At 47.4% G+C, this 110,603-nt stretch overlaps 3 protein-coding genes across 3 annotated transcripts; 1 reads left to right on the top strand and 2 right to left on the bottom strand.

The window, feature by feature from the left end:
* The first annotated feature begins 1,979 nt into the window (after positions 1-1,979).
* On the top strand, positions 1,980-9,648 carry Fgf23 (fibroblast growth factor 23). Its single transcript, XM_021165827.2, has 3 exons — positions 1,980-2,190; positions 7,239-7,342; positions 9,123-9,648. The coding sequence occupies exons 1-3, from the start codon at positions 1,980-1,982 to the stop codon at positions 9,561-9,563; spliced, it is 756 nt and encodes a 251-aa protein (XP_021021486.1). The 3' UTR covers positions 9,564-9,648.
* Positions 9,649-14,172: 4,524 nt separating this feature from the next.
* On the bottom strand, positions 14,173-34,024 carry Tigar (TP53 induced glycolysis regulatory phosphatase). The gene is made up of 6 exons (XM_021165440.3): positions 33,884-34,024; positions 26,534-26,571; positions 21,705-21,826; positions 20,240-20,317; positions 18,283-18,393; positions 14,173-17,394 (listed from the first exon to the last, which is right to left on the bottom strand). Exons 1-6 carry the CDS (start codon positions 33,913-33,915, stop codon positions 16,966-16,968), a joined length of 810 nt encoding a protein of 269 aa, XP_021021099.1. The 5' UTR covers positions 33,916-34,024; the 3' UTR covers positions 14,173-16,965.
* A 16,207-nt stretch (positions 34,025-50,231) lies between these two features.
* Ccnd2 (cyclin D2) lies at positions 50,232-76,341 on the bottom strand. The gene is made up of 5 exons (XM_021164995.3): positions 75,902-76,341; positions 73,965-74,180; positions 71,367-71,526; positions 64,472-64,620; positions 50,232-54,837 (listed from the first exon to the last, which is right to left on the bottom strand). Exons 1-5 carry the CDS (start codon positions 76,091-76,093, stop codon positions 54,685-54,687), a joined length of 870 nt encoding a protein of 289 aa, XP_021020654.1. The 5' UTR covers positions 76,094-76,341; the 3' UTR covers positions 50,232-54,684.
* Between the last annotated feature and the right edge of the window lie 34,262 nt (positions 76,342-110,603).

The raw sequence follows: 110,603 nt of genomic DNA, 5'->3' as shown, positions 1-110,603 counted from the left end.
AGAAGCATCCTGGGGCATCGGTAGACTTAGTTCTAACTCTACTGGGTATGACTCTGTGACTTCGGCATTACAGACTCTTGCTCTCCACTCCTTCACGTATAACATTAAAGTATTAGCGCCGGGGAGATGGCTCGGTTAGCAAAGCACTCGCCACATAAGTGTGAGGACTTGAGTTTGATGCCCAGGGCCCACTTACAAGCTTGTAATCTCAATCTGGGAAAGGAGAAGCAGGAGGACCCCAGGGGCTTGCTGCTATATGGTGCACAGCTCCTGAGGAGCAACCCTGAGGTTGACTGCTGATCTTACTCAAACACATATACATACACACATGAACACTCTCTGAAATGGCAACACACACACACACACACACACATACACACACACATTTGTTTTGAAGGCCAGCCTTAGTGAACACATCTTTAACACATCGCAGCAATCAGGAGACTGAAGCAGGCAGAACTCCGTGAGTTTGAGGCCAGTTAGGGCTACATAGTGAGGCCTGTCTTGGTAAATAAGTAAATTAATAATAAATACAAGTTTTAAATAGTAATAGCATGGTGTGCCTGTCTTATAAAGTTGCAGTGAAGCTCAAAGAACTAGTGGATGAGAAAACACTCTGTAAACCACAGAAGCCTGGACCCAACTGGAACTGGAACGGGCTTCTCTACTTGCCTCGGCGTGTGCAAGCATCCACACGCTTTACACGATGGCTACTCGTCTTTATCTGCTTCCTCCGCTTGATTTGTCACATCTTGCTCTCTCTTCCATCCGCTTTGATGTCTATCTTGTGGGATACTCATCTGTTGTAGGAACTCAGTAACCTGGGACACTGAGTGAGCAGCCCTTTCCTTGTGGCCATATACTGCTGATGTCTGTTCCAGCAGCCTGCCTTCCAATGGACGTTGTGTGTTAGTCTGCCTTCAACCTCCTACCCCACACCCCACACCACTGCATCAGACGCACCTCCACAGAGGGCATGCACAGAGCAATTTCTGCAGTGAGGCATCCACTCACACAAGGTCCCAGGGTGTGGACTTGGGCTGGGAAGGTGCCCAGTCCTGCAGCTCCTGGATCCTTCCTGCCCTCTGATTCCTCTGATCAGCCAGTAGTGCCATTCCAGTCCTCCAAATGAGTCTCCTTCCTATTGGCAAAGCCATAATTGCCAGTTTAGTTCCCTGTCTCATCCAGACGAGGGAAACTGAGAAACCAGATCTTGCCATTTTTGCTGACCTCAAGACCTTGTTTTCTTTCTTCTTGCCTTGAGGTCTTTGGGAATGGTGATGGGAGGTGTTGAGCTCACGCTCCCACCTAACACCCTTCCTGGGGTTTGTGTATGGGGGTAGGGGGAGTCTCATTTGCCTGATAGCATCACATATGACCATATATCGAGACACTTGCCAGATGCAACAGCCAGGAGTAGCTCCAAACACACACTTGGCAGCTGGGGGTAAAGGGCTTAAGCAAACCAAAACAAGGACACTGGAGGGAGATGAGTTAGCGAGGAGGCGGCTTTCTGGTTTTCTGGGTTTTTTTTTTTTTTGTTTGTTTGTTTCAGTACTGCTGGCTGCCTTCACACTTCCTGATGGAAGTGGGGACAGGTCAATGGATGACCCGGGGTCACAGATAACTTTTGCCCACACATCATTCACTTATGGGAGCCCTGGCTTGAAATTGAGGGGTGTGTGCGTGCATGTATGTGTGTGCCTGGAACTGACGCGCCTTCCGCAAGCCTAAGAAGTCTGGGCTTTTTCTTCGAATGGATGATTACAACACAGAGGATGTGGCGGCATTGTTTTTCCTGCTTGATGTCACACCACCACCCTTTAAAAGTCCCCGGGAAAAAAGGAGGGAATCTAGCCCAGGATCCCCACCTCAGTTCTCAGCTTCTTCCCAGGAAGAAGAGAGAAAGGCCAGCAAGGTCCCAGCCTGTCTGGGAGTGTCAGATTTCAAACTCAGCATTAGCCACTCAGTGCTGTGCAATGCTAGGGACCTGCCTTAGACTCCTGGTGGGCGTGCTGTGCACTGTCTGCAGCTTGGGCACTGCTAGAGCCTATCCGGACACTTCCCCATTGCTTGGCTCCAACTGGGGAAGCCTGACCCACCTGTACACGGCTACAGCCAGGACCAGCTATCACCTACAGATCCATAGGGATGGTCATGTAGATGGCACCCCCCATCAGACCATCTACAGTGAGTATGGGCTCCAGGTTGGGAAGAGGGGAAACTCTATGCTGTTGACCTACAGAGGTATTGGGGAAGCCTTGGGCTAGATAAATTGTCTAGTTTCTTGTATGCATAGTTTTGGTGTGTGTGTGTGTGTGTGTGTATGTGTGTGTGTGTGTGTAACCTAAAAGGAATATTTTTTTCTTCCCCTTTATTTGACTCACAAGTTTTTCTCAACCTGAATAATTGCTATTGTAACCCATTTCCAATAATGAGAGATAATTTTCTTTTCTTCTGCTCAAGAATTAGAGGGAAAGATGGACAGAAAGACAAAGGCTCAAAGAGAAGAATAACCCAGACAGAACTTAACTGGGAGAGACTAGTCAGGGTTATATTGTGAGACTGTCTCAAAACCAAACCAAACCTTCTCAAGAGACATTATGTTAAAGACAGACCACCAAGATGCTTTGTCTTGGCAAGTCTGACTGAATGCATCCACTCGGCAGGTGTGCAGGGTACTTCAGAAGCATCCTGTGTGGTTGGTTGGTAGTTGGTTCTTCTCTGAGAAGCTGAAATGGGTCTAGTTGCTAACAAAACTGATTAGTTGGTGGTGAACTCACTGGTGATGTGAAACAATTGGAATATTCTTAAGGATGGATGGGGTCTATGGAAAATTGGACCACTAATCACACCTGTCAATCAACCAGATGTACTCAACTGAAAGCCCCTCCCAGCATACGGAATAACACATAGAAAATAGAGTGGCAAGAGAGATGGGTATTGGAAAAGACACATGCTCTATGTTACAAACAAGCAAAAAGTATTCTAAATGGGGCTGGAGAGATGGCTCAGCAGCTAAGGGCACTTGCTGCTCTTGCAGAGGGTCCAGGTCCAGTCTAGCACCCAAGTGGTAGCTTACAGCGATCTATAACTCCAATTCCAGGAGGTTCAATGCCCTCTTCTGACCTCTGATGGCACTGAAGAAATGTGGTACACAGAAATACAAGCAGACAAGACAGCTATACACAAAGAACAAGACAAAACAAAACTGGAAAATTACTCCAAGAGGGTACAGATGACGCAGCTAGGCTCTGTGCCATGTAGAGCACTGAGCAGTGGCAGTTTGCACTTCACTAAAGAACTTTCTATAAGGATTATGATCGCCTCTGTGCTGTTGTAGTAGGTGAGCCCATTTCCTGGATGTGGCCTTGCTGTGCGAACAATCTTCTCTCTGCTAGAAAACAATAGACCTTAAACCTAGCAGCCAGGTACAGGCACATGCAAAGCCAGCAGCTTACACCTGCCCATGGGCTACACTGACAGGAAATGGGAGGAGGAGGAAGAGGAGGAGAAAGGCTCTCTCCAAACACAAGGCACGCTCCAAAACTCAGGGGTTTAAAGGGGGGCTTGGGGGTTACCTCTTGGAAGTCAGGTTTGAGGCTGATGAGGAGAATCTGGAGTAAATGTGGGTACATTCCATGGGTTCCCAGAACTGCTTGTGTTCTGTGGACAGGACTTACAAGGTGCCTGACACCACACAACCCTCTGCCACTGGAAATGTGACCTAGTTCTTCATAGACCTCTTGTCTCCCAGTGCATTATTCAACTTTTAGGAAATGCCATTGTAGCCTTCTCTCTGGAAGACAGCCATGACTTCCGCTGCAAGACTATATGTGATTTGAAGTGCTGGACAGTAGATAAGGGTGAACTATTTTGGTTCTAGAGATTGGAAATTTGCTTCTGATTAAAGAATGTGCATACAACTTTCCTAGAATCATAGAATCTCTTTGTTGAAAGGTGGCCTCTCTGAAGTCAGTCTGGAACAGTCCAGGCTTGGGTAGGGAGGATGTGTGAGATCACTCTAAATGGCAGGCTTACAGACATCCTTGGGAGCTTACAGACATCAGGACTGGAGGATACCAGGAGCAATGAATATGGCTGAGAAGCGATACAATGAATTAACCCAACTTTAGCTGGGTGTAATTTTTGTCTTGTGTAGGCTTTCCCTTTGTGGGGAAAGTATCACTTATCTAATGTACTGGTCTCAGTTATGTGCATTTTCATAAGGATGACTCTTTATCTTGTTCTTCTCTTTACATGCTATTGATATAATCTTCCTCCTCATCAGTTACAGCAGAGCATGGCTTAATTATGACCCCATTTATTTATTTTATTCGTTTATTTTACTTCATCTGTATGACTGTCTTGTTTGCATGTATGCCTGTACATCACATGCATGCAGTGCCACTGGAAGTCATTATATCTTCAAGAAGACAAAATGAGGCACGTGTTTCTACTGTCCCATTTCCAAGTTTTGCTTTAGTAAATTCTTGGTTAAGAGTTGAGTGTTCAACTCCTGCTCAGGTGGTTGGTCTTGACAAGATGAAATGATCTGCCTCAAAGATGCTCCAAGCTCCCCTGAGCTCAGAAGGCTCTTGGGACCTCTTCACGGTCAGTAAGCTTTTTCTAATATGAACAAGGCCAGCTTGTTCCCACTCTCCATCAAACACAGAATTTGCAAAGAGCAGAAGAGGCTTGCTTATCACCCTTGCTTAGTAGCCCACTCTTTTCTTCTGGTGTGTGACTTAGCATGTGCTTGGCCAAGTGAACTTTTCTGTTAGCTTTTGTTGGTTTCATTAAAAAGCCCAAGCGCCTCCCCACGCCCCGCCCCCCGGAAGTCACTCCCTTACTCTGCAGTGAGTTTTCCACTAGGACTGGCCCTGCAGCGAGGGTCTGTACACTGTGCTCACTGTCTGCGGTGCTTCCAATTGTCAGGCAGGCTGGCGTGATGTCAGGGTGTGGGAATGGTCAACTGTCAGGTCGGATTTTTTGAAGCCATTAGCTCATTTGATGGTGGTAACCTTGCAAAACAGAATGGAACTGCTGTGTTATGCTCTGGTGACAGGAGCTGTGACAAGGAGACTCCTGTGGCTTCAGGGTATTTAAGGAGCCACACGGGGGCCATTACCCCTCCTGGGCACAGACACTTGGTTTTTTTTTTAGCACTTTCTCTTTTGGAGACCACAGCCGCAGGGCAGGAAGATGACACTGACCTGAGTTTGAATCCTGTTTTGTCTCTTAAAGATGCTTCAACAACTGCTAAAATGATAATGATGTTAATTTTATTTTATTTATTTATTTATTATATGTAAGTACACTGTAGCTGTCCTCAGATACTCCAGAAGAGGGCATCAGATTTCGTTACGGATGGTTGTGAGCCACCATGTGGTTGCTGGGATTTGAACTCCAGACCTTTGGAAGAGCAGTCGGCGCTCTTAACCACTGAGCCATCTCGCCAGCCATGATGTTAATTTTAACAAACTAGCAGTTGTTCTGAGAATTTAAAATAGTGTACTTAAAAGGGCACACACAAAAAAACAAAAACAAACAAACAAACAAAAAAAAAACAAAAAAAAAAAAAGGAAAGGAAAGGAAAAAAACAACTTCACTAAATGTAATCTCCTGTCCCCCATTTGATTGAGCCAAAAAGCTCTCAGGACATAAATTCCTCTGTATTTCATATGTATGTCTGGGTTTACATAAGATCAGACATATATCTGAGACATGTAGCCAGACATCATTTGGAAGAACATGTGTGGTACCTCTCCACAATTGCCAGTTTTCCAAAATGCTAACCCACAACAAATGAGTGTTCCTGACTGGTCCTCTTTGCCATCATCTTCCCAGCCTCATGTCTACCCTCATTCCCTCTGAGCACACCAGCCAGCTTCAGTCTGTACCAGCTTCTGTAGTTAGGCAACATCTAACCTTCGCCTGCTCACTCCCCTTGAAAGTTTTTGTTTTGAGTCTACATGGGGTAGGAAAGAGGCCTTAGGCTTCAAATCACCCCATGATGCTTTACCATATGCTAGGCACAGACTGTGTTCTCTCAAGAAGGATTCGCTTGCGGCAGGCTCCTCGGGGCTGTGAAATGAAGTTCCAACAGGCAGTTGGAAGTGTCCTCAAACATCTAAGTAAATGATTTTTAACAGAAAATGTCAAATCTTGCTGAATCACCATTCATTTTAAAAATACAGTGTGACTTAATCTTACATTTAGTACAGAATGCCCATTTCAAGGTGTTGGCTACTGCTTAAGAGAAGATGATACAAGCATGCGTCAGGCCTTAGTCAAAGGCAAGTTTTTAAGAGGGGCTACTGAAAGATGCCCAGGACCAGCATCTACAAATTCTATCTATCCCTGATATCTATTAAACATGGGGAAGGGCCCTGCTCCTCTGGAGGAAGGTTTAAGGCATGCAAATATGGTAAAGCCAGGTAAGGGGCACACACTGTAGTAACGGCAGGGGACGATGCTGAAGATGATAAGTTCTGATTAGGGAAATAAGAAGGCACAGAAATGGCTGCTGCTGGCCTTGAAGGTTAAGCAACTTCAACTGGCAGGGAAGAGAAATCAACTCTGAGCACACAGGTTGGGACATGCAGTGGGGGTGGGGGAGAACCAGGCTCCATACAGCTGGGTCTTTGAATAAAATTCAACATAGATTTTAAAATCATAGAAACAGATGTCTTGGGTGCTGGGGAGATGGCTCAGCGGTTAAGAACACTGACTGCTCTTCCAAAGGTCCTGAGTTCAATTCCCAGCAACCACATGGTGGCTCACAACCATGAGGGTTAGGGTTAGGGTTAGGGTTAGGGTAAAGAGATCCGATGCCCTCTTCTGGTGTATCTGAAGACAGAGGCAGTGAACTTACATATAATAAAGTAAATAAATCTTTAAAAAAAAAAAAGACTTTAGAAACAGATGTCCTAGACAGACACAATGGCTGCCCCAAATACTAAAAGATACTAATCAGGCAAAGAGGGAGGTAGCAGCCAGGTGGAGGACGATCTGTGTGCTACATGGATGCAGGATATCAGGAGATCAAGGTGTGCATGCAGTAGGATGAAGCAGGAGGTGTGTAAGTGTTGGAGTCATGGAAATGAGAGGAACAGTTAGACAGGGAGGGGCTGTGTAATGCCATCCCCAAAGAGAGGCGTCTCTGAGGTGTCTTTTCAGAAAGCATTTCAAGGAAGGGACGACTGTGCATTTTGACCTGAGAGGTCCTCTTTCAGGTGCCCTGATGATTACATCAGAGGACGCTGGCTCTGTGGTGATAACAGGAGCCATGACTCGAAGGTTCCTTTGTATGGATCTCCACGGCAACATTTTTGGATCGGTGAGTTTCTCTATGTATTGGTCACCACATTATGATGACTATATTTCTCTCTCTCTCTCTCTCTCTCTCTCTCTCTCTCTCTCTCTCTCTCTCTCTCTCTCTCTCTCTCAGATTTGATTTTTAAAATTGTATGTTTATGCGTAGGAACTGAACTCTGGGACGGGAGAACCTACACCCTCTTAATCTCTAAGCCATCTCTCCATCCCTTACTGTATTTCTTATCAGGGCTTTAGAGATTCCATTTACAGTGCCCCTTGGTTGTTCAGTCTCAGTAGGAAATGATCAAGATTTCATAGCTGGGGTATGGAATGAGGCTCTGAGCCCTGTCCACTATAGCTCATTCTTGCATGGCATACAGTCCCTAGTATGTTGTGGGTTCTAAAGCCACATCAATTCATGCTTTTAATTTATACACTAGAAAGGGTGAGAGGCTCTTGGGGTCTTCTCAGTTCTGTTACCAACTGGGGCCTCAGGTAACTGAAGTGAAATGAACAATGTGACCTGTAGCTCTCCCTCCTATTAATGACCTCCAATTAATTTCCTGTGTCTCCGGGGTGGTAGCTGGTCCTTCAGATCATAAATCAAGGTTTTCTGACCCTAAAGGTAATTATAGTCCCAATAATTTTGAGGTAGAAACGAAGAAGGACTGGGTGACTCAGGAATCTCTTTTCAATGCCCACCCCAAGGTTCCTGAGGTAAAACGTTTTCTGTTTTGTTACTGCTGTGCACCTCCCAGCACCTTGAACGCCATCTGACCAGGGTGGATAGATAGCTACACACACAGAAAGCTCTCACCTCTACAGTTCTTTGTACAGTTTAAGAAACAAATGTAGTGTTTAAAGATCCAGGTAGGCACTCAATAAAACTCAGTACTAATGGGCAAATAAGGTTCAAATCCAGAATATCTGTTAGCAAGTTCCTGTCCCCGATCTCCAATCTACACTATGTCTTGATCTTCTTTTTGACCCTTCAAAGTCCATCCCAGTTCCAACCTCTAGGCAAAGAGACAAGCCACAACCACCTTCCAGCCAGCAGAATTTAAAAAGGTATACAACCCAGGCCCAGTAGCACGAGCTGTCAATCCCAGCTACTCGGTTGTCTGAGGCAGGAGAACTGAAAGTTCGAGGTCTCCCTCTACACATCAGAGTTCACGACCATTTTGAATAACTGTGAGGTTCTGCCTCAAAAAAAAAAAAAAAAAAGAAGGAAGGAAGGAGAGGAAAGAAAAAAGAAAAGAAAGAAGAAAGGAAGGAAGGGAGGAGAAAAAGGAAAGAAAAAGAAGAAAGAAAGAAGAAAAGGAAAGAAAACACAAAGGAGCAAAGATAAAAGCTGGGACTGTAGTTCAGTGGTAAAGTACTTGCATAGCGTCTGTGAAATCTAGTCAAACCCCAGGAAGGAGATAGAGGGACGAGGGGGCAGGGGTTGGAGATGAATGTTAGTCTAGTCCTCCCTGCAGACCGTAGAGACAGACAGAGATATAAGCAGAATGAATGGATATGGATATGAATATGAATATGAATGAGAATAGGAATGTTTAGTTCTCCCTGCGGCGGGCACTGAACAAGAAGAACGTCATCAGGTCTTTCTAGGCACTGCCCCAGCAAGCTGGGCATGCTAGCCCAAGGTCTCCAGAAAGTGCCCTCCAGACTAATAGCAGCCATTCTCCTGAAGCCTGAGCCAAGCTCAGCTCTTTCCTAAGAGGGAGGTGCAGAGCTGGGCTGAGCAACACCCCCTAGCGGAGCGCCGGCCCTCAACTTCTTGTGTTTCCTTTCTCTTACAGCTTCACTTCAGCCCAGAGAATTGCAGGTTCCGCCAGCGGACGCTGGAGAATGGTTATGACGTCTACTTGTCGCAGAAGCATCACTACCTGGTGAGCCTGGGCCGCGCCAAGCGCATCTTCCAGCCGGGCACCAACCCGCCGCCCTTCTCCCAATTCCTGGCGCGCAGGAACGAGGTCCCGCTGCTGCACTTCTACACTGTTCGCCCACGGCGCCACACGCGCAGCGCCGAGGACCCACCCGAGCGCGACCCACTGAACGTGCTCAAACCGCGGCCCCGCGCCACGCCTGTGCCTGTATCCTGCTCTCGCGAGCTGCCGAGCGCAGAGGAAGGTGGCCCCGCAGCCAGCGATCCTCTGGGGGTGCTGCGCAGAGGCCGTGGAGATGCTCGCGGGGGCGCGGGAGGCGCGGATAGGTGTCGCCCCTTTCCCAGGTTCGTCTAGGTTCCCAGTCCAGGCTGCGTCCGCCTCCATCCTCCAGTCGGTTCAGCCCACGTAGAGGACTAGGGTACCTTGAGGATGTCTGCTTCTCTCCCTTCCCTATGGGCCTGAGAGTTACCTGCGAGGTTCCAGCCAGGCACCACTATTCAGAATTAAGAGCCAACGGTGGGAGGCTGGAGAGGTGGCGCAGACAGTTCTTAGCACCCACAAATACCTGTAATTCTAGCTCCAGGGGATTCTGTACTCACACACACACATCCACATCCATACACACACATACATGTAATTTTAAATGTTAACCTGATTTAAAGACCCCAACAGGTAAACTAGACACGAAGCTCTTTTTATTTTATTTTACTAACAGGTAAACCAGACACTTGGCCTTTATTAGCCGGGTCTCTTGCCTAGCATTTTAATCGATCAGTTAGCACGAGGAAAGAGTTCACACCTTGAACACAGGGAAGAGGCCATCTCTGCAGCTTCTAGTTACTATTCTGGGACTCTCGGGTGTTTGAGTTTGAGCACCTTGACCTTAATGTCTTCACTAGGCAAGTCAAAGAAAGACACTCATTTCTTCCCTTTGGGAAGAGCTTTGGATTGGCGGGAGGCTGACAAGGACACCTAAACCGAACACATTTCAGAGTTCAGCCTCCCTGAGGAATGATTCGCCAATGATTCTGTGATAGGACCTGTCCGTAGCTTTTGAATTTGCCCTGGCTCAGCAAAGTCTATCTTGCTAGGGTGTTTTGCAAACTGCAAACGCTCAAACTCTCTCTAAAGAGACATTTTTAGTGAAAGCCTCTGCTAGCAGGTTGACTTGTAATATATTCTAAGCGAATGTGCCCGGGGGGAGGGGGAGAAGGGTCCTTGAGACCTCGAATTGTTCTAGGTTAGGGTTTCTGTGAAGAGGAAAGGAAAAAAAAAAGGTTTTTTGTTTTTTAAGTTTGTTTTTGTTTTCCTAAGTGAAATGGGATCCAGGGCTAGCTAGGTAGCGTCAGGGGGGGACTCCTGCAGGAGCTAACCCCAAAATGGCAGCTACTCTTGGGAACTTTTAGGGCATTAAACAAAGACATCTTTCATTTGTCTCAGAAACTCCAGGGCTGTCCTGGGGTGAGCATAGCCTCACAGTGAACAGCAAGAAGTGTTAGGCAGGCTTTAAGGTTCTCCCCGCTTCTGCACCTTAGCTGGTAATCGACTTCAACAAAGGGCACCTCCTGTCTACCTCTATTTAGATGAGAAGCGGAAGGGCACAGTAATGGCCCAGTCCTTCCTACAGCTTTGAGTTTTCCCACTGTCTTCCTGTACACCGCCTTAGAAATGGATCCACTGCTCTTGCTTGTCAGACGAACAGCAGGCAACAATAGCAGGCAATGCGGCCAGTTCCACCCCTGAAGTACTAACGCTGAGCACAGCAGTAGATGCCATGAACCCCAACCCTTTTATGCACTGGCTTTCACTTCCCATTGGGGTACTAGCCTGTACACCAGCTACCAGAAGCCTCCCCACTGAGGCAACCACGTGGGAAACCCCAGAAAGAACTTGAGTAGCAAACTGGCTGTAAACTCACAAGCCCAGAACCACCACGGGGCTTTCTTTTTTTGGCAGAGCCAAAGTCATCTTGTAATTCCTTAGATCTCTTCGCATGTGGCAATATTTATTTATTTATTTGAAAGATTTTTGCCTATCACTCTATATTTATAGTTATTTATAAAATATAACTCCACTTCTGTCCTTATGTTTTAAATAAAAATAAGACTTCTCTCAGCTTCTGTCTCTTGTCCTCTTTGTGTGACCGCATAAATGCATGTTGAGACACACGAGTGAAATTGGAAAATCTGGGGGAGACAGAATAGGAAAAGGAAAAAGAATTTGAAAAAGACACGCTGGCATAACCATACTGAAATCTCAGTTAACCAGACATAAATCGTATTAATCTTCAGTTAACCAGATACACATCATAGTAGCATTCCTTCACTATTAATAGAGTGGGCCTGATCAATTTATGAAGATAAAAGGTCTGAGCCACACTTTAGAAGGTCTAGTCCACAACCCAGAAGGCCGCTGCTCTCAGGTCTGTGGCAGCCCGTCAGCACATTGTGGTGGGAGCCTGTGGCAGAGGAAAGCCACTTACTTGCAGAAGAGGCTGAGGCCCAACTAGTCTGTACACCCCCGGTGACCTAAGGACCTCTCACGAAGCCCCACCTTTACCTTACCTCCCACCAGCACCACCGACTGGTGACCAGACCTTCCACACGTGAGGGGAGGTAAGCTCTAAACTACAGCATAGGTCCTTAATAGACAGTGTTACTCTGCTGTGAGACGAGGCAGCAGGATTGCTGGGTGACACTTTTCCTGGGGAGTTGTGAACAAATGACCGCTCTCTCCATTTGGGAAACAGAATCGACAAAAGTTGAAAGTACAGATTCTATCAGAGTTCAGCTTGGTGAACAACGCGTTTATCGGGGTTACTAACAGGAATAAGGATGAGGACTCAAATGCAGGGGAATAAATGGCTTAGCTGCCACCAAAGCCAGCATGGGTGAGAACTGAAAGCTGGACTCCTGGAGCTTCCTGCTCAATCTGCAAGCAGCTCTGCAGTTTGGAGAAGGCCCTTTCCAAGCTGGGCTGGTCTGGGTTTTGAGCCTGGGGAGTCATTGGTTAAAATGACCTATTTGGAGATCCTTCATGAGGACAAAGGATGTACCATCTCATAAACAATACTTCATCCAGGTGCCATCCTTACACCGATGGGATATTGTTATGCAGTATTTGCATAAAACAGGGAAGGCAAGTTGGAGCCTGCTATAGTTTAGATTTGAATGAATACCCTAGTAGGAGGGGGTGAGACCTTCGGGAGGGTTTAGGTAGGTCACTGGGACAGTATCTTTGAAGGGATGACGGACTCCAGGTCCTTGCATGCATGTTTTGCTTCTTAGCTTAAGGAGAAGAGTTCCACTCTGCCCATGCCTTGCCATCAACGGTTGCTTAACCCCAGGCCTCCAACCACAGGGTCCTGTGGTCCTGGGTTAGCACCTCTAAAATGGTAAGCAAAAATGGAGCTTTTTTTCTTTGTAACTTGATTGGTTCAGGTATTTCTTTCTTTTTTTTTTTTTCTTTTTTTTTAATTAGGTATTTATTTCATTTACATTTCCAATGCTATCCCAAAAGTCCCCCACCCACCTCTTTTTTTTGTTTGTTTGTTTGTTTTTCGAGACAGGGTTTCTCTGGCTGTCCTGGAAATCACTCTGTAGACCAGGCTGGCCTCGAACTCAGAAAACTGCCTGCCTCTGCCTCCCAAGTGCTGGGATTAAAGGCGTGTGCCACCACGCCCAGCTCAGGTATTTCTTAACAGTAGCACAAAACCAGCAGTTCTGTCCATTGCTTTCTCAGACTGGTAAGTGTCCCATCTGTCCTTCTGTAGCTAGCCGATCATTAAACCTGGGTATATTCACCTAGGAAGACCCATTTCACGTAAGGTACGGCTTACAAGATACACAACAGAGGCATTAACTCATAAACTCATTATGTGTAAACATAAATGTGCATATATGCAAATGCACATACTACAACATATATTTACCTCTTCTAAAAAAAAAAAACAAACATTTTGGACACATTTTGAATAAACTTGAAAATCAAACTTATATTTAAAAATGCACAGGGTGCTGCAGAGATGGCTCAGCAACTAAGAGCATGTGCTCTTAACTGTACTGGGTTTCGTTGCCAGCATTCACGCGGCAACTCACAACCATCTGTAACTCTGGTTTGAGAGGAGGATCTGGAGGCCTCTTCTGGCCTCTGTGAAAACCAGAAACACACAGTGGACATCCATCCACGCAGGCAAACACTTACACATAAGATATCTCTGAACGAATTAAAGAAGGGCTGGGAAGACGGCCCAAGATGGCACATCAGCTAAGAGCATGCACTGCTCTTGCAGAGGACCTAGGTTTGGCTCCCAGCACCTACATGGTGATTCACAACTAACCTTAATTCCAGTTCCAGGGGACATGTGACCTCCGTGGTGCACACACATACATGCAGGCAAACCACACACCATTAAAAAAAAATCTTTTAAAGAAAAATGCACAACTAACTAGGAGGTTTGTGTGTCTATTAGCAAGAGAGCCAAATTCCTCAGCGACTCACTGGGGCAGTTGAGAAAAATCAAGCTAAGAATAGCAGAAGGTTCACCCGTGCGGGGGACTGTCCGGGAGGGGGGGGGAGGGTATGTGTGGGCCTCTCCCAGTTGGAGCTTTTTAGCATGCAGTCCTGGTTTCCACTTATCAGATGACTAAAGCTGAGGGAGTCAGCACCTAGGGCCGGTATACAGGGGCAAAGCAAGGTAGCTGAACGCTGACAGAGACATGGACGAGTAGCAGGGGTTCAGGACGCCACCTGCATCAGACAGGATCTGGAAACACCAGACTGCACAGGAACAACAGAGTAAGACTCCTCGGACCATGCGGAGGTGCACAGCTGCAGCCCAGCATCGGAGGGGTGAGAAGGAAGCATCCTGAGTATGAAGCCAACCTGACTGCCTCACAGCCCCTACCACTGGAGACTTCGCCGCGACTCTGCGCCTCCAAAACACTGAACAGACCTAAGCATCCTTTATTAACAATAGATGCTTTATTTATTCAGTAGAATACTGGTTACAATTAAGAAGATCCATACATTCCCAAATAAATAGTGCCTCAAACAATATGGGTAAGACAAAGACTACAGATTAGCTGGGTATTTCTGTACACGTGAAAGGCAATGGAACAACACTGCTGCTCAGATGCTCCCGGTAAAGAACCAGAGGACTTCCCATGATGCTCTGCGCCTGGTCCACACTGGACCCTTGGCTCGCCCCGCCTTTCCTCACTCACACTGGATTTCTCTTCTTAACAAAGCAGGTTTTTGTTTTGTTCTCCTTTTGTGTTTCTTTCCCCCAATACTGAGGATGGAACCCAGGGCCCACTGAGCAACACCTCCAGACCCTTCAGGTTTTTTATAACTTTCCTCTCAAGTTCACGTATCCAACACCAGCAGAAAAAGGTAGTGCGGGGCACACTAAGAACGGTGTGGATGCTGGAGTTTCTATACAATGGAGATGACAGCCAGAGGAAACGCTGAGCTCACAGGAGGGCGACATTCACTCCTGGCATTCACTTGGCACGCTACCTTCTGCTATGTGAGACACATGCAGCTATTAATGTGGTAACGCAAAACTGACAAACGGCACACTTCGTTCAGATACAGACGTCAACACTGTGGCGAGATTTTGCCAACAGAATAAACTGGGGGTGGGGGTGGTGAGGAGGGTGTGTAGGGGAACTTCTCTTTGCTTGACTTTTCCATAAACCTGAAGTTGCTAAAAAAAAAAAAAAAAAAAGAAAAAAGAATCTTTTGTAACAAATCCACCTAGTGGAACGGGGGTAGGATGCAGGTCCACAAGTACCAAGACGTGCACCAAGGCATCCCTGGGAGCTTGTCCAGGGCAGAGGAGGAGGAGGAGTTCTGAAGTTATCCTGTTGTTAGGCAAAGCTGCCGTTTCTTCTCACATGACTTTAGATCAAAATAACACTTTGACACTGCTTTGAGACAGCTTACCCATTATGTATTTTTTAGTTTTTTTAAAATTTCTTTTAACATGTTCAAAATGTAACATTTTATCATCTACTCTTAGGGATGGGAAAATACAGCCTGATAAAGAGGAAGAGAAATCACTCTCAGGGGAGCAGCAGAGACTCAGGCCAGACAAGAGTCCAACTGTAGACGAAACCAGCCCACCAAACTTTGTCACACTTCCCTGGACCACACCGTTGACACCTGAAGGCTTGTGGGGTGGGGGTGCTCCACAGAAGTAGGAAGAGAATCAAACCCACAGCCTTCTTGTTTTTCCCCCTAATACCAAGGATGGAACCCAGGGCCCACTGAACACCACCTCCAGATCCCTCAGGCTTCCCTCTCAAATTCACGCATCCACCACTGGCTCCGATGCTGGCGCCAGTTTTGGGCTGAAGTTTGCTGTCACCCATGGGGCAACTTTTCTGCGGCCTCCTTAATCACGTCTCTGGGTTTCTCGGAACACGGCCATGCTTTGGGTGCACGTTAGTGATGTTTTTGTGCAAGGTACAGATGCATTTGGAATCTCAAGGAAATCCCTAGTCTGGGGCCACCGGTACCCAAAGTGTTGACACCAGCTCCTCAGTGTCTAGACAGGGGAAGGACCTAGCAGTGCTTTACAGCTGTGGTAAGCTAGCAGCGGTGAGCCTCGACATATTCCTTAGTGTTATGATTACAGTTTCCCCCATGTAATTCCTTTCCCTGAGGCTGTGGTGTGAGCTGGCATTTCAGCAGTTCAATCCGGTTTCCCAATTAAGGACTCCCGAGCAGCAATCAAAATCCCTTTCCTATAGCGCCACCTAGAGGGAAGGTTCTTCATCTGTACCTTCTAGATAGCAGTTTTCAGCACCTCTTCTTTAGATCAACTGGCAAGTCGGATAACAAAACGGGACGATTCGAGCATTCCCCCACCCACCCCGTTTGCCTGGAGAGCTCCTTTTTCCTTCTGCTCAGGGGATCCTTAATGTGTTTTGATCAAGTGGTGCATTCCCTTCTTCCACCGAGGTTGCTTTTATCACTTTTATTTGTGGGCATGTGTGCCAAGTGTCTGCAGAGGCACAGAGGGGGCACTGGCTCTCCAATGCTGGAGTTCTAGGCAGCATTGCTGAGCATTGTGAGTTGCCCAACATGGGTAACAGGATCTGAACTGGAAGTTCTGAGTAACAGGAAGTACTCTTAACTGCCCACCCACCCCTTCAGTCCCTCTGCTGTATCCTGAGGCAATAATAATAATAATAATAATAATAATAATAATAATAAATCCTAAGAGCCAGTTTCTGCAGAGGACACTAGAGCGTTCGGTCACTTTACCTTGAACACTGATCTGACAGTAAGAAGCTTCATTCTGAACACTTTGGACTCTGTCACGATCACTGCAAATACACAGTGAATTATTGAAACAATTCTTTCTTGCGAGCACTCGGTGAGCAAGTGTGAAATCATACAATTATCTTCAAAAGCCAACACCATCTAGACATCAAAAGGGCCAAGGAAAAGGACGTGTGTGGAAAGAAGGCTGTTCATCCCCGGATGTGCAATCCTCAATGTTCACATAAGTTAACAGTTCAGAGACATAATGGGACAGAGTGACAAAAATCAGTGTAGAAAATGATGTCTCGGAAAAGCCAGGCTGGCTGTGAGTGGATTCCCCACTAACGCCTGACACAGCCAGAACCCCAGTGGGGCTTCCACACATGAATTCTCCACTGCTTCTAAAACGGCAGCAGCAGAGGGTGCAAACACAAGAGGCCAAGGCCCTCCCTTCAGAGGCTCCACTTCACGGGCTCCACACTCAGTGCTGCTTTTCAGTCACTCCGTTCAGGTGCTCCTGGAGGTTCATACAAACGCACTGAATCGATGGCTGGCGTGCTTCCTCACAGTCTATGATGAAGACACTGATCCCAGTGTTGGGAGTGATGGAGGAAAGTTCGAATTTGTCTCTTGCTCCTGGCAACGAGCATCTGAGGTCACTCAGAAAATAACCAAAGAGGCTTCTCATGTAAGCGCCATGGCTCACAACTAAGATGCTGGCTGCTAAGCCCAGGGTGCCACCTTTGGGATTCGCCCCCAAGCTGCCATGTTTTCCAACAGGGAAAACCTCTGCCAAAGAGCTTTCCAAACCGCTGCCTGGCGCTCCAGGCAGGATGCTTTCTCTCTGCCCTGCCTTGCCCAGGATTAGCTGACAAATGAAATCAAAGAAATCCTTTCCACGCATCTTTACCTACAAGAAAGAGGAGAGAAAGGAAATCAAGCAAGGTGAACGGTGCCATTAAATTACAAGTCTGAAATACAACTATCCCAGCCTAAGGTTTCTATGGGACGTCAAAGCATCACTTGATGCTGAAGATATTAAGAAAAAGGGAAGGGCTAGAGAGATGGCACAGTGGTTAAGAGCACTCTTCCAGGCGTCCTGAGTTCAATTCCCAGCAACCACATGATGGCTCATAGCCATCTGTAAATGGAATCTGATGTCCTCTTCTGGTGTGTCTGAAGACAGCTACAGAGTACTCATATATATAAGTGAATAATTCTTTTTTTTTTTTTATGGTCTTTTTGAGACAGGGTTTCTCTGTATAGCCCTGGCTGTCTGGGAAATCACTCTGTAGACCAGGCTGGCCTTGAACTCAGAAGTCCACCTGCCTCTGTCTCCCAAGTGCTGGGATTAAAGGTGTACACCACCACTGGCCACCGTAAATAATTCTTTAAAAAAAAAAAAAAATCGGGAAGAGGAAGGCTGGAGCAGAGCCTAAGTAGGCAAATCTCTTGCGTATCACGCAGGCATGGAGACCAGAACCCTGGGGGTCCAGAGGCAGAGCCTGACTCAATGTCTTCCCCACTGCCTGTGTCAACCCCGCCATCACATCATGCTAAGTTTTTCTCATCAGTAATCCATCATTAGTAATGGTTGCTGACTCCCAGTGACTGAGACACAGTAACTTGGAAAAATCAGGGGCATGGGGGGGGTGTTCAGAACTTGCAAACCACTTGACTGTCGCAAACACCAGTAAAAAAACCATCAGAATTTAGTGACTAGGTCACCGGCACACTGGCAGGTTCATTGCCGGGCTGGCCAGCGACCTGGCAGCTTGGGCGTCCTCCGGCTGCATACCTGCTCAACTGTCTCTCCTCCAGGCGGGGTGAACATGGGACACTCTTCCCCAGCCGCTTTGGCCATGGCCCGAAGCTCGCTTAGCGGCTTGCCTTCTGCGACTCCGTACATCTGCAACAGTCCAGTCAGACAACGGTGAGGCTTACAGATCGACATGATGGTAAAGGCCTGTGAAAACCTGACACCATGCCAGGAAGGAACCCACCTTCCTTCCCTTATCTGTGACCCTGTCTGCTAGGAATACATTGAGTGCTAATGGGACTCACTCAGCAGAGGCCCAGGCCCTAGGCCATGGTAGGAATCTCAGTCTGGGTCCAGGCGGCTTTGAGGAAGAACTTGCTGACCCAAGGCTAACCCAAGCGGATGGTGGGGCTTTATCAGGGACAGGGAGAGATGTGTTTAGGGAAACACTCAGGTCTGCCTACCCACAATTCCTAGGATGCAGAGATGTGCTCAGGGCAACACTTGGGCAACCCACCCAGCGCCACACCTGATTCTCTGTTTTCAGCACTGGTTCTCAGGCACACAGCAGGAACTTCCTTCTGCTGTAACCTTTATGTCTCCTGAACCACAGCGAGCACATGCAAGCTGAGAGAGGCAGGCCCTCTAAAATGCCTTCTCCGTTCTGTTGCTTCTGCCCAGGATCAGAAGGAAGCAGGGCTGACAGGGATGCCCCCCGATCTTGGAGCTGGTATTATAGGGCACAAAGAACCCCAATGCTCTAGGAGGCCTGGGTTCGCATCTCAGACTGGAAATCTCCATGTGCCTTGCCCTAAACTGAAATCTCAGCTTTCGTGGTACACGAACCCACACTCACAGCGGGGCTAGGAGTAGGGTGGAGAGCCCTCTGCCTGTACTTTAAATCTGCACCTCTCTGCCCAGTGTAAACAAGTTTTCATCAGTATGACCTTCTTTTATAACTCAAGACACTTAGCTCACAGAGTTAGATAAGGCACTCTACATAAATACTATGTAACATGACAGTTGAGTAGATTCTCCTCCCTGCCCCCCCCCATTCCTCCCACCCTCTCCTTGACCCCCCTGCCTCCATGCTGAGAATTAAAATCAGGGCTTCAGACATTTTGGCTAAGTACTCTACCACTGAGTTATCAGCTCTAGATCTTGATGGGTTTTGTTTGTTTGTTTTTGAGATAGGGTCTATATAGCTCAGGCTAGCCTCAAATTAATAATCCTCCAGCCTTTTACTTTCAAAGAGCTGTAATTACACACGTGTACTCTCATGCCCAGCTACACAGATCCTCAACATATATTAGTTGATTCTAAATCCCCAAGAAAGGGCTGGAGAGATGGCTCCACAGTTAAGAGCACTGGCTGCTCTTCCAGAGGATCCTGCTTCAATTCCCAGCACCCACATGGCAGCTCACAACAGTCTGTAACTCCAGTTCCGGGGAATCTGACACCTTCTTCTGGCCTCCTGGGAAACCAGGCATGTTCATGGTACACAGATGTACATGCAGGGAAAACAGCCACACATAAAAATATCTTTTTTGGGTGTGGTGGCGCACACCTTTAATCCCAGCACTTGGGAGGCAGAGGCAGGCGGATTTCTGAGTTCGAGGCCAGCCTGGTCTACAAAGTGGAGCCAGGACAGCCAGGACTATACAGAGAAACCCTGTCTCGAAAAACCAATATATATATATATATATTTTTAAAGATTTATTTATTTATTATATATAAATATACTGTAACTGTCTTCAGACACACCAGAAGAGGGCATCCAATCTTATGACAGATGGTTGTAAGCCACCATGTGGTTGCTGAGATTTGAACTCAGGACCTCTGAAAAAGCAGTTGGTGCTCTTAACCACTGAGCCATCTCTCCAGCCCCACATAAAAATATATTAATTGAGGCTAAGTTTCTGAGGACTGCAAGTGTGCTTTAGCCAAGTGACGGCTCACTGAGAATGCGCAGTAGAAAGTGACACAAACAAGTTACCCTTTCTCGGAGCCTGGAGTCGTACTTTACCGCCATGTCTTTACAAAATCTGCTTTTTTCCAAAATGCCATGTATGGTCTGAAAAGTGAAAGACAAAGACAAATGTTTGTTTCTTTCTTTCTTTCTTTCCTACCTTCTTTCTTTCTTTCTTTTATAAAAATGGGTCACCATGAAGTTTCAAAAACATGCCATTCCATTTTTTTTTTTTAATTATTAGCAATAGTTTTGCTGTACAAAAAGCTGCTTCTCTGCCTGGGGCTGCAGCTCAGTGGCAGAGCACCTGCCCAGGGCACAGGACGCCCGGGGTTTGTGGCTTCTCTTCATGCCTAACTCTGGTAGTTACTACTATGTATGTGTAGTCCAGCTCAGACTACCACCTGCTTTTATAAATAAAGGCTCATTAGCACCCAGACACATTGCTCTCCCTTGGTTACGCAGAGAGAGGTCGGATTAGACCAGATTAAGAGTAGATAAAGGGAGGTTTAGTAGAAGGCAGCGCTCAGTCCCGGTGGAAGTCAGTGAGGTCACACATTCAGCCCAAAGCACCGGGGGCGGTTTACAGAGCTCAGGCGAGAGTGATGACTGGCAGCTAAGAGCTGGGACTGTGTTCACACATGGTCAGTGAGTGAGCCCCTGGACGGGCACTCGTGGGTGGGTTGCCAGGAATATGGAGACTAGGAGTGATGGCTTTGTAAGCACAGAGGTGTCTCTGTGCAGGCTGGGTTGGGGGAAGGAGGACAGACGGGGTTTCACAGCTTGTGCAGGGATGAGCAGGGGTTCCAGCCGAACAGACTTACTGAGAGGCACTATGCAACTGCATTCGTACTGTATCCATGTGAACAGATATAAACAGCTCTCATAGACACCACAGAGACGGACAAACCTGAACTACTTAGTATCTCACAGAAAAGCTGTGTTAGCCTTCCCCGTGGCTTCTTATGTGTGTGTACATGAATGCATGTATGCACATTTATGTTACTGCCCTCCTGGAGGCCCTAAACCGACCTGTAATGTGTTCCTGGCTCTCTCTCCCCCCTTCACTTATTGAGGCAAAGTCTCTTGTTAAACCTGAGGCTCACCAGTTCTGGCTTGTTCCAGGGGTCTCTTCTCCCAATTGCTGGGATTTCTAGTGGCTGCCCATTGTGCCCATCTGGGTTCTGGGGACCCCACCCCCACCCCCCATATGCCTTGTAGTTTTGTTTCTTGTTTATTATTGTGTGTGTGTGTGTGTGTGTGTGTGCACACACACATATGTGTGTGTTATGGTTTGCATGTGGAGATCAGAGGTCAACTTGAAAGAGTCAATTAATTCCCTCCTTCCATTACAAGGGTCCCGGAAACTGAACTTGGGCCAGCAGGCCTTCACCCACTGAGCCATCTCAGCAGGCTTTAGAAGCAGATTTTTTTTAAACTCCACGTTGTTGAGCTCCTGACCCATCAGTCTGGCTGGGTAGCCTGAACTCACCTGCTTAGTCCTCGTGAGATCGCTGGAGAAGGCGTGGGTAAACTGCACATTGCTCAGAAACTGCCCGGCGGCCGCTGCTTGCCGAAACCCAGTCTCTGAAAGGGGCGCGTCTACGCCTTGTCCTGCGGTGAGACAGAACCATTCAAAAAATGTATCTCAGCAAAGTCACACGAAAGGGACAGAAGCTGCAGTGATAGCTGTGACATGATGTGATTTCCTTGGGTACTAGACTTCTTAGGGAGCTGATGTGGGCCATAGCTCTACAAAGACTCGCCCACTCAAACACTTCCCCGAAAGCTACCTGTCTTCGTGGGAACCCACGAGAACTGGGCTATCTGGGCTCCTCCCACTTTCCCATTTGTCCATTTCTCGGTTGGATGTACTGCACACGCAGGCTGTTCCTGCAGGTTGCAGGCCATGGCTGGGTCACTTGACTGTCTCCTCTTCAGTCCACTGTCTGAAGGTCAGCATGCAATGATATTACTCCTCTTCCTTCCATCCTCATTTCACCAGACATGATGGCTCACACTTAGAACCTCAGCCCCAGTAAAGCTGAGGCAGGAGGATTACAGTGAACTAGAGGCCTTCTTGGACTACATGTAAGTAAGCTGCAGGGCAGCCTAGGCTACAAAAGGAGATAAAAACATGTTTTAAAGAACTATTAAAACAAGAGGAAGCGCCGGGCGTGGTGGCACAGGACTTTAATCCCAGCACTTGGGAGGCAGAGGCAGGCGGATTTCTGACTTCGAGGCCAGCCTGGTCTACAAAGTGAGTTCCAGGACAGCCAGAGCTACACAGACAAACCCTGTCTCGAAAAACAAAAAAAACCACAAGAAGGAAGCTGTTGGCCCTAAGGATGGAGCAGGCCTCTGAGCTACACCTTGAGAGGAGGAGACAGAGGAGGCATTCCACTGTCAACACATGCTGGCATGCAGGGGAAGGGGCTGCTGTGTGGGCCAGAGGGCTAGAAACCACAACTGAAGAGAAGCCACAGAGCCTGGGAGGCGTCTCAGATCAGTAGGAAAATCAAACTCAAGTCTCCTTCAGAGAAAAACACTCAATACAGACTAATAAGCTTTCATTCATTTAAGGTAAACAAAAGATCAACTCAAAAAGTCAATATGCACTCATGGGCACGTGGTTATAAACCCCCTCCCCTGACACACACACACACACACACACACACACACACACACACACACACACACACGTCTCATGAATGAAAGCCAGGAGGAACAACAGAGAAGGAATTTAGAACCACTGAGACTTTAGATGTTAAAGCCAGTGGCAGAGATTAGAGATAAAGACAGACTCAGAATAATTGATGAACACAACCCACCAAGAACAATGCAAATGGTCTTCTAAAGAATCTTTTCTTGTTTTGTTTTCGAGACATGGTTTCTCTGTGTAGCCCTGTGCCGCAGACCCTCTGGGCCCCTTTGTCTGCATGGAACGGGTCTCTCATCGAGGGTGGGCAAAGCGTCGGATGAGTGACAAACAGATGCACACAGGAGAGGTCGTGTGTAGAATCTGAATGTATTTTTACAACTCGAGCATCAGACTTTTTATACAGAAGACAATAAGGAAGTTGGGTGACATACCCGCAAGGTACAAAATGAGGTAACCGGATGCTTAATGACTCTTACACAAAACAGAGAGGAATGAAAATGCAAAGACTGGCAGGAACTGGGCAATAAAATAACTGAGACAATGTCAGCCCTATCTAAGGTCAGCTATAGTCTTAGAAGCCAGGTGTGAGATCTTTTCACTCCTAGGGCAAGGGCTTTCACACCCAAGTCATGGTTCTAACTAGGGAGTTCCATTCTAGCTAACCATCTCATGAATAATGCAATACTCTAAAACCACAGCCCGACCTACTTCCCAAACCATTGTAAATTCCTGTATATAGGTGTAACTCAGCTATAATTCTAAGCATCTATTCTGGTTTCCCCTACGGTCAGAAACTTCTTTCTTCCTTGGTGATGGTAGATTCCTGTGAAGGGCAGTGACCTAACTTTTACTCAAAGAGATAGTGTAATACCAGGGGCAGTACTGAATTCCAAGCCCAAGGTCTTGCTCAAGGACGATCTAGGACTGTTGGAACACTGAGGCTTTAGCTATGTCAGAATTCAATCTTAAAAGGCACTTATAATAGGATGATACTGAAAGAGAGCACGACTAGCGCGGGAATGGAGAATTAAGAGAACGCCAGACTCCAGGAGGAGAGCTTCCTTGAAACTCTTTTTGCCTCATGGGCAGCTTTTAGGCATCCCTGCCTGACAGGCTGACTCAACCGGAGTACCGTGGCAGCCCTAGCTATCCTGGAACTCACTCTGTAGACCAGGCTGGCCTCGAAGTCAGAAATCTGCCTGCCTCTGCCTCCTGAGTGCTGGGATTAAAGGCGTGAGCCACTATGCCTGTTTTTTTGTTGTTGTTGTTTGTTTTGTTTTTTTTTTAAATGATGGAGCTGATGGGAAAATTCCTCTCTGGGCAACAGTGTTGCAGAAGGGATGTAAGGCCCTCAAACACGGAGCTAAGGCCATGATGCAGAAATCAGTTCAGGCACTGGTTAGTTTCTGCTACCATAACAAAGCAGAACGGAGCAGGCGGCTCATACACCCAAGTCGCCTGATGTCACTGCTCTGGAGCCTGAGGCTCTGTGTCAGGACGCTGGGCTTCCTTCTGCCGAGGCAGAGTGCTGAAAGCTCAAACTACAGAGAGAAGACAGAGGAATTCTCTGCGTGCCACCTTGTAAGTCTCCTCGGTGAAGCTGTCCCTGTGATGGAGTCACATTCGTCTACAGTGTGACTATAACTACAACTCCAAAGGACGAATAAAGAAGTGGAGGCCAGAAGACTGAAGAGCCGGTGGCAGGCAGCTTTCTGAAATGGGGGGAGGCAGGAATCTAGGGCCGAGGAAAGGGCAAAGTACACGAGGTGGGAGATCCTTAGTTAGGAGCACAGGCTGCTGGCTCAGAGCAGCTGCCTTTCCCTGCCCCGCTCGGCTCCCTCTTCTGGCCTCCTGGGACATCGCATGTAGTGGTGCACAAACAACATGCAGGCAAAAAGCTTACACCTGTAAATAACAGGTAAATCTCACAGGCATCCCTTGTGGGTACACGGAGGCAAAATGAAGACCACCAGAACCAATGAGAAGATTCAAACAGTGCTACAGAGACAGCTTGCCTAGCATGAGACGGGACAAGCTGGCCACTCGTCTCACTGATGACAAAGGACCTGACTAGAGCAAGGGAGGGTGGAGCCGGAGAGATGGCCAAGCAGGTAAGAGCAGACAACCACCTGCAACTCCAATTCCAGGGAACCCAGTGCTCTCTCTTCTGTACTATACACACACACAGACACACACAGGGGTTCATAGATGTACATGCAGACAAGCCACTCACAGACATAAAACAATTTAAAGGAGGGGTATGTGGCTTGAAAGTCCATAATGATAGGGACCCCCACCGTGTAGGAGGGCTGAGGGTGCAGCTGGTTCGTACCCAGTTAGGAAGCTCAGAGATGAATGACCCCCTCACTATGGGACTTGAAATGGAGCTGCCCGCTTTGAGGATAGGTCCTCCCAACTTAATGAATCTAATCTAGATGATCCCTCCCTGGCAACCAGAGGCTCCCCATAGTTGTTTCTACAATCCTAGATCCCGCCAAAGTGATAAACCGTGCTAACACTCACAACAGACCTCCTTCACTAGCTGTGCTATAGCTCTGTACTGGGGACGGGGCCAGGGTCCAGCATCAGCCAGCCTGAGAGCTTTCTTCCCCAGCGACATGCTCAGCTCAACAAGCTGATGAAAGCAGAAACAGAGCAAGTTCCGGGTGAAAACCATCAGTCCAGACGCGTGTGTGCCCACACTGACTGAGAGTGCTCTCCTACCTACGTATACCAATCAATATCAGAAGGAAGGGACAGATGCTGCCAGCTAGGGACTGCGCTTGGAGACTTATGTTTTACTATTTCTGTAAGTTACGGATGTCCGTGTCAGGGTGTGTGCATTTGACTGTAAGTTCTGTAGAGGCCAGAAGAGGGGGGGTCAGAGACCCCCTGGAGATCAGATCTGGAGCTGGAGTTAAAAGTGGTTGTGGGTACTGGGGACCAAACTGGGGTTCTCTGTAAAAGCAAAACCCTTTCTCAACCACTAAGCCATCTCACCACCCCACAGACAGTGTGGGAATCTGTGGGAGAGGAGACCAGTGAGCATCCAACGTACAAAGTCAGGAGACTTAAAGATGGATGTGGATGCAGCTGTGGTTACTCACGTTCCAGAGCGGTTGGCTTTGACAACCTCCGCAACCACAGCAGAGGGAATGACAAGCCAACCAAAGGGCCACCCCACAGCAGAGGGAATCTCATCATTAGTACAGAACTCAGAGTAACTGTTTAGAAAAGTGCTAATAGGAGCCTGTAAATGTCTTATTTCCTAATATGAAACCATTCTTTACAGCCTAAACTAACCTTGAAGTCTTTGTATAGTGCAGATACTGGCCTCAAACAGAGATCCTCCTGCCTCAGGCATATGCCTGCCGGGATGACTGGCACTGGCACGTATCATCTGGCTTTGATCTTGTCAAATCGCAACTGTGGTATTTCAAGTCCTTAAGAACCCAAGGCGACTTTTCAGTGACTGGCCCCCGTTACCCGTGCACGCCATGCCCACTTTAAGTGACCTACCATTTTAGTCGAATTCTATGGTACCCTCACCCCCTAACCCCAATCCAATTCAACTCAATTACAGTGCCGCCTGCCTCCCCTCGCGCCCACCAAGTCATTAATAGTGAAGCAGAACTGGGCAATAATCGGATGAGACCAACCTTGAATGATTTTCTCCTTATTAAGTCTTGTTTCACCACTGAAATAAAAAAAAAAAAAAGAAAAAAAAGTTACCAAATTATTTTTGAAAAGAGAGAGAAAAGAAAAAAAAACATCGAAGAGCAATGAGATTCATGACAAATCTTAAACTTGCAAATCTAATTATTTCCTTTCCAATTTTCCACCCCAACTCTTGAATTCCAAATCAAGCTACCCCTAAAGCAAATGTAAATGGGTCAGGAAATCAATGTTAAGTGAACTGCTGGAGGAAAAAGCTATTAAAATGCAGCTTTATTTATGATGAGGCAGCCTTGGTACGGTAATCGTGCTGGCCGAGCAGGATCACTTCAGGGCAGCAGGCCCGGAACCAGGGTGGCCATCTGTGAGCTGCTGCCCTGAAGAAGCACGTGACAGGTGTGAACATGGAAAGAGACCCTTAGCACCCAGAACTGACCCTGGTCCTGGAATGGAGGTAGTCCTACTGTGCGGTAGCTATTGCCACCTTGCAGACCAACTGTGTGCCCAACTGAGTGCGGTTACCCTTTGAGGAATTAAAAAAAATCAAAACAATCCCAATCCTAAAGCAAGCAGAGGACCGACAGGGCTGACTGGAAAGATTTCCAGGAAATAAATGGGTAAACTGAGGCTGGAGGACAGCGGTGAGAGGGAGCCACATGGGCAAGCCTAGATGGCAGGTTAGATCTAGGATAAACGTCACCAAGCAGGGCCAGGAGGGTGGTCACTTGGTAAAGTGATCACCACACAGGGCGAGCTGGGAATCTCAGCACTGTGGAGGAAGCTGGGCATGGCGACAAGTGCCTGCCTGTAATCGCGGCACTGCCCATCTCTGGCCTCCACACGCAGCAGCGACTCTGAATAAAGTTCATGCCCTAAAAACAAACACAGATCTGTCTAAGAGACACCAAGAGGGGCTGGAGAGATGACTAGTGAGTAAAGGAACTGTTGTTCTCCGGGAGGACCAGGGATCCATTCTCAGCACCCTCATGGTGGCTCTCAACTCAGTCCCAGAGGATCTAATACCCTCTCTTCTGACTTCAACAGACATCAGGCACACATGTGACACATACATACACACACACACACACACACACACACACACACACACTCACGCGCGCGCGCGCGCGCGCGTGCATGTGTATCAGGCAAAACGTTCATATACATTTAAAAACAAACCGCAAAGCTTGTGTGGTAAGAGAACAAGCTCCACAATAAAGGACTGGAAGGCAAGGTGGGAAATAACATTCAAGTGCTAACTCCTTAGAAAGGAGGGGAATAAAAAACATCTGGATCCGCATACAGAAACACTGGAAGAATATATTAATAGGTTCAGGCATGGTGACACATGCCTTTTCCGGCATGGCCTAGGGAGAGACAGAATGGCATGGTTCCTGCCCCTGGGACAGGGCTAGCAGGCATGGATGCTTTGGGCATGGCTTGCTTGTATAATAATGTACGAATTTTCATGTTCCTCCTTCAAAGAATGTCCTTCCTGTTAATGTTAAACACCCCAGTCCAGAAGGCAAAGGTGTGGCTAATAATGGTAAACCCTAAGGCTGTAGAAAAGAACTCTAAAACATGGGTTCAAAAATATGTAACTTCTCAAAAAGTAAGGATGTAACATGAATTATATGAGGGGCTTCACGAAACTAAAGGAACTGAAGCAGTTGTGCTGTGAGCCAACTTGTCAGAAAGGTACTTTTCTGTTTATGCTTACAAAGGCAGGCAGATAGCTGAGTTCAGGGTTGGCCTAAGACAGAGCAAGGTTAGGCCAAGGTGTGGTAAAAATGCTAATCCCAGGAGGGGTCCCACCTAGCTAGTTAAAGCTCTGGGCGTATCAGAAGCAGGCAGACCTCTGAATTCCTTTGCCAAGTTAAAAGAAAATGTGTGCTCCTTGCCTCCAAAAGAATCAGGGGGCAGGGATCTCTGGATGCTGATTCACAGGATAATCAAAAAGGAACCTGGAATAAATGATGGGATTGATATGTAAAATTAAACACTGGGCTTGTGATCTGCAAGAGATGAGCTATCCAGAATCTTTTTTAGAATAGCAAGAGAGAACTGCTTGGAGAACCGTCTCTAGCAGAAAATAGAGAGCTGCCTGGAGAAAGCAGAACAGAGAGAAAGCCTGCTGGAAAGTTCTGCTGTGTTCCAGCAGAACACAGGCCACCAGCTTGGACCCAGGACTTCGAGTCATTTGTTTTCACCACTCCCAGACACCCCTTCTCTCAGAATCCCTCTCTCTCCAAGCCCAGGCTGTTTCTTGTCATTCAAGGGGCAGAAGCCAAGTGGAACTTTGTGAGTTCAAGGCCAGCCTGAACTACAAAGTGAGTTCCAGCCAAAGCTACACAGTGAGTATCTGTCTCAAAAACAAAGTTGTTTTCTTGTTTAAGTGAGAAAAGTATAGTGGTAGGACACGTGCTTACCATGCAAGGCCTCAGGTTCAATACTGAGCATGGCAAAATAAACTAAGCAACTAAAATACAAAGAAGTAGATAAATATGGTCTCATATGGGGAGAGGAATAGGAACAAGGAGAATCGTTTTGGTTCCTAAACATACAGATATTTTTTAAAATGTATGTTTACATAAATGAAATTACTGTGTTTGGAACCGTTTAGGCCTTGGCAAAACCAAGACGACTGATGGCCCACTATTAAAAGAGTTCCTATATATAGTATAGCAGCATCTTAAGAAACAGGCACCAAAAAAAAAAAAGCATTAACCTCTGACATACAGAAAGGTCTGCTGGCAGAAGGCTGGGCTGGGCAAGCTGGTGTTCCAATCTAGGGAGAGAAATTGGGTCCTGGGCTCACTTCCTATCTCAGCTTTAAAATCCTCCTGATACCAATAAAAACTGCCTCCTGCCGACTCATGGCTCAGCACTTGGGAGGGTGAGAAAGCTCAAGGCCAGCCTAGGCTACAAATCAAGTTTCAGGCTACTCAGCAAGACTTGCTCCAACGACCAAAAGCTGTGGTTTGGTAACACAGCCTGTAAGTCTAGCAACTGGGAGATGGAGGCAGGAGGATCAGGAGTACAAGGTCATCCAAGTGGCACAGTATCTCTGAGATCAGCCTGGCCTACAGAAGACCTGTCTCCAAAATCTAAAGAAATAAAACAGAACTGCTTTTAAGTAGAAGTATCATCCTCCCCATTAACTCCCAGCAAGAGGCAAAGAGGCACCCTCACTGGGCACATTTGACATCAGGGGTGGGGCAGGGGGCAAGGGAGATGGCCCAGTTGGGAGGTAAATTGCTCCCCATATAAGCACGAGTACCTGGGTTTCATACCTGAAGTGAAAACATGTGGGGAGCTGGAGCCAGTCCAGCCTAACACAATCAGAAACCTCCAGAACCAATGAAAGACCCGGGCTCAAAAAATTAGGTGGAGGGGCTAGAGGCTGGTGACTCACAACCATCAGTAACTCCAGTTCTGGGGAATCTGCTGCCCTCTTCTGGCCTCTGGAGGGACTGCATGCACATGATATACAGACATTCCTTCATGCAAAACAGCGATGCACATAAAATATAAGTAAATCTTTATCTTTTTATTAAAAAAAAGGTGGAGAGTGATCACACACACATACAGACACACACACACACACACGAGAAAATTACTAATTTTGTCACTCCAACATTTTGCAGACAGCACTGAGAGTGAAATCTCTCCATATGGGCAGTGGCCCTTTTGAACACACACTGAAAAGAATCCAAGTGACAGGATAGTTTTGCAAAGGCACTGCCCCACATCTAGGGATTCTTTTCAGTAAGAGGTGAAAACAAAAGTGGATGTGATATAGTGAACACTTTCCTTCAGCTGTAGGTTGATCCCTGCAGGGGCTGGAAACAGATGCTCAGTGGGGAAGAGTGCTCTGTAAGAACTGAGCTGAGACCCAGGCGGTACATAAATGGCAAGGTGTGTGCCTGAACCTGGGTGCTGGTGGCTGGGGAGAGGCAGGAGGGTCACTGGGACATGCTGGCTGCCAAATTAGCTTCAGGCTCAGTGAATTACTGGTCTCCCTACCTACATATATGCGTAATACACTCCTAACACACACACACACACACACACACACTTCTGCTACCTTTTAGCATCTAGCAGGCAGTTTTGAACTCAAGCCACGTTATAAATATTCAAAGATTACATAACCCAAAATAGAACTGTTTCCCCAAAACCTGTGTAAATATTTAGTATTGCAGCTTTTAGCAGCTTTAAAGGGTATCCATAAATCCTTGAGGCAGGTGTTTAAAGCTAGTTTAGGGGATGGGCAAGGCTAAGCAAGCCCTTGGCTAGGGAACCAGAGAAGGAGGCGGCTGTGGAAAGGTCAGAGCCATGTATTTGGACGGAGTGGAGGATGCATCGCTCATTTTCAAATTCTGCAGGGTGATCCATTTCCAAAACAGAACACCAGGCTCCACAGAAGTCTAGACACTTATGCCAAGAGCTGAAGTCTCATGACCTGCCATTTATAGGCCCTGTGGGTGGGGGAGGTGTGAGCATGGGACACCATGGGGGACACACAAGACACAGGCAGGCCTCACTCAGGCTGTAGGTTACCCTTTGCTGTTACTTAAAAGCAAGTCCCTTGGCTCTGGTTTACATACTTAATCCCTTGTTAGATCCTTATAAAGATTCCGACTCAATAGACAGCTTCAAGCTATCCACAGCTGAGAAGCCGACCTTTGTGGGAAATTAGCACACTTCTGGGGTTTTCAGCACATTTATTCCAGTGTGTAAATTACCACCTCACCTGATACCACCTGACCTTTTACCAACCATTTCAATTGCAAACAGATTCAAAGGCTAGTCCCAGAGGAAAAAATAATAATAAAAAAATGGAAGTAAAATGGTGTTGCAAGTGACTGACTATAAACCCAAAAGCTCAAGAGAATCCAGGCCTCTGTGGCTGTCAGGTACGAACACTCACCCAGCCTCCCTGGGTCGGGTTACAATGCTGCAACTTTCGTGAGAAATTACAGTTCAATACAAACAAGAGGCAAGAGGCTTGGAATCCAGCCGGGCGGTGGTGGAGGCAGAGGCAGGCGGATTTCTGAGTTCAAGGCCAGCCTGGTCTACAGAGTGAGTTCCAGGACAGCCAGGACTACACAGAGAAACCCTGTCTCAAACAAACAAACAAGCAAACAAACCAAAACAAACAAACAAAAAAAAAAACCTTGGAATCCAGGGTGTTCTGGTCCAAAAATGACCATCTCCATTTCAAAATAAGACAAACAAAAACAATGGAGAGATGACTCAGCAACTTGAGCACTGACTGCTCTTCCAGAGGACCTAGATTCAATTCCCAGCACCCACGTGGCAGGCTAACAAACGTCCAGAGCTCCAATTCTAGATCTGACCCCCTCCTCTGGCCTCTGTGGGCACCATGAACACACATGCTACACAGACATACATGAAAACACCTATACTCATATAATTAATTAATTAATTAATAGAATATTTAAAACATGACAAATTAGGATACACATAAAATTCCATGAAGGATTTGGTTAGACACAAGAAAATTGCTTTAAATTTGTCTTGCATTATAGTACAGCCCGATGTAATTAGCCAACTTTCCCATGAGTTTCCCATGATTTACCTATGGTGACTACCAGTCAAATGTGAAAGCATATTTGTTCTTGAACCAACCAGGCTTCTATCTGTCACAAGTCCAACAGAAAGAGGAAACCTGAGATGACCATGCCAGGACAGCAGCTAGCCACAGCCCTGTCTATTTCAACAGACTAGTCTTCCTGTGTCTAAAAGAGAATAAAACTTTGAGACAGGATTCCACTATGTTCCTCTGGCTGCTAATGTAGACCAGGCTGGCCTTCAACTCCTCTACCTCCTGACTGCTGGGGTTTTAGGTATGCTGCCACAACTGTTGAAGAAAACTACTATTACTACCCCCTAAAATTATAGCAGGTGATATTTCCAAGTGACCTTCAAACACTAGGCTTTAAGATAACCAAGAGGCAGAGAATAGCGGGTTAATTTGCTCTGGTTCAAATACTTGCCACACAACTTGAAGTTCCCGGGAGTCTGACTCCCCTTACTCTCCAGTGAATCACAGACACTCCCTATTCACACAGATATTGCCCATTAAGAATCTAAGTAGGGATGGTTTCCCAGCTGGGTCCACGTTGAAAAGAGGACAAGGGGGTTCATGTTCCTTCAGTGCTCCCAATAAAGCTGTATCATCTCCCAGAACATTCTAGAAAGCACAGGGAGGGACACAGAAAGACACAGGGAACCAGATTTCTAATTTAGCCACTAAAATCCCTGAATCTTGAAGGCCCACTTCACATGATGCTGGAGACCATCTTCCTATAAAGAGGAAGCTGGACAGAAAAAGCATGCGTTGAAGAAGGTCGCCACAAGGTTCAAACGCTGTCAGCGCTCCTGTGAGCCCTATGAAGCCGGAAACGGTAATCAGTCCCGCTCTGAGAAGCTGTTCTGATAAGCCCTGACTACACAGGTGAGACTCAGCTGCTTTTTATCTGAGCTTTGCTTACAGAAGAACACGTTATTTAATTCTCGGGCATATTTCTTCCTCTCTGCTCCATGCGCTCCATCCTCTCCATTTGGTTAGATCCAGAGAGATTAGACTGCAGCCACCAATCTGCTTATCAGAACGCAGGTCAGAAAGATTAAGTCTGTCCAACGAGGCAGCTTCTAGCTGGAGCCTGAATCCCAACCAAGCAACGCCTTGAAACTTCCCTTCTCTTACCCACCCTGAATCTGCCTACCATCATCACCAGGCAAACAGGTACTGGGAAGGAAAACGATAGGTGACTTAAAGCCAGATTCTGCTCCATGAAATCTGTCATGATAAAAATGTTTGTTCAGGGTGATGCAGTCGACTGAGAGGAGAGCTCGAACCCTCTATTTTTTTTCCCCCTCAGAACTGTAGCCTCTGAAGGGAGGTAAATTGCAAAAGTACCCCCGATGCAAGGAGATAGGGGGAAGGGGAGGGTGAGAAAACAAGGCAACCAGCATAGGATAGATGAGGTGTGGCCCAGCAATTCTGAAAACTCTGGAATTTACTAGGGGGCATAAAAGGTCACACTGAAAAGTCGAGAGGCCAGGTCATGTCTTCACGCAATGGCTGGGAACCGTAATCATGTGCTTCTCCACACTTCTTTCCTCGTGGAAAACGCAAGGCTCTTGACAGTTAAGACCTGGCTTCCTCACGCAGGGTGTCGCGGATAAAAGATTGGACACGAGAGGATGCAAAGAAAAAGCACGTGGAAAGCCCACCCTCCCCGGATTGGAGCACGTAGGGAACCAGAAGAGACCCAGGCCAGGAAGCTCCCGGCAACTGCGATACTCACTGGCGGATAATGGTCAAGGCGAAGCGCGGCATCTTGGCCCAAGTCGCGTGAGCCACGACCCAGCTCTGCTGCAGCACCTCGCTGTGCCTGACTGCGGGGCCACTTTGCCTGCACTACTTCCGTCTGCCCTGCGAACCGGCCCCGTAGCTATTGGTCGAGGCGGCTGAACGTCACCACAGGGTTGCCAATAAAGGTGGAGCCTGAAACCCGGAGAGGCCCCGCCCAGGCCAGTGGCGCTTGCGCTCCTGCGCGCCAACCTGTGATTGGCGCCTGGCAGGTGCGCGCGGCCCCGCCCTGGGTTAACGCCCTGGAGTCTTGCCAGAGTTAGACAGCCGCCTGCACCAGGGACAGATAAGGACTGCCTTGATTGTTTTATGCTGAACTGATTTGAGGAAGGCTTGCAAGGTGTAGTGTGCCTGTAGTGTGCCAAGGCGATGGCTCTCTCTGGTGGTTACACAGCCAGACTGCATCTTGTGAGGGTTAGCTGTTATCCTTTACCTGGGAAGTGAGGTCAAAGTAGGTTGTAGATCCAAACCAACCTAGTTTCTCTCTCAACTTCTTCTTTTTTTTTTTTTTTTTTCCGAGACAGGGTTTCTCTGTGTAGCCCTGGCTGTCCTGGAACTCACTTTGTAGACCAGGCTGGCCTCGAACTCAGAAATCCTCCTGCCTCTGCCTCCCGAGTGCTGGGATTAAAGGCGTGCGCCACCACGCCCGGCTTCTCTCAGCTTCTTAATCAAAGACTTTTGTCAGGCCCCTTTCTTGCCTTCTGCTTTGCTGAGCCTGGTCCTCCCAAACATTATTACCAAGTATTTTCGCTAATGCTGCTACCATTTATAATTAAGTCACTCTAGAAGTCTCCACAGATATCCATTGTATTAAGAGTTGAATTCAACCACTTCTTAAAATAGTTCCTATTGTAATGAACGTTATCTCTATTGCACTGATCTAGAGGAAAGTCGTTTCCTTAAAAACAAGTGCAGGGACATAGGTTCTGTATAAAACCCTTCGAGAGGGGTTGGGGAGTTGGCTTAACCCTTTAAGAGCCCAGATTATTTGCTCCTCTGGAGAACCAGGTTCAAAGCCCAGTGCACCCACAGAGGCGATCAAACATCTGTAACTCCAGTTCCAGGAGACCATTTACTTTCTTCTGACCTCTGGGCTCACGTTATTCGCAGACATTCAGGCAGAGCACCTAGACACATAAAATAAAAAGAAATCTCAATAAATAAATAGATGTCTTCAAGACTGAAACTGAGACTCTAGTCCTCAGCCATATAATAGGAACATAGGGACAAAAGGGCTATAGGGGCTGGAGGTCACAGCCTGTGCTCAGCCAGCCAGGCCTGGTCACCTAGCCTTCCTACGACAACTGAGAGCCAAATAAATAGTGAGGAAAAAGGAGGAAAAAGAAGTTTATTCAGGGGCTGGTGAGATGGCTCAGTGGGTAAGAGCACCCGACTGCTCTTCCGAAGGTCCAGAGTTCAAATCCCAGCAACCACATGGTGGCTCACAACCATCCGCAACAAAATCTGGCGCCCTCTTCTGGAGTGCCTGAAGACAGCTACAGTGTACTTACATATAATAAATAAATCTTTTTTAAAAAAAAGTTTATTCAGTTTATCCACTGTCCCTCACCCTCACCTCAGTCCATTGGTGGGATCCTAAATTTTCTCTGAAATTTTAAATGGAAGCTAAGAGACAGACATGCCTAAGCAGCCCAGCCACCAAGGTGTAGTCGCCCACAGAGCAATGTCTCATCTCTGCCTATCTCTAGCAAGTGATGTTCCTCCCAGAGACGGTTCCCTCCTCTGACTGCCTTCATGACTTTTTCTTACTCCAGCAAGAGATTCCCGGAGAGATGGAGAGACACCCAGTCTCTTGGGATCCATTGTTTCAACAGACTCATAGCCAAAGAGAGGGCACAAGAGTCCCTTTTGGCTATATTTATTTTTACCAAGTGTGGTGGCACATACCCTTAACCCCAGCACTCAGGAGTCAGAGGCAAGAAAATCTTCTGAGTTTTAGGTCAGCCTGATCTACACAGGGAGTTCCAGGCATCAGGGGTTACATTGTTAGCCCCTGTCTGATGATGATGATGATGATGATGATGATGATGATAAAACAATGTAACAATGTACTGGCTAGTTTTATGTCAATTTGACACAAGCTATTGTTATCTAAAAGAAGGTCTTAGTTAGGGTTTTATTGATGTGAAGAGACACGGTGGTGGCTATTCTCAGTTGCTAATTTGACTGTGTCTGGAATGAACTTCAGTCCAAAAATGGGAGCATGGCTGTGATCCAGATCTTGAGGCTGGAAGATTTTGATCTGGATTTTGAAGCATAGTGGCCATGAAAAGTTTAGGCCCAGGCAAAGTGATACACCCCTTTAATCCCAGGAGACAGAGGCAATCGAATCTCTGAGTTCAAGGCCAAGCTGGGACAGAGCAAGTCCCAAGTAAAGAACAGGTTAGGTCCAGGCCTGGTGGTGCACACCTTTGATCTGGGCCTTCCCTTCTGCTGGAGGCCTACATAGGAACAATGGACCTTCTTCCCTGCCTGCTTGCGCTTTCTTGCCAGCACATCGGTCGGAACCTACTTCTTCAGCATTCCAGCTTACACAGAAGACCAGCTGCAACAACTAGCCTCGTGGGACTGAGCAGCCACTAGATTCTTAGACTTTCCATTCACAGCTGACCATTGTTGGGTTAGGTGGACTACAGACTGTAAGTCATTCCAATAATTTCTACATAGAGATATTACAGAACTTCTGTTACTCTCAACAACCCTGACCAATACAGACACCATGACGAAGCCAACTTGTATAAAGGCAAACATTTAATTGGGGCTGGTTTACAGTTTCAGAGGTTCAGGCCATTATCGTTAAGGCAGGAAGCATGGCAGCATCCAGGCAGGCACGGTGCAGAAAGGGTTGAGAGTTCTACATCTTGATCTGAAGGCATCCAGTAGGAGACTGTCTTCCACACTGGATGGAGTTTCAGCACTAGGAGACCCCAAAACCCACCTACACAGTGACACACTTCCTCCAACAAGGCCACACCTCCTACTGGTGCCACTTCCCATGGGCCAAGCATATTTAAACCATCACAGAATGGAACCTCAACAGAGAAATTTCGTCCATAATGTCTTGCTATAGGACATTTAAAAAAAAAAATTAGTGATTGATGGAGGAGGGCCCAGATCATTATAGGACTGGTACTATTCTTGGGCTGAGAAAATCATGCGGAGCAAGCCCATAAGCAGCACTCCTCTATGCCCCCTGCTTCAGCTCCTGCCTTCAGGTTCCTGTCTTATTTCAATTCCTGTCCTGACTTCTTCAGTGATACACTAAAATGTGGAAGTGTGAAGTGTACGCAAAATAAACTCATTCCTTCCCAGCTTGATTTTGGTCTTGGTGCTTTTATTATAGCAATAGAATTGAGATGATGATGACATTATAGACTATATATAGAATATAGAATATAAAATATATATATATATTCTTGCTAGGCAGGCTGTTTAACTATAGGCCCAAGCCTTACATGGGTCATAATTAATGTTGGATGTGTTGTCTTCTTGTATTCTTAGCTAAATCCTTGCATTTGACAGTCTATGTGTGGTGATTTCCCAATTATAGTTTAGATAAGAGATAGAATGTTTGAGACAGATTCAACAGTGTATCATTTCATTTGACCTTGTAGCAACTGGGAGGGAGACAGAACAGGTAGGCTTCCTTATCTTCAGTTCAGAGATAAGAAATGTGGCCTCAAAAGAAACTAAGGCGGTTTGTCTAAGTTCACAAAGCTAGTTGGCACATGGCTAGTTCAGAGACCCTCAAACTCCATTCCCAATGGATGGCCCTGTAAAGGAATTTTAATCCAGCAACATGGCTGTTCCCACAAGGGATCCCATCCACCTAGCTCTGTGTGATCCTGCTGGAACAACTCAACTTTAATCCCGCTGGCTAAATACTAACATGCCCTTAATTCACACTTTAAATCCCAAGCAAGTGATATCTAACTGGTGATTCAGAGAAAGAAATGATAAATCGGAGAAGGATTTTACAGAATGAGTCAGAAACAGGATATACCCAACTCTTATGAGAATAGAACAGGGGGCTGGAGAGATGGCTCAGCAGTTAAGAACATTGTCTGCTCTTCCAGAGGTCCTGAGTTCAATTCTCAGCAACCATATGGTGACTCACAACCATCTGTAATTCGATCTGATGCCCTCTTCTGGTGTGTCTGAAGACAGCTACAGTGTATTCACATACAATAAATAAATCAAGAGAGAGAATCCCAGAGAAGCCAGTTTGAATTAGTCAGCTTGGAGATTCAGGCCAGAATAGCTCAGTGAAAACAACCAATAAGAGTTCAGAAAGAGAAAGGCTGGGTTTATTCAGCAGTAAGCCTCTGAGAATAGAAGTCCCAGTTACACGACCCAGCAGAGCTCCAGAAAAGCTAAAGCTGATTGGACCCGTGAGGGAACACTCCTGACAGGCATATGTTTATAATGCCTAGTCGTGTTGGCCCTGAGAGTTAGCCATTGCGACCCTTCTTTTCCTGCCAAGCTCATCTCTTCCATGGCCTTCCACTGTATTTATTTTTAGGTTGAGTTTTGGTTGGTTGGTTGGTTGGTTGGTTGGTTGGTTGGTTGGTTGGGTTTTGGTTTTTCAAGACAGGGTTTCTCTGTGTATCCCTGGCTATCTTGGAACTCACTCTACTGTAGACCAGGCTGGCCTTGAACTCACAGATCTGCATGCTTCTGCCTCCTGGGGTGCTGAGATGAAAAGTATACACCACCGTACATGTCTCTCCACTTTATTTATTGAAACAGGGTTTCTTGATGAACATGAAGCTCCATGGCTCCTCTAGACTAGCTGGCCAACAAGACCCAGGGACCCTCCTGTCTCAACCCCTAACCCCAGCACTGGGAATAGAAGCATTCACCACCATACATAGGCAGGGGCAGGGAGACCAGAAGCTCAAGGTCACCGGGGCTTGCCTTTCCCAAGGGTACTAGGGAACAAACTCAGGTACTCATGTTTATGTGACAGGACACTTCACAGCTTTTAAATTAAGTTATTTAATGAATCTAAATAAAATTTATTGAAAATTCACCAGAGTATCTAAAGTAGTTGATGAGTAGAAATACAAATGGCAGGCTAATTATCAGAATCTATCATTACGCAGTGAACCCAGACAGCACTGTTACCCCATAAGTATGTGCAGTTTTTATATACCAATTATAAAACTATTTGCTAAACTAAAGAAGGACTCACCAGAATGCAAACAGGACCGGAAGTCTAAAGCCAAAGAAGACAGAGTGAAACATGCCTCTAACCCTGGCGCTCCAGAGTCTGGGGCAGGAAGTCTCAGGTTGAAGACCACATAGCTAGTTCAGAAGTCCAGGCCTGGCGTACCTACTACCTACTCTCCCAAACAAGCCACAAAAAGAACAACTGCCATTCAAGTATAGACTAGGGGCTTTTAGGGGCCAGAGAACGGCAACTCTGCGGTAGAGGGCGCTATCTGCCACGGTGCTGCACAGGCAAATCTTTGCAGGTTTCCGAAGGAGGCGGCAGTGGTTTATACCCGCATTAAAGAGGGAGATGCTTGGATTTACCGGCAGGAACCTTCGTGCACCGCCGCTGTCATAACTGATTACATGCCGGACCCTGAGGGAAGAATAGGGTCTTGGAAGCCACAGAAAATCAAGACTACACAGTAAACCATCTGTTTTACGCAGCCACTGAGAAATAATAACTCAGCCAATGATCCAAGCAAGAGGGGCCTGCCAGGCCCACTGTGCCCAGCTCTCCGTCAGCTTGGTAGCTGGGGGCGGAGGAAGATTGGTTTTGGCAGTCGGTCTGCCAGCACCTGACATCTGTTACCAGGATGATGTTCATAACTGCCAACCTTTTCACTGACGGACAGTTGAAGGCCGCCTTCTCAGCCCGACGTGCTTCTGGGGACCTCACTATTATTTGAAGACCTGTATCCAGTAATCCCTTTTCATGCCTGGCCGTTTAGCCTGTCACTTCGTGGGGGAAAGAACTCTTTCCCAGGCCAGGTTCATGGCTGTTTGGAAGCCATAGCAGCGGCAGCATGAAAGGGTACTATGAAAGTCCTAAGTGCTGACCAGGATGGCTTACGTTATCAGTGTCTCTGCCAAGAGCCTCAGAAATGTCTTCTTCACTCCTGGACTAGCCTCTCTTTTTGGGAAAAAAGCATTTGTGTTTATGACACCGTTACGGGGAATTAAGCCATGCTTCACGTGTATGTTCAAGGTTAGCTGAGCCATGGAAAAGTGTTTTCTTCCTTCCTTTTTTTTTCTTTCTTTTTTTCCTTTTCATTACTTTTTCTTTTTGTCTCACTGTGTAAATCTGGCTGGCCTTGGACCTCTTGCATAGACTAGGCTGACCTTGAACTCACAGAGATCTGCCTACCTCTGCCTCCCGAGTACTGGACTGGAATGTTTGTGATACCATATCTGGCTTCTTAGGGAAGTTTTCTTTGTCCCACACTCTACAAAGACTGCCTCCCATAATCCTCTCGATAATCCTGCAAACTCTCCTAGCTTAAAAGGCACAAGAGACTCAAAGCTCAAACCAATAGGGTCTGTTAGCCATGGGATTCAAGGCTGGCTCTTACAGCCTAAGCATTCCCCCTCTCTCCTTACAACACCCCAATTCTCCATCTCAGTATTACTACACAGTGTATAAATGTGTGACAGAGTTAATAATTTTCCAGGTAGATATCGAGCCTTGGGGCTATTGACTGGGAAGGCAGCATAGGCCTGGCAGAAAAGACATTTAGGCTGGGAATGTAGCTCAGATGGTATGCTGCTTGCCTATGATGCATAAAGACCTGAGTTCAATTCCCAACACTGCATAAATCAGTTTTGTGATCCAAACCTATAATCTCTAAAGAGGAGGCAGAGGCAGGAGGCATCAGAAGTTCAAGGTCATCCTTGGCTACAAAGTGAATTTGAGGATGGCTTGAGCTCCTGTCTCAAAACAAAAACAATCGATCAAAATACCTATTTTGTTTTTAAAAAGACTTTTAGTTCCTAAAACCCTGGTCTTCTAGCACTAATACCTAGAAGGATTTGAGGTGAGGGCAGAACCATGTAGGTAATGGTATTGAAAAATAAATATTCTACTGTCCTTTTATTTGAAATTTACAGTGACTTGGAAAGTAGGACGGAGTGTTTAAATGTCTGATATTTGAGACTTTCTTAGGTGGTGGGATTACCTCAAGTTTTGGGGTTCAGGGTGTTTTTTATTTCAGAGAGTTTTCTGGATTTGTGTTATGTGTGTGGAACTTAAGGATGTGCTATCCTAAAATTGAAAGTCTGAAATTGGAAACCATGAATAGGTCTGAGGGGCAGAAGTCAGACATCAACCTTGGGTGTGCCTCATCATGAGCCCTCTACCTTGGTTTTCAAGACCGAATCTCACTAGCCTGGAGTTTGTCCAGTGAGGTTAGATTAGGAAGCCCCAGGGATCCACCACCTCACATCAGGACCAAGATTGCTAGTGAACCTGGGGCTTGAACTTGGATCCTCAGAGACTTGCATCATAAGCACTTGACCAGATGAGCCATCCTCCTAGCCCCTGCCTGATACCAGAGACTTATAAAAGGATCATATTGAAAAGAAAGAATCTGAGGAGTTCTGACATTTCGCTATGTTGCTGGCCATGTCCAGAAGGCCATGCTGGCCTGATCATGATCAGAAATGCCTGTAGACCCAGAGCTCAGGTCTCCTTTTATTCACACCTACATTTTCCTGGTGGTTGCAACATGTTCAGCATCACCAGACCTCAGCTTGTTGTGTCCACGAGGGAATGTAATGCTCTGAGTGATTGCCTGTGCTTTTCCCTACATTTGGGGGACCTCGTCCACGTCTTATTATAGGGAAGGTGACCGTATAGGGACCAGGAAAAGTCTGTGTCTTCCTGCCTCCTATTGGAGCCAGAATTCTAGTTTTAGAGCCTGGATGAGGAGTTCCTGACTCTGGGCAGAGTTGCTGGGCTGAGAGAGGGAGGAAGGGAATGGCAGAGGAGAGATGGAATGTTTCTGTTACATTCAAGAGTAGCAACAATGTTATGGAGAGAGAGAGAGAGAGCCACAGTCTCAAGGCCAGTGATTTTCCTGGAAGATTTCACCACATTCAGCAGCTGTGTGTATGAGATAGACCAATTAGCATACAGGTTCTCCAAGTGGCCCGTCCCGATCAGTTCTCATTTCCCTGGAGAAATACCACCAGGTAGGTGGGTTGACTTCCTCAACCATGTTTATTTATCACAATTCAGGAGGGTGGACACGCTTGTGGGGCTGTGGGTAGGCTTTCTTTTGAAATGCCAGCCTCTGCCTATACTCTCTCATGGATGAAAGGATCAGAAAGGATTCTCAGGAGTTCCCCATAAGGGCTCTGATCTCACTCATTAGGATGCTACTATTCTCTTGATTCAATTATCTTCCAAAGGCCTCACATTGATTGCAAGGATCTCAATATAAGAATTTTTGGAAGGGGGACACAACATATTCCAACCATGAGTGCAGAGTCTAGAAAGCCAGGCATGGCTGTGGTGTGTGCCTGGAATCCCACCTGAGAGGCTGAGGGAGGACGATCATGAACTAAAGGCTAGCCTGGGCTACACAGCGGCAGCCTATCTCAAAACAACAAAGGAAAGAACAAGTGGATACAAAGTCTCTGATAGTCTCAACTCAGCTAATGCTCCACACAGCTGTATCTTAGTAATTAATGATTTATTAACTGGTGTCTGTCTTTCTTTCTTTCTTTCTTTCTTTCTTTTTTTTTTTTTTTTTTTTTTTTGAGACAGGGTTTTTCTATATTACCCTATATGTCCTGAAACTCATTCTGTAGGTGAGGCCGGCCTCAAATTCTCAAGATCTGCCTGTCTCTGTCTCCCAAGTGCTGTGACCAAACATGTGCACCACTACAGCCCCACTTATTCAATTATATCCTAAATATCAGAAATCATTTTCTTTTAAACTGAGGATAGTGACTGGCCTCCTTGAGAGATGGCTGGGTTGTCTTCCTTGGACAGCTTTGGGAGTGCCTTGGGTCACTTGGGCTGGGTCCACAGACTGCCCCCTGCTGCTGGGTCTCAGTCTTCTGACACTGTATATGGCCACAGAATCAGCTGCTGGATGGTTGCTGCTGCCTGAAACAGCCTGACAATCTCATGCTGGGAATGTCTGTCTCAAAGATGGGACCTTTTGTATAAGGTGGCCCTGGAGACAGAGACTGGGATGTCCAGGGCTCCCAGACAGAACATGTGGACAGCTTAGGCTCTGTGGTGTTTCCACAGATGTGCTGCAAACTCTAGTCTAAGGCTTGCCTTCTTTGTAAGTTGATAATAAAGTTGCAAAGGAGTGGCCAAAATCCATACACGTTAATATCTCTGGTAGCTACAAATGTGGCCAAAAGAATTAAACTTTTTTTTATGCCAATAAGGTATGTAAAATCGTCCATCCTATAGAGATTCTGTAGGGAACAAGAAGGAAGCCTAAAGCCTTCATTCCTACCGCAGACCTTTGTTCCACTCAGATAGCCAGAGCTAAGCTAACAAGCCTGAACTGGCAAAGGAGGATAGAATTGAATTATCAGAGAAGCAGGTTCCCCAAGCCAAAAGTTAATTTTTGAGAGAAAAATAGATTATTGAAAATCCAACCCAAGTAAATGAGCTTGGGAATGTGGTGGTCACACACACTTACAAACCATATATCCTAGGAGAAACCTAAACAGAATCACTGTGACTCTGGTAAAAGTCACCCATGCTAGCAAAGATGTCCCCAAATCCTCTCTAGCCGGGCAGTGGTGGCACACTCCTTTAATCCCAGCACTTGGGAGGCAGAGGCAGGCGGATTTCTGAGTTCGAGGCCAGCCTGGTCTACAGAGTAAGTTCCAGAACAGCCAGGGCTATACAGAGAAACCCTGTCTCAAAAAACAAACAAACAAACAAACAAACAAACAAAGAATCCTCTCTAAAGGTGCTTCCAATCGGACAGTCATTTCCTTGTTTTAGGCTTCCTCTTCATTAAAGGTGACATTCTATTCACCGATGACTTCAGCAGGCATCATTAGCACTGTACTGAAATCTGCACTTGGCTCAGCTCTCAGCAGAGTCTAACTCAAGTGGTCTGTGCAGTGCAATGTGTGTGGCATGTTGAGTCAGTCACATTTGTTTTCTTGCCCCTGTTCCCTTCCTTACTCCAAGCAGAGGCTATTACAGTTACATCTAAAATGTCCCCCCACCGGCTTGTCCCCGGCTGGTGACACTGCTTTGGGAGGTTATGGATCCTCTGGGAAACCTGCCTTAGCTGGCAGAAGGAAGTTGTTAGGGATGGGCCATGAAGGAGTTCTATGACCCACCAAGATACAAACAAGCTCCACAGACTCCTCCTGGTTCTCTCAAGGTCTGTAGCAGGAGCCCCCATAAATCCCTCTTCTATGCTACTGCCGGGGACTTTATTGGTGCAACAAGGAAAATAACTAATAGAGACCCCATTATATCTACCTGAGTGGGCAAGGTGACTTAATTTGCTTAGCTCCAAAGTGGAGTCACACCCACCAGAAGGGACTGAGGGCTGTGAACAGGATAACTCCTTCTTTCTTTGTTTCTGAGACAGCGTTTCTCTATGTAGCCTTAGCTGGCCTGGAACTCACAGAGATCCTCCTGCCTCTACTTTTGCAGTCCTGAGATTTAAGGTGCCACCATGCCCAACCTTTAAGTAGTGGGGCTGGAACCCAGAGACTGTGTACACCAGGTAGATGCTCTACCACTGAGCTACCCCTTCAGCTTGCAAATATTTCTTTACATCCCAAAGACACTCAGCTGGTGGTTATCTAAAGTCCCTTATCTTGCCATCATATATTGGAAACATGGGTACCTGTCTATAAAATGATCTTTTTAAAAAGACCAAGTTAGGTGTCCCCCCCTCCCTCACCCCCCTTCCACCCTCCCGCTCTGCTTTAGCCCAAGATGATAGCAAATGCAGGTTAAATGCAGGGTGTCAACCTGGCTCTATGTTTTTCAATGAATTGACTCACTTCATTCTGATAACACTCTTGGAGGGGTATACAGTTGTTCTTGAGCTTTGCTTCACAGATAAAGGAACTGAGCCAAGTTTACTGTGAGTCCTGTGAGTAAGAGGCAACTGAACCCAGCGGAGGACCGGCAGGGATTCCAGAGCAGGCTTCATACTAGAGCTTCTGCATCCTCCACCAATACACTTGGGCCTGTGACTTCTCGTCTGGTTCTGCTGCTAGTCACCAAGATCAAAGTTTACAGGGACCTGGTCAGTGACAAAGTAGCCATCAAAGACACATTTGTTGATGGAAGGGTTCTCACTCAACTCCTTGGCCTGTAGCTCATCCGTGCAGTGAACGGGCGGTCCGTGCAATCATCTCTGTAAAAGAGTTTGGGAAGGTCATACTTTTGACCTTGAGCAATGTCTCTCCAGCCAAACAGCTTTTGCAAACCCCCTCTGTCACCCCTACCAGCTGCTATTCACTCCTGGATGGCCTGCAGCTCCCTACCAGGCTAACCTCGAACTCACAGGGATCTACCTGCTCCATAAACCACCATGCCCAGCAGATTTGCAGTTAAACAAAACAAAGCAAAAAACAACAAAAACCAAAACCCTCCAAAACTAAAAATCTTACAAGTAAAAGAAAATGCCCCTCTGGAGTCTGGAGAGGTGGCTCAGAGTTGGAGAGCATTTGCTGCTCTTAGAGGACCAGAGTTAAGTCCCCAGCACCCACTTCGCGGCTCCCAACCATCTGAAACTGACCAAGCCAGTCCATCAACAGGTTCTCCAGGGCAGGAGCGAGGATTAAAAAGAAAAAGACAATTAGACACTATAGCATGACCCCAGCCAGGTCTGAGGCTGAGGCAGGTTTATTTCTTCCCAGTCTGCTTTTATACCATTTTAATTACATGCAAGCAATAAGGTCAGTTCTATGTTGAGGAACAAACGTGGCAATAAACACAAACAGTCAAGGAACAAGCGAAGCAATACACAAAGTCCCATGATCACTCCACTCCCACCATCACTGTTTCTCAGGGCTTATCACAATGAGCCCACTTCCCTGTCCAAGCCCCAAATCATATTCTTGCCTGAAGCCTACTTCTTTGTTCTAGTTTAAAATTAGATTCCTGCCTGAGCTTACTTTCCTGTTCTAAGTTAGATTCTGAGCTTACTTCCTTGTCCTGGCCCAATGTCAGATTCCAGCCAAGCAGCCCCCAAAGCTGTCTACATGTAACTCCAGTCCCAGGGGATCCGATGCCCTCTTGCCTCATCAGATACCATGCATATATGTAATGCACATACATACATGCAGGCAAAACACTCATACACATAAAATAACAACACCCCCCCCCAAATAAAAATGGGAGAAGCTCAAACTTAATGCACATTGGATTGTATCACCCTAGATCACCTGACTAAAACCCTAGGGCAACAGACAAAAGCTTCATTCAGGGGTCTCTTGTCTTCTGGGAGAAGAGCTGGTCCTTGAAGTGGAATGTACTAGAACTGTGCTCTGAGGTTTCAGATAGCTTCCACAGCCCTTGGAGCAATGCCGCTGCACAGCCAGAGGAAAGAACAGAACCTAGACAACAGAGACATGGCGGGGGGTGGTAGTGGGTAGGGCAGGGGAGTGGGTAGAGGCAGGGAGCAGGGAGAAGGGGCTGAGAAGACTCCCTACTGCAGCCCACCCTGCCTTGAAGCCCTGGGGTCTCCACGACCTAGATTCCCAATGAGTTGGTAAGATCTTGACTTTTACAGAAGAGATCTCTTATGCTATTTTAGTGACTGTAGGAGTCCTTCTCACTCTGTGCAGGCTGGATCGGATTGGTCTGGCACCTCTCAAGGTTGCTGCTTCTGGCCTAGATACTGAAGAACACGAAACAAGCTAATGAATCAGGGTCCCAGCTAATCCAAAGGGAGAGACTGGGCCCATGAGGGGCCCAGGTGAGGAAGTGTCATTGTTCATGTGTGGGACAGGCCTGACATGGGTCTCTGCAGGCTGCTCCCTCCTCCCCTAGGTCAAATGCTGAAAGCCTAGTCTCTAGATAGATCCATGCTAGTGGCTTTGCAGATTGGTTCCACCTATGACACCAGCATCCCCTTGTGGGCATTACAGGAAGGGCCTCATACTTAAGGCTAACTCTGGACTGTTTGGTGTCAGGAGCTGCAGAAACTTGCCATTCCAGTGAAATGGGAAGCAGTGTTTTTAGTCAGCAAAGCTTTGGAAGGCTGATGAGGTGACAATAGAGAGGTAGAGGAGGACGAAAGGTGAGCCGGATTGCTGGACTCTTTTTCTCTGGCAGTCAATTCTGGCTGCTCAAGTCTGTGAACAGAACTAGAGGCACTTGACCAGTTACCACCTCCAGAAAGGCCCTCAAAACCCAGAACATACAAGTCACCAGTCATTTACCAGGAAATTTCCAGCCTTACCTTCAGGTTTCCCAAGAAATCAGGTAGGTGGCCATCCTGGGTCAGTGTCTGTGGCCGAGTTTAGCCCACTTCCCACATGTATTTGTGGAGTTTAAGGTCTGTTGTGCTGTGTGTGCTTTGCAGGCTGCCTATCTGAGTACTTCCTCCCCCCCCTTCCCTGAAAAAACACTCACTTTTCATCTCTTTATCTTTGGAAAAAGTCAAGGTCCACTTTTACTGTTTCCAAAGTACAGGACATCCTAACAAGTGTTTTCTTCAGTTCATGTGCTGGAGCAAACCTCTCCATTCTCCACAGCACAAGCCCTGCTCCTCTCTCAACACCGGCTCTTGCCACATTCAATCCCAGTTGCTGATCCACTTCCATGCGTTTGCACACAAGCCTGTGCCCTTGGTTTCCTCACAGGGAAGTTCTTCAGCTACAGAGCTGTGGTGCTTCCATTGTGTTTCTTGAAGACCAGATGTAGGCCTGGCATATCTCCTGGCCCTGGATCCTCACATCACGTTAGTGCCACGAACCCTCATGTTCACTGTCAAAAGCATTATATATAGATACATCTCTTATCTTTATTTATGTATACATCCGTGCCTCACGTATGTATGTGTGTCATGTGTGCAGTGCCTTCAGAAGCCATAAGAGGCAAAAAGAGGGCGTTGGGTCCCCAGGAACTAGAGTCACAGTTTGTGAGCCCCCTGATTTGGGTGCAAGAGCAGCAAACACTCTTAGCTGCTGAGCCATCTCTCCACCTCTCTCAAGGGCACTTCTGCCACTTTCCTCCTCCCCAGCCTAAGGCCGAACAATATCTGGCCTCACAAGCAGCTCCTGGACGCTTGCTTCACGGAAGGATGTTAGGAACGTCCCTGCTAAGCCAACGGAAGGTCTTACTTTGTTGCTATCGTGGATGTTTGAGTCTTGGGAAATTTGTTTGAAATACAAAAGCAAGCCCTTTGTGGCAGCACAGAACTTTAATCCCAGTATTGGGGAGGCAGAGACAGGAGTTTCAGGACAGTCAGAGCTAAGTCATAAGACACTCTAACTCAAAACACACCACACACACACACATACACACACACACACACACACACAGAGAGAGAGAGAGAGAGAGAGAGAGAGAGCAAACAAGAACAAAAAAGAGAAATATGAGAAATGCAAAAGTATGGGTCTGAAGAGATGGCTCAGCAGTTAAGAGCTCTGGCTGCTCTGGTTTGATGTCCAGTGTCTTAGTCAGGGTTTCTATCCCTGCACAAACATCATGACCAAGAAGCAAGTTGGGAAGGAAAGGGTTTATTTGGCTTACACTTCCATACTGCTTGCTGTTCATCACCAAGGAAGTCAGGACTGAACTCAAGTAGGAGCTGGTGCAGAAGCCATGGGATGTTCTTTACTGGCTGGCTTCCCCTGATTTGCTCAGCCTGCTCTCTTATAGAACCAAGACTACCAGTCCAGAGATGGTCCCACCCACAAGGAGCCTGTCCCTCTTGATCAGTAATTGAGAAAATGCCTTACAGTTGGATCTCATGGAGGCATTTCTTCAACTGAAGCTCCTTTCTCTGTGATAACTCCAGCTGTGTCAAGTTGACACAAAACTAGCCAGTACACCCAGCATCCGCATGGTGGCTCACAGGCATCTGTGATTCCAGTTCCAGGGGGACCCTTATGCATTTGAGGACACCTCACACGAGATACAAGGAAGGGGTGCGGGGGGTGGAGGCATTGTATGGGAACCTTTCTGAACACTTGGCTCATGTTGCTCCCCTGGCTAAGGGTGGGGAGATAGCACAGTGGGTTTCTGGCAACCATACCAGGAGACACTCACAGTCAAGAGAGTGAGTATTTGGCAAAAGACAGGGGATGGGGGTGGGGGGCTGTCCTGAAAGCCCAGGCATGACACTGTTGCCTCAGCCACCTCACGAAGACACTTGCAGATATCCCCACTCACATCTGGCTATATTCATGGTCTAAAAGCAGGGGGGGGGTTGGGGAGGAAGTCAACTACTCGAATTGTAAAACGTGGATGCGGGGTCACTTTTGGCTTAGGATTTCAATCTTACGTCATTACCAACTGTTGCCCAGAGAGCTGACTCAGGACAGGTATGTTCTCTGAGGGCTAGCAGTCTAGAAAGAAGTTAATGACAGCCAGACATTGTAGGTCAAGGTGAGTTTATTGTCCAAATAGCATAACCTAATTGCATTCAAAACCTTTTTCAACATCATCTTCAAATCCAACTTCAAACCAGTCACTCAGAAGAACAAGTTTCGGTTGATTTTTTTTTTTTTTAAGATCACTGAAGACTTAACGGCTACGTCACATCAGCATTGTAGTCAATACAATGTACTTCCCCCGGGTTTCCTAAAGACCTTTTCTTTTTTATTCACACTAATCTGCTACTTTAGACTCTCCTCTTATCCCAACCATAAACCCCACCCACACCTGTTAGAGAGTACACCGTGAGAGAACAACATTGATTTGATATGGCATCGCACTCTTAAAGCAAATTTAAAAAAAAAAAAGAAGAAACAAAATAATCCAAGACGAGAGATCATAACTGATAGATCTGAGGTACACGGCAGAAGGATAATGAACAACACCATGGAGATAATTCGATGGCCCGGTGACTTGCTGGGAACAGACAAGATGATCAGTATAAGAATAACAGCCAATGAAAATTAAGAGACATTTTAACCTTTTTTTTTCTTTTCTGTTTTTTTGTTGTTGTTGTTGTTGTTGTTTTTTTTGGTTTTTTTTTTTGTCAAAGATAGGCACCTGTTGAAACTGAGTGGCTACTGTAAGTCAGTAAGGCACTTTTCCCCCACAAGTGGGCTGCAGGAAAAGGAACGGATCTGCAGCTCCATCAAGGGTGTGTATGTATTGATGGCTTCGTAAAACCAGAGCCAAGAACGGGTCTCCCAGCCCAGCTACGTTTAAAAGCAGAGTAGCGCATGTTCCGGCTCGAGGACTCTTTTGTGCTGTTGAGAATCCAGAAGCATCAAAAGCCACATGGTATACGGAAGCTATAACACCTCCTGGGACTTCCCTACACTATTTCGTACAAATAGATAAGCATGCCGCAGCTGTTGACCACCACCTGGAGTCTGCACTGAGAGAAGCCTGTGTGCGGTGTGCACCTATGGAGGGCTTGTCTGCTTAAGGGGACTTCACTGTCTCAGTATTAATTCCCCTTTTTAAAGCTATTCCCAAGGTTGGACTGTCTAAGGTAAACAAGGGGGAGTCCTTTGGGCTTAGAGGTCAGTTGGCTTACTTAGACTTCTGATTGCTACCACCAGTTCCCACACCACTGTCCAGGACACAGGGACAAGTGTGGTCCTCCAAGCCCTGTCTTCATACCTCATGGAGACAAAGCTCCTCTGCCTTTTTTGTGAAAGCCACCCCGTCTTAGCCTGTTGCTCCTACAGCTCCCAAGGCACAATCTGGTGGATCCCCAAAGAGCTAGACTATAGGAAAGCTCTTAAGCTCCCTCCAAGGGGTCACTTACCCTGCTAGCAACAAGATGGGATCCAGGGGTGCTACATATACCCCCAGCCTGGCTGCTAGAGAGGAGTCCGTCTCAGTAGGCATGCACCTTAAAGCTAGCAACCTATAAGACGGGCTCTGCTTTCCCATGGTGTCCTGGGGACAGTTCAAACCAAAGCAGCCTCTACAAGCTGTCCCATCTAGAAGCAGCTCACCACTCACAGGCTGCCTGGTTCTTAGGAACCATTATGAATTTCCTTATGCTTAGCATATTATTTTTGGCATACTAGGGCTTCTTTCCCCTAGGATTTGGTCAAAACAGGGAAGGATCAAAATTTGGCAGGCTGGGGGAACGACTTAGCCCCCACTGCTGGAGAAAAAAAACAAAAACAACCAAAAACAAACAACAATGACAAATTAGAAACAAAGAAGAGATCATTAGCAAGGCAGAAAAAAGACCAGAATCTGCAATCCCTTCTGTAGGATATGAAGGGGCTTAGGGAGAGCAAGCTGAAATCCTTGGGGTCGTTTAAACCCCTGAGACAGAAATACTACCAAGGAGACCCACATCTAAGCAGAAGGTATTGGTCACCAAGGAATCCAGACTCCCTTCCTTTGTGTAAGTGAGGAGCAGGCAGAATGGCCACTCTACAGGACTCGTCCCACTAGGCTCCAAGGAAGGCAAACAGGAAAAGTGTCTTAGGTTCCAGGTAAGATGAATGGAGGGGCAGATAGTAACCTGCCTCTCCCCTTGTGTGTCAGCTTCCTTCATTCAATGTTTCAGTTAAGCTCAAAGGCCACTCATCAGGTACCCAAGTTGCCCAAGAACTCAAGGGAGTGTGTCTGTCAAGTTCTGTGGGGTCCCTTAAGGACCAGGAGAGGGTGCTGTGCAGTGTGTGAGCTCTGGATAAACACTGGCTAGCTGCAGGCTGCTCCCGTTTCCTCTCTCAAACTTCCCAAACCATCACCCACTGTCCCACCACAAAGCCCCTAGAAATTAGGGTCTTGCTAACTCACCAAGTCCCAATCCTTCCTAAATACACCGGAGACCACAGAAACAGCCTCTCCCTTCTTTCAACTTGCATTCCAGACTCATTCAACCTGGGCCTCCTACCTTGCCCCACTCAATGGGATCCAAACCCTGAAGCCATTCAATGCTACACACAGACAACCTGGCCACACACAGTGCTTGCCTGTCACTGTAGACTGCAGAGGACAAGAGAAGGAGAAAGGAATACCATCCACGTGTGCTGCAGACTCAGCACCAGACTCAGTCCTAGGAAGTCTTCGGAGGCCATCCGAAGTTGGGGTATAGATGCCAAGAAGGAAACTGGTCAATGTTCATGATAAAGGGACCCCATGAAGAGGAAAGTCCTGTGTCTGAATGGGCTACAAGATGGGGGAAGGGTCTCCTAACTGTCTGCCAGAATTCTTCATTGTTGACTCTGGTGCACATATGCAAATCAGGCTGACCTAGACCACTGTCTGTGTTTGATGAATATCTGCCTTGGGTAGAGGAGCCCTTCATCACTGTCTTCTATCATAAGAAGGGAGCCTGTGTCAGAGGGGAGCCTGGTGACCTTCAAGACAGAGAAGACCCCTGGCCTGAGACTCTGGGGTCAGCTTTCTCCTGCTTTCTATCAAGTAGGATGTCCAGTCCCTATCTTCTGCCTGCCCTGTGCCTGGTGCCAGTGGCCTTCCAAACAGAACCGGTAGAGCTGTGAGGTATTATGAAAACAAAAAGAAGTACATTGTTATCATTATTGGTTTTGTTTTGTTTTGTTTTTGTCCAGTAAACCTGAGGTAAAGAATACTCTCTTTGAAGAATGTGATCAGAGGAGGAAAAGAAAACCTGGAAATGAAGAAGCACGGAAGAAAAGGAACAGAACGGAACCAAATGAAACGCAGCCCATCAATGCTACCAGAAGAACAGGAACAGAGGAAAAAAGCTTTTCCAGTACAGAGAACTCATCTCTCAACCATCTACTTCGGGACTTGAAATTTAAGCAGTAAAATAATATATTATAACAATGTTTCTAAAATAGCAGCACACCGTGAAACATTACAGCTAGATACTGTTAATGTGAATGGGGGTGAACGATCTTAGCTTCTTAGCAGCGAAAAATAATAATAAACAGAACAAAAGAAAAATGAAAGATAAGAGACCCTTAGATGTTTCTCCATCTTCAACCCTCACACTGTGAAACAAGGCAGAACCTGTGTATAACGCTTCAAAGCAGCCCTGTTCTGATCTTTTCTCAAAAAAAAAAAAAAAAAAAAAACAAAGCGGATATTTTAACAAATAGCTTCACAACCTGTCAATTATAATTGTGCAAAAAAAAAAAAAAAAACAAAAAACAAAAAACCAAAAAAACCAAACCAAACCAAACCAACTGTGGCTCCCACTTCTGTTTACTGACTGTCTCAAAGAAGTGGGAGAGGGGTCTTCAAGTACAATGAATACAACTTTGCACTAAAATTAACAACAAACAAACAAACAAAAAACGGAAAAGGGACCAAAATGCCACACCCTGATGTTCAGCCTTTGCATCAGAAGTAACTTTTCTTTCCATGTCTAAAGGAGAAAAACATAGACGGGGATTCAATCCTTCTAAGCCATCAGAATGTTTTAGACCTCTGTTGACAGGTTTTCCGAGGAATGCTGGGATGAGGATATCAGCAGAGGGCTTTCTCAGCCCTGGCAGGGACACCAGAGCTGGGTACCAGAACATCAGACTCCAGAAATGAACAGTAACTGGACGAGGGTCAGGAAGGGGAGGGGCAAAGGAGGAAGGCATATTCAACATGATTTGCATAAACCATCCCATATCCCACCCCACCCTCCCCCCAAATTTTCAAAGTGCTTTTCTAATGGAATGGTTTATAACAAAGTTAAACAGTGGACCAGACATGCCAATCAGCACCAAAAGTTAAGGGTTGTTTTTTTCTTTTTCTTAACAAGGGGATTAAAGATCACCTCACCCTCTTCCCTTACACAAGGAAGATTTGTTTTAGATTCCGTCTGTGGTCTCCATCTGCCCCCATTTAGATGCGTTTTGGTCATGGCCCATAGCGAATTCCCTCCATCAGATAACAGTAAAATACATCTACAATGAACCATGTTTGGAAGAAGAAGCCCAAATTCACCAAACACGAGACTTAGGAGCCGTTCACCTGTGTCCAACTGGCAAAAGACATATCCCTTAGGTAGCAGCTACTTTAGTCAGCAAGAGTATGCGACGGAGAGACCCGACCACGCTCAGTCTTGGGAACACGTGGTGAGGCATCAAGGCGCTTCTTACATCCAAAATGGTTCAGTCATGTGGTCGGGTGGTTTTGTGCAACCTCCCCGGCATGTCCCTTCTTGTTTCTGATTCCTCCTTGGGTTCACTGCTTTGCAAACTACTCATGCCGTCCTGGCACCCACAGTTCCTTGCAATTCTAAAGGGGGCATATGCACTACGTCACAAGCACAAAAGACAGTCTCCTCTAATTTGTTCCCATATTGCAGGTATGCACACTCTAGCTAGTCTGCGGGTTCTCCTGCAAGCATCTCACTATGACTTTTACATCATCAAATAATAACGGTTCGAGTGTACAAGGGATCCCCTTATGCTGAACTTTGAACAGGCACCACATGTGTTACAACTATACGGCCTTTTCCTCTCACTTCTAAAAGACCTTTAAATAGGATCTAGGTGGGGGCAGATTTGTTTTTGTTTTTGTTTTTTTCTTTTTTGAAGTTTCATCCTAAAAACACAAAGAACAAGACATAACTAGAGAGAGAAGGGGCTAGCAGATGACGAACACGCCTCTCTCTTGCCGCCCGAATGGCTTCCTCACAGGTCAACATCCCGCACGTCTGTAGGGGTGGTGGCTTGGTCCGGATCTTCCACAGACTTGGATCCGGTGTTATGCTGCTCTTGACGGAACTGCTGCAGGCTGTTCAGCAACACAGCTTCGATTTGCTCCTGGCAGGCTTTGAGACAATCCTAGAGGAGAGAGGTCCAAACAGGGGCTATTAGCACATGCAAATGCATAGAACGCCTCCCAAAGGCAGACACTATCCAACTCACATCCTGATTTTCCTGTGAGGTAATAGAAATGTTCTCAAATGCCATGGAAACTACTCAGTATACAAAGTGGGGTCCACAGCAGGCAGCATCAGCACCATCTGGGAACTAGCTAGCAGCCTATCCCAGATCAAGCAGATCAGAACCGGGGCATTCCAAACTGCATTGACTGGAAGGTGATCCAGCTACAAAAAGCCCTTGCCTGGTTATCAAGGGACCAGCTGGAGGTCTCTTTGTCTGGGAAAGGTGGCACAGAAAGTCTGGTTCCTGCAAGGTGTTAACATTGTAAGGCAAGCAAGCAACCATGGGAGGGATAGAAGGGCGATGCTTAAAGTGTTCAGAAACGAAACATCTCTGCATTCTTTTACCACCCTTGGACCCCTTTCACAAAAACATAATGCATACTGTTTACAAAACTCGGGACACTCGAGCTTGTCCAATTTGGGAATAAGCAAGATTTTGCAGTGTTGCCTCTATTAGTCTATATTTGGTAGGGAAAATCCAGAGTGAGCTGCCCCAGGCAGAAGATTCTATTTGCTGGGAGACATGGAATGTGAGGGCAAGTCGCGGCTGTCACTGGGATGGGACTAAGGCTCAGGCTAGAAGGTTGGGGGGAGGGGCAAGCTGAGGAACCGGCCCCTAGCAGGGATTTTCACCCTAGTTTCTCTGTCCCACCTCCCTGCACTAGGAAGCATCCTGTAGGGTGCTAACTTGAATCTCCCCATGCCTGCTCACAGTTCAGCATAAACTCCCCTCTGTTTATTTCTCTGCTTAGACCTCACCACCTAGGAATTGATATTTTCCCCCAAACATAAAGGCATTATCTTTATTTCCCAGAGACCTGAAAATAAAATTGGCAACAACTATTAAGGAGCAAAAGTTTCCATCCTCTACCCCCGCCCACCCTCCTCCTCCTCATCCCTCCCTACATGACACCTCCATTTTTATTCTTTCCTCTCTCTCATCTGCTCCCCAGTTCAAACTGTAGCTTGAAGATGAGGAATGGCAGCAGATCAAGAGCAAAGGTCAGAAGCTGAAATGTTCTCCTGAACCTGGGAAGGGCGGGAAGCAGGAAGGGGATGTCTGGTGCTCACTCCGAACTGGCAGGGCACAGCTCCATTTGCAAACCCCGGTTTCTCCAAGTATAAAAATGAAGAGCTAAGTAGCAAATCAATAAATGATTGGTGTGTGTGTGTGTGTGTGTGTGTGTGTTTTAATGGCTCCATCTGTCCAGGAATCTGAAAAAATCCTTTGGATTTTGAGACTCATGTTTCTCAGGCTGGCTGAGTAGTTGAAATTTTAAGTACACAAACATGTCCATCCTAGATTTCTGTGAACAAAGGTATAGATCACCAACTACTTAAGACAAGGAGGTGTCGCAGGTTGATCCTAGAGATAGTGTGGTCCAGCATTGGGGGGTGGGGTGGGGGTCAACGCATCACCAGGCTAATTTCAACAGGACCAAGTAAAGGACTCATGTGCCCAGGCTCTAACATCTCTCATCCTGATCCTTGGGATCTGCCACCCTCATTAGCAATTAAAAACTCGGGTCCTGACAGCTTCTCATTTGTTTGCCATGTTTCCTGCTAGGCCAATCTGGCAGCATTTGGTGATGTGTAAATAGCTTTTTCCTGGGAGGCAGAGAGAATGAGTGGGAACACCCCAATACCAGAGACAGCAACCACATCCATGCCTGGCCACCGAAATCAAATCCTACCTGAGGCCTAAGACCTGGGAGCTTCTGGTATTTACAACAGTAGGATTTGTAGCTGATGAGGGACCCTTTGTGAGGCTGGGTCTATGTGGTGGGGCTTGAGAGGAGAAGTCTAAACCATTCCATTTGAAAGGAAGCTGGCTGAGGAGAAGGCTGGAGGATTATGCATCTGAAGACAGCCTAGGCTGCAGAGTGAGACCTTCTATAAATGATGAGGAATCTTTACGGTATGGGGGGGGTGGGGTTACTTGGTGAATATTTTCTGATGTAATTTACACGGGAGAGTCTGCTCTACAGTAGAAAGTTTTGTGCCTCTTGGCCAAGTCCATACAACCTTTTTTTAAAAAAACTAGTCTGCTATCTTCTGATTCCCAGAAAAGATCATCTGGGTTGGCACATCTACCCCGTCATCACGACCCTTGTACATCTCTATTGTATTAATTATGTCAGATGGTCCTCATAAATCAGCCTGCAGAAAGCTTAAGAACTTGGCTTTAGGATCTGCAGCGTCCCTACTCTTCCTACAGTAAGCCTTCCCTTCTAGCTGCCCAAGCTTTTAAAGGGATAGTTGGGAGAAACCCCTACAGGGAAGACAAGATATCTGGCCGTCATTTCTACTGCATGTTCAGAGCCACGGGCTCAAGATGACGCAAGCGTGATGTAATGGTCCAGCCAAGGGTAGGCTCACCAAGTAGTCTAAGCACTGGAGGAAGATCCAAAGGTTTCATATAAACTCCTATGCTCTCCCTTCCGAGTGTTAACTGAAATTCAAATCATCACTGACTCTGGACGATCCCTGATCTTTGCTCCCTCTCATTTGGAGAGAGGAACAAGGACTGATGCAGTTAGCCTAAGAAAGACGGCTACAACGTCATCTGCCATTCACCCGGGAGACTGCTAAACCCATCAGGTCTGCTTAACTGCTGTCTATCAGCTTCCATTTTCTCACAAGTGGTCAGTTATTAGCTCTACTTTCAACAAGGGTCCCTCAGTCCTGGCTCGGCCAGGTAGAAATCCTCTATCTGCAGGAAGTGTAGAACATATTCCTTCCTAAGGGTGGAGAGACCTACATGGTATTCCTCCAACATCCATCAATCATCAATCAATCAATCAATCAATCATCCACTGATCAATCATCCATCAATCAATCCCAACAGTTGCAACCGCCCCAGCTTTGCAGGAGCCCCTCTTGGAGCCTATAGGGCAAATGTACTTCCTGTGAGCTGGCAAAAAGCAAGGAAGAAGACACCACTGCAGGGGAGTCTGAACATGAGTTTGTGCAAGCATGCCTGTGTTTGTGCAAGCAAGTGTGTGTGTGTGTGTGTGTGTGTAGGGGTGATGATAACAGTTTCCTTGATCAAAAGATGCTACATCCATGTGACAAGCAGGAACTCCAGGACCTCAGCTTTGTGGCAGCCTCCGAAAGCAGCAGGCATTGTGTTAAGATGCCCCAAATTAAGCTGATTAAAAGGAAAGCCATAATGCTAGTCTGTCAGCCCGGACAGGTGGTACTCCACTGCGCTGGAGGTCGGGCACCCCTCCAACTCCTCTGATGACGGGCCCCTCCCTGTACTGCCCTGGCCCCCCCCCCCCCCATCCTCAGAGCCCTGACAGCAGCGGCTGTGATCTCCGGCTCGTTGCTCAGCCCCCGACTTCCTCCACTTGCTGGCTCAAACTCTCTGCCCCGCACCCTCCACGGCCTCCATGAATGGACCCACGGAACCTCCAACCATTAGCCCCCGGTGTAACTGCATCCACCCATTGTCAGTACACACGCACTGCACTCAACAGTGGGACAAAAGACTGAATGAGCCGCAGACCCGCGGCCAACTCAGGCAGAGACAACTTAGGAAACTATCTCATTCTTCCTTTCTTCACAGGCTGCTTGGCTCGTTTCCTTGCATACAGAATGAGGCAGACAAGAAATGAGGGAGGGAGGGCGGGAGGCAGCCCCCAGCTCTACCCGCCTCCCCACCCCCAGGCATGCTTTCCAGAATTCCTACTTCCCCGAAACCCCCGTAAAGCACACTGAAGATGGCATCGGTCAGAGGCACTTTGAGAATACAAGTTTCAAGCCAAGGGGGGAACAGAAGAGATGATAGGGACCCCCTCTCCCCAGAAAAGTTTGGGTCCAAAATGAGCAATGCTTACTTAAGTTATTTGTTTTGTAATTACTCACTGAGAAGTTGTATCATAAAATGCCAAGATGACCCTAAGGGAAGAATATTCTAGAATCTATCCTAGGCAGTTCTGGAGAACATGGCAAGGGGTTCTGTTAAAACCGAGGCAGAACTGACAGTATACTAGAGCCTCTGTTTGTTCTATTATATATCTTCTAGAAACTTCCTCAAATCTTTATAGCATGGAAGCCTCAATTCAACTTTTTTTCCCGTCTTGAACTATTGGGGATTGAACCTTGCAAGCAAATATTCTACCACTGAGCCTCATACCAGCTCTACTCTATATTGACTTAAGTGTGTGACTGACAGTGAAATTAAGAGGTTGCTCTAAGATAAATCTTCTGTTTAATTATGTACATGTAGATAGACAGGTAGATATAGACAGATGATAAATCTTTCCTAAGGTCCTGAATGAATGAGAGGCACATTTGAACCCCCTGTCTGCCTTTTGTCCTTCCATCTTTCCCTCCCTTCCTCCAGCCTTAGTTTCTAATGAATGCTGGAAGCTTGGGATAAAAAGCCAAGTTCAAGGTAGGTCTTATTCAAGAGGCCCTACAGTCAAGTGAACAGTGAGGTAAATTCTGAACCACAGCAAGATTACACTGTGGAGGGGATGGAAAGGGAACAGGATTCTGTAGGGGCCTGGGATGGTCAAGCCCTGCTCTCAAACTCCCTCTTGGCAACAGAAGTCTGGGTATGAAGAAGTTCCCTGAGAGCCAAGCAGGCCTCCCTGGCTAGTGTCTGTTTTTAGTAACTCTTAACTTGTGGCTGGAAGGGAAAAGGACCTAAAATACACTGTCCTCTGAGACTTCCCTCCGTCCCTGTAAGACTGTCAGGCTTCTCACTCAGACTTCTCTTTGGAATGGAGCTAGTCAATTGATTTTGGCAACCATATGGAAAACAAAGCCCGTTTCTCAGAGCCGCGTGGGTCCCTGCAGCCCCAGCTATCAGCTGCCAGTGAGCTGGGAGATGCTGTCTAGCTATGGCTGGTGAGTCCAGGGGACCAATTTTCAACCTTGACCTCGGGCCAGCCGTGAGAGTAGAACACAGTGGCTCTGAAAAGACGGTGAAGAACTCGGGGGAACTCAGGAATGGCAGTCAGCTATCAGTGGCTCCTGGCTTCTATTTGGATTGGTTTAACTTCTCCACAGGACAGAGCAACATACTAACTGGCATTTCACAGGGATGATCTGTATGAGTGTGGTATATTTATATGAATAAAATATCATGGCATAGGGGCTGGAGAGATGCTTTAGAGGTTAAGAGCACTGGCTGCTCTTCCAGGGGGCCTGAGTTCAATTCCCAGCAACCACGTGGTGGCTCATAACCATCTGGAATGGGATCTGGTGCCTTCTTCTGGCCTGTAGGCATGCATGTAGGCAGAACACTGTACATATAAATAAATTTTTTTTAAAAAAGATACTATGGCATAAAATTGATCATTTTTGGTACATTTTGGTGCAATGTACATTCATACTGTATGTTATGGCTAGGATGTTCCACTTCCCTACCTGCCTATCTTCCTTCCTTCCTTCCTTCCTTCCAACCTTTTGACCAACTTTCCTTCCATTTTTTGTTTCTATGAATTTGACCTCTCTAGCTGCTTCATCTATGACTTCTCTTTTGCGTCTGGCTTATTTCACTTAGCACAATGTCTTCAAGCTTAACTGCGTACTTAGTGTCTATAGGATGACATTTCTTTGGGAAGGCTTTCTGATATCCCATCATGTGGCCATACCACATTTTGTTTCTCTTAGCCCAAAGACATGTTTTGAAATTTTTTTTACTCTGCTCAAATTTTGTATTAGGCATCCTAAGTTCATTTGCAGACATGCCCTGCCTCTCTTAAAGTGCCTCACGCTAGCATTTGTGAGGACCCCCGCCCGCCCCCCCCCCCCCGGACACTTTTCTTTTCCTTATTGAATTTTAATTAATCTGTTTTTATGTGTATTGGTGCTTTGCCTGCATGTATGTGTGCACCACATGTGTGAGGTACAGATCACTGGGAGCTGCCACATAGGTTCTGGGAATCATACCCAGGTGCTGGAAGAGCAGTCGGAGCTTTTAATCACCAAACTATGTCCAGCCCTTACTTCCCATTCCTTCATTAATCACTAAGTTATTGTCTGCGCTCCATCTGCCCATCCCAGCTTCTAGTGTGGTGTCTGGGGACCAGGCCTTGCTCATCTCTGCTCTGTAAGGCAGCCGTCAGCAACAACTGCACGTTCTAAGCGCTTCCAGAAGTGAGTTCATGGTGTGATTCAAACACACCACTTCTTCATTCACAGGATGCTGAGCAGAGGTCATGAAAACAGAAAACCAGAACCCTTCTCCCACTGATCAGCAGTGCATTGGCCTTCATTCAGACTTCCGCCCTTCAGACAACACACGTTGATGAAGGGGAGGCCATGCAGGCACACCCATCCTTTCCCCTAAAAATACTTCTGGGAAGCAAATGGATGAGCCTCAGGGAGCAAGGTGTACCCGTGCAACTTTGAGGCAGCAGCTGTATACCTGGACACGTGTGGTTGGTTTTACCAGTTCATTATGTCCATGCTTGGATTTCAGTACTACTTCAAGGTTTACTCTTGGGCCCATTGTGAGACTCAAGCATGGACCTGCACCCTCAAGTAAGACAAGACACCGCTCCCTTGTAGAAATAAGGTATCAGGGACAGTTAAATGGCTCAGTAGGTAAGGGTGCCTATCACTAAGCTTGCTGACACAAGTTCGATTCCCAGGACCCACATGGTAGAAGAAGAGACAATTTCCATAGCAGGCTATTCTCTGACCTCCTCACACACACACACACACACACACACAAATAAGCAAAGGTAATTCAAAAATTTGTTAAAAGAAATAAAATACCAAATTTACAGCTGTAATCAATGGGAGCTGCTTGTTTGTACTGACAGCAGGCTGTGTTACTGGGGTTCCCTGACAGCTGCATGGTACCGGAGAGGGGAAGGTGGCATCTCTAGTGTGAGATGACAGGCTGGTGTGCAGCCATACAAATCAGGGCAGAGACAGAGAGCCTCCCTCTGTGGGAGCTCGATCATTTCTGCCCCTGTGTAACAGTAGAGAGGAGTGGGGTGAGAGAGAAAAGCAAAGAATGGGGTCCTCGTGAGGATGTCAGCCAATCAGAGCAGGCCTACAAGTGTCAAAAGTGTGGTGATACCAGAGGGTCAAACTGTCTTCGTGGGCACAGTGTGTGTCTGTGTGTATATGTGTTTGTATGTATGTGTGTATATGTGTGTACGTGTGTTTCTACATGTGTGTTTTTGTGTTTCTTTTTTTATTAGATATTTTCTTTTTTTTTTAAAGATTTATTTATTATTACACATAAGTACACTGTAGCTATCTTCAGATGCACCAGAAGAGGGCATCAGATCTCATTACAGATGGTTGTGAGCCACCATGTGGTTGCTGGGATTTGAACTCAGGACCTTTGGAAGAGCAGTCAGTGCTCTTACCTGCTGAGCCATCTCACCAGCCCAGATATTTTCTTTATTTACATTTCAAATGTTATCCCCTCTCCTAGTTTCCCCTCTGAAAACCCTCCATCCCTTCCCGCCTCCCCTGCTCACCAACGCACCCACTCCCGCTTCCTGGCCCTGGCAGTCCCCTATACTGGGGCACAGAACCTTCACAGGACCATGTGTGTGTGTTTCTATGTGTGTGTCTATGTGTGCGTGTGTATGTTCAGAAGTTGAAGAAAAGTTTGTTACTGGCTAACATCCTATTTATAAACTAATCCTTAGCAGGAGACATTAGGAAAAGTGAAGATCAGGACCTGGGTTGAGCCCCTACACACACACACACACAAAACATGGAGAGTCAGAAACACATTCTCCATGCTGTGCTGCGGGTGGGGGTGGGGAGCCTCACAATCCATGTCCTGGAGTCCTGGCTAAAAAGCATGCTTTTTGGCACCAACGCTTCAAATGCTCTGTTTAAAACCCGGTTCAGAGAAAGAAAGACCCATGGTTTAGTTCTATCAAGGCCTTTAAGGCCTTCACCTCTCTGAGGCAGTGTCAAGGCCAAATACAGGTGAGTTGCTGGATGGCTGTGAGCTTCCTGAGTTTAAACAGCTTGTGTTCAGCAGACTTCTGCGAGGCACCATCCCCAGGTCTGTGCATTACACGGTGTGACCCTTGAACCCAGTAAACTCCCTCATGGGGCAGTCTGAATGCCCCTGCATATCCAGAGGGTGTCTGGTGAATCTCCCCTGCATTCCCAAGCCAAGCCTCTCCATGGTGAAACACCAGGACCTAAGAGCCAACAATACTCCCCTCTCTGCTTAGCCTTTCCACTGAATGCCTTTTGCAAAATACAAAGCTCCCAAGAGCCACAGCAATAAGCAAAGTTTCCAGGCTGGAGACAGAGCTCAGAGACTTGGGTACTGGCTCTGCTGTTACCTGTCCTGCCTCTCTGCTGCAGCCTCTCTCTGCTGCCTGGGGGGTGGGGAGCAGGGAGGAGGGATGAAGGTAACTGAGCTCTGAGTGTTATCCCAGATAGAACTCTTTTCAACTGTTACATCCTAGCCAGTGAAATCAGGACCTACCTTGTGCGATCCTGGTCCATCTCAAAACCTCTGTGTTTAAGATCCCTGAATTCTGGCAGCCAGCAGCAGCCTTGGGGCCATCCACACAGAATGGAAAAAGACTAAAGCTAATAATAGTTCTTGAATTTCTACTGCACTCGATCCTTGTGTGCTTTGCCATCCACCAAAAGCTTTTGAGTAAAAAGAAAGCCCGAGACAGGATGGCAGGAAGGCTGACTGGCAGAGATATCACTCACAAGGCCACCTCTCAAATCTGCTCCCTCTGCCACAGCCACTGGCCAGCTTTAGCTGTCCCCTCTTTGTGCCTTCCCACTTCATTGGGGAGTGAGTAGACCTGGACTCTCTCCATGGCAGAGCAGAGGCCTGACAACGTGAACATAAATGGACATGAACCCTACACTGCAGAGGAAAATCAGTTGACTGCCCCCACTTCCATCAACCTGCTGAGATCCTGTCTGTATTTTAAGGTACATGCATGCTTTCATAAGAGGAAGCAGGCGGTCTTTGTGCACTCCTGTAATCCCAGCTATAGGGAAGCAGAGGCAGGAGGATCATGAGTTCAAGGCCAGCCCAGGCATCTTTGTGAGACTGTCTCTCAATAAAATTTAGAGAAGGAGGGCTAGAGATTAAGAGCACTGATTAAGAGCACTCCCTGAGGTCTTGAGTTCAAATCCCAGAAACCACATGGTGGCTCACAACCATCTGTGATGGGAACAAATGCCCTCTTCTGGTGTGTCTGAAGATAGTGACAGTGTACTCACAGACATAAGATAAATAAATCTAAAAACAAAACAAAACAAACCCTTAAGAGCTGATGATGTAACTCAATGGTATAGTGGTTGCCTGGGATAATGAGAGCCCAACCCCTAGTCACACACACACACACACACACACACACACACACACACACACACACACCTCGAGGGAAGGGCATCAATCTGCTGGAGTTTGACCTTTAAAGACAAGACACCAAGAAAACAGTAACGAAAACAAAAAGACTCCGAGCCACCATCATAAATCAACCATCCTTCCTGGAACTTGAGGAGAGACATCGGGTTTCAGCCAAGGGGACTCAGCCAAAAGAGCAGGTACCTACCACATCAGTGTGGGTGATCTTGGCCAGCAGCTCAGTCAGGGCATCACACGTGAGTGTATTCACTTCATCATCCTGCTGAAGCCCACAGATGGCTGCTCCCACGCTTCCAGTTGCGATCATCGACGGCGGGTACATGGCAAACTTGAAGTCTGCAAAGAACCAGAAGCTTAAAGTCAGGCCCAGAAGGAAAACGGGGCCCAGTGCTTGCCGGACAGCTGATGCGCAGAAGCTGGAAGGCATAGACCTGCTGCCCCTAGAACCCCTGGATCCACAGCCACTGTCTCCCTCGACTCCTTCCTTCCACAGGGGGCCCTTATTGACTTGTCAGTTGTAGATATTCTCAAAGACACAGAGGCAGGAGAGAAAGGGTGCCTATCTGAGTACACAGCTAGTCACCTGGGGCTCTGAGTCCCAGACACTCTGTGCCCTACAACTGCTCAAGAAGTCAACACATGCCTGCGACCTTTTAGTGAGATGATTAAAACATGTTATCTTCCCTGGCTGAGGAGTCGACTCAGTGGTTAGAGTACTTATTACATCCTCTGAGGAGAGGACCCAGGTTTGATTTTCAGCATTCACACGAACTGTCTACAACTCCAATCTCAAGGCATCTGATACCTTCTTCTGGCCGCCACAGTTATCAGGCATATGGTATGCACACATACGTGCATGTGTGCATGTGTGTGCATGTAAGCTAAATGTAGAAGCAGAATAAGGTGAGTTGGCTTAATTTTCTTGAGTCTCAACTTTTAACCCTACGTTAAGGATCTTCAGAATGTTAGGGCGGAGGACAGGGCTTTTCTCAAACACTAAAGACTAACAAATTCTAATCACACTTGTATTTTTCTAAGAGTGAAGGCAGGGGATTCACCTTAAATAGTAGGGGCAACCTGGGACCTTAAACTCATTCACCGCTGAGTGATTCTCTAAGGGGATCCATGGAACTGTGATCCATGAACTGCTGCTTTCAATGCAGAGGCGAATCCTGCCAAGGCGGCCTGGCCCTGCCAACTGCTAACATGCATGCATTGCGTGTGGTATCTGTTTAACACACAAAGCCACCATGGAGGGTGATGTTGTGGATGGAAGGAAACCTGGGAACTGTCAAGTTGATCTTGTCTTTGTCCCTGCCTTGGGCTCACAGATTGAGGAGGTGACAGTGTCACCATCGAGTGGCAGTTGTGAAATGGGGTCCACTTTCCAGTGAATGATCTCTAGTTGTACCAAGACACCAGTAAGTCCAGTGGAGACTGAAGGCAGAGCACAGAGGGACACATGAGTCACACATCAGCTCATAGTGAGAATCCTGGGCTGAACACGGCACGCTCAGAGCAACCTGGACTCTTCTCTTCTCTTAGGGCAATGCCCTCTCACAGCAGAGCATCACAGAGAGGCTTCTGCAACGGAGAGAGAGCCAGTACCTCAGCATCGTGGTTCTACTGTTCTTAGACACTCCACAAATCAGTGAACCACACACACTCCCCTGCTCACCTGGGCTCAATCCCAGGAGCCAGGTAGGCCTGGCCATCTGTCTGTCTCCTTGGCTTTGTTCCTTCCACTGCTCACCACTTTCACTTTGAGGGCCATATACTATGGGATTTCACCCAACTCCTGCTGGCTGCTGACCCCTGCCTATGTCTTCTCTATCCTGGCTGATGTGATGAAGCCAACCTCCCTCCCTGGCTCTTGCTGTGTTGTAAGTCTCCCCAATATAGGCTACAGGAGACTTTCTCTATCTAATAAACTTGTTAGCTGCTGTGTGGGGCATTCATAGTGTAGACGAGGTAGCCATCCCATGGCCCTGGGCCCACTGAGGCCCTGGGTGAGAGCACCTGTCAGTGACAGGGCACTGAAGTGCTCTCAGAGTTCCCTCCCTCGTGCTGGGGCATCAGATAGGGAGTACACCCAACATTCCTGCAGAACTTTGAAGTCACACTGCTAACAAAACCAACTCGGGGTTAGCATGTGGAGCCAGAAGGGGTGTGCGGCTTGACCTGGGGCGCAGGTGAAAGGCCAGGGAGGGGATCTTTACCTCTTCCCTAAGAAAGTACTGAAAGTCCTTCTTGGGCAGAGTCTGACTGGCTCTTTATTCCATGCTCCAGTACGCACATCTACTCCTTCCCCAGTGGGAAAACAGGTGCTCCCAAGAAGTAGCCGTTTCTTATGGCTGGGTAGCCAGTTTACTACACAGCAGTACAACCCAGTTTGGTGTGTCATACGTGGCTTCATACACACTCTATGGGTATCTTTGAAAGGAACTTTTCTGACCTACAAATTTGCTGGGTCGTAGTGGCACTCAGGAGGCAGAGGCAGGAAGATCTCAGAGTTCAAGACCAGCCTAATCTACAGAGTGAGTTCCAGGACAGCCAGGGCTACACAGAGAAACCCTATCTTGAAAAACAACAGCAAAAGTACCAATTTACCTTTTTTTCCACCATGCTATCCTGAGGATTAGCTACAAGAGCCCATGCTATTAATTCATGCATAGAACCTGGCTCAGGGTAAACCTGAGATGCCACACGTCGGTCACCCTCGCTCCCAATCCTTATCCTGCTTGCCACCAGTCCACATTGACTCTGGTGTGGTTCACCCAGAGCCTGGAAGCTCCTATGAGGAGCCTCGGGCCTGACCTCCTCCCTCGTGGTGGGAGCAGGTAAAGGACCCAGTACAGAGGATGGGAATCTTGGGGTGTCAGACGACTGCTCAGTGCCACTGCTCACTCCCTAGGGGTGCTGGGCCTCCGATTAAAGAGACCCCAATCCAGTCTGTGCTTAGAGTAACCCTCAACGTTTTCTCCTACATGCCACGAAAGGAAACACAAAACGGCTCCTGCCCAGAAGCCAACCACATGGGCCCTAGATTCATCTGCCACCTCCTCGTGGTACCAAATATCCAGGACTCCACAGAAGCAGCTGGGTGTCTGGGGTGGCTCCCGAATCTGCTCCCGAATCAGGAGAAGCACTCCATAACCACCAACTTGGAATATGCACTTAAAAAAAAAAACCATGATATTTCACTGGCCAAACTGTTCTACACCGATGGGGTTTAAAAGTGGGATGCTGTGGTCCTGCTCAATGAGCTTATTAAAAAGCAGGAGGAGTAGTGCTAACAAAAGGCTCCCGGAGGCTGCTTTACTCTTGTTGTCCACTAGGGGGAGGGAGTTCGGTCTGTGACGGAGGAAACCCAACCAACAAGTCTGATGTCTCGGCTTCTTCCTCTCCTTCAACCTGTGGTGAGGTGCAGGTTTCAAGAACCAGACCCAGGGTGCTCTTTGGACATCAAAGGACACCCATGATGTCACTTAGCACCTACACATCTGACACCCCCCCAGAAAGGGTTCAGCACAGCCTATCCTTCTAGTTCAAGGCAATAACTATTAATGGCGATTTAGCTTGGGTGGAAGGGAGAGAGGAGAGCTGTGGCTGGAGAAAAGCTCTCATTCATCTCAGGGCCAGATGAGGCGCAAGATAGCGAGTATCAGTTACAGAACTTCAGTTCAACAAGCTACTCCCCGCCCCCCCGCCCCCCGCGTCCCCGCCCCATGACTGCCCTCTAGAGGCAGCTCGGAGGCACCCGGGTGGAAATGTGGGTTTCATTCTTCCTCCCTGGCCACCAGAGAGGCTTGGCTTACATTCTAGAACAAGAGTCAAGTCCCCAGACTTTTCAGGGCCACCACAGTCTGGAAATCAAATGAACACCTTTAAGACTTCTCTTAAAGAAGTCTGGGTGTACCCTAGGATTCAACCCTACCTTAGGGTTACACAGGGAGTTGGGTCCAGCAGCCACAGCGATACTCCCAATGCAAAAAGAGGCAGGTGTGGGGTATCTGTACCAAGTTTAAACTCGATACCATTGAAATCATGTGCTCAGAATGGTAAGGTTGATCGTAGCCTCCTGGTTACCCGGGGCGGGTGTGTGTGTGTGTGTGGGTGGGTGGGTGCTTTTTGCCCTGTTTGCTGACCTGGAGCCCTCCAGGAGAGAGAAGTCCACTTCTGCCTTCTCCCGAGCCACACATTCTGGGCTGGAGCTGCAGTTACAACTCTCACCCCACCTAAAATTCCTCCACCACAAAGGCCAGTGGGGAGAGCAGCTCCAGGCAATCCCAGACCACCTCTCTCCCAGAAACCACTGTAGGCTGGATCGGAAAGGAGGACACACCTCATTGCCCTGCCACCAACCTTACCCCAGAACCCCATAAAGGAAGACTGCTGGGTCAGCCACACTCTTCCCTCCCTGGGCCCCTGGACTGCCCACGCTCTCTTCCCCTTTCACACACACATACGCTCAGCACGCCCCCTCGGAAGGACTGCCAGCTCTTTCACAATTGGCTTTTCCCTTAAACTAGCAAGGTCTCCCCAGGGCTGGCTACCTACCACCTCTTCAGGGACTGCCCCCTTCCCACGACTTTGTGAACCCTTAAAACCCTGGGACATCCTCAGGTTCAGGGTGGAATATTCAGGACTGGAGTTAAGAGACGGAGGGTGTGAGGTGATGGGGCACACAAGAGCACCCTCCCATCTTTGGTCCTTGAGTTGCTCTGAGCCTACTATTATTCAAGGGTGCTAGTGAACTTGGGTTCGCTAGATTTTGGCCCCAGAAGCTCATGTCCTCAAGAGCAGTAGGCCTCTGGGTTTAGGCTGTCCAGCCTACTGCCTGTCTGCTGGCCCCAACACTCCCCTCCACCATCCTCCCATACCCACACACCAGCAGGGTTCCGAAGCTTATTCACTTGCAGGACCCCAAATGCAGACCAGGAGAGACATGGGGGCTTTGTGGTCAGGCCCACCCATTCCAGGCCCAGGAGGCCTGAGCACCTCCGCCACTTTCTCCTCAATCCACATCTCTGTAGCAGTACTTGGCACATGATTCTGACCCCTTCCCACTCTTTGGCTAAAGCTAGGTCAAGGCCCCTAACAGGCCCATCTTTCTGACTGGCCCTACCTCCCACTGGGCCTCTGCCCCTAGTCACCGAATCCCAGGCTCCATATTTGGGCCTCAAAGTTGGCAGCTGCCCCAAGGATTTGGACAAGATGGCCAAGAATGGGGGATGGGATCCCCAAGAACACAGAACGGACCTGTAGTCTATACAGAATTGGAGGAATCCATCCAAGCCCGAGTAATTGCACTTATCACCCTACCCCCACCCCAGTGCAAGATTAGGGAGGAAGAAGTGAAAGGCTCCCCAAAGACCTGTTGGTCAAAAGATAAGGTCAAAGCAGGACTCTGGCCACTGGCAGCTGGGTGATGTGGGAATTTATGGGTCTGGGGGGTTAGGTGTCCTAGGGCCACAGAGAAAAGGCTGACTGGCCCTTCCTCCACATTGAATCATTGCAAGAGGAAAGAGACAGTTCCTCGGAAACAAAACTGCAGGTCAGTGTGGGACTGACCTCTAGAGCCCAGGCCAGTCAGCAAGAGAAGAGCAGGGAGCTGAAAGTGCTGTCCAAAGCGTAGCAAAGGCTGGGGCTTCTTATTGCTCATCCTCTTCCCTGACTGTAGGAAGAGCAGGGGACTCCACGAAGAAGCTGGGACACCACAAGTGTGCAGGGCCCCGAGGGCTGCTGGACCAACGCAAACTGAGCGCGTGCACGTACTCGCGTGCAAGTGACACACAAACACACACACCTCTCTAAAAAGGGGAGATGGAATCCGGCACGCCAGTGAGAGGCCGCATCCATTTCCGCATCCACCTTAACTGGAGCCATTCTCAACATCAGTGAACTTTCTCGGGAAGCTCCAGGCTTGCTCTTCTGTGGGTCAGTTTCCCTACCCACTCTCCCAAGGCTAGAGAAGGATGTATCCAAAGGCCTGTTTTGCAGATCCCAGATGAACTTCAGAGAGGTCAAACAGCCTGAGCCAGGTCACTCAGTGGTAAGTAACAAAGTCTGCCTGACCTTTGAACTTCCAACAAAGCACAGGCCCTATTGTTCGTTATAGCATCAGCTATACAAACACATAGTTAAATGTTACAAGGAATTAAAATGTTACACTCCACCCGCCACCCCCTATCACATCAACACATTTCAACAACCCTGGGTGAACTGAGCTGCACCCCACGCATGGTCAATTCTTTCTTTACCTGCTAACCCTGAGGAGATGAACTTTTGACACTTGGGCCCTGAATTCCCAAGGTTCTAGGGCAGCGCTTCTCAACCTCAACCTTCCTACTGCTGTGACCCGTTAATACAGTTCCTCATACCGTGGCGACCCCCAACCATAAAACCATTCCGTTGCTACTTTGTAACTGTAATTTTGCTATTTGTGATTTCTTATGTAGATATATGATATGTAGGATATCTGATGTGCAGGAATATCTGATACGTAAGCCCCGCGGGACGTATCGACCCAGATTGAGAAATGATGTGCTAGGGTCTTCTACCCAGGTGTGAAGCCAATAAAGCTATGTATCAAAAATCCTCTCCAGAGCTCAGAATAAACGGATCTTTGCTTAAAGGTTCACTCCCTTGTCAACAGGAAACAGCAAGAAGGCAATAAAGCAGCGCCACGGAGAAGGAATTCCTTCCCCCTTATCAGGGCGGGCACCATATTTATCTTGTCGTTAGTCCTTTAACCTATATTTGCTCCCACCTTCCTTAAATTCCCTTTGGGGCTTATCTCCAAGCCGTCCTTTTCCTCAAAAGATTAGAGATTTAAACACAACCAGAGAGCAGTATCTATAATCTTCAAAGAGCACTTTAGACACCATAAACAATATTTTAGCGGGCACCGACTCCCTTCCCTTTACTATACCTGCCCTCATAAAGAACTTACGAGTGAAGCAGAGAGAGAGAATGTTCTAGCTCTGAGAAAGCACGAGCGAGGCTCCAGGCTGGCTTACTCAGACTTGCCTAGACACCCAACCCATGGCCCCGTGGGAGCCCCGTGAGCCCCCTCTCACCGGTAGCGCACAGAGCGATGAAGGTCTGCGCATGCTTGCGGATCAGGGACAGCTTCTCCTTTTGCTGGGGCAGCTTGCGAAGGATGTGCTCAATGAAGTCGTGAGGGGTGACTGCGGCCAGGTTCCACTTCAGCTTACCCAACACCACCAGTTCCCACTCCTGCAAAGGGTGGGAGGAAGAGGGCAGAGTTCTAAGAATCCATAGGCTGACTCCAGGCCCGGGTTGGGGGCTGGGTTCCTGACCAGCTCTAATGATGCTCATTAAAGCTCCTTAAAGCTCCGCTGCAGCCTCATCTGTCACTGTGCCCCTCATGCTTTGAAGTTGCTTGAGGCTCTTCTTGGGCTAAAAAAAACCGTCAGGCTCCACTGAAAATAATGAGAGGCCAGGTAACTACTGCCAAGACCAGCCTTTACTCTAGTTTTCTTCCTATCTCACCCCTACCCCTGACTTCCACAAAATGTTCTTGCCTGCCTACTCAGAAAGGTGGGCCTATAGTAAGATCTAGCTAAGGCCATTGTGGTGCTGTGACGAGAAATTTGTTGATGATATCAGAAGACTCACAGTCTCTTTACTCCTCATGGGAAAAAATGATGCTTACAGATGCAGAACAGCAGAAGCCTCCTTGGCCCAGCTCCTTGGCAGCCAGTTCGCTGGCCTTTCCTCCTGGGCTCTGCTGCCAACACCTTCCCCTTTGACACACCATGAAGAAGTCTTGGGATATGACACTCACCCTTTCACCTGAATCTTCACTGGCCTTTGTCTTCTTGGCTAAAGGGCCTGAGGTGGTCACTTGTGACTCCATTTTGCACACTCTGATTTGGGGCAAGGTGGAGGTGCTTAAACAGGGTCCTAACATTCTTCAGCCCATGTACTGGGATGTAACGGTCTTTTTTTAGGGGGCTCCACTGCACCCCACTAGTAGGCTACTTTGTGCCTCTTCTTTTGTAAAATAAACATGGGGAATAATACCCCAAAGAGATGTACACCTGGAATTGCATGTCTGGGGTTCTACCTCTTTAAGGCTAGAAGTTTGAAGCTAGCTTGAATTATGTAAAGGTCCCAATTTTTGTTTGTTTTGGTTTTGTTGGGGGGTGGGGAGGGTGCAATCAAAAGGAAATGATCCCAGTCAATCAGTAGGATTCAAAAGTGCAGGATGCTACTACTGCCTGGCAGTGACTGACTCTTCAGTTCACCTGGCTCCATCTACTAAGCTTGGGGACCGGCTATAAAGCCCCTGTCAGCTGGACCAGCTACAGTGTTTCCTGGAGCAAGCTCCTCTAACATGTAAAATAGGAAGGTTCTTCTAGGGTGCCTAACTTATGGATGGGAAGCTGGCACACTTTATTTGGAGAATTGAGTTAGCTTTGCCGGTCCTGGAAAAATTAGGGTGTCTTGAAAAATACCTCCAGTCCTCCAGCACACCAGCCACATAGAAGATTCTTTTCCATGTTTTGTTTTTTTCTTTTTGAATAAACAAGCTGGCCTCCAATTCTAATCTTTTTTTTTCCTCCCCACAAGCTTTCAAGTGTGCCTGGGCTTTTTGCAGGAAGTTAAGATAAAAAAAAAATTCCTTAACTACGTAAAAATCAGAAATGGCTTGAATCCCAAACCCTTCCTTCTTCCAGGGCAATGTGAGCACAAACTCGTCCTCTGGCACCATTATTGAAAGAAGCAGATCTTCCAGAAGAAAGCACCTTTAGGGGCCTCTCAGACCAAACCAGAAGCAGCTGAAATCTGGCAGTGTTTCAAAGGTGAAGTCATTCAGGCCCCTCTTTGCGTTCTCGGCAATTCCTCCCCCAGCCTTGCACATGTCTGCCACTAGGTGGCAGCACAGGCCCAGAAAGGACGGCTCCTCACAAAGGGCTCAGTTCAAGAAGCCAGTCTTTGCCCAGGAGATTAAGCAGGCCCAGGCAATGGTAGCAAGAGGGAGGGAGTCATAGAGGGGGTGGTCTTCTTCCACCAGTGCAAGGTGTGCAAACCACTGTAAAAGAGAGCTGCAGAACCTTCAGTGTGTGGTGTTAACATGGGGGTAGGGGGAAGTGCATGAGAAAAAAAAGGTAGATGGTTGGGGGAAAACCAAGACAGGACCCCCTGGGGACTGACTGTATCCAGGTCACTGTGCCTTTTGGAGCTGAACTCTCCTGCTTCAGATCCCACCAATAGAAAGCCTTTGCATCCAAGTTGATATGTTCATACTTAGTGCTTTGTTGGTACTTAGTGATCAGCTACTATGTTTGTCCGTTAGACTTTATTGGTCTTTAAGATATTACCTGTTACACCTCCAGGGTCTTGGGAAACAACACAAACTAGAATGTGAGAAATCAGTTCTCAGGGTTCAGTGGAAATCTGGACCTTAATTAAAACATCATTAACTAGAATATTCTTTTTACGCACCCCTCCCCCCCACCAACAGAATTTTACCCTCAAGAATTTCCATGAGGCACTGATAGCTTTGCTCACTCCCTGACGTGGGAAGACTAGCTCTCTCCTACTAAAGGACGTCTTTTTTTTTTTTTTTTTTTTTTCAGTCTTGGTTAGTGTGGCGGCCTTAGTGTGATGGGGGAGGGCAGAGTCAGGAGCAGGGAGGGCGGCATTACCAGCAGCTCCTGGGGCTTCACAGAGTTGTCGGTGTAAATGCACAGCTTTTCCGCAGTCAGCGGGATGGTCTCTTTCAGCTTGGAAGCTAGGAACATGCACACTGCGCCCAGGAGCTGAAGATGGGTCTTAGGAGTCGGGACTCCAGCCAAGAAACGGTCCAGGTAATTCATGGCCAGAGGAAAGACCTCTTCTTCACACTTCTGTTCCTCACAGACCTACAATCAAGAGTGGGGTAGGGTCCGAGGGGATAGGGAAAAATTAGTATCAGAAACAGAGGGAAAAGAAAAATAAAAGCATAATCCGAGATAACAAAAATAATTTTTTTTATGTGTGTATGGGGAGGGGGAGGAGAGTAGAAAGGATAGTAAGAATAGAGATGAGAACAGTGGGGTGAATCTGAAGGGCTCCTGGGGTTCGGGTATTCCCGCAAAGCTGAAAAGGGTGATGAACTAAAACCTCCACAAACCCCAAGGCAAAGCCCAGAGCCGCCGCCGCCTGCCGTTCCCTCTGGCTCACTTCTCAGCTCACCAACTCACTCTCTTTTTTGGATTTCGTCATCTTTTCAAAAAATCAATAAAAATATTCTGGAAGCTCCGAAAGTCTACTTCTTGGTCTCGTTCGGATCCTCAGATCCTATTCTACCATTCCCGACAATTGAAAAAAATGTCCGGGGTGGTCTCGGCGGCCCAGGGGCCGCTGTTCGGTGGGTGGGTGGAGGAGAGAGGGGGAGGGAGGAGGAGGAAGCGCGCCTCGGCCGGCCGCCGCAGTTGGAGTCGGAGCAGGGGGGAGCAGTTTCAAAAAATTATTAAAAATCGAGGGAAAATCCTAGAAACGCTCTGCGGGCCTGAAAACCCCAGAGAGGTCCCAGGCTCCCTGGAAAAGAGGTTTCGGGTGTCCGTAAAGTCGGTATCTCCACCCCAGGGGCTCTAGATCTCAGTGGGGAAACTTGCGGAGTGTTCGGCTGCGGCCCACAAGGGCAGTAGCTAGGAAGGCTGTGCCTCGCTGGGGGTTGGGTGAGACGAAACCAGGGAACCCCCCCCTCCAGGAGGCATGCGGGACTCTGACCTCTCATTTGGGGGTGCCCCCTAGCCCGCTCTACACACCTCCTCCCCCGCTTCCTACCCCACCCAAATCTGCGCGCTCAAGAAGCAGCCAAACTGTAAGTAACCTTGGTGAACCGCAGGCTGGAGAAGAGGGCACGATCAGAAAGAGGGTGCCCAGGATCATGGGGTGCTGAGAGGGGGTGGGGGAGCAGGCGAATGTTGCCAGTCCTTGTAAATGGAGTTTGCAAAGCAACATGGCGAAACCACGGCAGGTCCAGAGCTGTGCATACGTGGGCACCCTGCTCTCTCGGCAAAGATTGCAAGCAAGGCTAAAGCAGCGGTTCTTTCAGATTGCCCTAAACGCACGTTTTTTTTCAGTGTGACTTCCGGGGCTCTCCTGAATTCCCTGTTTCTCCCCCACCCCCACCTCCTGCCAAAGTGCCAACGCGGAGTCCTAAGGCTCAGACGGGTTGCCCCAAACTTGAGAGTCGTGGGGGGGGGCTCTTAATATGTTGGTATGGATTGTTAGGTCGCAACACCCTCTGGGGCCTCACTGAAGGCAGCTGGGGTTGCTTCCACACCACAGGTCAGAAATGGAGATGGGAAGACGAGGAAGCCACATGCAGGCACACGCGCGGGATGCCAACCCCTCGGGGGGGGGGGGGAGAACATCCTCACCTCACCCACGTTTTCCACCACTAGTTAATCTAGCAAGGGACAGAATTAGCGAGTCTCGCCCATGGGTGCTGGGCTACCTCGCGCACGAGCGGAGTGGGGGGGGGGAGGCCAGCGCAGGGGTAGTCCTCCCGCAGTTTTTAGGGTCTTTGCGTGTTGGAGGTAGGGATGGAGCGGCTGGGCTTGCCTCTCCCTGAGAGCGTCGCCCGCACACCTACCTCTAGCATCCAGGTGGCCACCATCCTGCGCATGTACGGTTGGATGTCCTTCTGCACGCACTTGAAATAGGAACACTGCGGGAGGTAGCGCTCCTCGATGGTCAACAGGTTCTGCAGGACGCGGTCTTCCAGCAGGTTGCGGTCCGGCACGGCCCTGCGGACCGGGTCCACCTCGCAGCACAGCAGCTCCATAGCCAGCCGGCCACCACTCGGTCCCGACTGTAAAATTTTTAAAATATTATTGTTTTTTGGAGGCGCGGGGGGTCGGGGAGTGCTTCCCTTACCTCCTTCCTTTGGCTGAATGGGAGATTTGGGAGAGGAAAGAAATGGCGAAGAGAGAGAGGGGGAGAGAGAGAGAAGAGTGGAAGGTGGGCGAGCGGAGCCTCAAGGGCCGCCTGACTCGCACCGGTCCTTCCCTCCGAACTGCCCGGCTCTCCTCGGCTCGCTCTCCTCTCTCTCTGAGGCAGTGACGCAAGCTGGAAGGGCAGTTAGATCTCCTCCCCCTCTCAGGTTCCTCCTCCCCCTTTCCTCCCCTCCTCTAGCGTCCCTCCCCTCCTTTCAATCTTTCCCTCCCTCTCCCCCCCCCTTCCCTCTTGTTATTAAGGAGCACAGCAGCTGGCCTGACCAAACTTCAAACATGATTCCCCGCTCCCCACCCCCACCCCCTCTCCCTACTTCTCCAAGGCCCTCTCCCCATCCAGCCCCGCATGCTAGGGGCCTCGGATAGGGGAACCCACAAACCCCATGGATCCCTATTGATTATCCTTTCTGACATTCTGTAGGCATACCACGGGGGCATAAAGGGTGTGTGCGTGTGTGCTCTCGGACTTCGGAGGCTTGCAATGTGATCAGAAAAACAGCCCACTATGCAAGATTCAGGTAGATAGATTTATCATGTGGATGAGTTCAGATAACTTAGAAGTAGACCCCTAAATGAGGAGCAAGGAAAGGCTGATTTGAGAACATTGCAACCTCGCAAACCCAGGGATAAAGGTTATGCCCCTCAAGCTTAGACTCCTGATAACTTTCAAGCTGTTTTCCGGCCCCGAGCCACGTGCGTGGAGAGGAAGAGGAGGAAGGGGTGGATGTTGGAGAAAGGGGTGCTTCTTAAGCCTAGTAGAATATGACCCTCCTGCAGAAATCTTTCTGTTCTTGGGGGCGCCATTGGGCAACGCGGCCAGCCTCTCAGAGCGGCCGCAGACCCGGGGCAGGGCTAGCAGCGGTTCCTCCGAGGGCCTCGGCCACGCAGGAAAAACCCGCTTCCTCGCCCCTGCATCTGCTGACGAGCCGCCCTAGGTGTCTGCGCGGAGCGTGGCCACATTGATACAGCTTTCTAGGAAATGGCTCGGGAGGGGCCAGGGAGGGGGAGAGGGAGGGTTTAGGTTTGGCTCTCCCTGTGCCAGCAAGGCCACCCTTCCTTTCCCCGGGGGCTCCTGAGTCCTGCACCCCTCAATCCCCGACCCTGTGGGGGCTCGCGACTCATCCTTCCGCCAGGATTTTGGGGTCAGCTCTGACATGTGCTCTAAAGCATCCTGTGGTCAAGGCTGTTGGTAGAGGGGGACACGTTGGCGTTTCCTCACCTCCTTCCTGCTCCCACCCTGCCTTTAACTATATTAAAGGAGGGAAGAAGGGGCGAGGACCCACTGGCCCCCGCATGGTGGCCACGCTGGCACGTGCAGATATCATGGCGTGGGTTGCACCTCTCTGGGCACACGGGAGGCCACTGAGTCCCTCCTTCCTTAAGAACAGGGGCCGATCAGGGACGCTTAAGGCTAGCGGAGGCTGGGAGGGGGGTGGCACGCTGTGGGAGCACCACCCGTGGGCTTTCGGAAAGGCCCGGGAGGGGAGGCAATAAAGCCGAGGTGCAAGCGATTAACTCCAGCCCTGGGCCAGCCCCTTTAAATGAGGGTGGGGCGGAAGGGGTGGGCGGGGGGAGGGGATATCACTTTAAAAGGGTGAGTAAGAGTTTGGGGCGCCGTCTCCCCTCCCTCTATTTGCATAGCCAATAGCTCTGGGGCTCCTGCTACTGCGCGCTGATTGTTACCGGGCAGATTACTTTTTTTTTTTTTTTAAAGTAGGAAGCCTTCTCCGCTACATCAAAAGGAAGCCCGGGGAGGGCGGAGGGAGAGCGGGGACCCAGGCGGGCTAGGCCCGCACAGGGGCCCGGGCTCCTCGGACCCTATCAATGGCAGCGGGAATTAGTATCCAATCTACTGCATGTAAAGAAAGGGGAGGGAAGGGGCGGGCGAGGAAAATGTGTAATTGCAATGGAAGCCATTAGCTTTCGGAGGTGGGTGGGGGAGAATTCATTGAAAAACTCAAGTTGCGAACTTAAGACGGAACCGTCTTGCGCCCAAGGTGACGCTTGTCTAGTGCACTCTGTCCATAACCTGTGGGGTTTAATCAAGATGGGTTTCCCGAATAGAGGTCTTGGTGTTATCATGCATAGATACGTGAATTTATGCTTTAAGACCCCATAAAGCAATCACTCAAAATTTCCCCTGGGCCACCTCCGAGGAGCAGATCTGACACTGCTCCTGCAGAGGGGCGCAAAGTACGGGGCGTCAGAGCTGTACTGAGGTATTCATCTACCTCAACAGAGCAGCTGGGCGGGGGGGGGGGCATCCTTTTTTTCTCCCCACACCACTCGAAGGCTAGCCATGCAGTCTCCTCCGCATCTCCAGTGAAGACTGCATCCGGAGCTCAGGGGCGGAGAAGAGGCGGGTGGTCGTCGTCGGGGCTAGCCCACCCGGAGGATAAAGTCTGGGTGGCAGTTCCTCCTAGAGCCAGCGGAGGGTCCCTCGCCTCTTCCATCCCCCACTCTTGGCTTTGCAGTGAAATTCCAGCGGGGAGGGGATCTTGGGGGTGGGAGAGGTGGCCTGCGGCTGGGAGGGCTGCGGAGGAGGGGGGAAGAGGGTCGCTGGACGGAGGCCCCTCTGTCTGGAGATGGGAAAGTTAAAGCGCGTCCCGCAGGAGAGGCCCTCTGCGTCAACTCCCCCATCCTCCTCCCCCTCCTACTAATGAGGGTTCCCGAAGGTGAACGTCGCAGCGAGTCCGCACGTGGGGTGAGGCGTGAGAGGGTGCGGAGGTTGGCAGCACGTCCCTTGAGAGGTTGGGACTGGGACTGTGTTTTCTCTGTCGGTTGCCACTCTGACCACGTGTTGAAAAATCTTCATTTCTTTTTTTCCCTTTCTTTTCTTTCTTCTTCTTCTTTTTTTTAATAAAACGTGCGCCAGCTAGTACATGGGAAAAGCCGGTATGCCTTAGGGGCAAGTGTACTTATTTCCTTGCGTGTGGACTCGGGTGTGCAGAAGCACGAGTGTGCTCTGCTGTGGGGGTGGCGCCAGGGTTAATAAGAGCTCTCCTCCCCCACCCCCCGCCACCACCACCTTTTTTTTTTTAAACCCCCGAAGGTGGAAAGATCCTTTACTGGGTAGGACCCAGGTAGAGTGATAAACTTGAGCCAAATACGAGTTTTCCTGGACTTCCATCCCTCCAGGACGTGCCCCCTCCCGTCTCCCTCCCTCTTGCGCCTAGCAGTTTCGGTTGGAAAGTGTACAAAGCCTGTAGGTGTAAGGTGCAGCCGGGTGTTGGGTGTTTATAGGCATATTTCTGCAGGAACCTGCCACCTAGGCACACATTCTAACAAGCTCACCTGGCGGATACCAGTCAGCCAGGTGACCCCGAGGACGCTCCAACCCGGGGTGCCACTGGTTCGGATCCCGTCACCTCGAAGCAGGGACATCTCCGTCCAGGAATTGGAGGTCATCGCCTCTTCCCTGGCTCCCCGGAAGAATAGAGCACCGTTCGTGTTACTTAATGGACAAATGGGTGGTCAGGCAATCAAACCTCCCAGACCCGATGGTTGCTTAAGGTAGAGAGCTAGGGAAGAAAAGGCTCAGAAAGATTAGTGGGGGAAGACATGAAAACCCGGTTTAAACTGCAAGAAAGGGGAGGGGGTGGGGCAGAGTTGAGAAATGAAGAGCCCAGGCTGGAGGCTCCCACACCGGGACCAAGCGGCCTAAAGTGCAAAAGCATACTCAGGAGCCACCCCGAGACAGCTGCAGACCTGGTGAACCCAGTCTCCCAGGCTGTGCATCATAGCGACCCTCGGGTGGGTGTCGGTGCGAACCCAGGTAGAGCCCTCGTGGCAGAGGATAAGCTGGGAATGGATTCAGAAGCCAGGGCCTGCAGGCGGCTCACCCACCTCGCACCTCTCCCTTGGATTTAAAAAAAAAAAAAAAAAAGTTAAAGACCCAAACTTCCCGTCTTCCTGTCTGATTCAACTTCAGGACACGCCTCACCCGGCCGAAAATAGCCCTGGAAACGCATTTGCTCTTTAAAAGTGAATTTGCCAGCAAAATCAAGGGTAGGGTGGGGGGCGTCGGGCCAGCGGCGTCGGGGGTCCTGGTTCCTCCCCGGGGCGCCGGGGGTGGGGACTGTGGTCCGATGGAACCACGCCTCTGCTTGGGGAGCCAACACGCTGCTTTTTCGCGGAATTTTGACGTCACCCACATGTGGGGGAAGGGGCTGGGAGAGCAAGAGGAAGCGGCGGGGGAGGGGGCGGCGCAGCCGGTCGCGCGGTGGCTGCCCAACTGCTGGTTGGGTCCTGGGTCTCTAAACACCCAGTGCCGGGGTCCGAGTTGCGCCCCAGCGGCAAAGCTCCGCTCTCTGTTCCCAGGCATCCTTCACCCCCCAAAGGTTCCCCCTCCCTACACACTTATTTATACTTTTTTTTTTTTTTACTTTGACATGGAGACCCGCCGTTTGCTCCAGAAAAGGCTGGTTTCTTTGGTTTGCGGTCCAGTTTTTCTGGTCCCAGAGATCTGACCCAGTATGGTGATTGCTGGTGGCGAGGGCCGCCCGGGAATTCCTAAGCCAGTCTCCACCCGGGAAGACGAATTTGTACCTTTTTGCTCCTTGAGAACAGAGTTCTGCGTTTAATTTCACACGCGGGATTTTTTCACGCGCGACCTATTCGTCCCTGCTTTACCCCACACTCTAAACATACGCTGAATTCGTTTCTCATGGTGGTGACACACAAAAGCTCCTGGGGATGTATGGGAACATTTCACCCACGGATATTGCTGTACCCCAGCTAACCTATCTATAAACACTCCTGCGAGAAGACCAGAGAGATGAGCGAAAGTGCAGGGCCACTCCCCGCCCACTCACTGGATACCCACGTGGCATCCGTACTTGTGGAGAGCCTTCTAGAGAGACTGCAGGGGTTGAAAACTACAGGGTGAGCCCACGCACCTCCGTTTCCCCTGAAATTGGGCAAAATCTTTTCAATCTTTCAGTTTGGAGGCATGGGGGCTAAAACGTGTCAGTTTCTTTTAAGCCCACGGTAATTAAGACGAGTAGATGCTCACATTCAAGGAGCTGCTGAGTGGGTGCTGGGGAGAAAAATGCCACTGGGCTCTGACTTTTTCTTAACTTCAGCGAGGTAAAGGGGCTTGTGGGAGGAGCCAGGGGCTTCTTTTGAAATGGACTTGTTGTGGAATTATTTGTTTCAAAAGTAGTGGAGTTTTCAGTTTGAATGGGAGGTGAGGCTTGGAAAGGTTTCTATTTTGAAGAGGACAGAGAGTTTATGAGCAACACTTTCTTGCTTCCTTTGAACATTCTCTATTTTTAACATATTATTTAGTTCTTTTTTCGTTTAATGATTGCTAGTCTGATCCAAGTAGCTTTGTTTTGTGACTTCTGGGGCAGGGGTGGAATTATAATTAATAAAAATGTCAATAAATTGCCTTTGAGGCTCAGTGTGAGAGACCTTTATTGAAGAATGGCTCATTTCAGGTGACCAATGTGATAAACATTTACTTTGTGTATACAAAGAAGAAAAACAGAATACAGTATTAAACATTTTTAAAAGAAAAGTGTTTAAGAACCTAAAAGACAAGTATCCTTTAAATTTTGCTTCACCTTCATTTGACACTTTAAATTGTGGACATTCTCTCTCTGTGTGTAAAACATTTAACACTACCTTTACCAGATTTTTTTAAAAAGCAAAAGTTAAATTTTATTTGTTTTCTAAATACTTTACTTTTGTTCAAATGCAGACATTTTCCCCTCTGAAAAAACACCCACTTTCTCGGTGACTGAACATTTCTATGTCATTGTAATTATTGAGCTATACATCAATATATCAGCTACAACCAAATTGCAGCCGTAGAAAACATTTCTCATCAATACTCTCTATTTTCTATCATATTTTTCAATCATTAAACATAAGAGCTGTCAGCATTTGTTAGCACAGTTTACCCACAATCCCACAGCATACCAGATTCACCCTCCAACCTTCCTGCAATTAGTGCAGTTGAATTACACGGAAAAATGATTTTCTTCTTGAACTTTTAGCCTTTACCAAACCCTTGTTTCTAGAAGCAGGTTGAAATTTACTTCTAAAATTATTTTCTTGGTATTGTTTTTTTTTTTTTTTTTTTTTTTTTTTTTTTTTTTTTTTACCAGGGTTTAAAAACAAAAAAAGGGCGAGTTTTGCATTTTGAAGCTGGGTGTTTTCAAAGTCTTACAGTCTTCAAAATGTACACCTTTGGAGAAGAAACTGCGCTCTGGAACAGTTCTGGAAGGGTGCAGTTGGTGACTGTATGCTAAACTAAGCCCACACTAGCTCAGACCCCTATGAGGAATGTATGTCCTCTTGGCTCCACTTTAAGTCAGAGCATCAGCCTTTGCATGACCTTGACACAGTCAGTGTCTGTGTGCTGTGCAAACAAGCCTGGAGCAGAAGGCTTTGTAGGAAGGATGAAATCAGAGCAGAAAAATAAAAAATCCAAATATGTCTCTGCTCTCAAGTACCTCAGATCACACACTCTTCATTGTGGTCCTATCGGCTGTAAGTCAAATGGCTGTGACATAGAGAGGCAGCTTCTTCATGCCTCAGTGTGTGCTAGTTATCATAGTCATGGTGACGAGGGATAGGAGCGAGTCTCGGTCTCACAGTGATTGGATGTAGGAGCCCTCACTTCCTTCCTTGCTCCAAAATTATCACCATATGGTTAGTTTTTTGTTGGAGGGCATAGCACCAAGAACATTCAGTTCTGACAATTTTTGAAACTAAGTCACCCACTACCTAGATGAAGAGGAGAAAGGAAAGAAAGAAAACCCATACAGAATTTTAAATGAGTAAGAGAATGTCTTTGACTTATTTCCAGAACCCTGTTCCTTCATCATGCCCACGTATGTTTCCGTTTGCTTGAGAGCAGCCAGTCAGTAGAATGGGAAATGCCAACACTAGGACCCAAGCCTAGTGGTATCAGAAAGGCTGTTGGGAGGCAAAGGGTTTGGGCTGATTTGCCAGGGGTTCCATATGAAATGTTTTACACTTAGCATCCCACAGCCACCAATTGTTTCAGGACCATGAAATCTTAATCTAAAAAACAAACAAACAAACAAACAAACAAACCACAAAACACAATGTTTTTCAATGACAGACACTTCCATTGTGGCTGGAGTCTGCAGGCCACCATGTGTGGGGTTCTCACTGACACCATTCAACTGAGGACCTTTAATTGTGTCATGTGCAGCCCCTGGTCCCCATTGTCTCATGATAAACTGAAGAAGAACTACCTTTGTGCCCCCTACTCCCTCCTGAAAAGACATTCTTCTATTTTCTTTTGAGAATAGACTAGTGTGTTTAATTTAAAATTTTCTTGGCAGAATTTTGAATAAGGCTCCAATTTACTTGCTTCAGTACGAGAAATGTTCACATAATTACTCTTTCTAGTATCATCACCAGAGATTTTATGTCATCTATCAAAGGCTCTAAGTGAGTCGGGAAAGGAACACTCATGAAATTTGTTACAGTTGAGACGAAAACCATACTTACCTTGAGAAACAGAGTTAGACCTCCCCTCCAGTCACTGAAGACTGCCTGGCAGACTGTGTGCTTCACTTGGCGGAAGACACGCGTTGATCTGGACCATAGATTAGATGCAGTCTTGCTTAGGGCTGGACCTCCTGAGGTTTTGGGCAGTCATCAAATATGCCCCCGAGTTCAGGAGTCTGTTGTAGAAATTTTATAGAGCATCCGCCAGGGTTATTCATGCTGAGAGATCGCATATGTGCTGGGCTGATAACATCACAGGTCTATGTGCAAATTCACATAGGGCACGCCGGCGGCTTAATTTGGACTTGTAAGGTAGAATTTGAGTGGTGTTAATGGATGAGCTGACAGGGCAGAGATTTCTATGCATCTGGCTTTTGCACTTCATTTATTTGATTAAAACTGGATCTTTTTAAAAGCTGAACTCAGGAATAGCTCTATGTATAATATATATATCTTAATATATTATATTAAGATATAATGGGCATATAGCTGATAGACAGTCAATAAATGTGTTGGAAGATTTGAAGGAAAAGAATTGAGAGAAGGGCTCCTGGCGCCAAGTAGCACATTCTCTAGTGATTACGTGTGAGAAAGAATTAAGATATTAGATAATGAGTGGTATTTTAAAATAATAAAGTCTGGGTACGAGAGTAGCTGTTTATAGAGTGTTTTTTTTTTTTCTGACATGCACAATGCCCAGAGTGAACAAGAATGAGTCTGTAGGTCAAAGGGTTTAGAAGGAGACACTGTGCTGACCTCAGTAACTCGTAGCAGGAAGGTACAGTGTCTTCTCTTTAGACTGAGTCCAGGAACTATCACCTGGGTTATGCAGTGGTTTTAAAATTCCACTCTGAAAACATGTTCTTAATTTGTAATCTGTTAGAGGCACAGCAGAGACCAGGATGGGAGATGTCAAACATTGAAAACTAGTCCTTTGAGACTAGTTAAAGATGACCTGTGTCCTTGGCCCCTCATTCTGTGAGCGTCCTGGTTTTTCTGTGAGTGACTGTGTGTTTCAGAGTGTCTGCTTGTCCTGGAAGCTGACAGGATGGTAGTTAGTGTACCATTCTTTTTTTGAGGGGTGACTTGAGGTTAAAATAGCTCATCCTGCAACATACAGACACAGCCAAACCTATTTAAAGATTAAATTAAGACTACATTTTAAAATTTATTTTAATTTCATGTGATTGGTGCTTTGCTCACATGTTTGTCTGGGGGGCCATGTTGGATCCCCTGAAACTGGGGTTACAGATAGTTGGGCTCTACCACGTAGGTGCTTGGAATTGAACCCAGGTCTTCTGGAAGTGAAGTCTGTGCTCATAACCACTGAGCCATCTCCCTGGCCTGGCAGAAAGTCTTAGTTCATCAGAACATGGTACTTGTCCTTGTCAGCATGTAAGTGAGACAGAGGTCTCCTATTCTGCTTCCTGGTGTGCCCTCAACTACTATTGTGACCTTAGGGTTGGCGTTTGTGACCCCCAAGACAGAGTTTGCTCATCCACAGAATCCACTGATTGTAATAAGTGATCTTTACATTCCTCCTCAGTTCTGCATCTCTATAAGCACCACTCTTACCATCACCGACAAAATGGGATTCCAATCCACACAGCATCGGCGGCAGCGTCTGTGTATTCTATCTTTTATATAAAGATCTTAAACGGTACCGATGTTCTCACTCCCTCACTAGTTTGAAGACTCTTGACCTCATTTGACAGCTGGAATCTTCTTATTCATTTTCACCTGCTGTCTGCTGAGGGGCAATAGTCTTTGTCTAATCCCTGGCCACCAGAATAAAGTCAAATCTGAAAGGCATATTGAGAATGAGGATGTATGGAATATAATGTTATTCTGGGATGTTTTAAGGAAATCCTGGCTTTTTCAGACAGAACCTGTTAGAGCATTTACACCTGTTTTGGAGTGGGTACTGAATTGAAGATCCTCTTCCAAGTGATTAAGTGACAGGCAGTTTACAGCCTGAGTGAGCCTCTTTAAGTGAGGCTAATTTTGAGCTGTGTGGAACTCACACAGCGTCAGGTCTGTTGGTGGCAAAAGAATGGCGCAGATTCCACCACATTGCAGTATTTAGACAGGATCCTTCTTCCTTCCTTCCTTCTTTCCTTCCTTCCTTCCTTCCTTCCTTCCTTCCTTCCTTCCTTCCTTCCTTACTTCCTCCCTTCCTCCCTCCCTCCCTCCCTCCCCCCTCTCTCTGACATGTCTTAATATCTAGCGACATACAGGGGAAATTTCTAGGTCCCATTTTTTTCTCATTCAATATTGATGCTTTGACTATATCAGAAACCCTAATTGTTTGGGTACTCTCTGCTTCAGGGAAAGCCAGCAAGATACACCTGTTCCTAGAATTACAAACATGTTGCTTTTAGTGTGGCTACTGAAAAAGGGAGATGTGGTCAATAAACTATTGGATTTGGTATACTTCCTAAACATTTCTCTGTAAAATGTCTTTGGATTAATGGAATCATGAGAAGAGTGCTGGCCAGCAGTCAGGAGAAGTGTGCCCACCCCTCATCTGCCTGTGAGGTTAATTGGGTCTGCATCACTCTAATGAGTGATGCTTGGCTTGTAAGTAGAGAAAAGGGACTGTTTGGCTCCAGGTTTTGGAATGTCAGAGTCTCAGATTAGGCAGCCCCTTTGGTTTTGCCTTTGCTATGACAGCATGGCCCTGGGAGACTGTGTGTAGAAGAGCTTGCATTGTCATAGAAGGGGGAGACTATGAGTATGAACCCCACAACATGTACCCAATAACCTGAGAACTTCCTCCTAGAATAACCTGGAACTATTTATTCTCCCAGTGGTACCCATGTAGGGACAGAGACTTTAATAATAATGGATCCCCAGGGAACACTCAGATCTCACACAAGCCACAGCTCTGTGCAACCTGGAACCAACATAGGTATGATCATAGCATTTTGGGGTTATCTCCAGTATGTCATGTGGAAGTCCTTCAGAGCATCCCAGGCACATATCAGTGATGGAATGTCTCTGCTGGAGAGGAGCTCATATTCCGGGAGGGTATCCCATGATAGAGCAGTTCTGTGCAGTATTTATTTCTTGGATGGCAGAGGACACTTCCTGCAAAGCCAGAGTTAGAACCTGGGTGTGCATCTGTTTACTGTATGATAACCCGTGTGCTGGCTTCTTTTTTGTAGCTTCTTCCCAAGAACCATGTGACATTCCCTTACCAAGGTATGGGGAATGGTTTATAAAAGGTTATATAACTATCCAGAAATAATGGGAACCTCAACTTCCTGACCATCTGGCAAAAATGTTTTAAAACCAACCGTCTGTCTATCTATCTATCTATCTATCTATCTATCTATCTATCTATCTATCTATCTATCTATCTATCTATCTATCTATCTATCCATCCATCCTATCTATCTATCTATCTATCTATCTATCTATCTATCTATCTATCTATCTATCTATCCATCCATCCATCTATCATCTTATCTATCTATCTATCTATCTATCTATCTATCACCTATGTATCTATCAATCATCTATCTTATCTATCTATCATCTTATCTATCTATCATCTATCTATCAATCATCTATCTTATCTATCTATCTATCTATCTATCTATCTATCTATCTATCTATCTACCTACCTACCTACCTACCTACCTACCTACCTACCTACCTACCTACCTACCATGTGTCTGCATGTGCTTGCCATAGCACCTGAATAGAGATCCAAGGGCAACTTGTGGGAATCAGCAGCTCTCTCTCCTGCCAAGTGAGTCCTGGGCATTGGACAAGGGTCATCGGACTTGGCAGCAGCCACCTTCACCCATGCACACCTCACAGTGCTGCCTTTTGCCATGAAAAATGGCAGAACAAGGCATAACCATAGTTAAGACTTTCAGTTTACCAGGTACTTGTGGGTGTGGGTCCTTCATCTTATCTTCTCTTTGGACATCAGCCCCTTGCCCTTAGGCTGGCTGCTAAGGATTCTGTCTCTTTGCTCCTATCCACTTCGTGTATGTCCTTCCTAATGTGTAGCTAGTGAAAAGGCAGAACTTGTCATTGCTCCACATGGTTCCATCGAAGCCCAGTCCCCAGAGTCTCGAGTACATCCCTACTCGGACAGATACCAAGGATGCCCTCATTTTCAGTAGACGGGGTGGGAAAACCCACCCACACCATTCTGGAAGTACAGAAAATCTGGAAGTACAGAAATCCACGTCAGTGTTGTCCAAAGCAAGGGGAGTGGTTTGTGGAGGAGTGCTATGTATCCTAATGACTTGATATTTATTGTAATGATTTTTAATCATTTATTTGATGATACCATCCTGCTTGACAAATGTTTCTATGGTGTTGAAGCTTTTAAAGAAGGATGTGTTTTACAGACATAAGGCAAAGATGCACTGTTTTAGAATAGCATAGGTTATGTGTAAACAACTCAAACCGAGGAAGCACTAAGTCCTTAGGAAGCCAACACCAGCAGCATCTGCCCCTTGCTCACACCTGCCATTCCTCCCCACCAGTGGCAGAGCGAGTGGAGCAGCCCACCCACTCCTGCAAACTCTGAAGCCCAGGCTTCTGGGAGAGGGGGGGCACTGTCTTTATTTAAACAGTGTTGCCATCATTTCCTAACTCTCATTGCTTCCTGCTTCTGTTCTGGTCTCCTGGTGACTCACCCTCTCTGGCTGACCTTGGCCACTTCTCACTGCTCACTTCTGCTTTCCTGGTGTTTCCCCCACAGCCCGTGACTTTCACCTCTCTGTGTTCATCTGCCTTTGTCCTGTGTCCTCTACAACTTTTTTTTTAAGCCACTGACTTTTATCAGGCAGGTCTCTGGAAGTGCTCCATTCTAGAAGCTTTGGTCTCATTCAGCCTCTGCTCTGGGCAAACAGCCCTGGGCTCTTATAGTCATTGGTCACTCTTTAGCATTTCAGCTGCCTGGGTGACATTCCGGTGTCAGGACTGCTGTGAAGGGGACATTTATTATTATTATTATTATTATTATTATTATTATTATTATTATTATTGTGTTGTTGTTATTGTTGTTAAAAAGCAAAGCCAGGGGAAGAGCTGTTGTAGGGTTTTTGTTTGTTTGTTTTGTTGTTGTTTTGGGTTTGTTTGTTTTTTTTAACATTTATTGTGTGCATGTGTTGGGGTGGGGGATGTGCATATCAAAGTATTTGTGTGACCATCAGAGGAAACTTACAGAGTTGGTTCTCACCTTCCAACACATGGGTCCTGGGGATCGAACACAGGTCATCAGATTTGGCAGCAGGCACTTTTACCTTTTACCCTCTCAGCCATCTTGCTGGCCCCATGTAGTTTGAGCCCTGATTGTGCTCCTGCAGTTAGGTTAAAGGCTTGGTGCAAGTGGGATAAGGTAAGACGTACGCAAAGGATGTTAGGTCCTGAAAGAGACTCCTTGAAGGATATATTGGGGTCCCAGTTACTCAGCCCCTCCTCCTTCTTGGCCACCTTGACTACCAAGGTGCATGCTGCTGCCTCACCACAGACCCCAAAGCAGTGGGAACAAAGGATCGCAGGCGGAGTGCTCAGAAATGGGGAGCCAAGGTAAACCTTCCTCCTTGAAACTAAACAGCTTGCATGTTGGTTCCGGTGCCAGAAAGCTGACCTGTGTGTGGGCTGTCCATGCAGAGTCTACGTACACATGAGTTTAGCTCTCATGCATGTGCACCTCAAATGTGCCTGCTACCCAGGAAGGTTAGAAGAGAGGGCTTCAGAGCCCTAGGAACCTCGGTTAGAGATGGTCTTAAGCCGCTGTAGGTAGCTGGGAACTGAACTTGCGTCCTCTGCAAGAGTACTCAGTGCATTTAACCACTGAGTATTTCCTGATGTATTTCTAAGGACATGGAAAGCAATGTGCATGGCTGTGTATATGCTGGGGGGAAGTCTTTCAAAGGTACTCACCTTTTCAGCTGAGGACAGAAAGTGACAGTAAAGCTAAGACCTTAAAGAGCATACAGATTGCTGAAGGCATGCTGTAACAGACACAAAGTCCCTCCATAAAGGCTGGGAGACATATGGTCTCAGACAATTTAAAGAACTGCCTGTCTGAGCATCACCCGAACAGGAAAACCCCACAGACCCTTCGGAGGAAACTGTAGATGACCAAAAACATAGACTTCACACAATCCATAGAGGAAAGTCACTTAAGGAAAAACACAGCCCCAACAGAGCTCCAGCAAGGGTGAGGGCAAGTGAGAGGTCCTATTTCAGTGTAGAAGGTGGGGAGAGATGGAAGAAAACACCTGACACCAATCTCTGGTCTCTACACACATGCACACACATACACATGCACATGGCTGTGCGTGCACGTGCATAAATTCCCACACTACACACAAACACATGCACAAAGAGAAAGTAAAGGAGGAATTAAGGTATTTTCAGATAAACAAAAACTGACAGATTTTATTGCTAGGGGATCGCATATAAAATACCGACTGGAAGCTAGAAGTGTGGATCAGTGCGAGTACACACAGTTGGCACACAAAGAGGTGCTATGTTAGATGTCTAGCACAGGAAGGGAGAGAGTCGGGTAAATATTGAGAGCTCTTGTAGCCTCAGTGAAAGGACACTAGGCAGTAACTCAAATCCACACAAATCCAGGCACCCAAATAGAACTAGGCAGGAAAATAAAAATAAAATATACATGTTGATTTTTTTCTTTTATATAAACATTTTCTTCTGATTTAATTAGTACTTATAAAATGCCATTGATGACATCATGTATAAAGATGCAATTTGTATAATGACAACAGCACAGAGAAGAGGGAGTGTTGTACGGGTGTTAAGTTTTTGAATGCTGATGTTAAATTGTAATTACTCACGCTTTGTTGTTTTAGGATCTTAATTGTAAAGCCAACAATATTCAGTAAAAGAAAACTAACAGAACAGTGTATCTGCAAAATTAAACAATAAAATACTTCAAATGCCATATAGTACCTGTTAAACATTAAATGGGACCCTGATGGGAGAAAAGAAAAAAAAAAAAAAAAACCTCTCATTCTTTCTAAGAACGATAGGAAAAAGGGCAAACACGAACACTGCCTTAGCAATCATTACATTAACTGTGAATGGGTTAAGTAAATGCTCTAATTAAAGAAAACAGACAAGTAAAGAAACATGCTCCAGATATGATGTGCTGCCTGTCAGGGACATATTTTAGATGCCAAGAAAAGTATGTTTAAAGTAAGAAGTTGGAGCCTGGGACTGTAGCTCAGCAGTGTGAGAATGTATTCATGAGGCCATGGGCTCAATTCCCAGTGTCATAGAAAAAAAGGTTAAAAGATGGAAAAACATGCACACACACATAGAGAAGACCTGGAGTGGGTGTGCTCACTCCAGACAAAACAGACTTTCCTACAGGAAAGAGCACTGTGCACTGAGGGAAAGGGAAGCCATCCCGGAAGACCTAGCAACTGTAGCATGCATGCACAGAAACCCAGAGCTGCCAATTAGACAGGAAACATTGTTTTGTCTGTGGCAAAAGCTTGTCCCCCACCCCAGCTTTCTTCTATTCTCTGGAACTTATACAACGTAAATCTAACCACTCTCTGACAAGGCAGGGTTTCGGGTGCTTGAAGCCAACTCATATCCCTTCTCACTCTCCGACCCATGCCACACCAGCCCCATGCACATTTTCCTAAGATACGATTCCATTTTTCTGTGAAGAGAGGTACTGTGACATTAATGAGAAGAGGCGATACCCCTTGCAGAATCTCCGATTTGGACAGAAGCTAAAACGATCTTATGCAAACCTGTTTTTGTTTATAGTGTGTTACATTTATATTATGTTTATATATATATATATTGCGACCCCTTTGGGGTCAAATGACCTTTTCACAGGGGTCACCTAAGAGCATCTGCATATCATATATTTACATTATGATTTATAACAGTATATATCGATTGAGCAGGCTAGATCTCAAATGGTTACTCACCTGCCGACCCCATAGGGCTACTAAATGTTTTCTTTTGTGTTTTACTGGGGATGGGATGGGGGAGAAGAGGTGAGGGAAGGAGTGATCCTTCATTTGAGTCATGCTGACATTCTTTAAGGTTTATTTTGTATTTATGGCTATGTGCATGCAAGTAGTGTGGGTCTCATAAATTCATGTTCCCAAGGAGCCAGGAAAGGATGTCACATCACCAGAAGCTGGCATTATGGGCAGGTGCAAGCCACCTTACATGGCTGTTGGAAACTGATGGGCGCTAGGAACTAAGCTCTGCTCCTCTGCCTGGAAGAGCAGCAGGTGCTCTTAACAGCTGAGCCATCTCTCCAGACCTAGCATGGCATACATTATCTCAGATTTGCTGTGGAAGGAAAAGCTAAGGGTAGTTAGAAGAATTGCATTGAGCATTAAAAGTTTGGCTCTTCTTTTGAAACCAGTCATCAAGTTCTTGGATAAGTCACTTCAAAATAAAAGGCCTTGGGGGAATGTAGCTGTTAAGTGGTCGAGAGCTTGCCTAGCATATGAAAGAACCAAGATACACCCTGAAGTACCAAATATTAACAATAGCAATAGCAGTAAGAAGAAGCACCTTATTACCACAGCATCTTTTGAGTGTATATAGTCAGTGTGCTACATGTTATCTATGAACATAAGCAAATGAGGTTTGAGAATGAAAGTTGCCGATAGACTCATGGGTTAGGGGTTTGATTGCCCGCTAGTGATCTATTGAACAATGATCCAGGAGGCTCTGACCTCAACGATGGATTAATCCCATCATAGTTTCCTAAAATGATGGCATTATTGGTAGGCAGTGAAGTACAGGAAGCAAGACTTAGTTGAGGAAGTGGGTCATCATACCCTGACCTGGTCCTGTAATCCAGTGATTCCAAAGGGGTTGTGATCCCTTTGGGGTTGAATGGCCTTTTCACAGGGGTCATCTGCATATCAGAAATTTACATTATAATTTATAACAGTAGCAAAATTGCAGGTATGAAGTAGTAACAACAATGATTTTATGGTTGAAGGTCACTGCAGTTGTCACAGCATTAGGAAGATTAAGAAACACTGTGTTAATCTCCTTTATCTCTAACTCCTGGTCACTGTGATATGAAACTGCTCTGCTCGGCCGGGCCCAGCATGGTGAATGGACACCTTTGAAATTAGGAGCCAAAATCTGTCCCTCTGCCCTTAAGTTATTAGCTTAGAGTTTGGTCACAAGCTAAAAACTAATTAGCAAAACACCTGGAGCCTCTTCTATGGAACACCACTCCCTTTTCGTACAGAGTCTCCATAGTGTCTGCGATGTGTATATACATCCTCTGAAAACTAGAGAGCCCCCAAGGTGCTCACTGCTGCTTAGTACAAGACCAATGGGGCTCAGGTCTGCAAGTCCTCTCCCAACCCCCACTTAAACTTTGACCAAACCAACTTCACCTCTACATTTTTCTCCAAATTTCCTGAAGGCAGGGTTTCAGCATTTGAAGGTGATGATGGATTCCATGTGTCTGAGACTGGGCCATCTCCTGTTGAGTGAAGGAGAATGAGGTTCTGTGGGTGAGCTTTGCTGATAATGGCACAGCTCTGCAGTGTTCCCAAGCATGGGCATCATGGACCACAACAAACAGGCTACTGAGGAGGCAAAGGAGGAAGTGAAGGGAATCTTGGGACGACTGGATGGATACCCACTTGATGGTAAAAACTTATTTGGTAGGCAAATGATAGTACTGTCTGACACCGTACCATCTCAACCCGGTAGGGCTTTATAAACAGGTCTTGGAACTGTCTTTTAAAAAAAATGTTTAAATTGCTTTTTAGTTATGTGTAGGTGGATGGGTATGTACATGTAAATAAATGTGTGTGCCCCTGAAGACCAGAAGAGGACATTGAATCCTCTGGAGTGTTCAGTACTGTCTGTTGAAGAGGGAGATGGTGAAGAGCCATCTTTTAAATCTTCTTAGGAACCCATTTGCAGCCCTCTCTCATTTCCGGAACTGCCAATGGGAAAGGAGCCGGAGGATCCTTCTCTAGAACTCACCTTAGAGCATCCGTGGCTCTGCCTTCCTTGGGCTGCCTACTTCTCTGGGATTTGGCTCAACTCTGATTGCTTCCCAGGATGCAGTCCTTGGCCCATCTTGCCCTTTGGTTCTTCCACAGTCCTTTAATTCACTCCATTGATGTCCTAACTCACCTCTGGACTCAGTCACCAGATAGTGGGGAGAAGTTCGCCCAGCTTCTCTATGTTTGTCAGACTTTGTGTTTCTGTGAGAAGAAATGGATGGAATAACTTAAAGGGAGGTTTATTTGGCTGATGGTTTATGGGCTTCAGGTTGGCCAGGAGAAAGTCAGGGTGATGGGAGCCTTTGGGGAGGGGCTATTGACCTACCTCATGACACACGGGAAGCAGAGGGTCATACTTCCCAGTGGCTTCCTCCGCTCCTAAAGTTTCTAGAATCTCCCAAAATAGCACCCCCAGCCAAGATCAAGCCTTTGGGAGCAAAGTCTTGTCTCCTGAACAGCCATACATAGAAAATGTAGACATTGGTCTACTCCTAACATTGCTATCTCTGCTACACCGTGATTCCCTCCTCTGAACCTCACTGATCTCATGCTTCCCTTGCTCAGGGGCCAGCTCAAGTCCAATCTGCTCATCATCACTCCAACCCCACTGAGTCTGAGCAACAGATCAGGCCCCTCCCCGGGGACCTATGCGGTGGCTGAATTAGGACAGGGGGTATAAATACAGTCTTAGTAAAGTTGAGTAGCCTCTCCGGACCATAGTTTCCTCAGTTATAAACTAAAGACACCGGCAGCATCTCTCCCAAACTCATAGGCTTTCTGTGATGACTCTGATCATCCCCATAAAGAGACTTAGCACAGCACCCAGGCAAGCAGGGCTCCATGGACGGAGGGATGAGTCTGCACTGGCCAATGGCGGTCAACACAATCCATCTGTCTTGCCACAGAGGTTGAGCTAGAGTTGAGCTAGGCTCTTTCAGAGTGACCTGCAGGACTTCAATGGTGAAATCTGCACATGAGTTCTGGAGTTCCTGAGCCACTAGATCCCATGTAGATCCAACCCTTTGCCTTTTGCTTATGAGACCCTTTGGAACTGAAACTAGCTGGCTAGGCCGTGCTGCACTGCCACTGCTTGCAAACGCACTGCACAGCCTGTTCTCCTGGTCTTAGATGTCATGTCAAGAGTCCCTTTCCCCTGGACTCTGGGGTTGGGGCATCTTGGAAAAAGAGAACGAGAGGGTGCCGAGTTCTGGTGGCTCGGGACTGCTGTTTCATCTGCCCACTGTCTTGTAGTCCCAGTAGAATCCATGGTAGGTCAGCCTGACTGCATGCCATGCTTTACACATGCACATCATCCTCCCGCTTCCAGCTACATATGAGCACCACATGCAGGTGCGCATGCGTGTGTGCACACACACATACACACACCACACCTCATACCACCCACACCCCCCATACCCCCCGTACCCCCGTACACCACAAACACATACATACTATACCACACCATATTTATTTTTGGAGCAAAAATTTGAACCCAGAACCTCCCACAAGCATTTGTTGTCCTATTAAGAAACACCCCAGCTCCTGCGAGTGTTATTACTATGCTTCACATCCAGGATTAGATGTCTGCAGCTGTGTTTTCAGACTCAATGCTCCTCACATGTTTTGAATACTGGATGCCCAGTTTGCATCAATGTTTGGAGGACCACAGGACGATTGAGGTGAGGCCTGGCTGGCAGGAGTGAATCAGTAGGTCCTTCGAAGGTTTTATTCAACTCTAGCTCCAACCTGTGCACACTGCTTCCCAGTGTGGTCCATGTGAACAATCTCTGCCACGTTTTGCTGCTACCATGGATGGAACCTCTGTGCCCTGTGTTCCCTACCTTAACAGCCTGAACTATGAATGCTGGGATTCAAGATATGTGCTACCATGCCGAACCTCCTTAGGCTATTTCTGTTGGGTGTTTTGGTCTCAGTGAGGAAAAATGTAACTTAGACAGGTGTCTAGAGAGGTTATTTAATATAGGCAAATTATGCACCTTTTATGTGTTGTAATGTAAGATCAAGACATCTTGGCACGCAAAGTACAAATGGAGGAAAGTCAAGAGTTCAAGGTCATCGGTGGCTCTGTAGTGAGGCTAGCCTACATTATAAGAGTTTAAACAAAAGGCTATCTCCATGCAGTCAAGTAATTTTGCTTTAAAGAGAATTAAACTAAAATTCTTACACAATGCCTCATGAGTGTGGCTTATACATGAAAGATGGCGTTGGGCTCTAATCAGCCGACCCAGACTTAAAAATAGGCTTTGGCTTGACATCAAGAAGTCGGTAAATAAATGTACATTAACTTCAAATAAAAAGCTGCAGGTCCGTGTGATTCAGTGCTGATGGTATCTGACTCCTCCAGCATTCTCAGATAACCCCCTTCTTTCTCAATCACATCAGAGGGACCTTGATGGTTCTTGGGTTTTGAGTGTAAGAGTTTAAAAACCTAAATGAGATCTTGCCAAACCATATTCTGCAAATTGATGTTCCGTCGTGGGCAACAGTCTCTTGACATCTTTCCATGCTTCGTGCGTTCTGTGTGGGATGTTTCTCAACATTGAGAAAGTGTCATAGCAACTTCTTGGAGCCTGTGGACATTTAGGGGCCCTCCCACACTGGTTTTGGGGTCTTATAAATAAAGTTCCACCAAGCTGCAGGGCCCTCGCTTCTTTGTGCATCTGAGCATATGTGGGCAGAGAGGGCTCAGGGTCCTAACTCAGCTGGCTAAATGGTCCAGGAAAGGAAATGCGCACCCCGAGTTTATGAACGAGTCACTCTTTTCCTCACTTCCATCTCGTGCCTGGCTAAAGAATCCGAGGGTTGGTTTGAACTCACACGAGGGGGGACCGTCCATCGTGGCTGGAGGAACATGGCGGCAACAGGGAGAGGTTATTTGCTCACTCCTTGGCAGATAATAACCAGAGACAAGAACTCCAATCCTAAGCCCACTTTCTGCTTTCTCCTTTTCCTTCGGTCTAGGACCGTGGCCTGTGAGATGCTGCCACACACATTCAGGGCCGGTCTTCCTCACAGTTAAACCTTTTTGGAAATGCCCTTGTAGACACACCGAGAAGCGCATCTCCTAGGTGATTAGGGTTGTTTGTTGTTGTTGTTGTTTTGGTTTTTCAAGGTGATTAGTTTTTATGCCCAAGCGTTGTTTTACAAAAACCTTTTTATTTTTATTTCATGTACATTGGTGTCTTGCCTGCATGTATTTATGTCTGTGTGAAGGTGTTAGATCCTCTGGAACTGGAGTGACAGACGTTGTGAGCTGTCACGTGGGGCTGGGATTCGAACCCAAGATCCCTGGAAGAGCAGCCAGTGCTCTTAACCTCTGAGCCATCTCTCTCGCATTTTCTTACTTGAGGTTACCTCCTCTCAGATAACTTTAGCTTGTGTCAAGATGACACAAAACTGACTGGTGTACTAGATCTTGTGGGGAGACAGGAAGAGGGAGGCTGGAGGGTTTAAGTGAGTGGGTGGCCAAGGAGCCTTCATGAGGGGGTGTCACCCAAGCCTGGGCTTCCAGGGACAGGTTGTCTGTCTGTCTACCTAGCAGTGCACATTAGACTCAATAGGACCATTTGGCTTGATAAAGGGAGACATGGAAGATGCTTTGGGAAAAGCTGACCAAGACCAGAGACGGCAGTAGAGAAGCATACAGTGTGCTCAGACAACCAAGGTTTTATGTATAATCAGCATCAGCCCCTTTGAGGTCCATAGACCCAGAGGGATACGGGAAAGCTGGATTTTAAGTGCACACCGGAGAGACTTAGGTTTGTATGTAAGAGAAGCTACCCTGGGACGGGTGCTGAAGGTAGGGTAGAGAAGTTAAGGCTGTGTCCAGCAGCTCCCTGATTTGAATGCAATGAGCCCATTTTCTTCATAGGTTTCACAGCAGTTCAAGGGTTTGCTGGAGCGATTACCATGGCAGCATCAAGGCTTCTTTAAGGAGGCCAGATGTTTTTGTTTTGGATTCTGGGTGTAAGAAAAACAAGGTATTTCAGGAGTAGGAAGGAACCATCTATTTTCATTGATTACTTTATCCATGTCCATAAACGTCTTCTCGTTGACTCATGAATTTCCGTACTCGATTTATCCCACTAATTCTACAAAACATCTAACGCACCTTTAGATGCTCGATCTACAAAGACAACATGCAGCCACCAAGCATTCAGCCCTGTTCCAAATAACCTTCCTCTGGAGCCAGCCTTCTACAGAGCCATGTGGATGTCAGACACGCAGCAGCTCAGTCACGCTGACATTGCTGGGATGCCTGGATTGTGCTGGAATCCCGGGGTGCCAATCACAGGCCAAGGAGAAGCCAATGGCTGAGAACAACAATGCCGAAGTGTACACTGTCCATGCAGAGGGAGGGCAGTGGTGGTTAGGGGGACTTGACCTACAAGCTGAGCATGACAGAGACCTCCCAAGCAGAATGACACCTGTCTATGATGCTGGCTGATGCACAGAAGCATCCCAGGACACAGACCAGAATCTTACCCTCCTCCTGATCCCCAAACAAAAGAATTACCCACAAAGCACTCGAGAGTAAACACTCAGCTATATTTAGGGCTTGGAGATGCAGGTTCAGGATAATGAACAGAATGTGTTGTCAACCTCCCCAATGCTACACCAAGAAGCTCACAATAACCCGCTTACTCTCTCAGCTCTATGGGGAGGCCTGCCCCATTAGAGAATCATCCTTATTTTTGAAGAAAGAAACTGAGGCTAGCTGGGTGTGGTCTCACACCTGTGATGTTAGTCCTGGGGAGGCCAAGGCAGAAGAGTTTCCGAGGCTGAGGCTTCAGTAGCCAAAGAATTGGCTTCTGCCTCTCTTACTTTTTCTTTTAAAGGAAAAGAAGAAACCGGAGCTAGGGAAGGGATAAGACATGCACTTGAGGGGCTGCGGATGTGACTCAGTTGGCAGTGTGGTGTGCAAGTTCCAGGGTTAGCTCCCTAGCACCGAATAAACCAGGTGTGGCCCATGGAAGCATACACCTTAATCCCAATAGTTGGGGGTGGTAGAGACAGGAGGATCAAGAGTTCAAGGTTATTCTCAGCTACATAGCAAGTTCCCTGTCTCAAATAACACACACACATACACATACATATATATACAATGTATATATACACATATACATACATATATGTATATATTTAACATGATATATATAATGTCATATGTATATTATATTATATGTAATATAATATAAATCCTACAGCTAGGCTTCTTTAACTTCCTTGATCACCCCTCCCCTCACTTTCTGAGATAGAGTCTCTCACTGGACCTGGAGCTCAGAGAGTCTCTGGCATCCACCTGTTTCCACCTCTCCCCACCCCAAGTCCTAGGGTTACAGATGTGTGCCCCCTGCCTAGCTAGCTTTTCCATGAATGCTGGGAACCGAACTCAGGTCCTTCTGCTTGCACAGCAGCCACTTCACCCACTGAGCTATCGGGCAGCCTTCCCTGCGGTCTCTCTTTTGATACAGTCTCACTGAGCTGACCGGATGAGTCTTGAACTCCCAGCTTCAATTGGTCATCTGGCCACCTCTTCATGAGTGCTGGCATTCTAGGTGAATGCCTGCATGCCCAGCTCTGAGTCTCGAGGAGCAGTTGGCGCTGAGGGACACTGAGAGGCCACCTGTCTCAATGAAATCATGATTTATTAAAGTAGCCCATTAGCGTGAAGCTCCTCTCTAGGCTGGTCTCCATCCCATATGAGGACACACCCACTTGTTCAAGCACTGGTGTTGAGGTTGCCCTTGTTAGAGGGTACCAAAGCGTCAACGTTCAATTTGATCTCTCCCACAGTGTGCAACCTCCAGTCCCAATGGTGACAGCTAGTGCTTTGGTGACCTCAGAGCTGCAGTATCCCCCAGGAAGACTGTCTTGTCTCCCTGTGTGCTGAACAGACTCCCACTTCAAGAGAAATATCCTGCCCTAGTTGAAAGAAACGTAAAGGATTGGTTATGCTCCCTGTAAATTCACATGTAGCTCATGATAATAGAGTTTGGGAGAAGTTTCCAAGCTCTGAAGTCTTTTTACTATAGCTATCTTTTACTATGAAAAAAAAAATCTGTGGCTCTGTATAAATGGTGGGAGAAAGGACATAGGTCCCACGGGTGTTTACTTAGTGTGAGGCTTCTCTCGAACTGATTCTGTAACAAGAGCAAACTTCTGGCACATTGAAATGATTTCGTCACTCAGAAGTGATAATCTGTCCAGGAAGTCTGTCAAGACATACTCTGGAAATCCCACCGTGAATGTCAAAAGGCGTTTGAGTCTCACCTTTCTGAGATAAGGATGAAGATACCATGACCTGGAGAACTGCAGACTTCAGTCTATTGAGAGAGAGAGAGAGAGAGAGAGAGAGAGAGAGAGAGAGAGAGAGAGAGAGAGAGAGAGAGAGAGAGAGAGAGAACGCAAGCACGCATGCATGCCTGAATGCAGGTGCCCAGAGCGGCCAGAGTCTCATGTAACTGTGAACCAGAATATGAGCCCCGGACACACAAAACTCAGGTCTTCTGTAAAAACAGTCAGCGCTTTTAGCACCTGAGCCACCCTGGGTGTTTGTTTGTTGTGTTTGCCACTAGTGTATGTGAATGTTTGAGTGCCTCTGCCACAGTGTAGCTGTCAGAGGGCAACTTCGGGGTTTAATTCTCTCCTCCCACCTTTGCGTGCTGTCTGGAGACCTAACTCATGTCACCAAGTTTGCAAAGCATGCACTTTTTAACCTAATGAGTTATTTCTTTGGCCCATAAGTTTTTGTTTTTAAGAAAGAATCTCACTATGTATCTGTGAGTGGCCTAGAATTTGTCACGTGGACTAGGCTGACCTGAAATTCACAAAGATCTGCATGCCTGGGGCTAAAGGATGCACTTCCATGGCTGCCCCTCTGTTCTTTTTTCTTTCTTTTTTTTTTGGTTTTTTGAGACAGGGTTTCTCTATATAGCCCTGGCTGTCCTGGAACTCACTCTGTAGACCAGGCTGGCCTCGAACTCAGAAATCTGCCTGCCTCTGCCTCCCAAGTGCTGGGATTAAAGGTGTGTGCCACCACCACCCGGCCCCTCTGTTCAGTTTTAAAAATTCATTTTACTGGGCTGGCAAAATGGTTCAGTGTATAAAGACACAATTAACCCTAACACTTTGTGTTTGATCTCTAAGACACACATAATGGAAGTTGTCCATTCACCTCCACATGTGTGTCAGGGCATATGCACGCCAGCGCACCCCCCCCACCAAATGTAAAAAGTGTGTGTGTGTGCCTGCACAGGCAGAGACCAGAAGAAAACATAGTATCCCTTGGAGCTGGAGTTGCAGACATTTTCAAGGTCCTCATCTTGCTATGTGGGTGCAGTTTTAATGCTTTTTGAGTAAGAACTCTGACCACCCAGCAATTTCTTTTTTTTTCTGTCATTTTTCTTATTTATTTATTTATTTATTTATTTATTTATTTATTTATTTTTATTACGTATTTTCCTCAATTACATTTCCAATGCTATCCCAAAAGTCCCCCATACCCCCCACACACACACTTCCCTACCCACCCATTCCCATTCTTTTGGCCCTGGCATTCCCCTGTATTGGGGCATATAAAGTTTGCAAGTCCAATGGGCCTCTCTTTCCAGTGATGGCCGACTAGGCCATCTTTCGATACATATGCAGCTAGAGACAAGAGCTCCGGGGTACTGGTTAGTTCATCATGTTGTTCCAACTATAGGGTTGCAGATCCCTTTAGCTCCTTGGGAACTTTCTCTAGCTTCTCCATTGGGAGCCCTGTGATCCATCCAATAGCTGACAGTGAGCATCCACTTCTGTGTTTGTTTGGCCCCGGCATAGTTTCACAAGAGATAGCTATATCTGGGTCCTTTCAGCAAAATCTTGCTAGTGTATGCAATGGTGTCAGCGTTTGGAAGCTGATTATGGGATGGATCCCTGGATATGGCAGTCTCTAGATGGTCCATCCTTTCGTCTCAGCTCCAAACTTTGTCTCTGTAACTCCTTCCATGGGTGTTTTGTTCCCAATTCTAAGAAGGGGCACAGTGTCCACACTTTGGTCTTCATTCTTCTTGAGTTTCATGCATTTAGCAAATTGTATCTTATATCTTGGGTATCCTAAGCTTTGGGCTAATATCCACTTATCAGTGAATACATATTGTGTGAGTTCCTTTGTGATTGTGTTACCTCACTCAAGATGATGCCCTCCAGGTGCATCCATTTGGCTAGGAATTTCATAAATTCATTCTTTTTAATAGCTGAGTAGTACTCCATTGTGTAAATGTACCATATTTTCTGTATCCATTCCTCTGTTGAGGGGCATCTGGGTTCTTTCCAGCTTCTGGCTATTATAAATAAGGCTGCTATGAACATAGTGGAGCATGTGTCCTTCTTACCGGTTGGGACATCTTCTGGATATATGCCCAGGAGAGGTATTCACCCAGCAATTTCTTTAGCCTGTTGTTTTTTGTTTCGTTTTGTGCTTTGATTTTTTTCTTATTGTTGTTGCTGATGTGAATAAGTCTTATTTTGTAGTCCAGGCTGGCCTCAAGCTCATAGCTGTCCTCCTGCCTCAGCCTCCCAGGAGGATTATGGGAGGGAGTCACCACACCCGTGCCCCCTCACTTGGCCTCTCTTCAGAATCCTGGTTCCTCCCCAGCCAATCCAAACTGCAGCTTGTCTCGAACTACTCCACATGCCCACGCCTACGTACATGGAGCCGCAGACACGATGAGAAAGCCAGGAATAATTCTTCAGAATCGTTGGCTTGCCCTGATGGAGCCTCCCCGATGGTTCCCGGTCTTCCCTCTCCCCAAGACCCCCCTCTTCCTTCCCTTCTTCCCTTCATCTCTGTTTCTGCACACAGCTTATCAAGTAGGAGGAGTCGCTGGTTTTCAAAATCCAGGTGCTGGAACCAGAATGCCTGATGAATGCAGCAAGCTGCAAATCAAGGCTCTTGGGCTCTGTCTGTGGATTGCACTCAGAAATGTCTTTGCGGCTGTTGATTTTGAGACAGGGTTTTACACTGTAGCCCAGGCTAGTAGCTACCTTGAGGCAATCTTGCCTTACTTCTGGTTTCTGGGATTTCAGGTTTTTGATGACATGCCCAGCTTATAAGTGACTTTGTGCTGCCAAAGATTCTCTGCCTGGAATGTGTCTCATAGCAGGGACAAGTCTCATTTGTCTCCAAGAGAGGACACTAAAGTGGTGTTACAAGAACCAGTCATGGCCAAGCTGAGACGGTCCAAGTTTCCTGACTTGGCTCCTCTATGGCAACAAAATTTCATTACAGACAGACCCAGCCTTTTAAAATTATAGCTTCTAATTTTCCAGGCTGGTAAAGTTCCAGTGCTTTTCTAAATGCTTCATAAATCACAGCTCATGTGGTCTTCACATCACTGCTCCGAAGAACCTGACTCAATTCCCTTCAAACTGATGGGAAGTCCTTGGCACAGAGAGGCTGAAACATTTTCTGAAGGGTCACACAGCACCCATATTTACACCCAAGTGCCTCTTACTTGGAAGGCCATGATTTCTGTGGTAGAGAAGAACCATTCACAAGGCATTATGATGTTTGAGGTTGGAAACACGAGTCAACCTACTTCATCCCAGAGATGGTCTTTAAGTGTGAAATAAAACGACATTTAAAACCTTTTGTCCTTTAGACACTTCAGAAATACAGATGTTTTCCTCTGTCCGCTGTGCACTCCCTCAGGTCTAACCCAGAGCTGAAAGGAGAGCCTAGACTCTGGATCTGTCTGTCCACAACTCATGGCCACTGGCTGGTGATACAGGGTCCCCATCTTGGTCTGGCCCTGCTGGCTCTGTCTTGTATTTTCACATCAATCAAGGCCCTCTTTAGAAAAGGTTTCCTGGTCTCCAGTGCCCTGGGACCGACAAAGTTTTCCATTGGCTAACGCCTTCTATCTCCATTCACCACTCCCACTCCCCACCCCCACCTCCTACTCCCTCCTAGCCCTTCCATTCCTATCACACTAATTCTTCATAGGAGTTCCTCAAGGTGGCACACCTACCTCTACCTCGGACATTTTTAGGGGCTTGGCATTGCCTGGGGTGCCGCTGCCAGGAACCCCACAGTCAAGAGGAGGCTATGCATTTGCAGGGTCTGGCAGGGACCTGACTATCAGCCAGCTGATTTCTTTTTCTCCCCACACAGCACAGTCTTGTGAGGCAGCTGGGTCCTGTGAGGCCTTCAGCTGAGCCTGTCACATCCCCAGGCTGTGTCCGTGCTCTGTTTACCCCCTTCCCCCTGTTGAGAGGACTTCCCCCAAGCCCTTCGGTCTCTGAACAGCTGGGCTCAGATATTAGATAGAGCCTTTTCTGTGTTCACCACAAGCTTGTGAACAAAAGGGTTTTAAGAACCCTGATCATGAGCAAGGTCTTGGGAAGATGAAGTGTTAGGAAGACTTCAAACAATTGCCATCCTTGTGAATCTCGAAGCCTGTGCCCTTTCCGAGCTGGGCCTGCTGGGGACTTTGTCTCGGAATCGAGGAAGCTCAGTTTCCTCTTCCAGCCTCCCCATCAGCCTAACATGGGAAAGGTGATCTGCAGATGGCCCTGTGCGGGCATCAAAGCCCCAGCTTCTGTCACATCTGCTGTTTGTCCTGGTTGGAGGGTGCAGGGTACCACTGAGGCAGGGCTCTTGCATCTCCCAGAGAGTGAAGGCGGTGCCCCAACCGGGGCCTCCCTCCCTTCAGTGCACCCTGACTGAAACATGATCCTGTGAACTCATCACCACCCTAGACTTTCAAGGCAGGAAACAGCTGGAGACAGTGCGTGGCTCACCCCAATCGACTTCCCAAGCCAGTGTGCACGGTGACTGCAATGTGCAGCCAGTGTTCAGATCTCCATGATCTAGGGTTTCCCTGGCGTCTTGGGGAAGGGGGCCACATAGAGGATTCTCTGGTTCTCCTGCCTCCCAATCCCAGGTAGGAGCAGCTAAATCAGTGTAACTTGCCTTACATTTCCCTGTATTTATTTTTAAATTTAAAATGAACATTTTGGAGTGTGACTATGCACATGCATGAGTGTGTGTGTGCTTTTGTGTCAGAGATTAGCTTGAGTGAGTTTCCTCTTTCCTTCTTTCCTCTGGGGGGATAAACTCAGGTTGTCAGACTTGGACTGGACCACTTTATACTGCTAAGCGTCCACACTGTCCCAACCCGCCCCCTAAGTTGCCCTGGCTAGGCGGCAACTTGCTTTGAGACCAGGCTAGCCTTGAACTTATGGCAATCCTTTGCCTCTGCCTCCTGAGAACTTCGGTCAAAGGCATAGCCCATCATAACGACTGTTTTCTAAAGACAGTGTTTCACACTCTGATCCCAGGCTGTCCTGGAACTCACAGAATCCTCCTGCCTCAGCCTCCCAGGTGCTGGTATTACAGGTGTAGGCCACCACACCCAGATCAAGAGGAATTTGCTCATTTCTGTTACCCTTCCGCCTTCCATGAACCCCTGAAGCAAATGCCTTTCTTGTTTGTTTGTTTGTTTGTTCTGAATGTGCCACTTTTGTGCCATCTGAATCCCAGGCTACTTGCTAAGGTTTGTTGGCAGCTCAGCCCAACTTGAGACTCTTCATGGTCCTGCCTCACGTGGCAACAGAAAAGTTAAAGCTTAGAGAAAAGTGACAGATGGAAGGAAAAGGCTCCACAGCTCCCAGAGCTCCGTGAAATCCTTCCTTATGGGATTTGCCTTGTTGGAGAAGCCTGGGGGCTCACAGCAGAAACCCACAGTACATACTCATTACAGTGAAACCGTGACTCCAAGTCTCGGGGAGGGGGGTGTACAGGGGAGAGGGAAGGGAAATGATTGGCACGGGGGCTTGTTCGTCCTGCTCATTGGCACCCAGCCAGCCCTTCTCCTCCCAGTCCCAAAGAAGAGGCCTTTGAAACATCCCAAAGGAGAAGCAGCCTGCGTCCAGGGACAGGAAGATGCTCCAGGTGCCTGGGCGGGTTGAAGACGATCTACCTGACAGGACATATCTGGAGGAATTTAGGGACACGGCTGGGTGGAGGCAGACACATTTCCGTGTTCTAGGCCTTGTGCTCTCAGGGTGGGTGACCATGGGCTGTCCATGAGGATTTTCTCATTGTAAGACTAGGGCAGTGTCACTAAGTCTATACGAGGACCGTGAAGAAGACTATGGAGTAAAAGCTGGAGACTGTCACACCGCCACACACTGTCACAGCTCCTCCATCCTCAATGTATGTCTTCATCTTCTTTAAAGCTGTTATTATATTATTATTACCATTAGTAGTCGTAGCAGTAATAGCAGTAGTGGTGGAGGTGTGTGTGTGTGTGCGGTCTCCGCAGTGTCTGTGGAGGTACTGGGGTTGGTTCTCTCCTACCTTTACCAGGTTCTGAACTCTGTCACTAGGTTTTGGGGTGAGCACCTATACCTGCTGAGCCATGCCATCCACTCTCCTTCATCTTGTTTATTTTTGTCTTGTTTTTAGCTGAGGCTATCCCGGAGCTTAGTATACAGTTGGCAATGGCTTTGAACTTCTGGTGCTCTTGTCTCTGCCCACTAGGGCTGGGGTTCCCGACGTGTTACCCACTGTGCATGGCTGTCTGTCCTTCAGCTCAGTTGTGGAGTTTCTTGCTGCCTTTATGAAAACTCATAGACAAAACATCTTGCTTTGTGGAGCTTTCCTGTTGATAATGAAAACACTTGTCCAGAACGGAGAATTTAGTGCAGCTGAGGACAGCTGGATGACAGTAGGGTTTTCATCTATGTAGAGGGAGATGAGTTCTGTGCCCTGAAGCCCAAGTCAGCCAGTGATGAGTTTCTATGCTTAGCCATACTACGCTCCCCACTCTTGCTGCTTTCAGGTCCTCCTCAGCTATCTGAAGCTGTGGAAAGTGCCTAGACAGATGTATGTATGTATGTATGTATGTATGTATGTATGTATGTATGTATAATGTATGTGTATGTATATATATATATATATATATATATATATATATATATATATATATTCTTTGCTTTTGGTTTTCATTTTAAAACAAGGTTCACTGTATAGTTCAGTTTAGTTTGGAACTCATTATAGCCCAAGCTGGCTTTCAACTCACAATAATTCTCCTGCCTCAGCCTGCAAGAGTCATGAGGACATGTGTAAGCTACAATGCTCTGCTTTTTTTTTTTTTTTAAGAATTTCTGTTACTACAGTTTTCTGTTATTTCCTTATTTCCCTAAATTTTGTGGTGTTGAGGATGGATTCTAGGGCTTGGTACCTGGTAGGCAATTTCTTACCACTGAGCTCCATCTGCCGCCTCCTAAAGTATATGTGTATACACACACATATACACACACACACACACACACACACACATATATATATATACATACACACATCTATATATGAATATATTATGTGTGTTTGTATATATGTATCTATCTATCTATATATGTGACTATATATACATACACATATATATAAAATATGTGTTTATATATGCATATATATACGTGCGAGTGTGTGTGCGTGTATATGCATGTATGTGCTGGAGTTTCCAAGCAGGGTAAGAATTATGTGGTAGCGGTAGCAGTGTGGCTGGGGGAAGCTTCTGGGGTGTCCACTACAGCTAAGTAACCATGAGATACCATATCCCTTCTTGACGACTCCTGTGGTTTCCTTGGTGGGAAAGGAGGGTCCTTGTGTATGTATGCTAGGCTAGGCAAGCATACTACATTGAGCTATACCTCGGCCCCGCCCCCAAAGGTTAATCTTAATTAGTCTGCCTGCTTCATGGAGAACCAAGTGAGATAAAGTTTGGAAAGTTGTTTGCAAGGATAAAGGGACACGTAGCTGTGACTGCTGCCAGGCTTTGGCTCTGCGGTTGTCAGGAGACGGTGCCCTGCCAGAAGGCGTGGGAGGAGAGGGGCTTCTGCAGCCAGCAGCAGTTGGAACTCTGAGTGGAACATGGCCGGCTGAGCCTGCGGCCCACACAAACCACCCACCACCCTCCTGGCTGGCCTGCATCAAGCCTTAGGAAGGGCAGAGTTTCTGTGGAAACTGGAGCCAGCTATGCCTGCTGGACCAGGCTGGCTCGGGGTGGGGGCGGGCCCGAGCCACATGGTGAGGTCCACATGGGCATGGAGGGGGAGCGACAGCTGGGCGGTAGGGAGCCGGAGGTGGTCAGAGCTTTGCTCCAGCCAGCCTGCTCTGGGCCTAGGGGCAGCCGCCTGCTCCCGGCTTAGGCAGTTCGTGGGGGGCTGGATGAGGTTTGGACAGCCTGTGGGTGGGACGTCAGCGAGGGCTGGGGCCATCAGGCAGGGCAGAAGGTGCACACCCTCCACCCAAATCAGAAGGATTAGGCCTGGCAGACCCTGGCTGTCCGCTTCTTCTGTGGAGTATGCGCCTTACCCTGCTAGCTAACAAGACCTTGGGTCACCGGGTACTTTGATGCACAAAGTTAAGCCATACAACAGCCTCTGTCATCTCATCCCCACAGCCGCTTTCCTTCCAGTTCCCCTAGACTTACATGTGGGTACCCCTCCAGAGACGTTTCCAGTCTCCTCCTCTGAGCACCAACTGTTTCCTATTCCCTCAGGCTCCCCTTTGGCCTGACTACCTGAATCTAAAGGGTGGCATTCAGCAATGAGGCCACAGAGAGGCATTTGGTGGTGAGTGTGGCCCACTTCAGCACTCAAGACTTGTAGGGTTGGCTCTCAGGAAGGCTTCATCCTTCTAGACGCCATCCTCCTCTCACCTGGCCTCTAACATCAACTCAGGACCTGTATTCCTGTCTGTGGTACACACTTTAAGTCCAGTTCAAGCCACACAGTATGGTTTTAAACCTACATTTTCCCACACAGCTATTGCACGAGTGACCCTGACTCGTAAAGAAACAAGTGTGTGACACTTGTCTCTTTTGTTGCTTTGAGGGGCAGAGTCTTGCTATGGAGCTCATATTGGCCCCAAACTTGCAGTCCTGACTTAGAATGTACCATCGTGCCTAACGCTAAGATTTGTTTCAACCCCTTTCTGTTTCCATGGCTTTGGGAAGAGTGTTTAGTCTGTTTTCTGTTGTTGTTGTTGTCGTCGTCGTTGTCGTCTTCCTCCTCCTCCCTCCCTACTCCTCTTCCTCCTCCTCCTTCTTGAGATTTGCTGTGTCTTGTTTCAGCTTCACACTGGGGATATTTGGAGGAACCATTCTGATTAAGAACTAAGACCCTCTCTTGGTAAGCCACTTGGTCTCACTTCTACAGGGGAAGTAGGTCACACAGCTAGAGAGTCGGGACTTGAACTCTAGGTTGGAGACCCGTCATCTGAACCAGTCACTCTGTGGGGATTAATCAGAGGCTTGTTATTACAACTCACTAATGAATCCGTAGTGCATAGTTCACGAGCAGGAATCTATAGGCCCCATTTCTTCCAGCTTTTAAGTCAATGAGCAAAGCAAGCCATTAAACTGATAATGACTTATTCAGAGATGACCCCCGCAGCCAGGGCACCACAGGAGCACCTGGAAGGAGTTCCTTACATGGACGTTCAGAGCTGCTGAGGGGGCCTGGAAGGTCCCTTCCAACAGAGATGAGAACTGCATGCGTGCACACACATGTGTATGTAAGACAGGGGTGTTGCTGGGTAGTCCAGGTTGTCCTTCAGCTGGTGACTCTCCTGCTCCTCTCCTTCATCCTCCTCTTCATGCTATGGTTGGAGGTTTGCGGCACCACCCCTGAAAAAATAGGTTTCACAATTTTTCTGCAGTGGGTCTTGTGGAGCACTGTCATCCCTCCATCACTGTCTGGGATCCGTGGACTTCAATATTTATCAAAGTCAACTGCAGGATGAATGAAAAGCCAAATCACATGTCCCCTAAACCCAAACAGAAGTGTGTTGGGGCACTTCCTGAATTTGCATTTTAGGGGCCAGCTCTTCCTTGTGATGTTGGGGAGGGTTAGAGAGGGTGGGTGAACAGATGTTAGAAGAAAACTGATTTCACCTTCGCAGGGAAGCCACCCTGTTGCCTCAGGTTAGCCTATCCTTTTTGCCCTGAGGCTGCAGTAGGCCTTACACAGGAATGGGAGCGGGAAGGGGGAGGCAGCTACTTCCCAGAAGAGAGTGGTTTCAAACCCAAGGTCATGGCTGCATGGGGCAAAGGTTGCCAGTGCTCAGAGTCAGGGGATGAGGGGCTGCCTGGGAAATCCAGGAAGCTGCCAAGCGCCTTGCATCCAGGGATCCCAGTGGTATTCTGAGGAAATGGGGGTGGGGGTGGGGTACCAAGGAGCACAGTGGGAGAAGGCTGTTGATGGGAATGAGTTTTGTTAAAGTTCTAGAACCATGCCGGGGCCTAGCAAACACAGGAGTGGATGTTCACAGTCAGCTATTGGATGTATCACAGGGCTCCCAATGGAGAAGCTAGAGAAAGTACCCAAGGAGCTAAAGGGATCTGCAACCCTATTGTTGGAACAACATGATGTACTAACCAGAACCCCGGAGCTCTTGTCTCTAGCTGCATATGTATCGAAAGATGGCCTAGTCGGCCATCAATGGAAAGAGAGGCCCATTGGACTTGCAAACTTTATATGCCCCAATATAGGGGAATGCCAGGGCCAAAAGAATGGGAATGGGTGGGTAGGGAAGTGGGGGGCGCTATGGGGGACTTTTGGGATAGCATTGGAAATGTAATTGAGGAAAATATGTAATAAAAATATTAAAAATCAAAAAAAAAGTTCTAGAACCTTCTTTAGGGTGGTAAGAGCATGGGGTTAGGGGTCAGTAACCTTGGACTGAGCCCCCGGTGTCACAAAAATCCTCATGGTCTAGTTCTCCAGGGAGAGTTTCCCACAGGGAAAACAGCTTCAT

This window comes from Mus caroli, unplaced genomic scaffold (assembly GCF_978045245.1).
Source record: "Mus caroli unplaced genomic scaffold, Mus_caroli_1 scaffold_7, whole genome shotgun sequence".
Taxonomy (NCBI): Eukaryota; Metazoa; Chordata; class Mammalia; order Rodentia; family Muridae; genus Mus; species Mus caroli.
Note: the sequence above shows the minus strand (reverse complement) of the source record. Positions and strands in the feature narration are given on the sequence as shown.

Bases quoted from the DNA above. Each gene is read 5' to 3' on its own strand.
- Fgf23 (XM_021165827.2), top strand. From the start codon at position 1,980: ATGCTAGGGACCTGCCTTAGACTCCTGGTGGGCGTGCTGTGCACTGTC. The intron at 2,191-7,238 runs GTGAGTATGGGC...GTCCTCTTTCAG, and splicing joins CCCCCATCAGACCATCTACA to GTGCCCTGATGATTACATCA. The intron at 7,343-9,122 runs GTGAGTTTCTCT...TTTCTCTTACAG, and splicing joins ACGGCAACATTTTTGGATCG to CTTCACTTCAGCCCAGAGAA.
- Tigar (XM_021165440.3), bottom strand. From the start codon at position 33,915: ATGCCGCGCTTCGCCTTGACCATTATCCGCCA. The intron at 20,318-21,704 runs GTGAGTTCAGGC...TTCACTTTTCAG, and splicing joins ATCTCACGAGGACTAAGCAG to ACCATACATGGCATTTTGGA. The intron at 17,395-18,282 runs GTATGCAGCCGG...TCTTTCTTGTAG, and splicing joins GAGGAGAGACAGTTGAGCAG to GTAAAGATGCGTGGAAAGGA.
- Ccnd2 (XM_021164995.3), bottom strand. From the start codon at position 76,093: ATGGAGCTGCTGTGCTGCGAGGTGGACCCGGTCCGCAGGGCCGTGCCG. The intron at 64,621-71,366 runs GTGAGAGGGGGC...GGTTCTTTGCAG, and splicing joins CATCGCTCTGTGCGCTACCG to ACTTCAAGTTTGCCATGTAC. The intron at 54,838-64,471 runs GTAGGTACCTGC...TCTCTCCTCTAG, and splicing joins AGATCACCCACACTGATGTG to GATTGTCTCAAAGCCTGCCA.